Source organism: Ostrea edulis, chromosome 4 (assembly GCF_947568905.1).
Source record: "Ostrea edulis chromosome 4, xbOstEdul1.1, whole genome shotgun sequence".
NCBI classification, from domain to species: Eukaryota; Metazoa; Mollusca; class Bivalvia; order Ostreida; family Ostreidae; genus Ostrea; species Ostrea edulis.
The window spans coordinates 15458328-15602506 of record NC_079167.1 but is presented as its reverse complement, the minus strand read 5'-3'; the positions used below and the strand labels follow the sequence as shown (position 1 = coordinate 15602506).

The 144179-nt window shown below is 35.6% G+C and overlaps 7 protein-coding genes across 18 annotated transcripts in view; 3 read left to right on the top strand and 4 right to left on the bottom strand.

Moving 5' to 3' along the window:
• LOC125668429 (multiple epidermal growth factor-like domains protein 10) overlaps window positions 1–14158 on the top strand; it is a 21486-nt gene extending 7328 nt beyond the window's left edge. For 3 of the 4 annotated variants that reach the window (XM_048902589.2, XM_048902591.2, XM_048902590.2), the window contains 11 exons: window positions 99–236; window positions 1416–1621; window positions 2295–2360; window positions 3614–3824; window positions 5348–5458; window positions 5684–5859; window positions 7666–7779; window positions 8075–8148; window positions 8590–8697; window positions 10882–10978; window positions 11159–14158. In XM_048902589.2, the coding sequence (XP_048758546.2) occupies window positions 99–236; window positions 1416–1621; window positions 2295–2360; window positions 3614–3824; window positions 5348–5458; window positions 5684–5859; window positions 7666–7779; window positions 8075–8148; window positions 8590–8697; window positions 10882–10978; window positions 11159–11206 (1349 nt within the window). In that variant the 3' untranslated portion in view covers window positions 11207–14158. Of the gene's footprint in view, window positions 1–98; window positions 237–1415; window positions 1622–2294; window positions 2361–3613; window positions 3825–5347; window positions 5459–5683; window positions 5860–7665; window positions 7780–8074; window positions 8149–8589; window positions 8698–10881; window positions 10983–11158 lie in introns of all 4 variants that reach the window. The other variant, XM_056162056.1, reaches the window with a different exon arrangement.
• Window positions 14159–16923: 2765 nt separating this feature from the next.
• On the bottom strand, window positions 16924–41513 carry LOC125668433 (choline transporter-like protein 1). 7 transcript variants are annotated; one of them, XM_056162058.1, is made up of 18 exons: window positions 36474–36641; window positions 36082–36123; window positions 34625–34664; window positions 33126–33227; window positions 31892–32040; window positions 30999–31208; window positions 29434–29600; window positions 28228–28317; window positions 26270–26415; window positions 25692–25878; window positions 25099–25267; window positions 24083–24223; window positions 23851–23966; window positions 22557–22594; window positions 22289–22417; window positions 22055–22147; window positions 21228–21323; window positions 16924–19371 (listed from the first exon to the last, which is right to left on the bottom strand). In XM_056162058.1, the coding sequence occupies exons 3-18, from the start codon at window positions 34646–34648 to the stop codon at window positions 19288–19290; spliced, it is 1941 nt and encodes a 646-aa protein (XP_056018033.1). In that variant the 5' UTR covers window positions 34649–34664; window positions 36082–36123; window positions 36474–36641; the 3' UTR covers window positions 16924–19287. The 7 variants fall into 7 exon arrangements, with proteins under 7 accessions (XP_056018033.1, XP_048758552.1, XP_048758555.1 ...); XM_048902595.2 differs by lacking the exons at window positions 36082–36123; window positions 36474–36641 and adding an exon at window positions 41386–41513; XM_048902598.2 differs by lacking the exons at window positions 29434–29600; window positions 36082–36123; window positions 36474–36641 and adding exons at window positions 29989–30155; window positions 41386–41505.
• A 33357-nt stretch (window positions 41514–74870) lies between these two features.
• LOC125668440 (uncharacterized) lies at window positions 74871–79509 on the bottom strand. Of its 2 annotated transcripts, none has more exons than XM_048902610.2 (3): window positions 78964–79509; window positions 78422–78760; window positions 74871–76019 (listed from the first exon to the last, which is right to left on the bottom strand). In XM_048902610.2, the coding sequence occupies exons 2-3, from the start codon at window positions 78753–78755 to the stop codon at window positions 75193–75195; spliced, it is 1161 nt and encodes a 386-aa protein (XP_048758567.1). In that variant the 5' UTR covers window positions 78756–78760; window positions 78964–79509; the 3' UTR covers window positions 74871–75192. The 2 variants fall into 2 exon arrangements, with proteins under 2 accessions (XP_048758567.1, XP_056018039.1); XM_056162064.1 differs by having other exon boundaries at window positions 78988–79005.
• Window positions 79510–84551: 5042 nt separating this feature from the next.
• On the top strand, window positions 84552–87871 carry LOC125668439 (uncharacterized). The gene is made up of 2 exons (XM_048902609.2): window positions 84552–85241; window positions 85563–87871. The coding sequence occupies exons 1-2, from the start codon at window positions 84920–84922 to the stop codon at window positions 86633–86635; spliced, it is 1395 nt and encodes a 464-aa protein (XP_048758566.2). The 5' UTR covers window positions 84552–84919; the 3' UTR covers window positions 86636–87871.
• A 6252-nt stretch (window positions 87872–94123) lies between these two features.
• On the bottom strand, window positions 94124–104046 carry LOC125668441 (inositol monophosphatase 3-like). Its single transcript, XM_048902611.2, has 5 exons — window positions 103503–104046; window positions 99532–99697; window positions 98207–98302; window positions 97482–97655; window positions 94124–94456 (listed from the first exon to the last, which is right to left on the bottom strand). The coding sequence occupies exons 1-5, from the start codon at window positions 103926–103928 to the stop codon at window positions 94191–94193; spliced, it is 1128 nt and encodes a 375-aa protein (XP_048758568.2). The 5' UTR covers window positions 103929–104046; the 3' UTR covers window positions 94124–94190.
• Window positions 104047–104129: 83 nt separating this feature from the next.
• LOC125668447 (ubiquitin-conjugating enzyme E2 W-like) lies at window positions 104130–125667 on the top strand. 2 transcript variants are annotated; one of them, XR_007367614.2, is made up of 8 exons: window positions 104130–104236; window positions 108541–108632; window positions 110432–110534; window positions 111933–112088; window positions 114484–114559; window positions 116581–116663; window positions 117345–117467; window positions 122583–125667. XR_007367614.2 is itself a non-coding variant. In XM_048902618.2 (6 exons), the coding sequence occupies exons 1-6, from the start codon at window positions 104222–104224 to the stop codon at window positions 122594–122596; spliced, it is 456 nt and encodes a 151-aa protein (XP_048758575.1). In that variant the 5' UTR covers window positions 104130–104221; the 3' UTR covers window positions 122597–125667. The 2 variants fall into 2 exon arrangements, 1 of the variants encoding a protein (XP_048758575.1); XM_048902618.2 differs by lacking the exons at window positions 116581–116663; window positions 117345–117467.
• A 5961-nt stretch (window positions 125668–131628) lies between these two features.
• Window positions 131629–139440, bottom strand: LOC125668446 (40S ribosomal protein S7). Its single transcript, XM_048902616.2, has 7 exons — window positions 139369–139440; window positions 138194–138268; window positions 137880–137951; window positions 136045–136185; window positions 133345–133409; window positions 132023–132173; window positions 131629–131736 (listed from the first exon to the last, which is right to left on the bottom strand). Exons 2-7 carry the CDS (start codon window positions 138266–138268, stop codon window positions 131659–131661), a joined length of 582 nt encoding a protein of 193 aa, XP_048758573.1. The 5' UTR covers window positions 139369–139440; the 3' UTR covers window positions 131629–131658.
• Window positions 139441–144179: the final 4739 nt, after the last annotated feature.

Sequence of the window (144179 nt, the reverse complement as noted above, 5' to 3'; positions counted from 1 at the left end):
ATTGGGTCTTACAGGAGGATTACTTTACATGTAACATTGTGTCCTATACAAACTATGCTTTGTGAATTTCAGCTCATTGTTTTCTAACCTTTTTCCAGAATGTGTTGCTGGTCGGTTTGGTTCTAACTGTGATCAGAAGTGTGGAATGTGTATGAGCAATGCGGTCTGTGACTACCGTAGTGGGACATGTCCCCAGGGCTGTGCTGAGGGGTGGGCTGGTGCGAAGTGTCAGCTAGGTAAAACAGCTTCTACCATTTTTGGCACATTATCTTATTTAGCCATATATAACTTTAAAACTGTTATACTTTTATTGAGCTATTCAGAATAGCTGGATTTAGCTACTGCATTTTAATATAAATATACAATCAAATGCAGAAATCATGTCTTCAAAATTGTCGTAATATCTGCCAACAACTCTTTTTGAATTATGATTGAAATAGTATGTCTTTGAAATGTTTTGTTTTTCAATGCCTTTTCAACATTTGAGATGTAAATCTTATCAAGGAAAAGTATTTGTCAGATGAATATCCTTAATTGACCTCAACTGTTAAGCAATCAAAGTGGGATAGTTTATGAAGAAGATGATTGCTAAATATGACCTTAAAACATCTAATGAATTCTTTAGAGGCAATTTTAATGATTAGTGAAAGGATTTTATTCAGACTATCATGAAAGAATGCCTAAACAAAGCTATTCACTTTCCTATTGCTAAATCAAAACATTGCTCTGGACCTTCCTATGGTTCAGCATACCTTAACTAATGCACACAATTATTCAGAAGTTGTTCTTTAAAAATTCATTTGAATTAAAGATACCATTCATTCAATTCATGTGTGCAACAATTCAATATGCATTAAAAAAGTCAGTCCTTCCTCTATGTAATTATTTATTTGTGATTTCCTGCACTTGCGCGGGATATCATCTAGTACCTCATATGTATTTTGATGCTTTTATCCCTTAAAGATGATTGAATTGAATTTCCATGATCTTGAAATTAATCTTCATTCACAATTTGAATGCAACAAAATTTCTCTACTTGCGATGAATTTTGTAATGATACAAATCTGTCAACTTGTATTTAATATATATAGTACATGGAGCATGGAAAGATTGTGATGTGGTGTATTATATACTCCTGTGTAGAAATACTTATATTTATGAATATCAAAATGACAATCTAATTAAAATTAGATGATAGATTCGCCCACGTACTCGCATACATTGTATGCGAGTACTCAAGCGGATTTAACATCTAATTTTAATTAGATTGTCAAAATGAAAACCTGTTTGTTACAAGTAATATTCGAGAGTTAGTCAAAATGTTCACTTTATGCATAATCAAAGTGACTGCTTCTCCTACAGGTAAAACAACAGTGGGGTTGTTTTACCAGGACATTCTAACTTTTCCATTATAGCTCCCCATAATATGGAAAGTCTGAAGGACAAGAATGAAGACACCATGGCCATAGCAGGAAGTGTGACAGCAGCCCTGCTACTGACTGTTTTAACAATCGTCGTAGTAACGATCATTGTCAAGCGGAAGCATGTGGCACTATGTGCTGCATGTCCAAAACCTCAGAAAAGCAATGATTCCCTGGAAAGTGAAGAACAACCTCCAGAGGTAAAGAAAATGTGCTACTAGTGTGTGCGACCCTCATGTATTTCCAAAAATTAAATTCATTTCCTATAATTTCATTCTACTTTCATTTCTGTTGAAATTCCCAGCTTTTGAAATAGACATACTATATCTATCAAGATTCATACGCTTATTGTTTAACATTTCAACACATTCATGAGGGAATGGCTATCATTTTAATTTGTAACAAAGGCAAAAACATTGGAATTGTAAATATAAAAATTTAATCTGACACCTGTTTCTTGAGACTCTAGAGACATTTCACTTACAAAATGTCACAGAATTATGTAAATTAAGAAAATATTTATATAATTGTTCAAATATAAGAACAAAAATGCATACATAATGCTGAGGTTAACCTCATTTTTCACTATATTATAATTTCATATTCATTATGTTACAAACTACATGTATATTTACTATCTCACAGACATCAACTATCTATATATACAATGAATGAATTGTGTAGATTTACCTATCCTGCATTATATTAACTTTATGTATAACTTTTGTTTATAATTATGTTTATTTATTCTATGTAAAAACGTTAAACCTATGAACTGTATGGTTCTTGGTAATAAACAATACCATACAACAGTTGTACGTGAATATTAGGAAATTCATGTAAAGTAATGTAAACCTTGGTGTGTATTATTAGGAAGGCATTCCATTACTGACTTTCTGCCCCTGTCATGTTCAACGGGTACCAGCTCCTGATGAAAATGTGAGCATCTCGCATCAAATGTACCATCAAAATAGGATGGCTCAAATTTATTCGGAGTGATTATTGGAAATATATCATGTAGACCTTTAATAAATCCTTGTAGTTTTGTTAGCTAATAAATCATTTTATGCAGACAAGAAACATTCTCCAAAGTAAAAGATTTGATTATGGCATAAACATGAGATTAAACACAGTTACAAAGAAAGTAAATCCGTTTTTACCTGTAATTATCGGGCAGTCGGTTTTGTAGACTGCCATCTCCTAAGTAATATTCTGAAAGTATGGTGATTAAATAAAGTGAATGAATATTACTTTTTAAACCCCATTGCAGTATCAAAAACTGTGTTTTGTGTTCAACATTAAACATGATTTGAACACCTCCCCAACACCCCCCCCCCCTCCCTTGTGGTTTACAAACCACATGGTACATCTGTGTATATATGGCTTCTTCTTACTGCATGGTTTGGATACTGCATCTGATCCGGGATTTCACTTCTGTAACTGTGGTTAATGTCTTGTTTAAGTTTGTTTCTAGCTTATTGTAAGACTGTATTTCACCTGCTGTGTCTGATGCTTGCTTCCTCTGCTAAACTTTGACCTTCAGTGACTGTGGTGAAGGACACTATTTTAGGTCTTTTCTCAGCTTAGCACATGTATACCAACCAAACATGACTGTGTTTTTCTATGGATGTTGTGTCTAATGCTTGTTTCAGATGATAGCATCAAGGACTGGTGATTTTCTTGTGAAGTACAGATGCTACATGGACAACCTTCACTGCTGATTGGTTTATGAAGCATTCTGTATTCATTTTTGTTATTTGAGAAAAATAAGCAAATTTTGGGGGACTTAATTTTGTGGGTGAAGTTATCATTCATTGTTGTTTTTACTTCTTTTTTTTTTTTTTTAGTTTCTCTTGTTCATAGAGGTTGGAAATTTGTTGTTATGTTCATATTATCAAAACATTGAAAATACCTCCTCCTTGAAAATTAATGATTCTACAATACATGTATTATCAAGCTATCACAAATTGCTGTGTTTATTTGAGAGGTCGTGCCTTCATGACAATGTTTTAGCATATATGACTAGTTACTTTATGTATCTTCATAATTCGGAATATGAAACACATGTTTCTTGTGGGACACTACCATTGAATTACATGTATACCAATTCTTTGTTGTGGACTAATGTTTTTCTGATGACAAAGTACTCTCTGAATCTTTGATAATTATGCACACATTTTTTCCATTCATAGACTTACGGATTCCAGTTGGAAAATGTCAGCACTGCTTTAAGGACTGCAGAGAGAGAATTTTGTAAAGTTGATGGTCAAAGAAACTTTGTTTTGGACCCGGAATCTTTACAGCTCTACTCAGAAGCCACATTCCAGGAAATGCCTGTGGACATTTCTCTACACACTGGGAAGTACAAGCACCGCAGTGTACTTATTAAATGTCTTAACAAAGGTAAGTTGAGGCAATATAACATTTAAGGGTTAGGTCTTTAAGGGCCAATATCAGCACTACCAAATCGTAGGTGCTGATATTTGGTCCTTAAAGGGAGAAAATGGTCCTTAAAGGGAGAAAAATTCAAACAGCCTTATTATAGCTGTTTTTCCATTTATACAAAATGTACAAGGACTGCAAAGTGTGCAATAATTGATATCCCAAAATAAAGCATGCATTTTGTGTGTATAACATCATTATTTAGGTGAAATTTGTCTCATTGTTAAAAAAACACAAGATGAGCGATTTCAACACTAGTTTTGTCTTTTGAGAAAAGGTTAGCACAGGCTCGGAGCATTTCCAAAATGACATGTGATGAAATATTGTATTGTTTAAGCTATATAAATAGCCCAGTGGTCTGTATATTATTTAAGAAATAAGGTATCATTTTAAAATATTTATCAGGATATAAATACGGGATGGTCACGTGATCAAATTCCATAAAGCCCGAAGGTCATGCCAAAGTGCGATGGTTTGTTAACGTTACAGACGCCAAAGTGTGATGGTCTCGCACACCAAAGTCCAATGGTCTGACACGCCAAAGTCCGATGGTGCAGGGATACCGTTTGTGACGTCATGTTATTATGACGACATTGGCAGCGTCTTTCAAATCAAACCTAAGAAATGCAACGTCAGTTCGCCCCAACGAAGGTTCTTTTTGCTGGCACCAATGTCTTTGGTACATGTATATTGGAGGAAGGCACAGGTGATTGACATTGACGATACCAAGGGCAAGGTTTACACTGTTGAGGACTGTGAGAATGGCAAAGTACATGTACTTCACTGAAACATGATGTAGTTCATGATCATTTATTACTTATGATGTACACGTAATAAATTCCTGGGAGGTATGTTGTAATGCATAACATTCTATACAATTTCGTGTTTGAAGATTTTGTGTTTAAGATTACGACAACTAACTGATAATGAAATAAGTTATTATAAGTATCATTTTGCATGGATTTTGCATTGATATTTTGTTGAAACACCACATGGTTGGTTCAGCCTCTACCAAAACACTGTGTGCATTCAGTTTTGAAACGAACAGACTTTGGTGTGTCGCTCCGTCGCACTTTGGATAATGTGTACCATTGCAATTTGGCGCACGAGTGAGGATCATCGCATTTTGTCGTTTCACACCATCGGGGTTTGGTGCATTTGTCTCACACCATTGCACTTTGGCGTGTCACAACATCGGGGTTAGGTGTGGCCATCACACTTTGGAGTCCCATCGCACTTTGGAGTCCATTCACACTTTGGAGTCCCATCGCACTTTGGAGTCCCATCACACTTTGGAGTCCCATCGCACTTTGGAGTCCATCACACTTTGGAGTCCCATTGCACTTTGGAGTCCCATCACACTTTAGAGTCTTACATATATAGAGTGCTTTCCTTTGTTTATATTTGAGTTCTCTATTTTGTAGGAAATACAGCATAACTTTCTTGTTCATCTCTCGTAAATTCTCTCATTTCTTTGTTTATAGAGAGAGATAAAAATCAGATGAGAAAATTTAAGAATGAAATCGACATTCTAAAGTGTATGGAAGATGGACACATCAATATTTTTACCTTATATGGACATTGTGAAGATGGAAGTAAGTATGATTTGATGGATATTGTTTTCTGAATAAATGATAAAATTTATAAAATGACTTTGTTTCAAAGGTAACACCTTTAATGTACAGTTCATCAACACACTATAATGTGTATAATTGGTATAAAAAATGATTTTAAAACATATTTTGAAAATTGTTTAAACTGGTAAAAAAAAAATCTTTAAAAGGAAAAGACTTTATTGATTTACTTTTGCTCTGCTGCAGAATATGAATACAGTGTGTTTGAGAGTTGTGACCGAGGTGATTTAAAACAGCATTTGAAACAGCTCCAATACAGTTCAGATGATGCTCCTGCAGTGACCTTTGAGCACCGAGCCCGTGAACTGATGGCACATGCACTAGATGTTTTATCAGGAGTCATTTTTCTGAAGGGGGAAAAGGTGTGCATTTTTAAGAATACTTTAGGACTCTTTTCAAGGTTTTTCCTGGAAAATTGGAATATTTTCTTATTGTTAAACAGTCTGGAAACTGTTGGCTGTCAGAATGCATGGTCCTCCATTTTTCCTTTGTTATCTAGTATGAAATATGCATTACTTCCATTCCATATTCCTTTAAAGAGATTCACACCTGAGATTTTAAGTACATGTAATGTCAATTTTTTTGAAAGTGTATTTTTCATTTCTGCATTGTAGGAGAATTAGGAAATTAAAAAGAAAAACTAGGGTCACAATATATAAATATTGCATGTAGTTGAGGGTAACATTGAAAATTTTCACCCCGAGAAAACCATTGTCAATCGAGGCGTAGCCGAGGTTGACAATGGTTTCTCGAGGGGTGAAAATTTCAATGTTACCCTCAACTACATGCAATATTTGTTTTATTATACTGAATGTTATGTAAACTGGAAAGCAGAAAAACTTACGTCTGTTGACATTTGATCAATCACTGTCATGCGATATTTCGTATTTCGATGCGGGTACTCGCGTTTATTACAAACGCTCAAACGACGTCGTCTAGCAATCTACGGCGAACCGTACGCGCATAAATTTGACGCATGTGATAATTTTTTATGATATCACCCGTTGTCAAGTACTGTTACCCGTTGCTAGATACTATCACCCTGGGGCGCGTGTTTTTTGTTCTCAGAGGGTAACAATATGTTTTTTCAAATGCTTCTCGACCAATCAGGTTCGAGTATTTTACATGAAAGTATAATAATACTTGTTATTGATCTAGAGTGTTCTAAACATGACCTTTTTGCACTTAAAATTGACTCGAGATTTATCCAATTAAGCAACACAAATCAATCATTACATAAAATAGATACATAATCATGTCTTCTAACAATACAGATAAAAAAAAAAGTTTGATACTAGTAATGGAAATGAATAATGACCTTTTTTCACTTGATATACAAAAAAAAAATCATGATATCAAATTTGAGAGTTTAAAAGGACATATTAGGAGTAATATATGTCAATTTCTAAAATTTCACATAATTTTTAATGTCTTGTCTTAGAATTTAAAATGGAACTAAAAAAAACGAAGTGGGGGTTGAAGATCAAATTTTTAAATTATTGGCCATAACTGAATTTTTATACAAAATTTTGAGTAAAATAATTTAAACTTTTTAAAGAATCGGTATTTTTGTTTGGAAAAATATATCAACCAAATTAAAGAATTACAACATTTGAACTAGTTCCAAGTTTGAACTACTTGTGTATAGGAGTATAAAAATAGAAGATATATTGGATGAAACAGAAAATGTAATATCATGCAGATTTAGAACTTAACTTTTTAATCAGTCAATTAATCCCTCTGCTTCAAAATATGATCCCTGCCAAACCCTTTCAAAATTTGCATTGACACAAAAAAAATTCAACTGGATAGGGTTCAGTAATAGATCTGATGTGTAATATGTTTGCACCAATGGGATCAGTGTTGAACCAGTAAATACTAAGTTGTAGCATCCTGCGCAGTTGTGCTCAAAAGCTCAGATCTAGTTGGGTTCTTAATACAATAGTCAAACTTCACTATCTCAAACTCCTGGCCAAGAAAAAACTTTGAGATATCCAAGGGTTTGAGATAAATGAAGGAAATGTAAGTGGGACTTCCAACTCACTTTCATATCTATCCATGGTATTCAAGATAACAATGTTCGAAATACCAAAGTGAGGGAATGCTTTTGATACATATTCTGGATGATAGAAATAAGTCTAAGTTGTATTGTTATTTTTTTTTTCCAGATACTTCACAGACTGATTATTCCAGTAAATGTGTACCTGTTTTCCAATGGTAGAGCTAAGATTGCCAACTTTGATTTTGCCATGCATTCCTCCTTAGAATCTCCATCAGAACATGTAAGCCAGAACTGTTTTTCTCTATTCCATCTACCAAAATGTGAATGATTTTATTTGCTAAGGTTTGATCTCCAGCAGGATGAAAAGAGCACTCTGTTTTCATTGACTCACATTTATACCAAGCACCTGTGGGCAACACCTCCATGGGATGCTCCTGATTGTACCATGCATCATTAATGTTGATAAAAGTTTTAATCTTTAGAAATGTTGGATACAGAATCTTATTTGTGATGTATATATGTACAGTAAGTTAAGCTATATTGATGTTTGGTTGTTAATATTTACGTTTCTTCAGATCCCTAGGAAATACTACCCTTGGCTGGCAGTAGAATCAAGAAGAAGGAATAGATTTTCCAATGAGAGTGAAATGTACGTTTTCTGGTTTACTTTGATAAATAGAATCCTTCGTTAGTACAATTGTGGGATTAGGGTTTTCCACCTTGGGTACAAAATTAGCAATCTAAGACAAGGATTTGCCGAGTTCTAGCAGTTAATTTTGTCCAGGAAATGGAATATCCCCAATCCCAGATAAGTCTCTCTCTCTCTCTCTCTCTCTCTCTCTCGCTCTCTCTCTCTCTCACTCTCTCTCTCTCACTCTCTCTCTCTCTCTCTTTCATGAAAGATCATAATACAAGTTCTATTCATTCAATTTGTACATATTATGTACTTTAATTATACACTGTACTTGTATGAGAAAAATGAAGAATCATAAAAAAAGAAAAGAATGAACCTGATTTCTTGCGAAATCAGAGAAGCATACTTGACTGTAAAAGTCTTGCTGTAAAGATAATTTGTGGTTGTTTGTTGTAGATGGACAGTTGGAGTTTTGCTTCTAGAAATTGTCAGCCTCGGGTATTGTTTTCCCAAGGAACAAAATGAGTTTTACCTCATGCCTCCCAAGTCATGTGACAGGAAGCTGTACGTAACTTATGACATAGAATGTACATGTACTGTATGTGTACCATTTATAGCGGGATTCGTATATGAGTGACTCTGATGGTGAAGCCAGAGCACTAATTTATACTTTATATTTATTCATTACACAAAAACATCTAAATTATGATGTCATCAAGTGCATTAGTTTCCATAGCACCATAGTTTAGATCTGCTATATTAAGTATATATACAGTAAATTGTTTGGAGTGAATATGTACTTTTATAACCTGTGCAAATACACTGTAGTACAAATATTTTTTCACCAAGGCTAGTACATTGTAGTATAATGGTGTTTAGTTTGATATTTTGGGTCATCAGGAGATATTGTGGCACCATTAAAACTGACAAGTATATACTGTTTGTAGGTTTTTTCTAGACCCAGTAAATTTACTGTTCACATATAACTGTAAAATTCAAGGTGTGTGTGTAATTCTTTGGTATTAATGTATCCCATGATCAAATCATCAACAACAACATGAACACGTTATTTTTATTGATGATGTAGAATTTTCACTCCTTGAAAATAAGTGATTTTACTGTAGGAGTAGATGCTGCAGGGTGTGTTATGGCTCAGAACCTCAGGTTATGTTAAGTGATTTTGTTGCAGTATATGTCAGAAGTGTCGGGTATATTATTAAATGATTTTATCATAGTCACTGTCGTTTCTGTCCGTCCGAGCTCATATCTCCAAAATCTTTCATTAGAAATTGATAAAACTGATCACAAATGTTCCTTGAGACAAGGACTTTTGGACCAAGGTCTCTCAAGGTAACTTTGGAAAGTTCCTAATTTCAACTGTTTTTGATCACACACACCCCCCCCCCCCCCCCCCCCCCCCCCCCCCTATCTCCTAAACCTTTCATCAGGAATTGATCAGAAATATTCCTTGGGACACGGACTTTGGACCAAGGTCACTTAGAACATGTACCTTTTATGAAAAAAGTTTATTTCAATAGTTTTTTAACAGATATTATATCACTCAAAATGGCTTTTAGACAAAGGTCACTCAAGGTCATATTGTAAAGGTCAACATCACTCAACATATACCTTATATACACTGTATATGAAATAGTAACCCTTCATTTCAACAATATTTCAACAGTTATTGATCATTGTGCAAGTCATTTGTAATATGAAGTAGTTCATTGGTTAGATGCAGTTTGGCGAACATCCATCAGTTTTACTGATATTCTTGTATTATAGAAGTAAATGTGCAGAAGCGTGGGATAGATTAAATTATTTTACTGAAGGAATAGGTGTGTACAATGTTAGAAACATTAGGTGATTTCACTGTAGGGGTAGATATGAGTAATAATTATGTAATTTTACCGTGGTGGTAAATGTGCAGAAGCGTGGGTATATAAAGAAGGTTGTGATTATGGGGTATATTAAGGAATTTTACTAAGGGGCAGAAGCTTGTGATTGGGAGTATATTAAGGAATTTTACTAAGGGGTAGAAGCTTGTGATTATGAGGTATATTAAGAAATTTTACAAAGGGGCAGAAGCTTGTGATTGTGGGTATATTAAGGAATTTTACTAAGGGGCAGAGGCTCGTGATTGTGGGGTATATTAAGGAATTTTACTAAGGGGCAGAGGCTCGTGATTGTGGGGTATATTAAGGAATTTTACTAAGGGGCAGAGGCTCGTGATTGTGGGGTATATTAAGGAATTTTCCCAAGGGGCAGAGACTTGTGATTGTGGGGTATATTAAGGAATTTTACTAAGGGACAGAGGCTTGTGATTGTGGGGTATATTAAGGAATTTTCCCAAGGGGCAGAGGCTCGTGATTGTGGGGTATATTAAGGAATTTTACTAAGGGGCAGAGGCTCGTGATTGTGGGGTATATTAAGGAATTTTCCCAAGGGGCAGAGACTTGTGATTGTGGGGTATATTAAGGAATTTTCCCAAGGGGCAGAGACTTGTGATTGTAGGGTATATTAAGGAATTTTCCCAAGGGGCAGAGACTTGTGATTGTGGGATATGTTCTTTGATTTTACTGTAGGGTTAGAAATGCATAAACTTGATGTATATTTTAAAAAGTGAAATGACTCTAGGGGTAGATGTTGTAGGATATGTCCTCAGAAGTAGGGTTTATATTTTGGGATTTGTCAACAGTTGTTATAAGTTCAAAAATTCTATATATTTTTTATGATAATCATTAACAGAAAGAATTTGATGGAGTCTTGTTGGAGATTAACATCAGCATCCCGACCATCTTGTGAGGAAGTGTACGGCCGTCTGAAGACAATCATCCAATCTTGGGTATGTCAGCTTTTCATGCCTTCTTTAAAATCATATGAGCATATCTGTGACAGCTACGTATTGTAATTGTGACATGTGCTTTTTGACAATCATTTATTTGTTGGTCAGGGAAAATAAAATGTCAAATATGGATTATCATGAGGATGGATATTAAAAAAATCTTATTTTAATTCTTTTTAGGCAGGTCATCTGGAGGATGAATCTGTTGTCATGACAACCATGGTGTAATCATAGAAGTACTGTATAAGCTGATAATCCGGAAATAGGTCCAGTCAATAATTTAGTATTGTAACCATTTCTTTCCACATACAGGTACCCAGCATTCCTCAAAACAAAATGTGTTTAGATATCTTCTTTTGATATCTTGTACTGCTGCAAAAGTAGCATTGACTCACAGGTGCTTGACATTACAGAAAATCACATACAGTAAAACATGATTATAACGAACAAGCTTGTAAGGAATTATTGATAATAACAAAGTTATTTCCCTTTACCAAATAGATAAAAATAACAATTCATTATGAATATAATGAATGGAGAGGGCTTATACAGGCAATGCCTACTGTTCAATTCAATTATGTTTTCAACATGATAAGATATTGTTTAAATTAAATTATATAACAGATTACACATTATGAATTGAAATAGGACATCCCTGATGATTTGCTATAACTTTATTTTATTGTATATTGAAAATTGTTTGCCTGTTCTAGATTGTTTGTATTCAATACATGTCAATTTTTTGTACCTGTGTATTAACTTGCTTAACATTTACAAAACAGTCCCAAGCCTCAGCAATGTTGTAAAAAGTTACTTAAATTAACTATAAAAATCTTGCTGTGGTGTAAAGGATATCATTTTCAAATTAAGGGAGACAAAATCTGTCATAGTAAATGATGGACTTCTTTTAGAGTTTGTGTAACACCTGTAATGTTTTTAATTGAAAATTCAGGTGTGCAGCACCGACAGTGCAAATATTTTTCCACTTTCAAAACAATGTATTTTATAAGGTGGTCTTGTTCATCATCAACTTTCTTAATGCATTCTTTATTTTAAAAAAAAAATGTTTTAATACTGGCATTAACACAATACTGACTTTGTAATGGATACCCAGACTGAAACAGAAAGTAATAATTTAATGGTCAAATAAACAAAAATATCATGGTTTCAAATTAGACTTTGACAAAATATTTGTATTAACTGTATTTTATTGGTAAAAAAGGGAAATGTTGTTTTTGTTTGAAATTGGCATCGACCTACTCCCAATAGCATTCAATGAAAGTTTCATTAGCATTTACTGGGAATGATTCAGATTTGAGACAACTAAAGTAGCGTTAAAATAGAATATAATAAATGTTGCCAGCATTCTAGTTAGCAAGCATACACAATCAGCAAGCAAAGCATTTAAACTAGCATTAATGCTGTATGCTCAATCAGATTTGTATGAAATTTGGGGGATTGTTATTTTGTATGAAGATGAGAGTTCCCATGGTTTTCAAGGTTTAATGTAAAAGCAAGGGTCACTGGATGGAAAAATTACAATATTCAGTGTGTACAAGGTTATCAATCTTTCAAAAATGGTACTTTGCTTAAAGATGTTATTCCTATTGAATTTTTAAAAGGTCAATGCCACAGCAGAGAAGTTCTGAAACACAATGTGTACAGGATATAGCTGCTTTTTATGATACTCAATAAAATGGTACTTTTCTTGAAGATCTGTGTTCCTATTGGTCAATGAAAAGGTCAAAGTCACCGAAAGGACATGACAACATTCCGTGTTTGCAGGATTTCTGCTTCAATACCAACACATTTTGGTTTCAAGGTTAAATGTAAATGGTCAAGGGCACTCAAAGGAAAATAAAATTCTGAAACTTTTACATGGTTTTACCCAATTTTAATTACGAACACATGTAGAGATACTGGAAGATCTCGGTTCCTATTAGGACTTTTGGAAATATATTGTTACTTGTCATAGTTGTTCATGTATGTAAATGAGAGTTACTAATTGCGAATAAGTATTCAAGTTATAATACTGTTGAGCAAGTGACATTGTGAATGATATATTTTTGTGTTGTTTCATATACAAACAAGTATTCAGTCAACCAACATTTTGTCCTGTGCCAGAGATGTTTCAAAAGAAAAGCAAGCATTTACAGCTAGTATTCATTGAGTGATTTATCAACCTGTATACAGCTTGAATTGGACTTTTTAAAATTTGTTGTTGTATAGAAAATGTAATGTTCAGATACTGCATAAACCATGGCAGTTCTAAGCTGGTATTTTATATTTGCCACTAACATTCCATAAGGAAATGTATTTTCAAACTTCAGTGTATTTTGCTCACATCATCAGTTGCCTCACATGAACTTTTCTGATAAGGATTCGTCTGTCTGTAAGCCATTATCATGCCCTCTATCTGATGCAAGGTTACCATATTTTTAACAATCGCATTCTTTACAACTGTTGCATACCAATTTACCAATCTGCCATGTGTATTGTTTGTAAACTATTAACGTTTTCAACATGTATTCAAGGTCAATTACATGCCAAGTTATCTAACTCCCATAGTTTTTACTTGCTGAGACAAAATCAACTTTTTACAAGTGCCTTATATAGCACAAATGTTCCTCAAGTAATGCCGTCAATTTGGAGTGATCAGAACTTCAAAAAAAGCTATGTTTAGTTTTGATAGACCACTGTATTTGACCCTCTCCAGGTAAGCTTCGCGTCCAGTCACTGAAGTGTCACAATGCAGTTCTAGTGGTGTTTAGGACCACTGTTTGTGGAGTGTCTCTTGAGTATGACTATCTGCTATGTAACCTATTTTATATTATTCTTTTAGTGAGAATCTTATTTTAACCCCCAATTATGTGGTATAATTATGAGAAGAAGCTGAGGAATCAATGCTGTAGTCAAGTGAGCTATGTGGCCCATACCCCTCTCCTTATGCTTACTTGGGAGATTTACATACTTTTTACATATCAGTTACATTATGTATTTTTGTGATATTTTTGTTACTTTTGTTGTAAGTTTTATATTCCGTATTTACTTTATTTACAGGATTATATTTGGAATGCATGATGTGAATGCATTTGTTTGTGAAAAAATGTCAGTGTGTGATTTGTTTGGTATGTTTTAACTGATGGTTATGATAGTAAAGAATAAATTACCCAGGACACACTACATGGTTATTATTTTGAATAGGAATTACATATAACACAAAGCACAGGCTGCATCAAATCGTGTCATCTGACAAGTTTCTTACAAAGAATTCCTCCTCCATGACCATGACAAGTCTAAAACACACAGTGGTAAATAATCACCATTATGCCATAGCTGCAGTCTAAAACACACAGTGGTAAATAATCACCATTATGCCATAGCTGCATCAAGGGAATACAATGTACAGTATTTTGCTGTAGTTGTGATGATTCTCGAGTGCATGTGCACTTGGTGGCACAAATGATCACAGAAGCACCGATTCACAAACACTGATACTCCATCAAATGTAATCAATACAATTATCAGTTGCTTATCGGCCACACCACTGATAAAATTTCTGGACAGGGCCTGACACACATGCACATTAGAGATGAGCAGTTCACTGGTTGCTACGATGTGCATCTTTCTGCCACCTCTGCTGTGCAGGAGTTGGGGAGACTTTATAATGTGTACAACCTTATTGTTATACCCCCCAAACGAAGTTCAGGGGGGTATATAGGAATCACTCCGTCCGTCCGTCTGTCTACAGATTCATGTCCGGGCCATAACTTCTTTGTTCTTTGACATAGGCATACCATATTTGCCACACAGGTGGATCACCATGAGACGATGTGTCAAGTACCTTCATGACCTATATGATCTTGACCTTTGACCCCAAGGTCGAAATTAAAGGTTTTTTACAATGGATTCGTGTCCGGGCCACAACTTCTTTGTTCTTTGACATAGGCATACCATATTTGACACATGAGTGTATCACCATGAGACGATGTGTCGGGTACCTTTATGACCTTGAACTTTGACCTCGAGGTCAAAATTTATTATAGGGTTTTGACATAGTCATACCATAAGACATGGGTTTATCACCATGAGACTATGTCGTGTACATTCATGACCTTGACCTTTGATCTCAAGGTCAAAATTATAGGTTTATACTATGGATTTGTGTTCGGACTATATCTTCCATTTTCTTCTACAAAGGCATACCAATTTTTACACTCAAGAAAGAGGTAATTTATACCTATTAACAACACCCTTTGAGAAATTGGGGTAAGCGAGGGGGTATTCTTAGTGAGCATTGCTCAGAGTACCTCTTGTTATTTTTGTTGTTGCTGTTTCATTTTTACTAAAGGATAAATCCATGAACTTAGAATAGCAGTGAAATATGGAAATGAAAACTGAATTTAAAATAAAGTGAAAGAATTTGTTTGGAAAACTATTAAAAAATCAAACTCAAATTCAAAGCCATCTTCACTGTATTAGTATAGGGGTTTATAATCGTCTTGATGCAAGATTTGAATAAAATGCTGTTTGCATACAGCGAATGTGCAAACTTTACCAACTTAAGATAAGTTTATTCCAATTTTGGGCCCAGAGGGCATAACAGTAAGACAGTTTATAAAGAAGGAAATTCAAAAAAGAAAGAAAGTTTACAACATTAACTACAGGTTACATAGACTGCAAACTGCATGTGGATGCATATATTGTACATAGTACCATCCAAATTGATACAGTAAAAGTGTATGCAACCATATATGTATGCAAGGAAGTCGGTCTTATCTCCTGGGTATTTCATAGTATTAATGCAAGAACTGATTCTAAAGCCCATACACGAGATTACATGATAGTAAAACATGCAACTTCAACCATTATTTGATCTCTTTCCTATTGCCATCAGTACATTTATATTAGCATCATTCTTTATATTCAATTTTACATTTCGTTCTAAAAAGGTATTGAAGTTTTGTCTATTTTCTCACCTTTGAATGCTAACTAGCATAGGTCCAGGATTATGAGCAAGTTACTTGGGCTTGGCAAAATATATCATTTGATCTACAATATGGCAGGTGGCTTTTTCATCTTTATTTTATTCAATAATTTTTTTATATGCAATGAAGGCAGCCTCTTATTTCCAGGTAGAATGATTTTTTTTTTAAATATTTTGATTTTAGTACAGTAAAACCTGCCTAATCTGACATGCACTGGGAGACAAATTTTGTCAGAATAACGGTGTAAAATACAATAAAATTGAGAACAAAAATAAGGATCAGAATGCCCAGTGAAACGGATTACACAGGTGTCTGATTAGACAGTTTACACTGTACAAAGATATTATTTAATAAACCAATGACTATACATTAATTCTAATTCAGAAAGATCTAGTATTAAACTGAGATGTGAGTTATCTACCTTCTCCATGCAATATTATTTAATAAACCAATGACCATACATTAATTCTAATTCAGAAAGATCTAGTATTAAACCGAGATGTTAGTTATCTACCTTCTCAATGCAATGATAAAGTTAGCTTCAATCTGTCTGAAATGTTGGTAAAGTTTACAAGGTCAAACAGTTCCAGTTCACTTGTAAATTTATTTATGTCCCATTTGAAAAATTTTCACTTATGTAGAAATATCACCAGCTTTAGGTGAAATGCCACAAATTTTGATTCATGCATGGTGGTCACTGCCGTAACAGCGAGGATTCTTTATTATGCCAATGCCTAATGTGATCTCCGTTTTCAAGGTCATATACGCAACACCCTTAATTTTTGCTTCTAATGCCAGGTGCTTGGTGATGAAACAATCGCTATATATGTTACACATCTTAGGTTTGACACAGTGCCTGGACTGAGAACTGAACCCCTGCCTCGAGGTCGTGCAGTGAGCACCGTTACCACTCCGCTACTGTGACCTATAAATAAGCAAGGACTCAAGAATCAAAACGATATCTTTAAGCATTTTATTTTTGCATTGCTAAAATAAAAATACATTGTATACAAATCTTGATAAACTTAACAGTCTCTCAAAAGACAATCAACACCTAGGTTACTATGAAATAATATGGAATTATGCAGTTTTAAAATTCCATCCAGAATACAAAGTTGCATACAGTAAAATCAAACTTTCTACAACAGTTTTACTGCACTGAATATATTGCCTTCAGTGAAATTAAAATCTACCAATACATTAAAGGATATAGAAAGATATATATGTATATCAAGTGTCTAGATATCAAATGCAAAAAAAAATGTAAATAAACGTGTGATATTAACACATCAACATATTGCACATCTATCATTATGGCGCAAAGATGTACAATGAACATTGTAATGCATTCAATGGTGCAGAAACATGTCAAATGTGTGTTGACAGGTATGGGGGAAATGTGACAATGAAAATATACTCCTTTTGAGAAGTGACATGCAGCCAAAAGAGAATCTGTAAATACTGGGGGAGGGGGGGGGGGGGGTTAAGTACTGGGCAGAAATTATACTAACTCAGACAGCAAAGTTTTTCACCATTCACTCCAATATACAATATGTGAAACTAGAGTATTCAAAAGAACAATGGTAACTGAAAATTGCAACATTAATCGTGGTATAAATTAAATGACCCTCCTGCAAAAAATACACATGCCAAATACCAACGTCCTTAAGTTAAAAATTTCTGAGTGTGACAGACAGGTAATCCCCAAGCATAGCTGTGATTTGCAGGCGACACAAAAAGAGGGTCATAGAGTTGCCTGTTGAATGTTCATTACATCAATTTAAAGAAACATAGTTGATATAGACATCAATTTTTTAACATGAAGTAGTGAAGACAATTATAGAGTTGTACATTTTCTCTGGCCACAAGATCATGAATTGAGAATAGACAAAAGTCTAAAATTTCGAATCTAACATTCGATATACTTTTCATAAACAAATGGAATTTTCATATTTTTGCATTTATTCTTCTATAAACCAGTTTTATTCATACATCTGTGCTAGTGAAAAGTGTTTGACTTTTGGATTGAAGTGTGTCAGGTTTTTGATACCTACAGTGATACTATCAGATATAGATGTACATAAAATATTACCTAATCTAATCATTACAGAAACCCATATCTTACATCACAGGAAAGCTTTAAAATTCTTTGTACAAAACTAAAACTTATATAATTTGTTCATATATATTCAAAATGCCTTCCATGTGAGATTCAAAAATGTACTCTAAATTGTTGTGGATGTGAATAATTGGGGAAATTGTTCTTCCGTATTAAATATGTGAAATACTATGCCCCCAAACAAGACCAACTTCAATTGTGGCAAATTTGACCTTGACCTTTAGCAGTCACACAGCTAGACCTTGACATTTCAGTTTGCTAAATATGTAAGACTGTATCTTGTATAGTTCCAAGGTGAACAACCCAGGTTAAAGTTGTTAATTGACAAAACAGACCCAAAACAATGAGCTTGATCTCCCAAGGTTAAATTTAATATTTTTCTATGAAAAATAAATACTAATATGAGGTATGTTTCTACATATTTGAAAGAAAAAAAATAAACAGCATGTAAATATCTTTAATATAATTTACAATCATATAAAAAGAAATCAAAATAGAAAACTTTCAATCTTTCATATAAACATTACACTGAATGGCATCCGCAAAATACATGTATATAGCTATGATATCAAAATAAAAAATACAGAACTGTAGCCTATATTTCACAAAAATACGGAAAATAAAGATGAACATCATCAATGCACCAACAAAGTCACTATTGAAAGACAACCTTGTACTCAGCTTTTCTTACACAGCAAATCATTCTCAGATTATGAATTCCAATTCTGAAGGCACCATTCATAATTTAGGAGTTCAAATTATGAAATTGAGTGAGAACCTGTATATTTGTTATCTAAAATATTTCACATACACTTGTACGTTTAGATGCTTCCCTCTGAAGATAAAGCATTTAATATATAATGTTCTTCATGTATTTGAATTCATTTATATATGTAAAACAATTTACAATCAGTGAAAGTAATTGCTCTTATAGATTCATAACAGGCATGTCATTAACACAAACTGCAATACGACCATCGAATGTTTGTCTTTCTCCAAAATTAGCAAAATATTGAGTTAGAAAACTCATATCAGTTCAGTATAATTCAACTTTTAAACATTTACAAACTTAAATCTGTCCCACTACTCCTCCACTTCAAAAATAAATCCTACTTTAATGTCTGTATTGCTTCACGCAGTCTCTGTTAAGATCACTGTGTCTTTATCCACGTGCCTTACTCACACGTCTCACCCTGCACTATTTATAGCCTTGCTGCCTCCCCCTCTCCAGGGTCTTCGCCTTTGGAGATTGCACTTATCTTATTACTGCCGTCCTCTATGTATTTCTGCATGGAAATATAAAATTACACGAGGTCAACTACTAACACAATAAGTTACAAGTTAATTTCAACAGTACTCTACCAGTGAATATAATCTGAAGATTTTGTAATGCAGAAACTAACAAAAGGCCCACAGGTCTTAACAGTCACCTGGATATGTACTGTTTTGTAATTTTGAAATCATTGATTTACCTGTGTGCTTATTATATCAATCATTATACTTTGTGCTAGATGATAGATATATTGGTATAACCATTGTACACAATTCGTTTATAGGAGAGCATGCCAAGTTTTATCACAGCAAAATATGATTTTCTCTTTCAGTTCTAAAGTGGCAAATGAATTTTTAGTTTTCAAAGAAGACCTCATTGCTCATTATAATCATGCAAACAGTTTGTCTGCTTGATGTCCAGGAGTAAAGACTTTCTAGAATATATTGCATTTTCAACATATGAGTCACTGATCCCCACCCTAGGACCTAAATTCTGAACCCTGGGGTCACATTTCTTATTATAATCATACAAACAGTTTGTCTGCTTGATGTCCAGCAGTAAAGAAGATTTTCTATTGCATTTTCAATACATGATGTGTATGACCAATCTAGCCCCATCGTGAGGTCATGGTTTTCACAATTTTGATAGAGGGCTCAATGTCCTTTATAATAAAGCAAACATTTTGCCTCCTTGATGTCCAGAAGTAAAGAAGATTTTTTAAAGTTCAATATATGACCCATTCTGTGGCTTGAATCCTGAACCCAGGGATCAAGAATTTCAGTTTTGGTAAAGGGCTCATTGCTTATCAACTGATTGATGTCCAGGGGTAAAGAAGATGATTTTAAAGATTTCATTAATTCTTAAGGTTTTGGGCATAACCCTCCGGCCCCAGGGAGGCAGAGTCCATGAAATTCAGAAATTGTGTTCCCCTTGACCCATAGATGTTATATACCAAAACTGGTTGTAAATGGTTTAGCTGTTTCAGAGAAGAAGCTGAAAATGTTAAAAAAATGTTCAAAAGTTTATGTCGTGTGTCAGTCATTACTGACACACGACAACGGACTAACACATATAGCAATAGGTCACTTGAGTGACTCTGGTGACCTAAAAATTCTTTCCCCATGTACATGTAACATCATTCTAAAATATTCACAGTCCTTGAACAGACTTGCAGTACCTACAAGTCTGATATTGCAGTACCTACAAGTCTGATATTGCAGTACCTACAAGTCTGATATTGCAGTACCTACAAGTCTGATACTGCAGTACCTACAAGTCTGATATTGCAGTACCTACAAGTCTGATATTGCAGTACCTACAAGTCTGATACTGCAGTACCTACAAGTCTGATATTGCAGTACCTACAAGTCTGATATTGCAGTACCTACAAGTCTGATACTGCAGTACCTACAAGTCTGATACTGCAGTACCTACAAGTCTGATACTGCAGTACCTACAAATCTGATATTGCAGTACCTACAAGTCTGATACTGCAGTACCTACAAATCTGATATTGCAGTACCTACAAGTCTGATACTGCAGTACCTACAAGTCTGATATTGCAGTACCTACAAGTCTGATACTGCAGTACCTACAAGTCTGATATTGCAGTACCTACAAGTCTGATACTGCAGTACCTACAAGTCTGATACTGCAGTACCTACAAGTCTGATATTGCAGTACCTACAAGTCTGATACTGCAGTACCTACAAGTCTGATATTGCAGTACCTACAAGTCTGATATTGCAGTACCTACAAGTCTGATACTGCAGTACCTACAAGTCTGATATTGCAGTACCTACAAGTGTACCTACAAGTCTGATATTGCAGTACCTACAAGTCTGATATAAACAAAAACAGCTGCAGTACCTGTAGGGACACACTGGCATAGTATCGTCTCTCTGGGGAGCCATCGTTAATATCAGTATCGTGGCAGAAACACAACAGGAGAGCATCGATCACCATCTACAGAACACAACAACATTCAGTCCGACATCTTATAAATTACACTAACGTGTTCCAGAACAGAACAACATTCAGTGCAAGGTTTTATAAATTACACTAAATTGTTCCAAGAAACATGTTTGTAACCTACAAGAGCATTATCAATCATGCTATATCTTTATTGACACTTTACTCAAGGAATACATTTTGAGTTACAAAGTTTTGGTTGTGATACACAGGCAGCTTGACAGACGAATGTTCACACAAATGATGAACACATTAATCTCTGAATGTTCACACAAATGACGAACACATTCATCTCTATGAATGTTCACACAAATGACTAACACATTCATCTCTATGAATGTTCACACAAATGACAAACACATTCATCTCTATGAATGTTCACACAAATGACTAACACATTCATCTCTATGAATGTTCACACAAATGACGAACACATTCATCTCTATGAATGTTCACACAAATGACAAACACATTCATCTCTATGAATGTTCACACAAATGACTAACACATTCATCTCTATGAATGTTCACACAAATGACGAACACATTCATCTCTATGAATGTTCACACAAATGACAAACACATTCATCTCTATGAATGTTCACACAAACGACGAACACATTAATCTCTATGAATTAATGTGTTTATATGCTATGCAGGTGACTTTTTTTTCATCATATACAGCATACTTAAAGAAGACTACAAAAATATTTTCTCCTGTCTTACCTCATATGTCGATAGGAAACAGTGAGCAATGAAGTAAGCAAAGACACACACAAGCAAAACTGGAATAGCATAGTAGTTCAATTCTTCCTTAGTCTGCCATTAAAAAAGAAAAGTCATTAGACACAAATAGTTTTATTCAAATTTGACATTACTGTATCTAACTCTCCCTGTAGATCAAAAACAATTTAGAATCCACTAATGGAATTGATGCAAATGATTTAAAATGAGGCTGACCTTGAACCAGAAGATGCCCACAGCAGCAGTTGCTGCTGTAACACCAATTTTTCCTAGAAACAACACAAAGTCTCCCACGCTGTTGATGGCAGCCACACGTAAAGCATTACTCACTAAGGTCATAAAGGCCTGAAATGTCAAGAAATATTCATGAAATTTTTTACTGTTCATTAACATTGAAAACCTCCAAGAAAGATATTCATATATGTTATTAAAAACACCCTTATTTTTCATCATTAATGACAATTATTGTACAGTGGTATTTTACCTTTTTAGCAGAGGAACAGAAATTTGAACCTTGTATTGCTGAAAAAGATCATGCATTTGGTTAAATACAAAATCTGACACTTCTAACTCATGAATAGTTTAGCTGCCAACTTAATTACTCTTTTAGTACAGAATTTCATTGTATGTGGACTTATATTGTATTTGAGCAAGGTGCTGAGGCAAAATTGCTGATTTAAGATTATGCTGAAACTAGAACTGTCCTAATGGGACTAATACCCCCCGCGGGGCATACAAGATGATGGGAAATATTTAATGCAAGCACATTGGATATTTTCACATTATCTACAGGGCAATCAATGTGAATGCAGAAGTGTATATTCTACAGTACAGCAGTACATGAAATATTAAAAATATGCTTAATATAAACAATGAATACTATTTGGCACATTTTAGGCTGTATGATTGCAAATCCCTGGTCAACTCTTCTAGTCTTTAGTTTATATTCACTTTGTTAAAGATCATTATGTTATGCTAACTTTACTTTGTCATTGATTTTGTCGGTAAATAAATGTCATTAGCTCAAGTATTGGTATTATTCTAATCTTTTCCACTGGTATAACAACTCTAAGTAGCTGCAATAAAGGCAGTTTACTATGAATCCCATTGCCAGGGATAGTTGAGATTATAAATACTATCTGACAAATAAGTATTCAACACACATGAGCCACTTTATGTTTTACCGAGAAGTCACAAGATTGCAGATACAGTGTGTGGATGCCAAACCCGAAAATGTCCGTAACTTCCATAACTGTTAAAATATTTCAATGAAAATAGAAGATGCACAACTACATTATATATATAAGATGAGAATAAAGTTTGAATCAAATCTGTTCAACGGTATTAGAATTAAACTCTGGACAAAGTGCGCAACCCCCAAAATGAAAAGAAAATGTGCGTAACTTCTATAACTGTTAAAATATTTCAATGAAAATAGGAGATGCACAACTACATAATATATAGAAGATGTGCATAAAGTTTGAATGAAATATGTCCAGCGGTATTAGAAATAAACTTCGGACAAATTGCGTCTACGGACAAACGGACGGACAGACGGACAAAGTGATTCCAGTATACCCCCCAAACTTCGTTTGCGGGGGGTATAATAAAACATTTTCTAATTATTGATTACTGCACATCATAGAAATGCTTATTCATGATTATGCCAAATTGGGCATCAGCTCAGATTGCTCTAAAATTTAAATTTGAATATGCTTACACAATTGCAAGAATACATTTATACATACTGCATATGTCATTAAAATCATCTCACTTACCCACCACAGTGTAGGCATTCTGGTTAAGATATTTCAAGCACTTTTCCAAACACCACAAACAACAAATACAACACTTCAAGGTGTACTGAGCGCAGGTGTTCTGAGACCCCTTCATCCTGAAAAAAACCCCACACTGAACATTAAGGAAAAAAATCTCACTAAGTTGGCATGTTCCAAGACTCCTTTTATTGATGTGAGTCAATGTTTGCATTGTGTCTACAGCAGTACTTACTTTTTCTGCATGTACATGAGTATCCAGCGAGGAAGTTTAACCATGGTGATGACAAAAGCCCCAAACGCTACAGATCCAAGATGGTGGAAAATCAAAAGCTTGGTGGACTTGCAAATGGTACATGACAATGACTTCTTCTCCCTGAAAGTATAAATGTTTTAGCAAATTAATAACTACATTGTTGTATAACTTCCCTTTATTGTTAGACTTTCACTGTCTACATTGATTTGGTCACATGTCAAAAGAAAATATATTTCTACATAAAGAGATTAACCAATTCCAAAGCTAAAGTTCTGGACTGAAATAAGCATCCTCATTGTTCATAGATATCAATGGAAATTAGCTTTTGTTTGTTGTTCAGTTTCGACCTTCAGGTGTGGTCATTCTTACAGAAATATTAACAAATTATGGATATCAATCATGACATCAAAATGTGGAAAACACGAGATGTGAAATGCCGACTGAATAATGTTCAGAGTTTGATATAAAATCATAGTTCTTTATCTAGCTACATGTATATGATTATAACTTCAAGAGTCAATTTGAAATTCCATAAATTTCATGAATAGATATTTCCTGTTGTTGTTGGTAGATAGAAAGTTTGTCCTAGCAGTGTTTCCATTAAGCTGTTAGAATAATTTTCATTATCAGAAGTTTGTAATTCTGCTTCAAGATCCAATTCAGCAGTTTTGTAGGCCAAAATTATGAATATATGGTTAAAGCCAGGCATCTATCCATGCATCAAAGACCCACAATACACTCCTTCCAGAACATAGGTGGATGAGGGGAGGGGGGGGGGGGGGGTATTATATGTGAAATAAGAAAAATAAATATACATAATACAACATCCTTTTCTATATGACATCTCATATCAACCCTTGTTCAATATTATCCTTCTTGAGGCTTAGGCCTTTGTGCTGATCGATATTATGATCTCAGGTTGATATGGGGTATGATATGGAAATAGGTGTGCATCATTCTCTATTAATGAGTATGTATCATCTGTTAATTCTTACCTTGTAAAGTACCAAGTAGCAACTGTTCCAGACACAACCAACTGCTGGCAGGCAATGATGAACTCACTAGTCCAAATCAGACCAATCAGATGATACCACCACAGGTACGAGACTCTCTCGTGTTCCGTGTACTTCACAAAACCAGTGGTCTTATCCACGGATGCTATCTCTGTAATGTAAAAGCCAAAATTTAACAATGGTAAATCTATGGTTCCTCATAGTGTTGTCCTCGTTTGTAGTAACTGTGCCAGACTCTTGGTGTCCTATCAACTTGCTTTATGATTGAGATTTTTTTTTTTACCTGGAGCACTCATTTATTGAGATTTTGACTATCACATTGTATATTTGGCCAAACCACAAACATTATTCACAATAAAAGGTAAAACACCCAGGATTCCTAGACAGACACAGGTGTACCTGTACATAATAGAGTCAAATCCTATGATGACTTTCCCTTTAAGCTTTCATCAAGTCTTAGATAGGGTAGGTCTGATAGTATACAGTGATGAGGATGAATATATTTTCCTTTTTCGTTTTGTCAATCCCCTTGATTGAACAGTATCCATGTAATGGAGACTAAACGAAAAATTTACCAGCAGTGGCAAGGAAAGCCAGAATGATGATCCAGTAGACGAAGAAGAAGACGAGGATGACGAAGGTCCAGAGAGGCTGGAGAAGGAGAATGGGGACATCTGCCAGACATTTCCCTGCTTCGTGGAACAGAGTGACTGTCAAGCTAATTCTCTTCCTCATCACCAGGATCACCAACAGTAGAATCACCTGGGGAGATCAAAATCAAGTGTAAGTCTGACACTTCTGTAATTATCCTTAAAATCAAGTGTAAGTCTGACACTTCTGTAATTATCCTTAAAATCAAGTGTAAGTCTGACACTTCTGTAATTATCCTCAAAATCAAGTGTAAGTCTGACACTTCTGTAATTATCCTCAAAATCAAGTGTAAGTCTGACACTTCTGTAATTATCCTCAAAATCAAGTGTAAGTCTGACACTTCTGTAATTATCCTCAAAATCAAGTGTAAGTCTGACACTTCTGTAATTATCCTCAAAATCAAGTGTAAGTCTGATACTTCTGTAATTATCCTCAGCACATTGGTTCAACCCCATGGTATGGACAAAACAACTGCAAGACACACACTTTCTAATATACATACTGTAAGGACTGTGGCAATGATTGAATAGATTAGGAAGGCCTGTTCACTATCAATGTCCACATTCAAAAGAGGAATATTGTCTTCTTCTTTGTCATCTATAAACCTCTTCTTATCCATGTAAGTCCACCACAACCCAACTGTGCCAGCTGTAATACCCAACAAAACACGTTATACAAAACATTACATATAATACACAAATATACAAGTAACACACATCATTCAGGGTCCTCAATAAGTTTAAAAGTAGGAGTAAGTAGGAGGCAACTTTTACGAGTGCTGAAGGCTCGAGTCCACTACAGGGGGTGGGGGGTGGGGGGGAATCCCTACTTTTGTTTTCACCATACACATTACAGTGTGGGATCCGGATTGCAGGGAGCTCATCCCCGCTTCAATATTCCCTAGTTTGCTTTCCTGTTTAACAATAGGATACACAAAAAATATCATTAAATGACTTTTTAAAAAAATCTTTTCAACAATATTTAACAAATTTATAGTATAAACAATATACTAACTAATTTGTTTATTGGTTTATTTAACAAAATCTCATCAGAAAAATGATCAAATATCTGAATCTGAAAAGCGGTACTATTCAGGCCTAGGCCTAACTATTTAAAACAAAGTACCAGAAAATATTGAGTACAAAAATTGCAAGAGAATAGCATTGCGCTTAATGACATAATGCAAGTCACATTTCATGGAAATGTTAACACCATAAACAAATACTCTGAAATTCGATAAGAAAAGTAAACAAAGAGAGATGTCGACAATTATTGTCAACAAGGAACCATTCAGGCACGGCCGACCAAACATTGACCGCCCAGCAACTTGACCAGCTGCAGTAGCTGGAAAGTATTCGACAAGCCACATCTCTCATCTCTGGAGCCATTCTTGATGTAATGAATTTGAACATTTACGATGTAAGTGTATAATATTTATCGCACTATTTTTTTCTCTCGCGTAGGAACACAAACAAGCATGGCTGTCAGTAATGACACTTCAGGAATGATTTGAATTGGTTGTTTTGTTGTATTGGGGATCATCTCAAAACTAAAGTGATAGAAAGAGCAAATGAAATAAACAGAACATCTATATTGCGTGGTTTGATATTTGCTCTATCCAACTCGTTGAAATAGTGATTTATTCACACACAATATGTAACACACATCACATGTGACACAAGATTATATATATCACCTAGCATTCGCATGTGACACACAATATTGTATATATCACACAGCATCACATGTGACACACAATATTAAATATATCACACAGCATCACATGTGACACACAATATTAAATATATCACACAGCATCACATGTGACACACAATATTATATATATCACACAGCATCACATGTGACACACAATATTAAATATATCACACAGCATCACATGTGACACACAATATTAAATATATCACACAGCATCACATGTGACACACAATATTATATATATCACACAGCATCACATGTGACACACAATATTATATATATCACAAGATCATACATAACACACAAGATTATCAGTACCACATTACATCATGTAATGCATAACACTGAAAATAACACACACATTATGTAACACATAATACTACATGTAACACACAATACTACATGTAACACACAACATTATATATGACATACAACATTACATTTAACACATAACACAAAATAATATCAATAACAAACATACAGAGAAATTAATTACTGTAGAATCATTTAAATTCATGGGGGCCAATTTTCGTGGATTGCTGAATTTTTACGGGTTCGTGGGGACGTAATTTCGTGGATTTATACATTTGTAAGAAAGATAACTCTGAAATGTCTTTATTGAGGATGTAAATTCGTGGGTGAGGGGTACCCACGAATTCCAGGAAAATTGAGTCACCACGAATTCTACTGATTCCCCAGTAGTTTTAACTTTCCTGCTCTGTATATCAGTAATAATTCACTTACCTAAACTTCCAATTATTGCAATGACAATGATGAACCAGACGATAAAAGATGCAAGGAATCTGATGAGGAGAACCATTAACGCTCCAAACCCTACAATGACCAGACTTACAATGAAATGGACGAAGGAGTGCAGACATTACACAGTCACAGATAGAAGAGCTGTCTTGTTAATATATTACAATAGTTATATCCTTTAAAATGTCAATATAGATATTTGAGATTCTTCATCCATTTACATATTTAACATTTGAGTTCATTAATACACAGAAATCAGCATTTTCATCATTCTGCCTGACAGATTTCACAGATTAATCACCACACCCAGTAAAACATAACTGTAGTAGATTGACAGTTGCATTTATATAGATTAACATCTCAGTTTCTGTGCTTATTGATTTCTTCTTCCTTTTGAAATAAGACCTTAGGCTTTACTGATAAATAGATCAATTTACTAGAGTACATGGAGTCTACATCAGCATTATAGACATTCTGCTATGTGCGGCGGTGAAATGAGGATATATTCTCATGCTGTTAACACAATTGATAATATCAGGGTATGTTATGTGAGTGGTTGACAATGATGTGTAACATGCAATATACCTTTGTTCTCAGTTCAATCCATTTAACACAAAATCATATCTGACTGCCCCACAAATATTGAATCTGGTCATAATTTCTATATCAACAGAATAAAACTGGAGTCTGACATGCGAACCACTTTCACCCTCAAAACCAATGCTGTATTTAGCATGCAAATAACCATAAATAGATCATTTTCAGAATCCATGTCTACTTCCTCTATCTAAGTCTACCGTAATGTCTGTGATAGAACAATGGAAATTAAAATCCATCGTCTGAAATATTTAAAATAATTTCTTTTTACAACTAATTCTACAATTTGAACTTTAAATATTTTCCCCTCCAAGTCATTGCAATATGAAAGTAACAACATGATTTTTATTTCTCAGGATGAAAATAACATATTTTGAACTAACCATTCCTTACAGATAAATGTACAATGTGCAGCAATGGGATGCAAACGATATTAATACCATTCACCAAAATAGCAAAGGGACATAACTATGTGTTTGGCATATCCATGTTAGTCAAATAAGAGAGTTACAAATATATCGTAAATGTAACATGTGGATACTACATGTAGATAAATGCATGTCCCAAAATAACTACAAAATGGCTATCATTTACCTAACGCGACAAAACACAGGATAAGCATTTCTCGCCAGCCCGTCATTAAATCGTGCAAAACTTTGTGGAATATGTCACTTGAATTTAGGAAGTCAAAGAATTTGGAAAAAATAGCATCCGCAGTGCTAAAAATCTGCTTTGGCACACACCTATTCAGAAGCGGTTCACTGAAAAAAGTTACATTATTCATGTCAATGACAACAGAAAATTCATAAATAAACACAAGTTAGTGAAAGGTGCATTATCAATTCATCACAAGAAAGGCCACAAATAAAACTGTGTCATTAGTGTCTGGGAACAATTCATCATTCAAGTTACTAATACTGCTAAAATAAAAACTGGAGTGTTATTAAACATAAACTGGTGGACTGACAGCCTAACTTAAGTTTGAATCAATAGCACTCCCTTCAATTCATTGGCAGATTCAGGATTCTATATTTTGTATTTCTGTTTAATATAAACACTTTCTACATCACCACTTCCTTTCTTAGAATTCCTAGATCCACCAATGCATTATCTACACAAAATCATGATTAACACACAGTCTAATAATACCTAGAGCTACGAAACAAAGGATAATCATCTCTCGCCACGATTTTATGACATCAGATAATACTTTATGAAAACTATCAAACTGGTTAAAGAAAACCATGAGTGTGTTGAGCGAGTCGAATCCCAGTCGCTTGAGTGATGATGGAACGCAATAGTTGAGCAATGATTCACTGCAATGCAAAACCCATTTGGACTTAGTATTAAAAATCAAATTTTTTTTTTCATAAGTGTTGCTGTAGATACTATTAATACCCATACTGCATTAATCGCCAAACAAGAGAGCAGTCTTAGGCCAAAATAAAATTAATCTTCAATTTCTCAGGCCAAATATTTCAACAATTAATGAGGCAGGCCGGTTTTTTTTTAAGGTGTAGCATAAGTTACGTTCCTTTTTCACAAAAACATGGAATTACCAATTGAATATTAATTTTTTGGTACACTTTGGTAGAAAGAGAAAACCATTTAATACAGAATCTGAAGTGTTTCACGAAATAAAAAACATGTTTTTGGTAAAATGATTATTTCATGCACAATCTTTTATAAACAAGTGTTACTCTTTATAGTGTTACTATTAAGATTTGAAAGCTATCACAGCACCTGAGAAACTATAGATTCACATTTATTTTTTTTTGGCCTTACAAACAGAATGCATTTTGCAGTCAAAGAAATAAATAAAAGTTTCTAACATGAATCTTGAACGAAAATGTCACATTTCAAGTCTCAAAATGAATACATTACATTTTTAAAATTGTAGATTAAATAATTGTAAGTAATGATAGAAAATTAATGTATAAATATTTCTACATTTATCACATCACGATATCATATTCTATACTATTTATATGTATATAAGTATTAATCAAACAAATAATACAAATGAACTGATTATTTATCATTTTACATGGCAAAGACTTTATGAAAAATGCATTCAATTTAAACTTCCATACAAGGGATATCAAGAATATAAAAATGTATCCATTAACCCTCTGATTAATGTATGATGATAAACATACCTTGCGAACACTTTTCCTGGACAAAACCCTTTCTTGACAAGGTAATCGGAGTACTCAGTATAATTGTAATCATATCTACAGAGAGAAGACCCATCAGTCACCGCAAAAATGGCAAGATCTGACGTGGTGTTCAAGTCTCGACCAGGACACTTGTTCACACACAACTTCATGGAGTTCAAAGGGTCTAAGATGTTCAGGATAAATACAAATCTACCAATAGAAAAAATGATAATAGCCATTACTTCAACAGGGTAAACGCGATTCAGTCCACAGACTAGTTCACAATGTTGCTCTGCAATATATACACTTTTACATGCTATTAATAATCTGGTAACTTTCAGTGTTATATGGTCTTGGTTCAGTTTACAAAATCGTTTAAAGAATTTTAAATACCTTTCTAAATTTCGTAGAAAAAAAACCCTGAATCTTTCATAGGATGAATGTTAAAATGGAAAATATAAATTGGTATTAATCTATGCACATAAGTCAAATGGTATACATTTGATTTCAGAACATCAATTAAGTGTTCGAACAACCTTTCATAGCTAATCCATTGAATTCTGAAAGGCATCCAAACTCTTCATGGAACTACACACCACCTAAATTACTGTAAATTTACTTATTTTTATAAAGTGAAAACTTTTGTGTTTTGGAAAAAAAATGGCATTTTGTTGTTAAAGGGTACCAGCACTCAAAAGAATAATATAAGTTAAATATTTTCTTAAAATCTCATCACAGCTGTAATTATCATGAGTAGCCGATTTTCCTCTATTTATCGAGGTTTAAATTTCCAACCACGAAATCAGCAAAAATATAATCCCCATGAAAATTAAGATTTTATATTTATATTTATAAACATGTATTTTCCTGGCCACGAATGACCTCTGACATACCCTCTGCCCTCCATGTTCATGCCAGAGAAGCTCACATTCTCAATCTTCCTTCCTCTGTTGTCCTCATCACAAGTGTTACCAAAGCTGTCGTGTCCGTAAACCAGTCTCCAGGCATCTCCATGTGTGATAGAGAAGGCAGCAATGTAAATCTATAAGAAAATCACATGAGAGGTCTAGTTATCATACAAATTTTAAAACTGTGTTGTTCTTATGCATAGCCATTTGTACACATGCATACATTATGTCCTCTTCCTCTGCAATTTCTGGAATGAATTTACAAAATTTAAATGATTATTTATATGACAATATTTACATTCACCATTGTAATTTCGATTTCATCAATAATAATCCTTTGCTAGTTAAGGAACTTAGACTCATGTCACAAAGAGGCTTGCTTTGTTGGAAAGTTATTCAGAGCATAAAAAAATTAAAATCTTTATTTTACAAAATATAAATACAGGGAGTAAATATCAAGGTCGTTTGTATCATTACTCTACAGAATCTTTCCAATCTTTTAATTTAAATATATCTCTTAATTCCATTGATAGAGGTAATGTCAGGCACACGTATAGGGGGGGAGGGGTCAAACCCACCAACCTGAGCTTGATAGAAATAAAGATAAATTGCCTTTTTTATGCACTTTCAGTTGTACATGTAAAATACTAAATGTTAGGCTCTAGTTTCGATTGATTGAACCCTTAAAAAATTGCATGGGTTGGAACCAACATCCCTGGGAAAAAATTCTGAATCATGTATGTAGTTGGGCTGGCTCTAACGATAAGATCATCAATATAAATGTATCATAAATTACCACATGCTTCCATGTACTGTTTATAAATCCCCCATATCAGAAACAACCTAGATATTTATCCTTACATAAAATTTAAATGAAATCTGTTTACTCTCCATACACAAATATATTCATGATATCATTCAATTATTATTCTCAAATGAAATATCTAACTTCATGTTTTCTGATTTATTATTGTATTAGATCATGATCACCATCAATTTCTCGTGCATTGTATTCATAGCACTATGATTCATACCATGAATGTTTTGTAAGTTTCATCAGAACTACAAGAATTTTTTGAATATTTAATACATCTTTATTACAGAGCCTTCAAAAGTTACTGCTCTTATACTTGGCTAATGGGAATTTTGAAAGAAATCTATGATGTTCAATATCTTTACATAATAAAACGTCAAACTTAATTTTTCTGTGATTACTAACCATGCCTGCCCAGAACAGAACAAAGACGATCAGAACTATGATGTCCGTGCATCCTCGATTTTTAATTGGGTTTGTTAGATCTGCTTTATCTTCCGCAGAATCCTGCAAAAAAAAAAAGACTTTTTTAAAAAATAAAAGCATTTCGTTTCAAGAACGCATTAACAATGGCAGAGCTCAGAGTACTCCTGTAATACCATCATGGTCATAAAATTTTCAAGACAAGTTTGAAAACCCAACTGTTAACAGACTTTATAATCTTAGATAATTTTACAGTCTCTGTTTCCAAGGAAACCGAAGATTGGTTCCACTCATTGGTGCCCAGTAGATGCATATTATCTAGTGTTTTGGGGTTTTGCAGGAGACATCTGAAACTGGTAATTAAGTGTACTATAGAAAGCACTGTTTCAGTTTGGCTTTTTACGGGCTTGTGATGCTTTTAGGTTGTGCAAATATCAAATATTGATGAGACAAAGTGTTCTTGTCACAGGTCCACCGGGAACAAGGATCAAATAATTCCCAATTACCAGAGAAGATGTAGAACCAACCACCAGGCTTTTTGTACAGGATTAGATTTCTAATCAATTAACAATTTATCATGCAGACACAAAGCGGATTTCAAATGAAGATCTTGTTTTCACAATTTCCACACAAGACATGACCACTTGAGTAACAAAAGTATCTTGTAGAATCCTATATTAGCACTAAGTGTATATAAAAAGCATCATCTTTTTGATGTATTTAGCAGTTCTGTTATATAATCTTACACTTCATAATACAGGTGTTTCTGCGTATGTTATAAGAGCGATACGACAACAGCATTACTGTGCTCGGTCATGGAGATCCATGATACACGGCCAAGTTCATAGTACGCCACCTTCAAAACCCCAGTGGGCAGGGGGATTCCATTTTGAAAAACCTGTTTCATTAAAACAGTTTTAATTAAATTGAGTTGAAATAGTCTAAAATATTATGTGTCTTTATGTGAAGTTCCTATATCTTACAGGTTAGAAATCTATAATGGAAAAATTATAGGGATTCCTAGGGATAGTTTTTGTTTCTGTTTATTCTATTTCATTTCAGAATCTTTCAAAAAAATATATGTCATCATATATACATAGTATGAAAACATAGAAAATAAGACACACCCTTTTTCATATCACACCCTATCTCAACCCTTAACCAATATTAGTCTTCAGTTCATCCTCCCGGCTGACTATGGAATCTTGGGTTGACAAGGGGTGTGGTATATGATAAAAGTTATGTATTATGCTTCATACTTTTAAACACTTGTCGTGCTGGTGTTAAAACTGGTTTAGGGAAGTAATAAGGGATATACGCCTCTCACAAGACCCTGCTCGCCCTAAACTGCTTCCTAGATTCCTTAGGCTATTACTTATATACTAAGTATCATTTTAAGCTATTCTTGGTGGTACGTGGTAAGGAGGATGAACTATTTAAAAATTCTTCATAAATTCATAAACAAAAATGTTATTACTCACCTTCCCGCAACAACAGCCACACATCTTTTAAATCACTTGCCTACAACAAGAAACAAAGTTAATAAATGTCACATTTTCATGTCCAACAACCTGCTTTCCACATGGAATTCAAAGATTCGGCAAACTTATTTCACGTCTACTGAAAGTATAGATGTTTTCCCCATCAATCAAGTTCGATCAGCTGACGGACTCAGAAACATAGCTGCATATATTAATGTCCATCTTCATTATCACGTTTATAGCGGTATCCATTATGTGCTAAATCTGCAGTTAATTCTCATATTGAAAAGTTCAATCCCAAGTTCTTTAGTTTTTAAAATTCTTGACACAACAATAAAACAGAAATAAGATACAGCCCCATGTTGCCCAGGAGGCATCTTGCCCAGTGAAAGAATTTAACACCACTTCATTAATTCAACGGTCTCATATGCTATCCCTAGTTAATATTGCATTAAAATAAGGTATACCCAACGGAAGATTTGAGTGTTTTCACAGAGATATTTCCATAGAGAATTGATTTTCCTGTCTTTGAACACTATCCTCAAACAATCATTCATTACAACTGTCTCCACAACTAACTGCATTCAGTCATTAAGAGTCATTTACTGTAATCATATTTCACATTGAAGTGCAATGAAAGCAATCAAGATAACCACCATGAATACTGCAGACCATGTAATGAATGGCGGACCAGAAAAACCACTCAGCAAAAGTTTGTACTGTATAAATACTGTGCTGTATGATGTGTAGCTAATTTTCTAGTTCCGATGCCATATTTCTCTGCAAACATGATAGCTAAATTAGCTATTTTATCATGCCAGTATAATATTTATACTTCAATAAAACACCAGCATTCACAGCTTTGCCTTCTTTATATACCATTAATACTGTTTATTGTGCACAGAAAAACCTATAAAAATCAGCTAGTGCTGAAAATAAACGACACTTGGTCCAAATTTTTCCTCCTAAATTTGGTAGACAGACAATTCCATTCGTCTTGAGTCTTCAATTTCTGAGGAGAAGATACACCAACAGACTCAATATATATATATATAGGAAAATCAATTGCTGTGTAATCAGGACCAAGAGGTGATGATAAAAGCCAAATCCCATGGACACAAACACAGAACTTGATAATGTAAATCTGGTTAGCTATGCCAATACTGTCATTCAAGTATCAGTGATCTCTGATAATGAAGTGAGTAGATGCACTGAAATTGGTAAATTTGGAAATTACTAGAGAAGTTCTCACAGCCAAATCGGTACAATATTGAACTCTATATTAGCTGAGCATCATTAAATCAATTGATTCATGATAAATAGCATAAGCTGACAGGAGAGAGTTCAATGTGCATGCATTTTCCATTCATATTTCATTTAGACTCTTAGATATAGTGCCAGTCTACCCAAAATACCCCATTTCTTCATATTCTGATCAAAACTCAGTCAATACTTACACATTTACAGTATATACTTAGCTCTTCTTTGCACCACTACTTCTGTAAATCAAGATGATTTTTTTTAAATTGCTTGAGACCAATCAGATGCAGTGGCAGTGTACAGTATGTGTAAATCCATTTATTGATTTGCATGACAAAATATCTGCTGCGTACAATGACTTCTAGGTTAGACCAGGAATTTTTAATGCAAAACATCTCTGTTTCAAACATTACACAGCAATTGGATATTTTCATGTGAAACTCCTTTGATCACAGCTGCCTGCCAATCTCCCAAAATGCAAAACAAAACCACATACTGACATCTTAAGTGATACATATTCATAGTTAGCAGACCTCAATTACATACCCCTGCACAACAAATCAATGAACTGAATTACTACGATGCTTACCTCAAAATGCAATTAGTAATTACACCTGAAAAAATCCTAATTCACTGATATTTCACACACACTGTCTCCCAATATTTACTACATCGTATGGACACCGCCCTAAGGGAGCATTAATTTCCAGTGCAATCACTTCTGTCATCTTACATGGCCTAGCTAGTACAGTTTTATGTTCAGCCCACTGTTACCTTCAACGTCTTTACCTGTAAGTTCCAATTCAATGAAGCAGTTAATATTCAGAAAACAAAATCAATTGAGCATCATCCATCACAGTGTTTTGTTGATCATATGGTACTGGCGTGTCTGAGTCATCTACACTATACTTCCATCCAAATCAGCACAACCAGAGACTTCATTTGTATCTTGCGTATATTTCACCCTTGACACTGTTTTTTTATGTTTTTATGGCTAAGAAGTATGCATCTAATTATACACCCACACACAGGACTTTTTAAACTCTTTGATCATTAATGCTCTCTGTTCATATAAATCTTGCTATCTGTGATTAACTCAGACAAAATAAATATTTCAAACAATTGAACCTAGTTTCACAACATGACAAGTGCACTGTGTATACTAAAATACATATGGTAAACAAGCATTATTAAGGAACATCTTGGTCCATCAGTTCCCCCTTATTTTTGGAAAAATCATATTCATATACTTGCCAAATGGGAAATCATTTTTGACCAATTACTAAAGTGCAAAGATAAAAAAAAAAACTAGGGTCCCATGGGCCTTGACAGTCACCTGAGTATCGCATAAATGCACAGCACATGCATATGCACACATACACAAAATTCAATGGAAGTACTGCAAAACTTATGATAATTTTTCATTTCCATCAAACTGATAAAAAGAATTAGAGGCCCAAAGATATTGACATCCATGAGTGTATCACAAAACAAAAAAATTTGAATTAGACATATTGCACAGTCATATGCATGGTACAGATATTGCATAAAATTTCAATGAAACTCTGAAAACCAGGAGTTGTCCTTCTTTAATATTAACAGTGATGATCAATATCTCTAACATAATTTATTTACAAATTTTATTTTGTTCTTCATAAATACTTCATCATTTTTCTTGGTGACCTTGATCTTGGCTAAATGACCTCTAGGTTCATGGTTTGGGTTCATTGTTGAGTCTTAGGTACATACATACTAATAATTATAATTTTCTTGTTGCCAAACTAACCTGTTTAATGATCTATAATGGTGATATATAATGACTGTGCTATGTAAACTATTTGATTTCATTCCAAATCAAAGGAATAGGTGGAAATTTTTAGTCTATTCTTGATTAATTTAACTCTTGGACATCTTCAATTAGCTATATTTGTATAATGTATGCATTGTGCTTGCCTTCTTCACACGTGGTCAGAAAGAAAACAGTGATGTTGGTAAATTTTGACATCGACTTGATCAACTTTAGATACAGAAGTAAGGACATATCAGACTAAATTCCTTATGTTAAATTATGCAAAACTAAAAGGTAGTTAGATATGCACAGATCCAAAAATTGCTGGGGGAAATAGCACATAGTATGCTAATAAGACAGTCACATGGTCAGCACTCAGCTTGTTTCAGAAAGAAAGAGTGTCAAAATATTTTTGTATCTCTAGACTCTACGGTCATAGTTTTTTAAGTGTATATTCATTCATAAAATACCATAGTATTGATATCTTTATCAAAATCTAACATAACAAGATGTGTTTGTGAAACACAAATGCCCCGATAATGGCCAATTCTGAAGATGGACAAGGTCACAAGGACAAATATCTTGGTACTAGTAGAAAGATCTTGTCACAAGAAATACTCATGTTCAATATGAAAGCTCTAATATTTACAATTTAGAAGTTATGACCAATGTCAATTTTTTTAAAAGTAGGTCAAATGTCAAGGTCAAAAGGTTTAGTACCCACGTAAAGGTCTTGTCACAAGGAATACTCATGTGAAATATCAAAGCTCTAGCACTTACAGTTCAAAAGTTATTAGCAAGGTTAAAGTTTTCAAAAAGTAGGTCAAACTCCAAGGTCAAAAATGTTGGTACCCACGGAAAGGTCTTGTCATAAGGAATACTCATGTGAAATATCAAAGCTCTATCACTTACTGTTCAAAAGTTATTAGCAGGGTTAAAGTTTCAGACAGAATTACAGAATGACAGACAGGACAAAAACAATATCCCCCCCCCCCCCCCCTTCGATCTTGGGGGCATAAAAATTGGAGCATGTACCTTTAATGATGTATTCTTGTCATAATTCAGATTAGTTAGAGCACAAGCATCATATGAGCATGTATTTCCTTAAATTCTAAAACATGTGTCATGGATCCACTTTACTCTTTCCTGCTTCAGTTCTGACATTTCACGCTAAAATGGGCTTTAGGAAACTTGAATTACCAGGGACTATATTTTCATTGGAATCAACAGCAAAATAAAATATCATTTAACTCCCTCAATTGAAGTTTTGAAATAAATGACTTTTGTCTTTTGGGGAAGAACAAAATGACAGCAAGGAAATATTTTCTTAACCATGGGAATAGTCTGCAGTATGATATGGAATAACTGCTAGTTGAGCACTACAGACAAGTTGTCAACAGATTTTTTTCCAGGTAGCTCATTACACCAAGATTTATATTTTTTTATGACACTGCATTGCAAGATGGAGATTTAAATGTTTTATGAAATTATTTGTTTTGATCAATTTGTTTGTACATCATTGCAGATCAGTGGATAAAGTGTAGCGTAACTGAACCATAAATTGCGAGTTCAATTTTTTCCTGTGCCTAAATCAATTTTGAGGAAGTTGTTCAACTGCTTACTGACAACAGATGACTGGCTACCATAGATTGCTATACTGGTGTGTGTTACCACAGTCAGTGACTCCGACAGGATGTGACTGGACAATGGCATGCATAAAATTTATACAATAAAATGAACCAGTAATATGTTCCTGATCGAAAAACATCTCTCCACCCACCCTTCATCTGTAAACACACACACCCCTCCTCCTATCAATTCTTTGAAACTTCAAAACAATCTGATCTTAAATTTAGCAGAACTGTAGCTCTCTGGAGGAAAAATTGGATTGAGTCAGACCAGCTTTTATAAACGTCTGAAGGTATGTCTTGTATAGACCACCTTTAATAGACGTCTAAAGGTCTGTCTTGGATAGACAGCTTTAATACATGTCTAAAAGTATGTAGTGTTAAATCTAAAGCAAACTAGCATGGCGCCACAACATGCCCTTTTTAATTGCACCATGTCCTTTTTTCTCTATAAATTTTCTAAAAATATTTGTTTCACAAGGTTAATTGAAAAGTTTATAATCAAGGCAGCAGGTACTAACTTTTAAAGAGGCTAAATGATTATTCTATTACTATCATAGTGTGATACAATGAAAGTCCCCGAAATTGTCTTGCCGCAATGAAAAGTGTCCTTTTGAAAACATGATATGTGTGCCCTCTCTAGATCCTAGATTTAACACTAGTATGTCTTGTATAGACCAGTTTTAATAGATGTCTAAAGGTATGTCTTGTATAGACCAGTTTTAATACATGTCTAAAGGTCTGTATTGCATAGATCAGCTTTAATAGATGTCTGAAGGTCTGTCTTGTATAGACCAGTTTTAATAGATGTCTAAAGGTCTGTCTTGTATAGATCAGCTTTAATAGATATCTGAAGGTCTGTCTTGTATAGACCAGCTTTAATAGACGCCTGAAGCTATGTCTTGTATAGACCAGTTTTAATAGATATCTGAAGGTATGTCTTGTATAGACCAGCTTTAATACATGTCTAAAGGTCTGTATTGTATAGATCAGCTTTAATAGATGCCTTAAAGGTATGTCTTGTATAGACCAGTTTTAAAAGATGTCTGAAAGTATGTTTTGGATAGAACAGCTTTAATAGATGTCTAAAGGTCTGTCTTGTATAGACCGGCTTTAATAGATGTTTGAAGGTATGTCTTGACACATTTGTAGAGGGAAAATTCATAGGAATTTTTTATACTTTACTTTTAAGGCTTATAAATTTTTATAAAATACAAAAATATAGAAGACCAAAATTGCATGCAGAAAAACTTCAGCTGTCAGTTGGAGGTTTACATAAGGATGATCTGTCCCAATTTTTCACAGAGAGCAAATTTCTACAGTTACTAAGCAAAATTATATAAACAAGCTTCCAAATATATCAGAATGAATCCAAATTCTAATGTGTGAAATATGAAAAATTGATTTTTATCCAAAATATCAAAAATATGTATGCATGGCAGAAAACAACAAAAATCAACAACTTATGCATCGTATCTCTATAGGAAGTATTGCAATTGAAAGTTGCATTCACCTGAAACTGAATAATTTAAACCTATATCAATAATAGATGTACATCATTAAACATTGGGAAATTCTATTTTCTGTGGTAAAATACCCTGTACTGAAAAGAGATGTTTAGAAAAATGATGTGTTGATTGAAATAGAAAAAGCATTGAACATTGCAACATTGACCTACAGGGGTTTCTTATCCATTTTGTTCTCAATCTATATATAAATATCTAACTTTCGATATTCCTTCATATATAGGCTATAGATTGAGAATAAAGTCTCTGTGATTGACCCGCGAGTACCAGATGAGTACTTTTTGTTTTTGTATGTCTCTGTAGCTGTTTCGAAGCGACTACAGATGACGTAAAAATAGAAATACACAAACATATAGCTTTTCATGCGCCACAGATGCTTCTTATTATGATATATTATATAATATGGAATACCATGGCGATGCTATTCACATAATACTTCATATTTTCACGCGAATCATTATCATGCCATTCAATGATTCATGGTGTCTGGCTTTCTGGGATTATTTAAAATATGCCTGTGGACGGCCGGGGTTTGCTGCATGCGATAATTCTACTTACCAGTACTTCTTTTCCTGATAAACTGTCACTGCAAAATGCACCACAATATTCTACTATTTAGGCCTAGGCCAATTTAGCGTTTTGGAAAGCCAGCTATACGTTTTTCGTTTTCGTCTAGCGGTTGTCGTAAACATGATAAATTATTTTCATCGATAAAAAGCTATGAATTATTTGGGTGGGGGTTCATACATATAATCAATGGATTTATAATGAGATGGATATCGAAAAACGTTTATTCGTATTAGTTTTAAAAATTATCTTTGCGACATAGACCTCCCTGCTACAGGGTAAACCAAAAGTTATTCCCGCGTAACTTCAAACTATTTATCTTGACAAACAATCTCGCGCGCATACAGTGCTTCCAATCTTTACTGTCGAAAAAGGGATATATTCTGATATACCTGAGTGTAACAGAACCTATGAATAGAGATAATGAAAACGATTATCACTTTGTATTTGTGCTTTATATTATCACTAAGCGCACGGTACTGGTGTCACTTTACGTTACACTTATAACGTCATAAATTGTGGCAAAATATAATCACGAAAGCAACGTCACATTTTAAACAAATTCATTATCTCCAAGCTGTAATATCATAACTAAAGCACATGCATGATTTAATGTTTAAAAATTGAAAATAAATCTTTGTACGTGTATAGTGTACATTCATAAAAATTATGAATTCTTAGAAATACTCCAAAGTATACGTACTGTATTTATTTCACCGTGCCTACAATAGCAGGCATGTCGTATGAAATAAGGGTACCCGTTTCGGTAGGTTTCGTTTTGCTTCGGTAGATTTCGTTTCCTTTCGATTTCGTTTCGCATTTTACAGGTAACCATCCCATGAAATAAGGCTTGCAATTCTTATGAATATGACCTCTGAAAAATTTGCACAGTAAAAAAAATCAGTTTTGGTTTTTTCTAGGATATATATAGACTTGCTCAAGTCTCTATGTTTGATAATCATTGCTCTCTTTAATACTTTTTATTAATGCCAAACACGGAAGGGGGAGGGGGGTTAAAAACTCCCGTACGTTTCTGTCATCGATTTACATCGATCACGCTCTAGTGGAAATAAAACAACCAGCGCATAGAAAGTATATGTAGTTTTGCGCTTTATAAATGAATAATAATAATAACCACGGTGAGTTGAAGTGAGAGTTAAAAACTTCCAAATAATATTACATTTTAACGTTTTTTAAAATGTTCACTTTCATTTCTGAATAAACAGTAGAAAAGGTATACAGAGTGTTATTTATACTCGTATGTTTTACTTGCGAATCGGTTAGTTTCAATATATATCATATTTAGTTTTGAAGGGGTGGTCTCGTGAAAACCGTGTGACTTTAGATTTTTTTGTCAGATGTTGAACTTTTGATCTAATGATATTGTTATTCATATGCGGAAATCTTGATTTGTATTCGATAATCTTGATATCTATATGCGGACGGAAATTTTGATTTATATGTGAGAAATCTTGATATTCATATGCGAATTTTTTTTATTTTACTCTACGAGAGAGAGAGAGAGAGAGAGAGAGAGAGAGAGAGAGGCTTCCTCTACTCTTCTGGAGTACCAACGCATGTGGGCGAAATATTCCAGGGGCAATCGCTCACACCCGCCAGAGATCACCTGGGTCCTAAATACAACAGTGAGGTTGTTCAACACGCCACTGATACTCTAACAAGATTTTGACATTCAATTCATTTAATATGTGACTTATGTATATATCTTTCATTCATTGGAAGGGGGGGGGTACATAAGATCTAACACGCTATATATATCCACCGTTCTGGTGCCTGTGCTCACATCCACCTCCTAGGGAATGCTACAGGCTGGTGCATGTTGGAAACTGTAGGAGGGTCCACAGTTTGCTCTGTACTTGCTCTTTAAACCAGGTAGCACGCAGGAGACAGCTGAGATGCGCAGAGATCTCTTCCCCCTTAGAACGTGACCACCCGTTCAGGTCCAGGCACCTATGTCCACATAGGGCCCCCTGTGTTGCCCCTACGTTGGTAGTCAAACTGGCCGCCTCCCCAGTTCCCCACAAAAAATTGCACGCGACCCTTTCCGCCATACATGTCAATTTGCACCGTGTTTCTGATTACGATTAATAAATATTCAAATTTGTATCACTCTTGTTAATCCAGATAGCTAAGCAGCCTATGGGGGATTACAGGGCAGTCACCCAAGCTTCGACATAGCTACTGGGTTTATTCAGCATATTTGGGCAAGGTCAACTATTCAATTCAGGCCAAATGTCTCACGGCTGGTAGTGCTGTATATTTATTAAAGTTTAATTTTAGCAGAGTAGCTCCTCTAGTTAAATTTAAGACATCCGAGGTCAGGTCATGGTCAATGAAGCTAATTCTTTTATCAATTTTTGAAATTATGCATTTCACCTACAATCAATAATGACTAAATCCATGCGTACATCTAGCATGTGTACATCAACATTATCAAATACGAATCAAATATTATGGAATATAAATCGAGATTTATATAATTATCGAATATAAATAACAAGGTTACCAAATGTAAATAAATAACAAGATTATCGAATATAAATCAAAATTTTCGCATATAAATAATATGTTTTACGGCGTGACCGTGTTTGAGGACGAAGCAAACAAATTTTGGCATTGGTATCTATATCCAAAACAGAACAAAAACAACCCGAAGTTAGCACGAGGACGGAGCTGTATCAAAACATCCTAATTTTGGATATTTGATCCGCCTATATATTGAACGCGGGAAATATAACGCAATCGATGTAAACAGTACATTGTGACGTCATATTCAGCGTCGTTATTTAGCAAATTTACAAACATAGCGTTTGAGCCACAACAACAAATATGGCGTTAATGGTGGAGTGATTATATATGATTAAGAAAATAAGATTTACATGCTTTTACGAATTTTATGTAACATCTCAGAACGACGTGAACTAGGGTAGACGAGATTCAAAATGGAGAAATACATGTCCACGCGATAGTATTCGAATCGACGCCATTAGTACCAAAAGTTTCAAGTTCCATAGGTATGGTTTAGTTTTTCATTATTTCCCTATATTTTCCTTTTAAACATGTATATACGTGTTACCTATAGGGAGAGCTCCGCTCTCACGGCCCTTAGGGCCGTGAGAGGGCTTCGCCCTCTATTAAGATTATCGAATATAATTAAAATTTTCTCATATATGAATAACAAGATTATCGAATATGATTAAAGAGTTTCGTATATAAATCAAGATTTGTAATATGTTTTACGGCGTGACCGTGTTTGAGGGCGAAGCAAAAAAGTTTTGACATTAGTATCTATATCCAAAACAGGACAAAAACAACCCGAAGTTAGCACGCGGACGGAGCTGTATCAAAGCATCCTAATTTTTGGACATTTGATCCACCTATATATTGAACGCGGGAAATATAACGCAATTGATGTAAACAGTACATTGTGACGTCATATTCAGCGTCGTTATTTAGCAAATTTACAAACAAAGCGTTTGAACCACAACCAAAAACATGGCGTTAATCGTGGAGTGATTATATATGATTAAGAAAATAAGATTTACATGCTTTTACGGATTTTATGTGTAACATCTCAGAACGACGTGAACTAGGGTAGACGAGATTCAAAATGGAGGAATACATGTCCACGCGCTAATATTCGAATCGACGCCATTGGTACCAAACTTTTCAAGTTCCATAGGTATGGTTTAATTTTTCATTATTTTCCTATATTTTCCTTTTAAACATGTATATACGTGTTACCTATAGGGAGAGCTCCGCTCTCACGGCCCTTAGGGCCGTGAAAGGGCTTCGCCCTCTATAATATTGCAACGTTTTACACACCGTAAGTGTATCTGTTCAATGCTGAATTTTTATATGCATACATACAGTACATCGTCGCAAACCACGGGTTATTGTTTCATTCTATTTCACAAACGTTTGTGAAATAGAATGAAACAATAACCCGTGGTTTGCGACGATGACATACAGTAGTACATGCAACAAAATGTAGTCTGTACAATTGTCATTTGATAAAGTCAATTAAAGTATATGTACCAGATCTAGAGCAAAACATATCTATGAGATACACATGCTATAGCTTAAATACCTTGTATACTATTTTCAAAAATCATTTTAATTTAGATCTTTCAAAAATAATAAAAGCAACATTTTACGTTTTAGCTAGACGTAGGTTGTGTACATTGACGTCGCGTCATTGCGCGACAAAATCACATGGGACATTTATTTGGACATTAAGTATCTTTTCGTTTTCCTAAATGAACGCGGGATAAAATGAAATGTTGTATATATATTCTATATAGTAAATTTTATGTACTTTCTGTAAGTTATAGAGGGCGAAGCCCTCTCACGGCCCGAAGGGCCGTGAGAGCGGAGCTCTCCCTATAGGTAACACGTATATACATGTTTAAAAGGAAAATATAGGAAAATAATGAAAAATTAAACCATACCTATGGAACTTGAAAAGTTTGGTACCAATGGCGTCGATTCGAATATTAGCGCGTGGACATGTATTCCTCTATTTTGAATCTCGTCTACCCTAGTTCACGTCGTTCTGAGATGTTACATAAAATCCGTAAAAGCATGTAAACCTTATTTTCTTAATCATATATAATCACTCCACGATTATTGCCATGTTTTTGTTGTGGTTCAAACGCTATGTTTGTAAATTTGCTAAATAACGACGCTGAATATGACGTCACAATGTATTGTTTACATCGATTGCGTTATATTTCCCGCGTTCAATATATAGGCGGATCAAATGTCCAAAAGGATGCTTTGATACAGCTCTGTCCTCGTGCTAACTTCGGGTTATTTTTGCCCTGTGTTGGATATAGATGCTAATGCCAAAACTTTTTTGCTTCGCCCTCAAACACGGTCACGCCGTAAAACATTATTCATTAAAATATTCGTGTTGGAATAATGCTTAGAAATAAGACATAAAATGGTAGAATTGTTTAAAAAGCGCGGTGTTTGTAGAATAAGGACATTTCACTGGACACCGATAAAATCAATCTACTTCATGGATATACTCGGAATTTTATAATACTGGTATACATTGTGCTCTACGATACATGTACATTATAAATGTAACAAGAATAGTCAACTTCCCCCTGTATTAGGCGTGCTACTGGTCATGATGATTTGCATTTGCAGTCTATTGTAACGTATTTACCTAATAAATGATCAGAAAATCAATGAGTTCGCTTAGGTTTCCTTCCTAAGAAATTAAGTTCAATTATAATACACTTACTGTCACGTATCTATCTTCGTTGCAGACGAACAGGAACAATAACATTAACGTTAATAAATAAACCAGGATAGGCTAACTGACTAAAACCCGGAATAATATTTTCCTTGGTCCTACTTGGATGATCATTAAACAAACCATGAGCTAATAGTAAAAAATAATCAGACTAATCGATACGAGAAATCACAAATACATGTATAACTTAAGTAGCTACAGACTGAGTGGTATAACAAACAATTCTGTTGTTTCCCGACACAGTCTGCAGCCACCTAACCTAAGCTCTCTACCGTCCTATCACCTGGGAAAGTCACCGAGACACTATCCCTGAAACAAGTCACCAAGACAGAATTCTAAAGTCACAAAGACACAAAGGACCAAGTGTAGGAGCTGAGTGGCCTAGTTAACAATTCTGTTGCTTTCCGACACAACCCCAAGCTTGTCCTGAATACCAACTCAATACTACCAGTCAAAAGACCTCAATCGGGTTCGAGTTCCAACAAAAAAACTAAAGATGACAGGACGGCTCTATTTATACCCTTTGGTCTTAGGTTGATCAACAATGATTGGCTACTTATACTAAGATTATGATTGGATGGCTAAACAATGCTGATTGGATAAGAATTACACCATCTGATTGGTCTATCATAAAGTATGTTTCAATCCACCTTAGAATGCTTTCATCACATTACCCACGCCTTCGAAAAAAAATTGCGTCCTCGCAAAGGCAGACTAAAATTCAATGGTTAAAAGTATCTTTATTATAATCAAATGAACAGGTATCTCCTGTCAGGAAATCTTTGATAAATTGTTTTCTACACCATCATGATTTTTAACAAGTTAATAGTATTCGTAACGATCTTCGGTGATTTCTTTCACTGTAGCATTGTCTTTAACATACTCTACAATCTTCTTAGTAGACTTTACATGTTTGGGAAAGTCTGTTTGCACACCAACATTGGAGGTAGTTGTATGAAAAGGATTTGGACACTCTTCAGTTAAGATTTTCTCTTGAGGATGTTCAACTTCTCCGTGAGATTTTCCTTCCTCCATTTGTTTTACGGCTTTTCCTAGGGCAAAAACTGGAAGTACAGGCTCGCTTTTTCGCTTCTTTCCGGGTAATACAGGTTTCGTTGGCTGGCGAAAGACACGACCTAGCTGGAGGGATGGTACTGACGCTAACCGAGGCGTTGTGTCAGCGCAAGGAGAATCTTCTTGTTGTGAAATACAAGAGATGCTCCTTTCCTCACAAGGTTGTTTAGTTTGAACCTCTTCAATTGAAATGTTGGGTTCATTATCCCAATCGCTTGAGTCAGACAGATCCAAATCAGCACTCAATTGTACAGCAGTTTCACGTGGTTGGTGCATTGTTCTCGTGTGTCGCTTAAGGTAGGCATGTTTTGTTGTTTTAAAAGGGCATAAGCTACATTGCAATGTTTTATCCGCAACTATCTGGAGTCCACAGGAGACAAGATGTTTTTTTTCCATATTTTCTGATGTTTCTGCTTGGTAAGGACACATAGGGCACTTTAAAGATGACTTTCTTGAAGTGACCTTTGTTTTGGGCATGATCTACAAAATAAAATTCATTAATCTAAAACATAATCAGCTAAATAGGCTGGTTGCTTTTTATGTCTTTTAATATCAGTCAGACATTCATTGTCACTCTCAACTTCAGAATCAACACTTTTGTCAGGAACATCATTTGTGGTAGGGAAATTTACTGGTTCAAAAGTCAGTATTTGTCGAAATAAAGGTCGTATACGGTCAGTATGAATGATCTGATTTGCTCCTCTAGGTCCGCAATTTACTTTATATGTAACACTGGAACACTTCTCAATGATTTCAAAAGGGCCTTGCCAGTACGAAGAAAACTTGGGAGACGTTCCAATTCGACGTTTTGGAAAATAAACGTAAACCTGATCACCAGATCTAAGTGATTGCCAGTTTAATTTCCTATCATGATACCACTTCTGTCTTTGGATATTATCTTCGGACATTTTTCTGACAGTATTGTGCGCTTCTTCTAACTTTTCCTGTAATTCCCATACCCATGTGTTCTGGGGTATTCGTTTGATATCGGTAGGCATTTCATAAACAATATCAAAAGGTGTTGCAACCTCTCGACCCAACATCATTTTGTTGGGCGTAGCACCTGTTGTTTCATGAATACCTGCTCTGTAAGCCATCATTACATATGGAAGGTGTTCATTCCAGTTATCATGATGGTCATTAACGTACGCAGACAGCATTGTCGTCAGTGTTTTATTGAATCTTTCAACCATTTCATCCGATTGTGGGTGGTATGGTGTCGTGTGGGTTTTCTTAATATTCAAAAGACGACACATTTCCGTGAAAAGATGACTCTCGAATTGGGCCCTTTGATCAGAGTGTATAATGCCGGGCACGCCGAAACGTGTAATGACTTGCTCTGCTATTATTTTTGCAACAGTTGCGGCCTCCATATTTGCCATAGGAAAACTTTCAGTCCATTTTGTAAAGTAATCTGACACGACTAAAATATATCGGTTACCATTGTTAGACTTCGGAAGTTCGCCCAATATGTCTTTAGCAATGCGTTCCATAGGCGAACCAGAAGTGAATACTTGCATTGGTGCCTTTTTGGTTGTATTAGGTGATTTGCGTCTTTGGCATTTTTCACATCCTGCAATATACAATTTGACATCCTTCTGTAATCCTGGCCAGTAGTACTTGGTTTTTATTTTTGCTAATGTTTTCTTTATACCGAGGTGAGCAGAGGTTCTTTCATCATGGTATTGTCCTAAGAGTATACGCCTCTCGCTAAATGGTACGATGGCTTGCAACTGATCTGCACCTTTCTTCTGTTTTTTCTTTCGAAACAACATATCAGCTTCTATCACCAGTGCATCCCATTGAGAACAGATGGCTTTCACGAATTGACTTTGTCCTGATATCTCAGATGACGGTGGTTTTGTTCCTATCTCAACCCACTTTATAAGCATGCTTATGTCCTTATCCTCTCTCTGTTTCCATTTCAGAGACGTTTTTTCGTCATTCAGAGTTGAAGATGTGCTATGTAATGTGTTCACAACTTGTGCAGTACAACACACCTTTTTGCAGGGAATTCTACTCAATGCATCTGCATTAGTATGTTTTTTTCCCGGTCTATGATCTATGCTTATTTGAAAATTGCTTAGAGTTTCAAACCAACGCGCTAGTTGACCTTCCGGATTTTTGCAATTCATAAGCCATTTTAAAGAGCTGTGGTCAGTTCTAACTAAAAACTGTTTGCCATAAAGGTAATGTCTGTAATATTTCGTAAAATAGACTACAGCTAAAAGTTCTTTCCGTGTAACGCAATATTTTTTTTCCGCTTTTGATAGTGTTCGGCTCGCAAAAGCAATCACCTTTTCAACACCATTCTGTATCTGAGAAAGAACTGCTCCGATGGCTACATCACTTGCGTCTGTATCCAAAATAAATGACTGAGAAAAATCTGGATGGGCTAATATTGGTGCAGATATGAGTGCATGACGTAAACAATCAAATGATGCTTGACAGTCGTCAGTCCATTTAAAATTTACACCATTTTCAGTCAATCTGTTAAGTGGCTTTGCTTTTGCGGCGAAGTTTGAAATAAAACGCCTATAGTAACTGCAAAGGCCAAGAAAACTTTTTACTTCCGTAAGATTTTGTGGAGTCGACCAATTTCTCACTACATCGATTTTTGAAGGATCTGTCGTGACTCCATCTTCTGACACCACGTATCCGAGAAACTGCACAGTTTTATGAAACAAGTGACATTTCTTTGCCTTTAATTTCAAATTAGCTGATAATAGTCTATCAAATACTTTTGTTAGATTATTCAACATGTTGTCAAACGATGTACCCATCACGATAATATCGTCAAGATATACCAAGCATATTTGCCATTGCAACCCACTCAATACAGATTCCATCAGTCTTTCAAAAGTTGCTGGGGCGTTGCATAGGCCAAATGGCATGACATTAAATTGAAATAGTCCACGCTTTGTCGCAAATGCCGTTTTTAGTCTATCCGCTTCATCCATGCCAACCTGCCAGTAACCTGAGCACAAGTCAAGAGTGGAAAACCATTTTGCTCCAGCGAGACTGTCTAGTGAATCGTCTATGCGTGGTAATGGGTAAGCATCTTTAATTGTGACAGCATTCAGACGCCTGTAGTCCACACAAAACCGTAATGAACCATCTTTCTTTTTCACTAAAACTACACCCGATGCCCAAGGACTATTGGATTCTTCTATTATATTTCTGCTAAGCAAATCATCCACTTGTTTGTTCATTTCATCCTCTAAATGATGTGGTATTCTTCTAGGAGGCTCTTTCAACGGACGAGCATTGTTGGTGTCGATTGTGTGTTTCACTAGTGCAGTACGTCCCAAATCTTTATCTGATGTGGCAAATATGTTGCTATAGTCAAGTAAGAATTGTTTTAATTTAAATGTCTCATCCGTGGTCAACTTGGATTTAGATCTTTGGAAAAGGTCTTGCAGGTGGGCAGGTAGATCGCTATATTTTTCACTGCTACTTGTACCATGAATGGGTGGGGTATCATATACAGTTTCAACTGTGCTCAACGTTGCAACAAATGTACCTGGATACACTATTTGATAGTCATGAGAAGGATTCATCATACGAACTGGCACTTCCCCATCCTTTATGTAGCCCACTGTTCTCGCTACTAATGCTTTTCCCGATCTGAGAAACCGTTCTGAAGGTTCAATTAAACCTAAAACGTCCTTCGCTTGACAATACTCGTGTGGTTTTATGACACGGCAATATGTCACGACTTCACTTCTTGCCGGAATATTGACAACTTCCTTTGAAGTGATTCTGAAACAACCTATGTAACCGACTAATTCAACATTGTCAGCATTTGTCGCCAATCTTAAAATTCCCTTTCTTGATATCAATTGTGCAATCATATTTCCTCATGAAATCCAATCCAATAACACCATCTAAAGATAAATCCGCTACTATGACATCTTGATTGTAGATGACATTGCCCAAGTTGATATTGAGAGACGTTTTTCCTATGACAGACAGATCGGTTCCAGTCGCAGAGGCGACCTTTTGATCAGTGTGATACAACAGAGGTTTCTTTTCTATTACTTGATAAATTCTATTGGACAACACCGACAAAGTAGCTCCCGTATCAATAAGCAAATTTGTTTCTACCCCGTGAACATTGGCTCTTACATACATGCCAACTTCTAGGTCATTTTGGTTGACGCCTATTTGCGCTCTTTTAGAGGTAATGCACTTGAATGTGCTTTGTTTGTGGTGTTTCTTATTTCGATTACTTGGCTTATTATTGGTCTGATTTACCTCTTGTGGGCAGTCAGCACGATAATGATACTCTGATCCACACAAATAACATCGCCTGTTATGTGGATTAGTTGCTACTTTCTTGTATGTACCAGTCCTCGAAGTATTAGCCTTTAATTCACTAACTCCCTTTCGAAGTTTCGCTATTTCGTCTTTCAAAACCAGCAGGTCATTAGCTTTTAAAGAATCAACACCAGTATGATTCCGTTTGCTAGTATCTGCCTTTTCTGAGTGCATTGGTCGTAAATGAGTTTGTGATTCTAGCACTTTACGATCCGATTTTACAGACGCTTCTAGTTCCACGGCATGTCTTATTGCATCGTTTAGATTTGACGGTCTCGCTTGCTTTACTCTCATTCTCATATCATAATCCAAAAGAGCATCGATGAACTGCTCTTTTGCCAAGGTCTCTTTAACATCTCCTGGAGCCGTTGGATAGGCTAGGTTAGTGAGTCTTCTAATAGACTGACCTAGTTCCGGCAACGTTTCTGTTGCTTTTTGTCTGCGCTGTCGCAGCTGAGTTCTATATAATTCATTTTGGTTTGAAGGTGCAAACCTTTCTTCTAATGCATTAACTAGTAATGTGTAGTCATGCTTATGTGTACCAGGCAAGTTTCCCAGCACACCTTGTGCTTGTCCACGTAGGGAAACTGCTAAATAGAGACCTTTATCACGTTCTGTCCATCTATTTAACATGACACATGCATCAAAATGCGAACGATAATCTAGCCAAGATCCCGTGCCATCAAATGTTGCTGGCTTAATGTTAGACTTTAATCTCTTGTCTTCTGTGTCTGTAAAACCAGTATTGTTGATCCTGTCGTCTAGACGCGCAGTGTTGTATCCCGGAATATTTCGTCGGCGTGTTATATTTGACTTCGGCAAATACTGAGAAATAAGTGTTGATGTTTGACTAAAATAATCATGGTTACCGTGTTCAACATTACTGTATGAGACATCTTCAGTGCCGCATTTTGTATCATCAATTTGAAATCTAACCCTTTCAGTCGAGCGTAATTTAGGTTTGACATCACCATGATAATCTATTTCAGATGTTCTATTAGACACAAACCCCGAGTCTCGAGGTCGTGTGTCAGGATGTAACACAGGGGTAAAAGTTTTACCCGACTCTACATCAGCACTTGCTGTTTTTGTAGTGTTACGCATATCAAAACTCTCACTTTTTAATTCCGCCAACTGTTTCTCAATCAGAGTTATTTCTCTGTCAATTTCGTCGATATTAGACATGTCTCCGTCAACAAAGAAAAACAACAGTGATGCCTATACAGCAATATCAATGATCAAAACTAACAATGAAACTTAATTTTCCTTTAACCGCTGCCACCAAATTATGTAACGTATTTACCTAATAAATGATCAGAAAATCAATGAGTTCGCTTAGGTTTCCTTCCTAAGAAATTAAGTTCAATTATAATACACTTACTGTCACGTATCTATCTTCGTTGCAGACGAACAGGAACAATAACATTAACGTTAATAAATAAACCAGGATAGGCTAACTGACTAAAACCCGGAATAATATTTTCCTTGGTCCTACTTGGTTGATCATTAAACAAACCATGAGCTAATAGTAAAAAATAATCAGACTAATCGATACGAGAAATCACAAATACATGTATAACTTAAGTAGCTACAGACTGAGTGGTATAACAAACAATTCTGTTGTTTCCCGACACAGTCTGCAGCCACCTAACCTAAGCTCTCTACCGTCCTATCACCTGGGAAAGTCACCGAGACACTATCCCTGAAACAAGTCACCAAGACAGAATTCTAAAGTCACAAAGGCACAAAGGACCAAGTGTAGGAGCTGAGTGGCCTAGCTAACAATTCTGTTGCTTTCCGACACAACCCCAAGCTTGTCCTGAATACCAACTCAATACTACCAGTCAAAAGACCTCAATCGAGTTCGAGTTCCAACAAAAAAACTAAAGATGACAGGACGGCTCTATTTATACCCTTTGGTCTTAGGTTGATCAACAATGATTGGCTACTTATACTAAGATTATGATTGGATGGCTAAACAATGCTGATTGGATAAGAATTACACCATCTGATTGGTCTATCATAAAGTATGTTTCAATCCACCTTACAATACTTTCATCACACTATCTACAAACACGGGACACCACTGACAGGCACTGTCTTTGCCATTTTTAAGGTCGCTATATCAATTCTATGAACTAAATGTTTAAAGTAATTGGTTTATGGTTTTTAGATAAGGACGTCACAATCATACACCAATTCTTACGTTATTTGGGACAAAATCAATCATTTTATTAATCTGTGGATAAAGCGTATGCGTATTTCATGTAACGCGGGACAACGAAAAATGACGACATCTGCGTGTATTTATTGCTAATGAAATGCGTGTAAATTATATTTTATATAAGCTATTATCATTATTTATATATTTTCCTTGCCATTGATGTATACGACTTTAATAATCCACAAAATATACAACTGTGTAAACATAGCGGAAACATTTTCTAATGCACGTATGAAAGTAACACCAGTACCGTGCGCGACGTCTATATATACCTATCACGCTAGCCGTTGCTTAAGTGACTCTACTACAACACTAGAAAAGCTAACTCTATAGTGAGACAGTATAGGTAGCAGGGGACAGTTTGGCACTATAGGCCCGGCACTATAGGCCCGGTCAACTTTTTCAAAAAATGGAATTACCCCGTATTTGAAGTGATATTACATGTGTAAAAATGTATACAATAATTTTAGGATGCATGTCAAATGTAGCTGAGTGCTTAATAAAAATGTTGATATACAACATGTAGGTGTCACCATGATTCCTAGCATATAGATGGGTGCAAATACGAAACTAAGACACGTGGTCAGTTGCTGAAGAAATTCCGGTGAAAACATGCAGGGTCCAGCAAAAGGTCTGTAGCTGTGAGGGAAGGTGGATGGCCCCATATGAGAGGTAGATTTTTGAGAAGGGCAGATAGGGTTCTTGATTGTGCACAGTGTCTAAATCCCCATGTTTGGTACTGTGATGGTGTGGGGGTGGTGCGGATTAGCCCAAATGAGGGAAAATCAAAGCAAAAAAGGGGAACCTGCTCAGAGCATGTTTTGTGCACCAGCACCAGTATTTATAGATTACATGTAATTTAGGGTAATAATTTATTAACTACACTAATATGAAATACAAGTATTGACATAAAATGGAAATATGATTTTTCATTAGTCTGTCATAATCTGACTTTGGTGTATACCCCCTATCCACATGTTTCAAAACCAAAGAAACTGTCCCCTGCCACCATAACATCCCTCCATACTGTTCGCTACACTTTCCCAGCTTGGGAAGTTTCGTCCCCCAGTCTAGTGTAAGTTCTCTCTGAATGTTTGGCACCTCTTTAACAACGGCATCCGCCGTTACCGACAACAATCACCCGTCGTCCCTGGACGAAACCATGTTCGTACCCAAAGCTCCGAAGAGACTCTACCTGAAGAGAGCCTCCCATCAAACATCTGAGTCACTACGCTGCCACTATATTGTTTAACGAGAGAGACTATACCACATCACTAGAAATGCTAGATCACTAGCGATCGAGGCAGTATAAATTCCCTCTACACTGTCCGTTGCAATGTGAAAAACTGAAAACTATATACATGTATATTGATGTGATAATGTATTATTTTGAAGTGTTTTTAAACTTAAAATAATCTAAAATTAAGTATTGATATACCAATTAAATACTTGTAAATAAATAATACAAATTTATTACTTATATAAAATACATGTACATATTACTAACCAGCACTGCATGTTTCTATTACTGAAGTATAACCAGAGTTATCTTTCTTTAGAATAAGAGTTGTCTTTAGTGTTTTATTCATTCAAGACAAGTATAGGCAGAGGACTAGTTTAGAGGTCAGTAGTCTTTGATTGGTCACTGTAAGTATTCCTGGAATTTTATTGGAAGGTCTTGAAGGTCAAAGTTCTTGAGAGTTTTATTCTGTAAATTTAAATCACTTTGAAGTTAGCAGTCAGAGAGATTGCCAGTGCTACATAATTGCCATTATTTAAGAATTGAAGGAAATCGGACAATCTTTTGAAGACCTTGAAAGTCTGATGTGTTGTAAATACACCATGGACATGGTTACAATTCTTTCTTTTACTTTCAAGAACTCTGCTCCTATCATACATACTTCACCACAGAGTGTCCTGGAAACATCCGAGGTCCAAACATTAGCACCAGCTTGACCAGCTTGACCTCGTCCTTACCAGACGTAGAGGTCTCAAACAGGTTATTGTCACCAGAACTTTTTACAGCGCTGACTGTGACACAGACCTCTCCCTTGTGTGCTGTAAGATAAAGGCTACACACGGAGCATTTCATGAAATTTGTTATGAACAGTGATCAATCTCATAACTCCTACAAGCAATACAAATTAGAGAAGTGGGTAAACATGGACCCCTGGATATACCAGAAGTGGGATCAGATGACTATGAGGAGTAAGAACCCACTGTCGACCGGTCACACCCGCCGTGAGCCCTATATCTTGATCAGGTAAACGGAGTTATCGGTAGTCAAAATTAGTGTGTCAAGAACGTCCTTACAATTGGTATGAAACAAGTCAGACAGCATTTGACCCAATGATAGGTTGTATTGGCAAACTAGATCGTTATAACGACCATATAATTTGCGAAATGCCGACTTTAATGAAACTGTTGAAACCCCTGCATTATCAACCTGTTTATCAGTAGCCTGCTTCGATTTAAAAACTGACCATATAAGCAGAACAAGCTCTTGCGTATCGAATCAACTTAGAGGTATAAACACCATATACATGTTTACTTGTTTCATGCCGATTGTTAGGCCGTTCTTGACACACTGATTTTGACTACGGATGATACTTACTCCTCTTAGGAACCGGATCCCACCTCTGGTATATCCAGGAGTACGTGTTTGCCCAAACTCTCTATTTTGTATTGCTTATAGGAGTTATGAGATTGATTACTATTCGTTATCTTCACCTTCCATTCATCCGATCCATTGACTGGAATATTAAATGTGTCTAAAACTGAACCATGTTTTGAAGAATTTCACCTTATGAAAGTGCAGTTGGAGTACAAGTATGATTACCAAAAGTGGAATTAATTCCAAGTTCGTTTAAAATACAGTTGTAATAATGAGCCTTACAAACAAAGACAATGTTGTTACAAGCTTTGTCAGCTGGAACCAAAACATATTCCTCACGTAACCTATCTAATTCTTTGATCACTTCTGGTTAACTAAACACAGAAGGATATATGGTACGTACTTTTGTTTTGACGTGTCTAATGCGGGATTTTAAAATTCCTCTTGCACTTTTAATCCATTCTGACAATGTATCAAGTTCTTTTTCATATTTAGCTCAACGTCTATAGCATAATCTTCGACAAAATTCATAATAGAGAAGCTCGAAGCAAACGGCACCCCAAAAATCGATGTGAGCAAAACACAGTGGTCAGAGTTCTCAAAAGAGATTGTCTCTAGCTTTTCATCAATTTTCCAGAAAAACTTCAATGTTTCTGCAACAGAGCAATGAAAAAACCTAAGAAACACTACCCACAACACAGCTCTTACTGTTTTGGGAAAGAAAAAGTAAAACAAACAATTACTGGCTCGGTGTCAATTCCAATGAATTCAGCCCTTTGATTGACGCCAAATGCAAAGCTCCTCAAGCTCATAAAGCATAGTGGAGATCATTTCACGATGGCATGTTGAGCACAGTACAATTTGATGGTTAAACATTGGTTGAATTCGGGGTTAAGAGTGGTAAAAACCAAGATTGTGTTCTTGCTCCTATATTATTTGGCATATTATTTGCGCTTCTATTGAAGCATGGCTTTTGCCTCAACAGATAGTGTTTACCTCCATTCAAGTTCGGACGGCAGCTTGTTCAACATCGGCAGACTCCGTGAGAAAACGAAGGTAGGAGAAATCCTCATCAAGGACATATGCTATGTGCTAATGACGCCACAGTAGCTTCCCACAACCAGCAAGGACTTCAGAGATTGATGGACAAGTTCTCCAAAGCATCCGACCTCTTTGGACTGATAATTAGCCAAAAGAAAACGCAGGTCATGGGTAGCAACGCCGGGCCCCCCGCAAGTAACTGTGAATGGAGAGGAACTGGAAGTAGTAAACCAGTTTCAGTAACTCTGTTCCACTGCAACAAATATACCCTGTCACTGGACGTAGAGCTAAGCAAGGCATTGACAACTCTAGCGAGACTTGCAAAGAAAGTCTGGGAAAACAAGCACACTACAATCCCAACCAAGATGGATGTATGTCCTCAGTGCTCTACTATACGACAGTGAATCGTGGACGACTTACTTCACCAAGAAAGGAAGCGCCTCCGTTTCATGTGATGTATATTCGATAATCGTATTACTTTAATAGAACGCTGTTGCGTCACATTACCCACAGTGCAATTATTGCACATACATCACAAGATTGTCGAACGTATGTATATTTCACAAGATATAGAATATGCACCAAAAGATTATCGAATATGCATCACAAGATTATCGAATATACATCACAAGATTATCGAATATACATCACAAGATATTGAACATGCATCACAAGATATTGAACATACACTACAAGATTATCGAACATACATCAGAATGTTTTACACGCCATAATTATAAAAAACCAGATTATCGAATATAGATCAAGATTTTCGCATATCCCAGTAGTTAACGCATTGCTAAGCATTCGGCTACTGCAACCATTTCGTGCCCAAAGTGTGGAAAGTCCTAAATGCTAAATGCCTCCTTAATTGGTATGTGTCTATGAAACTCTTCTCTTCTCACAATGGGTATACAAGTATCCCTCATTTTTATGTTTGAATTTCATGTGGTCACTCAAGGCCCCTGAACTTGTAAATGAAGCTCCACACACTTCACAAATAAGTTTCTTTTTATTTGCTTCATCATGGTTTTTTTTTATGTCTTTTCAGTAAATAGTGAAAATGATTTCCCCCAATGACACTGGAATTGATTTCCATCGTTATGGGACTGTAGGTGCCTGTGCAGACTACCTTCCAGTTTATAAGTCTTTTTACAAATTGCGCATTCAAAGGCCAGTTGTGGTATTATTTCCACCATCTCGCTAATAATATGCTCCTCCATCTATATCATCGAATAATCCATGCAAACATAAATTAAAAAGTATCTTTAAATAAAATAAACAGGTAAAAGTATATCGTGCACCATATTTTTTTTTCTTTGAATCCAAAGTATTTTGCGACTCCCCCTTTCTTAATCATTAACAAAGTTCGACTCCCCCCTCCGTTACCTTTGCATTGAAATAAGAAATCGTCTTCTTGCAATCTTTAAACGAGTATTTTCCAAATTCTGATTGTCAAACAATAAAGATTGTCAAATAATAATACATTTAGATCACCTATTATCTAGTCATACTGCTTAAATATTCATTAATGCATATTTTTTTTCATCAATGTAGCAAAATTTATTAATTCTGCAAATAGATCCGAAGTGTCTGAGCGTACCAGATGGTTAAGTCTTGCAAACTTCCGATGTACATTTAGCTTATTTATCGTATTGTTCCGTGCAATATAGCATTTGTGCAAATACTAGTTATAAATGCAACAAAAACCCGTGACCTACTTTTCGGCGAATTTCGAAGCGAAGAAAATCGACTCCCTCTGCCGTTAAAAGCGATCCCCCTGGTTCTTTTTTGCGACTCCCCCAAAGTAACGGTTTGACACGGTGAAGGTGCACGTGTGATTGTTTTATTGTCTTCTTCATACCTTTGTCAACATCAGTGATGAACGCCCAGGGAGCGAGCCACGCGAGATCTACCCCATATGTGGCTGTTGTTCAGGGCTAACCAAGGAGATGTTGTATACTTATGGACATATCCCAGTGGTCAACTCATTGGTAACAGCGTGTACCTACGGGCACATCCTAGTGGTCAGCTCGTCGGTAATAGCGTGTACCTACGGGCACATCCTAGTGGTCAATTCATCAGTGTAGTTGTAAGTATTGAACAGTGGTGGATAGACTGGTGCCTCTTAGCATTCAGCGGGATGGAAAATAGTGTAATACTAGCGTATCCATTACGTCACTACTCTATTAGGTTTCCGAAATTGACTACAACAGCACCACTAATTACATGTAGTCGACTATCTCATCAAATGATTGTGCACATCGGACAACAGCAATTAATTTTTGGTTTTTAATTTTGTTTTTATGAAGCCGACAATGATAGATAGATTCTTGTGTATGCAATTTGTACACTGTCAATTAAGCGTTTCAGTACAGAGTTATGGCTCTTCGAATGCACTTTGTGTGCATCGGGATTTCGGATTGGTTCTTGACATGGACAGATCCAAGGTGGGGTAGGGGTCCGCCCTAAGCCCCCCCCCCCCCTGTAATATCAATATGAAAACCGCAAAAACCCAAATGATTTTTCTTCTGGGGCTCTAACCCTTTATGGATATAACATCTCTGTTTACAACCATAAGGAATATTATTATTAAGCGTTGTTACGTCTTCCAGTATTCAAAATTCGGTACAAAACAACATCTAGGAGATAAGTGATGGTTTGCGCATTTGTTTCTTTGTGTGTTGTTCTACATCTCATTCCAGAACGTCTCACTCACCAGCTTCAGATTTTGACCTAAACATGGCCCTATAAAGCAGTGAGAGTTCTTTACCGTGCCAAGGCCTACCGTGACAAAGGCGCTTCGTTTTTAGGTGATATCTGAAAATACAAGGCGATTGACGATAGAAGTCACCAGCGTGTCAGATTTGATGCGTCTCTGGGACTGACCAGGTGCGAAGCGGAAGCCATATTGGTACGGAAAGGAAAGCAACGTTCACTTTGCAAAATACGCAGTTATGCGTGATATTGGAGGAAATGTTGAAATGACACTGTTAATGCCTTTTTTGGGCCAATTAGTATCTTCTTTTCTTTGATTGTTACTTTATTTTCAATACTATTATATTGAACGAGCATATGCAACGTGAATGTAAATTCTAAGTGCAAAAGTGTCAAGCTTAGCACAAATTAAACAATATTTTATTCAGAAATAAGTTGATATTAATGTTTATATACAGTCCATTATAATAAATTGAGAAGCAAGCCAAAAGCCTTATATCATGTTACAAGTGAGAAAAATTCTAAGTATATTAAGTCATATACCAATTATTACAATAATATATGAAAAAAAGGGGAAAAGAGAAAAAGAAAGAGAAGCTTCAATTTCTTCTCATTTTGGCTATCCCTTATTTTCATTATATCGATGATTTGATTATAAAATCATTCTTAGAATCTTCACATAGTCCTTTTTTAAAGCATTGACGTCATATAGATAGTTCAACGTCATTATGATTCGACACAGTACAATATATGAGCAATCTCTACCCCCGAATTATCGTTCCCGCTATGCTCCACTAATAATAGTGGTGTAGCGTAGCGTAACACGCCCTCTGGTGAAGATTGTACAATCGGATCACTTACTTACTTACTTAGTCCTCTTCACACTGGTCAGTGCATAAGGCTTCCACAGCTGCTCGCCATCTGTCTCTGTCTTGTGCCTTTCTTTCTGCCTCTCCCATTGTTATTCCAATTGTTTTCATTTCTGCTTCTACAGTTCTTCTCCAAGTTCCTTTAGGTCTTCCCCCTTTTCTCTGCCCTTGTGGTGTCCATCTAAAGCCTATTTTTGGATGTATGTTGCTTTCCATTCTCTGGACATGCCCTATCCACCTCCATCGTCGCCGTTTAATTTCTGTATTGATGTCTCCAACTCCAGTTCTTTCCTCTACTTCTTTGTTTGAAATTATTTGTGGCCATTGTGCTTTAAGAATTTTTCTGAGACATCTTCCTTCAAATCCTCTTAATTTTGATTCTATTAATTTGTTTGTCTTCCATGTTTCACTTCCATAGAGCAATACAGTTCTTACATTACTATTATATAGTTTGATCTTAATTTCCTTTGCAATTCTTCTAGCTTTCCAGATGTTATCTAGCCTTTTAAATGCTGTCGCTGCCTTTCCTATCCCGATCTTAACTTCTGCTCCAATGTCACCATTATTCGCTAGCGTGCTTCCAAGATAGCAGAAGTTTTCAACTTGTTCTAAATCAGTATCATTTAACTTGATGGTATTTCTGTTCTTTGGATTGATTGTCATTATCTTTGTTTTCTTAGAGTTTATCTTCAGTCCTAATCTTGATGCTTCAGATTGCAATTCAGATGTTTTACTTTGCATATCCGGTTGTGTGTGTGTGATAAGAGGCAAATATCGTCTGCAAAATCAAGATCTTCAAGGCTAGATGTAAGTGTCCATTGCAGACCTCTTTTTTCTCTAGTAATTTTTCTCATTATCCAGTCTACAGTAATCAGGAACAGAAAGGGAGAAAGGATACATCCTTGTCTTACTCCAGATGTGATGTTGAACCATTCTGAGTGTTTACCCTCATGTCTCACTGTGCAGCAATATCCATTATACATATCCTTGATGATATCAATAATTTTTGTTGGAATTCCATAAGATTTCAAGATTTCCCATAATGTCTCTCTATGGATACTGTCAAACGCATTTCCAAAGTCGACAAAGTTTAAATAGATGGTAGATCTCCATTCTAAAGCTTGTTCAATGATGTTACGGAGTGTGAAAATATGATATGTACAGGATCTACTTCTTCTAAATCCAGCTTTTTCTTCTCTCAGTTTCAGGTCAATGGCATCCCTTAGTCTTTCGAGTATTATTTTACAGAGTATTTTACCAGGAACAGATAGTAATGTTATTCCTCTCCAATTTCCACATAATGTTAAATCACCCTTTTTTGGAAGCTTTATGATGACACCTTTCTTCCATTCAAATGGTACCTTTTTACTTGTCCAAACAGTGTTAAGTAAGTCAATCATCATGTGTGCATTGAAGACTTCGTCAACTTTCAACATTTCCGCTGTGATTCCATCTACTCCAGGTGACTTCCCTGATTTAAGTTTTCTGATTGCAAAACAAATTTCCTGTTTTGTAATTTCACCAAGATTAATGTCTAGTTGTTCTATCTCGTCTGTTTCTATGTGGTTTAGATCTGGTAGTGTTTCGGGTGTTCCTCTGTTTAAAACTTCTTCAAAATGTTCTTTCCATCTTTTCCTCTGTTCTTCCTCTCCACTGACCTGCTTTCCATCCTTATCTCTTACTGACGATGACATGTTTTGTATGTTGCCTGATAGCTGCTTAGTAATCTTATACAATGTCTTAAGATCTCCTTGTCTAGCCGCATAATCTGCTTCTTCTGCTTTTCTTTCAAAATAATGATTTTTATCTGCTCGTGCACTTTTCTTAATGTTTTTATTTGTTGGGGCGTAGTTTTCCTTTAAGGTGGCTTTAGTTCCTTCATCGCTTGACTTCTAATGGTATTTGTTGTAACTTTAATTTTAGCTACTAACAAATTGTGATCGCTGAAGACGTCAGCACCTCTCATAGCTCTCACATCTTGGACGGATGTTCTCCAATTGCTGTTTATCATGATGTGAGCGATCTGATTATGTGATCTTCCCGATGGCGATGTCCAAGTTGTCTTGTGTATATTCTTATGTTGGAATAATGATCCACCAATAACTAGGTTGTTTGTTACACACATTTCTATAAGTCGTTCACCGTTATCGTTGATTAAACCAACTGCTTCTTTTCCCACAATGTTCTCAAATCCAGTGTTATCTTGCCCAACTTTAGCATTCAAGTCTCCCATTACCATCAAAACATCGTGTTTTGGCACTTCTTGGATTAAGAGAATCAATGTGTTATAAAACTCCTCTTTCATTTCATCAGTATATTCGTTTGTTGGTGCATAGCACTGTATTATGGACAGTTTTCCATAGTTGGTATTAAATCTCGCTGTTATTAGTCTGTCGTTTATAGGTTTCCAACCGATAAGTCCTTTACTAGCATCTTTACTCATAATGATTGCAACTCCATTCTTATGGTTGTTATCAGTTCTCCCTGAATAACATATCACATGTCCTGAGTTATCAGTTCTCCCTGAATAACATATCACATGTCCTGAGTTATCAGTTCTCCCTGAATAACATATCACATGTCCTGAGTTATCAGTTCTCCCTGAATAACATATCACATGTCCTGAGTTATCAGTTCTCCCTGAATAACATATCACATGTCCTGAGTTATCAGTTCTCCCTGAATAACATATCACATGTCCTGGGTTATCAGTTCTCCCTGAATAACATATCACATGTTCTGAGTTATGGGTAATCTCTCCAGATTGTGTCCATCTACATTCACTAATTCCTAGAATGCTGATAGAATATTCATTCATCGCTTTAACAACTTGATTCGTTTTTCCTGCCTCATACATAGTTCTAACATTCCAACATGCAATTCTTAAAATTCGTTTTGGAGACAATATAGATGATTTCGGAGAAATAGCTTCCTGCTCGCTTTCACTATTTCTCTTCATATGTTGCTGAAGCAAAGGGTCTATTCGTCCGCTCAAAACATCGTAGTGTGATCAGCTGCTTCGGTTTCTGTAGCAACGTGTTTTTTTACGTGGTGAGGGAGCTAGCCTCACGCACAACCCTCCTCCTCTTGCACCCGGTCTTGGGACCGGCGTTGGCGGAGTTCAATCGGATCACGCGCTCGCCCTTTTCCGTAGTCGGTTACGGAAACAGCCGAGTAGTTACGATTGATCACAGTACTGATAAGATCACCACAACAATTCTAAAGTCGGTTAGTCCAGGCGGTGTTGATGTTAACCATGGGTGATGCCATTTGGTAGAAGAAAGTATTAAACCACAGTAATGGGAAGTATAAGGGAAATCTATGACTCTTAAATGTTAATTTTAAGTCAGTTAAAACAAAACAGGGAGAATTACTCAACCTTATCGAGACCACAAATCCTGATGTAATCTTTGGAACTGAAACTTGGATTGACCGCTCTATTAAAGATTCACAATTTCTCTCGATGGGCTTTACTACCTTTCTCAAGGACAGAAATCTTAGCGGAGGAGTTGTAATCATTGCAGTTAAAAAGGATCTCAGTTCATCAGTGCCTGAATTCGAAACGGAGTGTGAAATGGTGTGGTGTATGCTAAACCTAGTCTGTCATCGTACAATCTATTTATCTAGCTTCTACAATCCAAGAACCAGTAATGAAGAAGGCTTCCTAAGTTATTACAAAAGTATGGAAAGATCATGCAGGGTAAACAATGCAGTTATTATATCAGCAGGAGACTTCAATCTGCCTGGAATAAATTGGGAAACAAAAAGTATTAAAAGTGGAACTCATTATGTGACGATAAACAATAAATTCATAGAGACTCTTGATGACCTTGGACTATATCAGATGGTCGTCACTCCAACAAGAGGTACGAACACACTCGACTTAGTGGTAACGAACCATCCATCGACTGTCAACAGGGTAGAGACCATGCCTGGTATTTCAGATCATGATGAAGTATTTGTAGAACTAGACGTAATGCCAGCTAGAATACAACAACGACTTTGTAAAATACCATTATACGGAAAGGCAAACTGGGACGAGATCAGGAAAGATATGAAAGTAGTATCATCTGGCATTGAATCTATGAGGGACAGTGCACTTAAAACCAATAACCTTTGGAACCATTTTCAACAGGCACTGGAAGAAAGTATCAAGGAACATAGACCATCAAAGCTAGCCAGGAATAAGGAGAGTAAACCATGGATTACACGAGATGTCCGTAGATTGATAAGAAAAAGGAACACATGTTATAAGAGAAAGAAAAGGTCAGGAAATATAAAGGATGTTAACAACTACAAGGAACTAAAACGAAAAACACAGCAGGAGAAACGACGTTCATATTGGAAGTATATAGACAACATGATAAAATCAGAACCAGATGATGCGAACCAAAACAGAAGTAACGTTTCTGGACTTTCATCAAAACATTGGAAGCCGGACGGTAATAGTATACCATCCTTAAAAAAGGACGGTCTTCTTCACCAGGAATCAGTAGGCAAGGCAAATATTCTAAACAAGCAGTTTCAGGAAGCCTTCTCGGAAAAAGTGGACATCACAGTTGAGGAGTTTTGTAAGCGATGCAACATGAAGGGTGGATTTCCCAGGATTGAAGACCTAGACATAACAGTAAACGGAGTCCATAAGTTACTCAAAGGGCTGAATGTAACCAAAGCCCCAGGACCAGATACTATATCACCAAGGGTCCTTAAAGAACTAGCAGATGTTTTGGCGCCAATCCTTACTGTGATTTTCAATCACTCTTACCAAACAGGAGAGGTACCCATCTTATGGAAAACAACCAACATTAGCCCTACATATAAGAAAGGGAAGAAATATGAGGCAGTAAATTATAGGCCAGTGTCATTGACGTGCATCCGTAGCAAGATCATGCTGATGACAATAACATCATGTACCCACTCCAGCATGGGTTCGGTAGAGGCCTCTCGTGTGAAACTCAACTCATAGAGTTTATTGAAGATATCTCAATCAACATCGACAAGGGAAAACAGACTGACTGCCTTATTATGGACTTCTCTAAAGCATTTGATAAAGTGAGCTACAATCTTCTAATTCATAAGCTCAACCATTATGGAATAAAAGGGAAGACAAACCAGTGGATCCAAAGCTTCCTTACAAACCGCAAGCAAAGTCTAGTTGTGGAGGGGGGATCATCTTAAGAGGTCCCAGTGGACTCCGGTGTGCCACAAGGTTCTGTCCTAGGACTGAGTCTCTTTCTATTTTACATAAACGACATGCCGGAAGGCCTCTCATCGACCATACGACTCTTTGCTGATGATACCGTGACATACATGACTATCACTTCAGATGCAGAGAAGCTCCAGGACGACCTGAACCAACTGGCAATCTGGGAAAACATGCGGTTCCACCCGGAAAAATGTAATGTGCTTACCATCACCAAAAATCGAAAATCATCATGAAGAACCACATATTACACGACCACCAATTATAGCATATTCTATCAGCAAATTATCTCGGCGTTACAATCTCGACAGACTTGAAATGGACCCAGCACATAAATAGCATCTGTGCTAAAGCAAACAGCACCATTGGCTTTCTCGAAAGAAACATCAACACCAGCAATTCTAAAATCAAAGAAAAGGCCTATAAATCATTAATATGACCAACAGTGGAGTGTGCGAGTGCGGCCTGGAATCCTCATCAAAAGTAAGATATTCCAAAGATTGAAATGATTCAGTGTAGAGCACTCCGGTATGTCCACAACAGATACCATAACACCTCGTCTGTAACCGAGATGCTTAATCAGCTTGGATGACCATCGTTAGAAGAGCGGCGAAGGACATCCAGCCCCTGCGTTATGTACAAGCTGATCAACAATAAACTTCAGATTGACATTAGCGAGAAACTAAAAATCCAAGAAAGAACATCCAGGAATAACAACATTATGGCAGTGCAAATTCCATCATGTTGAACATCAGTGAGGAAGGAATCATTCTACCCACGTTCCATCAAGGAGTGGAATGCCTTACCCACCTCAACTGTGCTTTCAAGGTTTATCTCCGTCAATAAGCCACTGGTTTCGTTTGTTTTTAAACTCGCCTGTAAATAGACATTCGCCAATATACCGGTATTTGTTTTTAACATGTGCATACCGAACAGTGGCATAATAGTCATCATTTTGATGGTGGCCGCTTACAGGTAGAGGTGGAAACGGAACAAATATACCATTCGTCTTTAGGAGGCTATATAGGTGTGATGATATGAAATCGCTTACAAAGAGTCAACATATCTTAAAGAAATCAAAAGTTGGAAAGTAAAATACTTGATTTTGTCCAATCAGCCTCCTCTAGGGATGTAGACCGCTATAATACGCTCATGGCAAATAATGGTCCGTATCAAAAGATCCTAAAACACACTAGCCAGGATCAGGGAACGAGGTTGAAAGAAATAGAGGAAGAATTTAACCCGTACAACACTCAGCGGGACGATCTAGAAAACGCTGTTAAGAAAAAGAAGCAGTCGCTAGACAACTTGAGTTGGAAGTAAAGCTTTTCAGGAGCAACAGAATACGATCCATCAACGCAGGAAAAAGAGAGTCCACGAATTCACAGATATATCACCTGAAAGAACGCATTAAAACAACCCCTGGAGCATAAATGGAAGATGGGGCAAAATTAAAGTCCTTGATCTGGAATAAAAATTGGGCAAAGACAGATTTACTGTGATTCTTGAAGTTATTACACAGTATGTAGAATATGTAATTCCACGATATGACTTCATTCATGAAAGTATCGATGAGATATCTGAATCCCCCACCAATCTACAAACCATAAACATTCGAGAAATCTACAACCAAAATTGGATAGAAGCAGTAGAGGGGACAAGAATCAAGAAGACGGTACTCGTTACGGGGAATGGTGAACAGTCCTTTGTTAGAATCAAAGAATCTAGAAATACATGTAACGGAGGCGGAAACTGGTATCAGCAAAGACAAACGATTCCAGCACACCATTCTACATCTTCTGAACAGCAAGATTCACCACATAAACATAAAGCTATTCACTCTACTCACAGCATGGCAGTTAGCACTTCCAATTTTGATACTGTGCTGAAAAGCTCGCTAATCATGAAATTCCCCTCACCGTTGGTGAGAGATATTCTGAAGATGATATAGAAACATTGTAACTACCAAATGGAACATCTTATCGTCTACCAAATTCATTTTACGTCAAGGAATTATGTGTTGATGAGACCGAGCCAAGGAAGAAGGTAAAAGAAAACGATCCTTGTAGAAGCGGGTACAGGGAATACTTTGTGACATATGATAATGATGACAGTGATGAAAACAGTGGCAGACATGTCACCAATTGGAAAAATTGTGAGAACGGTAAAAAGATGGGAAATCCCACTATGATAGAAACTCCTTGCAGAACTCTCAGAGTTCCGATCTTCTCGACACTTCGGATCCAGCATTGGTAAATGGTGACACAGGAACAATGCGTAAGATCAAAGTGATCGCTCACACAAATTACAAAGCTCGGAGTAGCAAGGAGCCCAGTCTCAAGAAAGGATTAATTGATTGATTGCATCTTGTTTAACGTCCCTCTCGAAAAATATTCACTCATATGGAGAAGTCACCAATTCCGGTGAAGGGTTTCAAATTTAAGCCTATACTCGGCTCTTACGGCCATGGAGCAGTGGGGGTTCGTTAGCATGCCACACCTACTGTGACACGGGACATCTGTTTTTAAGATCATCTCCGAGGACCCGTTCACATTCACACCTGATGCCGAGCATTTGGCGACGGAACTGTCACTACCTGTTTTAACGACTTAGGTCTTAGGATTCGAACTCCGACCTTCTGTATGCGGGGCAAACGCTCTACTTCTAGACTACCGCGGCCATTCAAGAAAGGACAAGTCATTAAGCAAATAATGGGAGATAGAGAAGAAGGATTTGCTTATGGATGGGCGCTATTGAAACACGCTATCAGTTAAGCGATATGACTGGTATCCCACCAATATCGTGTCCACAAACAAAAATCTCACCCTCAGAATTGGCGATGCTGCACATCGTATCTGAAATATATTTAAATGAAGAAAAAAAATAAAATGTAGAAAGCATTGTTATTATTACGTTATTACTTCATGGAATAATCTTACTGTAGAACGGAAGGATTATTGGAATTAAACATGGATAAACAGCAAAGTATCTGTTAGATAACAGTGGAAGGTTGATTGATTGTTAATTGTTTAACGTCCCGCTCGAGAACTTTTAACTCATATGGAGACGTCATCACTGCCGGTGAAGGACTGCAAAATTTAGGCCTATGTTCGGCGCTTACGGTCTTTTAGCAGGGAGGGATCTTTAACGTTCCACACCTGCATGCTGTGCCATTTAGTCACCTCTTACGACACGCAAGGGGTACTGTGGACCTATTCTAACCCGGGTCACCACGGGAAACAATGGAAGGGATGTCACATATTTGATGAATGATATGATAGTGGTGAAGCATTTTACGTATACAAGGTGAAGATAACGAACAGTGATCAATCTCATAACTCCTACAAGCAATACAAAATAGATAGTTGGGCAAACATGGACCCCTGGACAAACCAGAGGTGGGATCAGGTGCCTAGGAGGAGTAAGCATCCCCTGTTGACCGGTCACACCCGCCGTGAGCCCTATATCCTGATCAGGTAAACGGAGTTATCCGCAGTCAAAATCAGTGTGCCAAGAACGGCTTAACAATCGGTATGAAACACGTCAGACAGCATTTGACCCAATGCGAGGTTGTATTGACGAACTAGATCGTTATAACGACCATAGAATTTGCGAAATGCTGACTTCAATGACGTATGTCATTCAACTTGGCATAGATGTGTGAGAGAGAGAGAGAGAGAGAGAAAGAGAGAGAGAGAGAGCGAGAGAGAGAGAGAGAATACATAAATAACATCAGATTACGTCAGGTAAACATATTTTTTCTTTTTCTTTAGAAGTGATCTTTTCTATCAGCCAAAAAATGTCCCCATAGGATTCAATGTTTAACTGAGAATTATGTTTATTTCATACAAGATTTTGGTTAATCATTTCCTTTGTTGATGTCCTTCAGTGTAATAACATGATTTCTATAATTTCTATTTGTAGGTGCCCGGTGTCTACTAATCTTCTTTGTGTGTGTGAGTGGATGAAGGTCCTTAAATACATGTAGCAAGGTGCACGTCCCAAAACCCAAAACCCAGATCATGTGACAGTTACAGTAAGGTGTGTCTTGTTACAGTAATTATCAAACCTCCAGGACTGGTAGTTGACGATAGGCTGGGATAGTAAGCACTGGCTAGTCACAGTAATGTGTGGTAGTTGACGGTAGGCTGTGACAGTAGTCACTAGTTAGTCACAGTAAGATGTGGTAGTTGACGGTAGGCTGTGACAGTAGTCACTAGCTAGTCACAGTAATGTGTGCTAGTTGATGGTAGGCTGTGACAGTAGTCACTAGTTAGTTACAGTAATGTGTGGTAGTTGACGGTTGGTTGTGACAGTAGTCACTAGTTAGTCACAGTAATGTGTGGTAGTTGACGGTAGGCTGTGACAGTAGTCACTAGTTAGTCACAGTAATGTGTGGTAGTTGACGGTAGGCTGTGACAGTAGTCACTAGTTAGTCACAGTAATGTGTGGTAGTTGACGATAGGCTGTGACAGTAGTCACTAGTTAGTCACAGTAATGTGTGGTAGTTGACGGTAGGCTGTGACAGTAGTCACTAGTTAGTCACAGTAATGTGTGGTAGTTGACGGTAGGCTGTGACAGTAGTCACTAGCTAGTCACAGTAATGTGTGGTAGTTGACGGTAGGCTGTGACAGAACTTAATAGACAGTGACAGTCAGGTGTATGAAGCGCCAAATTAACATAAACTCAAATAATTGAAGATATCATCAATTCATTTGATGCTCACAACAATTTAATTAAAGATCTCTTCAAATAATTAATGATATCTTCAGTTCTGAACTATTGCGCGCATTAATTGAATTGATGATAGCATTGATTCTTCAGCTGAATTGATGCGCGCTTTAATTGAATTAATGATCTCTTCAAATTAATTAATGATATCAACAATTGAATTGATGCTCGCTAGAATTCAATTGAAGAGAGCAATAATTGATATATTGCGCGCATTAAATCTATTTATGAGAGCAATAATCGAATTGATGCACGCATTAATTCATTTCATGAGAGCAATAATTGATTTAAGGCGCGCACTAATTCAATTATTGCTCTCTTCAATTGCATTAAAGATATCTTTAATTCATTTGAAGAGAGCAATAATTCTTTTAGAGAGAGCAACTATATAATTAAAGATATCTTCAATTCAACATATCCACAATTGAATTAATGATCTCTTTAATTGAATTGTTGCTCTCTTTAAAATAATTGATGCACGCATTAATTCCTTATACAAAAGCATTGTAAATAAATAAAGATATCTAAGAGACCATCAAATTATTTATACCGAGCTCTAAATTAATTATTGCAAGCAATATTTCTACGAAATTGATGCTCTCATCAATTGAATTGAAGAGAGCAATAACTGAATTAATGCGCGCATCAAATCTATTATTGTTCTCATTAATTTCATTGATGCGCGCATTAATTCATTTGATGAGAGCAATAATTGATTTAATGAGCGCATTAATTCAATTAAAGAGAGCAATAACTGAATTGATGATATCTTCAAATAATTGAAGATATCTTCAATTATTTAAGTTTATGTTAATTTGGCGCTCCATACAGGTGTGGCAGTTGAAGGGAGGCTGCGACAGTTGTCACTTGCTAGTCACAGTAATGTGTGGTAGTTGATGGTAGGCTGTGACAGTAGTCACTAGTTAGTCACAGTAATGTGTGGTAGTTGACGGTAGGCTGTGACAGTAGTCACTAGTTAGTCACAGTAATGTGTGGTAGTTGACGGTAGGCTGTGACAGTAGTCACTAGCTAGTCACAGTAATGTGTGGTAGTTGACGGTAGGCTGTGACAATAGTCACTAGCTAGTCACAGTAATGTGTGGTAGTTGACGGTTGGCTGTGACAGTAATCACTAGCTAGTCACAGTAATGTGTGGTAGTTGACGGTAGGCTGTGACAGTAGTCACTAGCTAGTCACAGTAATGTGTGGTAGTTGACGGTAGGCTGTGACAGTAGTCACTAGCTAGTCACAGTAATGTGTGGTAGTTGACGGTAGGCTGTGACAGTAGTCACTAGCTAGTCACAGTAATGTGTGGTAGTTGACGGTAGGCTGTGACAGTAGTCACTAGCTAGTCACAGTAATGTGTGGTAGTTGACGGTAGGCTGTGACAGTAGTCACTAGCTAGTCACAGTAATGTGTGGTAGTTGACGGTAGGCTGTGACAGTAGTCACTAGTTAGTCACAGTAATGTGTGGTAGTTGACGGTAGGCTGTGACAGTAGTCACTAGCTAGTCACAGTAATGTGTGGTAGTTGACGGTAGGCCGTGACAGTAGTCACTAGCTAGTCACAGTAATGTGTGATAGTTGACGGTAGGCTGTGACAGTAGTCACTAGTTAGTCACAGTAATGTGTGGTAGTTGACGGTTGGCTGTGACAGTAGTCACTAGCTAGTCACAGTAATGTGTGGTAGTTGACGGTAGGCTGTGACAGTAGTCACTAGCTAGTCACAGTAATGTGTGGTAGTTGACGGTAGGCTGTGACAGTAGTCACTAGTTAGTCACAGTAATCTGTGGTAGTTGACGGTAGGTTATCTTGTACGTATACTTCAAACGAATCATTCCTTTGATATATCAAAATTAATTTCCATATTTTAGATGTCGACAGGTTTAATTTCCAAATTTAAAGCTGAATCAGTTTATTCCCCATACGCTGGTAATTCAAGTAGATTAATTTTCCACTTTGAAAGCTTATCTGGGTCAGTTTTTAACGTTGAGAATTGAACCGGGTCACCTTTAAGAGAGAATTAATCAATTGTTGAATTCAAGGTTTTTAAAAAAATATATCACATTCTCCGTGATTTAAGTATTTCTCTGTGTATCTTGTCTTCATTTAGTTGGACTTTTTCAAAAGATCAAATAATATCATGCAAAATATTGTACAGTATACAAGATGTTTCTTGTGTACTTTTGCTGGAAATGTTTAAATCTAAATGAGTGTTACCTATAGGAGACCCCTATTGTCATACGATGTCAATGTCTATTTACTGCTTAGTAAGAAATCTTAATTGTCAGCTTGGTCATCTCACAAAATTAGTTCAATTTTTCAAAAAAGTTTAACTTGCCTTGTTATATACCACAAAATATATAGGAGCCAAGATGCGAATAAAATTTTATGGGGTTTTTTGTTTGGTCTAAAAATTAATCAATCAACAAAATTTTAGACTACACGTTTGCTGTTTTTATTCGTTTAGGAGGGGTGGTGGAATTGTAAATTTATGAGTATGCAATTTTTCAATATAGAATTCTGATACTTATTTTGAAAAATTTAACATTTATCCACTTTAAAAAAAACTTAGCTGCAGAACTCTAGCTCTCTGTGAAAATATTCGGACAGATCTATCCCAATATTTTCTCAGAGAGCTACGTATACAGTTCTGCAGCTACTTAATTAAATCCTAGTCGCATTCACCCTAATTTGATCAGCCCAGTGGAAGCAGTCCTCTGAACTCGATTCTCAGCCTTTTTTATCACTAAGGAGTAGACACATTACACCCTTATTGAACTGTGTCAAAGTGGATATCGAAAATACTCCGAAACTCGTGATTTACAATTTGACCGGAAGTTACATTTCCAACATGGCTGGTTAATAAATTATCACAAGACGAGCTCGATACATCTCACTAAGCATAGCAGAACAACCGATTGCCGCCATATACTAATAAATACTTTTTCACCCAATTAAAGATTCCAACCACGTGACAGTTTTATGGGTTGTCTTTCTGTACAAATTCCAAGGTTTGCCCGTTCGTACGTGCACAACCTGTACGTTATTACAGGAATTTGAAGATGGCATGGTACTTTGAGTGTACTTTCAAACGCGTGAATGTGAAATGGCTTATATTGGGCAATTAACAACCCAACAGAACGTCGTAAGTTCCCTTCTCTGGTTATCCTTTGTTTAAACCATCCTTTGTATCGCAGACTGCACGAGTTAACATGTCAGCTAACCACAAAACTGCTCTTGTCAACATTATGCTTTAATCAAATATTTATTTAATAATAGAAATTTATGGATCGATATAAACCCCACTGTGTACTCCAATCCTGCTCAAACTTTTAAACGTGAGTAAATAAAGGCCAGAGAAGTGGAAAAGTAAAAATCTCTTAAAGATTTCAGAAGCACTAATGGTTGTTTATTGAAAATTAGTAGTGGCATTGCATGTTTCATCAGATATAGATATATGCTGTATAGAATATACCCTGCTTATTCCAATACTGAGTGCCAATACTGAAAAAAGATGTCAATTTATACTTAAATTTCTTATTCCTTCATGTAATCCACACTACAAAAGGGGTAATACGATAGAATATCAACAAATATTATTGCACGAATATAGCATTATCAGTAATACTAGAGGTATATAATACATTTGATTCATGATATTTCAGGACTATTTACAGGTGAACATTATCATAATTCAGTATACAATGTCTTCAGATTCACAGGTAAATATAAGTGGTGGTCACTCCGAACTTGGCAGAATTTGCAGCACTTGGTGGATCACCGGGATCGTTTTCGTCTTCCGGCTCAATTCGTCTTCCGCTTATTTGAAGAATTCTTTGAGCAAATTTAAATTTATACTTCAATTCTCTGAAATACGCGTGTCCTTTTGCGTCACATAAGCGCAAAGCTTTCTTCACCACGGGGTGTGAATACAGATCATGCGTATTGAGTGCTAACTGAAAAGTCAGAGGTGAAGAAACCGGAAGTTCCAGCATCGTGAAACCGTGTGGGTCCAGAATGCAACCAAACAAGGTCGTTTCTTCAAAAGAGTCTAAAAGTGTGAAAAGCCCCGAGAATGACGTCAGACGTGGTCTGTTTCTGCCGCTGATAAAGCGGATAACGATTGGAAACTTCTGCGTAGCAATAAGGCTCTCAGCATTGACAGACATTCGTCCGTTACCCGTGGGACTCGAAAGCGCTTCGATAAACTCCCCTGGCTGCGACATCGGAATTAAAACATCCACATCCTTTTCATCTTTGCATTTTAGATATTTGATTTGTTGAATTTGCGTGGATTTCCGAGACAGAATGGACTCAGACTTGACGCGGGCGGACCCTTGGAATACTTTTTCCACTAGGAATACGTTTCCTGGGGTGTAGTTTATTTGGAGATAGTCGTTAGACTGGGGATTCCTGGAGATTTGGAAAGCTGCCATTTTGCTGAGGTTAAGGAATGCCCTGACTTTATGTTTAGCCAGAGACTCGATGCTTTTGTGACATGTGTGGTCTTTGGCTGTCCTGGACTGCAAACGGAGAAAGAGACCTGTAACGTAGAAATGGATCAAGTTACTGCTTTGTGTTTAAAGTAGATTCCATATTTCACGCGAGTATTTAATATCGCAAAATAACTCGTAGGCGTCAAATCATGAGACTAAATGGACTGGTGATCAAGAAGTTCAGCAATCTAAAATGAAAGCTAAGTACAACTGTACTTTCTTTCGCGATTGGTGCTTATCGCTAAATTACGTGATAATATAAATTCCTCGTGTATATTTAAAAATGAGCTCTAAATTCATTTTTTCTTACATGGAATTGTTTATGTTTCATTTTAATATCCACGCAATTCTGAAATGACGGGCACAGCAGAATCTTAATTCAAGAGCTGTGTCTCAAGTGTTAGCACACCTTCTCACGGACTTCCATTGCACAATGTATGTCCTTGGGATTAAATAGTTAAAGTTGCAATGTGTGTTTTTAAATATTGTGACTGCCACGAATTTCGCCTTCAGGAAATCTTAAAGAATTTACTGGATAATTTAAAACTCTCACAATGTTAAACGAATATGGATTAAATTGATCAAGTCCACATTTGGACACACCAAACATTTCAGGAATGTAGAGATGAATTTATATAGATGTGTACAAATAGAAGAGAAAGATGTACTAAACTTCATTAAAGTAGATCTAAAATAAGAGGGAAATTATATTCAAATAGGCATGAACATCCATACAGACATAATATTAGTTTCAGCATCTGTGTCATGTTGTTTAGACACGTGAAATTTCGGAATCGGTTAATATTGTTAGTTTTGAAATGCATTGCAATTGCTAGCAAAATTTTATATCTTTTTGAATATTCACACTCTGCTTCATCTTGCACCAGCAATTCACAGGATAGCGACATGAAATTAATATTATGTGAAGGTGAATACAAACATTTTTTAAACCATCACTCTCACAATGATAATATTACCAATCATTAATGATTCTCTAACAGACCACAACATGTATGAAACTTTATTTTAATTTTTACTGACAATGTAAACTGTACTATATAAACATCAAATTTGACCAACTACAGTGGTTTAAAACAAGAGTTATCATAGGACAACAGAGCTGGCAGGAAAGCGTGATTCTACCTATACCGTCCCCACTGGGTCAAAAAATGATAACCATGGTCAAAAGTTTTGAAAGTAGGTCAAACATCTTGGACTAAAGGTCTGGTCCTGAGGAATTTATATATGAAATATTAAAGCCCTACCCCCTTGGCTCAAAACATATGCAGCCAAAGTTAAAAACTTAGAAGGTAGGTCAAAGTCCAAGGTCAAGGTTACTAAGTCATAAGTCTTGGTACAAAAAGGCCTGGTCATGAGGAATCTATATGTTAAATATCAAAGCCCTATCCTCCTTGGTTCAAAAGATATCGCCAAGGTCAAAGTTTTAGAAAAGTAGGTCAAAGTCCCCAAGGCCAAGGTTACTAAGTCTAGAGTTTTGATACCAAAGAAAGGTCTTGTCAGTGTGGTCATCTGTATATGAGTGTGCTAGTCCAAAGTAGAGATCATTCGATCACAAGTTACGAAATGAAAGACCTGGACGTGAGGATTCTGTATATGAAATGTCAAAGCCCTATCAAAAATATTCAAAAATATAACCAAAGTTTTCCCCTAAAGTTATCAATTCGAGTTTTGTATGTTTATGAAATGACTTACATATTTTGCAAATACATGTACAGTGTATACCATTTATTTACTAGTTTTATAAAAAGCTAACACAACTTTGCACAAAATACGATTATAGAAGTCAAAGTATAGATTTCGTTAAAAAAAAAAAAAAGATTTCATAGATATGTTTACCGTTTTAGTAAATGCACACAAATATTCATCATTTAAACTTATCTCAAATACCAGTTTTAGCAATGTTGCCCAACTGGTTTTGACAACAAAGAACCGGCATTACAATGCCTATCTGCTGTGACACTGTCTCTCCGTGTGAAGCTACAGATGAGAGCCACTGAATACACACCGAATAAACGCATTCAACTGGTTTAAATAAATACCGGTATCCGCATCTATGTTCTCAATTGGGGTGCTTTTGAATAGTCTCTATTTTAATGAGCATTTTGAGGAACGGCCATCTGGTGGTATATTTTAGAAATATTTGAAACGTGATAATATTTTTTAAAAATACTTGAAACACAATAAACCTAATAAAAACTAAATAACGATTATTTTCATTCGAAAACGGAGATTTGTTTAAAATGTTGCTATTGCACTCTACATATTTGTATGTAGGTTTCACTTGGTTGACAGGTTGAATTTTAAATACATTAGGATAATCCTACATTTATTACAGAGTAAAAATGCTTAACGAAATATCTCATCGTACAATGACCGGGTGGATATTGGAAATAAAAATAAATGATAATGTAATCATACAGAAACCTACCGTCATAATCGGAGGGGATGACGACAGTTTCGTCATTTTCACTATAACGCTGGGTAGCGGGATTCAGTACGACGTTTCTCGCCAACAGCTTCCGGATCGTTCGTTTGTCGTGGAGCAGCACCGGTTGTGCCAGGTTAATTGGTAGTGGAACATCTCGCTTGACCAAAATGGCCTGCTGATTACATTTCACAATCTGTGGCAGCGCGAACTGCTGGATAATGTCCTCCGCGGTGAAGGACTGTGTGCTCCACTGAGCTCTGGACTGTCCGTCCGCAGAGTCGTTGTTCTTTTCTCTCCAGGAATTGCTCCGACTGTGTGTGGATCCGTTCATCATGTCTGCTGGAAAATGGAAAGCATTTATAGAATTTAGAAATATCAAACAGACTACCCACGTCTATCAGCTTCGCTCCACTAGACACACTCTTTTCAAGTGTCCCGGTCGGATCGATGTCTTGTTTAAAAACCAGGTCTACCAATGTTCCATGAACGTGCCAAGTAAATTCTTTCCAATCTCCGGATATAAATAGTTAAGTAAATCATACCATATGAACGAGCAAAGCACTAACCCCGTCTTTCCAGTTTGCTGACGGGATAGTAAACACTGATTGTGCCAGCGATCTTTTTATGAACCGGTTCAATAGATTCTGAAAAGAATTCGGGGCCTATTCAGGTCGTATTATTATTGCTATTACATTAATGTATTGCCATTGCATAGTGCATCCAAGATTACGACCCTGAATACGATAGAAACAATTTAATTTTACTGGACATAATCCCGTACCTCGAAGAAATAGGACGTATAAAATAAGCAATGTTTTTGTGAGATTTCGTAAATTGATAATGAAAGCGATTATGTCGATGAAATACCAATAAGACGAAAGTTTGAAGCATTTGTCTACATAAATATAATCTGGGAACATTGCCAAACAGTTGCCGGAAAATGAAAACCGTAAGAACAGTTAAGTTTCTACATACAATATGCATAAAGGACAGAGGATAATAATTTAAAAAAGTGAGAGGCAATTAGTAAATCGATGAGGACTGCATGGATCATTGGATCTCCCATGTACGCCCGGATGACAAAAGACAATAGGTCAACTGTGCCCCCCCCCCACCCCCCATCCACAGGCACTTATATCGCTTGGGGATCTAATTGCTATATATTAGAGTATTCTTTAATAGTAAATTCGAACCCAAGCGATATAATTGCCTGTGCCCCACCCCCTAATTTAATTACTCTCCATCGCGGAATTGATAGTATTTTTATGTTTTAACATTGTGATTTTGTAAATAATAGTTTTCATCTTTTTGTCCAAAGGTACAAGCAACACCAACAGTTGTGAATATAAAGCAGTGTATGTTCTTAAATCCATAATCCATCGGAAGTATCTTTTGTAAAATACATGATATGACGATCTGAAAGTCTGTATCTATAGTAAGATACATGATATGACGATCTGAAGCCTGTATCTATAGTAAAATACATGATATGACGATCTGAAGTCTGTATCTATTGTAAGATACATGCTATAACGATCTAAAGTATGTATCTATTGTAAAATACATGCTATAACGATCTGAAGCCTGTATCTATTAATTGTAGTCCCGTGGGGATCCGGGTTAGAATAGGTCCTCAGTACCCCTTGCTTGTCGTAAGAGGCACTAAATGGGGCGGTCCTTCGGGTGAGACCGCAAAAACCGAGGTTCCGTGTCACCGCAGGTGTGGCACGATAAAGACCCCTCCCTGCTCAAAAGCCGTAAGTGCCGAGCATAGGCCTAAATTTTGCAACCCTACGCCGGCAATGGTGACGTCTTCATATGAGTGAAAAATTCTCGAGAGGGACGTTAAACAATATTCAATCAATCAATCAAATAATTGTAAAAATCATGATATAACGATCTGAAGCCTGTATCTATTGTAAAATACATGCTATAACAATTTGAAGCATGTGTCCACGGCAACATACATGATATAACACAGGGGTGGGGGTGGGTGGGGTGGGGGAGTCAGTTGATTATAAAAAAAAAAAAAGAAACAAGAGGTACTGTGAGCAATGCTCACTAAGAATACCCCCCGCTTACCCCAATCTCCCAAAGGGTGTTGGTAATAGGTATAAACTACCTCTTTTCTGAGTGTAAAAAACAAATGGCATGACAAACCGAACCATATTGCTACTTCGATGTCCAGTGCGCGTGACCTTTGACCTTTGACCCCAAAATCGATAGGGAACATCTTCATCCCATGGGTAGTCCATATGTATGATATGGTGACTGTAGGTGGAAAGGATAACGCTTTAGAGCCCGGAAACCATATTGCTACTTCGATGTCCAGTGCGCTTGACCTTTGACCTTTTGACCCTAAAATCGATAGGGAACATCTTCATCCCATGGGTAGTCCATATGTATGATATGGTGACTGTAGGTGGAAAGGATAACGCTTTAGAGTCCGGAAACCATATTGCTACTTCGATGTCCAGTGCGCTTGACCTTTGACCCCAAAATCGATAGGGAACATCTTCATCCCATGGGTAGTCCATATATATGATATGGTGACGGTAGGTGGAAAGGATAATCCTTTAGAGCCCGGAAACCATTGCGTCTACAGACGGACGGACGGACAGACAGACGGACAACCCGATTCCAGTATGCGGGGGGTATAAAAAAGTACTTGCGTTAGACGCAGGAAGGGGGAGAGGACAAAATTCGATTTATTGATTCACCAAAAATGTTGGCATACAATCATGTTGAAGAATATGAGATATATAATGATAATAAACTAAGTACGAACAGCTCATATACAGATGTAAATATGTATACATTTAACATGTACATGTGACGTCAAACTGTATATATGCAATTTAGTATTGCATATAACACTAGTAGTATAATTATAGCACTCTACTTTTATTGCACAATTCAAAATAATCATGTAAACATTCAAATAACCTTCTAGAATGAAATGTATTGACAGGGTACGTACATGTAGTATTTTGCAATGGTTTTCCCATTGAGTTGTAGATGTTTAAAAGGTAATTTTTTTAAAAAATATCTTTAAGCATAAAGCAATCATATAAAAAAAACCTTCTTCAACAGTAGTTCACCGAAAAAACCGACGTTCTTTTTGAATATATGGTTTTAAATATCTAAAAGTTTCAATTCCTAAAGGGTGGGCAGATATTCTTAGCTTTATTAATTTAGAGCGTACTTCTTTCACAATTGGAAATTTTAAATAGTCTTGTAATTCTTAGTTCTTTCTAATTTTACTGTAAAGGAGAAGTTTTCCACGTGTAGAAAATTCAGTGTTTTGTAGTTGCATGTTAAAACTATCGATATAGTCATTCTTCAAATAGTTGTAAAATGTGCTAATGATGAAAGATTTAGTCTAGCTCTTAACTTTTTTATATGTATCAGTGTATTTCAGTGTCATAAAGGTTATCATCTTCTAATTTAGGGGCCTCCGTGGCCGAGTGGTTAGAGCATTGCGCTCAAAATCACACGGCCTCTCACCTCTGGTCGGCGCGGGTTTGAATCCCGCTCGCGCCGGTAAGTGAAAAAATTCCCCAGTTTACTTTCAGAAGGTCGGTGTCCCAGGTACATGGTATCTCCTCTCTTCAACCAACAAAAACTGGGCGCCACCAGATAACTGAAAAATTGTTGAGTGTGGCGGAAAACATCAAAACAATCCACAATCAATCTTCCAATTTAGCGGCAGTGAGTATTGGATTTTTAATACTATTTTCATAATCATAGGTTTATAGTCTTTTGTAATATTTAAACAGAGAGGAGAGCTATAATGCAGATGGAGAAAGTTCTTGGTTCATGTTTAATGGCTAAATCTTAAGCTTTCTTCTGTACGCTCAAAACGTTTTTAATTATTTTAAAATTGCTGTATTTTTTTCAAAGGGTAGTTGGTCATGTTGATATTAAAGTCTGAAATCCAAATTTCAGAGCCATATAAAATGATAGGTTCAGTAAGAGCAGAATAAAGTTTTAATAGAGTTTTTACGCATAATTTATCATAAAAGATTAAAGAATGTTTTGTTGCATAAAAGCTATCCGTGCATGGTCAGCTAGCTGTTCAGCTGCATATTAAAGTTTACCATTACAGATGAAAATAATTCCCAAATATTTATATTCATGTTTGAGATGAATTATTGGGTGATTATAATAAAAACAACGTTGAGTTTCGTCATTTTCTTATTTGAGAAAATTATTGCATTAGTTTTATCACAGTGTAGCCACGCACGGTTCACCGTGTCCAGATTCATCTTTGCAGCAACATGTATTGTTTCAATACATGTGCTTTATGAGATTGTAAATTTCCCACTTATGTCTTTTTTTGTATATTTTGGATAACATAGAAATAACAAGAGGCCCATGGGCCACATCGCACACCTGAGTCACCATGGCCCATATTTAAAGATTTCCCCATTATATTTGCATGTAAAACTTTGATCCCTACTGTGGCCTCAGTCTACCCCGGGTGTCACGATTTTTACAAACTTGAATCTGCACTATGTCAAGAAGCTTTCATGTAAATGTAAACTTCGCTGGCCCAATGGTTCTTGAGAAGAATTTTTAAAAAGATTTTCTCTATATATTTGTATGTAAAACTCTGATCCCCAATTGTGGCCCCACTCTTCCCCCAAAGGGGGGAGGGATGATTTTAACAAACTTTAATCTGAACTATGCCAGGAAGAATTTCACGTAAATGTAAACTTTTCTGGCCCAGTGATTCTTCAGAAGAAGATTTTAATGATTTTCCCTATATGTATGTAAAACTTTGTCCCCTATTGTGGCCCCACCCTACCCCTGGGGACCATGATTTTGACAAACTTGAATATCTGCACTATATAAGGAAGCTTTCATGTTTTCATATTTCTGGCTCAGTGGTTCTTGAGAATAAGATTTTAAAATAAATTCCCTATATATTTGTATGTAAAACTGTGATCCCTATTGTGGCCCCATCCTACCCCCAGGGCCATGATTTTAACAAACTTGAATCTGCACTATGTCAGGAAGCTGTCATGTACATTTGTACTTTCCTGGCCCAGTGGTTCTTGAGGAGAAGAATTTTAATGATTTTCCCTACATATTTGTATGTGAAACATTGATCTCCTATTGTGGCCCATCCCAACCCCCCAGGGATCATGATTTTAACAAACTTGAATCTGCACTATGTTAGGAGGCTTTTATGTACATTTATACTTTCCTGGCCAAGTGGTTCTTGAGAAGAAGATTTAAAAAAAAAAATATCCCTATATATTTGTATGTAAAACTTTGATCCCCTATTGTGGCCCCATCCCACCCCGGGGGTCATGGTTTTAACAAACTTGATTCTGCACTATGTCAGGAAGCTTTCATGTAAATTTCAGCTCTTCTGGACCAGTGGTTCTTGAGAAGAAGATTTTTAAATTACCCCACCCTATATTTGCATTTTTGTGATTATCTCCCCTTTGAAAGGGGCATGACCCTTATTTGAACAAACTTGAAAGCCCTTCACCCAATGACGCTTTTGGTCAAGTTTGGCCCAGTGGTTCTGGAAAAAAAGTCGAAAATGTAAAAAGTTTATAGACGTACAAACGACGGACAACAGGCGATCAGAAAAGCTCACTTGAGTTTTCAGCTCAGGTGAGCTTTAAAAAAAAAAACAACTTCAGATCAACTGAAGTATAGACGCATCGCACCAAACGTCACAAAGATAAATTTCGGTCATTCTAAAGTCTGGTTTCTCTGAGTTTATTTTACGGTTTCTCTGTGAGATTTGTTTATTTAGTAAAATATATATAAAATACTCAAAGCAATTAAGGGGGGGGGGGGTTACAGCAAGTAGTTACCCAAAATAAAATCCGAGCTTCACTAAAAAAAAATCAGATTCAATTGTTTTCATGTCTTGGTCAAGTTTGACACCATAATTTTCAAAGTCATAAACTGCTATTGGTAAAATAAAAAGCCCATGTACATCTAAAACGTCACCGATGGCGGATCTAATATTTCGTTTTCAGAAGTTGGAATGATAATGTAAACAGCCTGTATGACTTGTTTGAATGACAGTTGTGTGTAAAGTAACACACCTCACTGATCAGTACACACAATTATAACCCTATCTGCTCCCTGTAGAAATCCAACCAAAACGCCCTCCAGTAAATTGTCTAATTATTATCACTATTCTCGTTCTTATCTCCAGTGAATCTTGAAATAAAATGCCTGGTGGATATCCCTAACATTGTCTCACAAAGGTAAAGTTGTGCGTGATATGATGTGGACATTATTTCTTATATCGATACCGGTTGGGTAGTATACATATGCTAATTTCCTGTGATATATTTCAAAAATGCATGGAAAAAAATACAGGCTCATCGAGGCGTTTCGAAAGACCGATTTATTTCATCAAGTGAATTAAAACGTCGTCAACTGCACAAAGAGGAACCCTGGATTTGTTGTTATTGAAAGTCAACAGTGAAACGAATTTTGACGAATAGATGTAGACTTTTCCGAATGTTCAAACGAAAACTGACCAACATCCTGAAGCGAACAGAAAGCAATGGAGTGGACCTCTCGGACATGCAGTGGAGTGTCCAGAATTATACACTGGGCGATATCGTAGATAACTTTAAACTTCCTCTTGTTGTGCGTTGTAGCGACGCAACACCTACTGTTGAACATGGTGATCAGTTTCGGTTTGATCTGGCAGAACCTTTATTGCTCCATTCTAGAAAGTGGACCCGGAAAATTCGGGTGAGTTGTCTCCAGAGGGAAGCCTCGTCTGGGCAGATCACGGAAATACACCCACAGTATGTCATCCCCGAGGACTATGAGGGTAACTGTTCACTTTTTTCTCTATTCGTATAATGGTTAATAACTTTAAATATAAGTCATCATAAACTCGAGATCTTTTCTTTGAAATACATATTACTTCAGGAAAATAAGCAGTTTTCACAATTAGGAAAAAAAGAAATAAAGGATTTCTACTCCTTTCTTGTGTGATCTTATTTTATTACTATATGAAAACCAAGACATAGCTTTTTCCTCATCATATCACTCCTGTAATTTTAAAGTCGATTCAAATGCACGTGAATATATTTATAAAAAATTGAAGAGTTTTTAGTCAAATGAATAGACATACACATTTTACCTGTAGGCTGGTTTCAAGTAATAAACAGTCCCTCTGAAAAGTCAACACCCGACACCACACTGGAATCGGTAGTTGAAAGCGAAGCCAACCAGTTTCTCTCTGCCAGGAGCTTGAGCTGTTTGTCTTTGGTGGCAATTGGTAATGAATCCCCAAGAATAGTCAGACGACATGTGAAGAGTGGAGAAATTTTCACCGTCAGAGGATTGTTCGAGGGGAAGCGCAAACAAAGTGCTCAAATAAAGACCAAATATGATGAAATTCGAAATGACGGGCGCACTCGGTCATCTGACAAAATTCTCATCTGTGCAGACGAGAAAGACGAGAGCGTTTTAATTGACGTTACGCAAGGGGGATGCTTCTACAGGATTTTCGAAAGCGAAGAGAATGGCAGCGGATTGTTGAAGACTGAAGATCTAATTGACAAGAAGGATCAATTCCCTCTATTGATCCGACATACTTTCGGTGAATTGCCAATTATAGCGTCCACGTATTCCAGCGTCATGAAATGTGTCCGCGTCATCGAAGAACAGTCCGTATTGGCGGCGACGCTAAACTGCACTGCAACGCTCCTGGAACTTCAGTGCAAAAGTCCCATTCGATTTAAAATTTGTTTGAATGACGCAATATTGAAAAATTCAGAAAATTGTATGGAAGCACTGCATATTTGCGAAAATGAAGGTGACGACTTCTTGTCCGGTATAAAAATTGCCTTTACAATCCAAAAACAGTACAGTGAGCTTTCAGAACAAGCGAGAGGCAAACCTAAACTGACACATAAAATCAGTAACTCCACATCGGAGGAGCGCACAGCGACATCTAACGATTCAGAGGATATGGTTTCAATGTACGATTCGTTCAGTGACTATGGTGAAGAAGATGCTAATTCTGAATTTTCATTCGCCTGGACGCCAGAGCCTCTGATTAAAAATCGGAATAACGTGAAAGAAGACAAAAGTAAAGCGTCAAAAGACGAAAAGAAATTAACGGCTCCAAAGTTTTTCAACAGCAGTCTTAATAGTCCGATGTCCTCAAAAGAGAGCAAACTCAACGCGTGGAATGAACAGCCTGACGTAGTCTAACAGAACATGTATGATGAGCGGGATTTGTATAGTGTAGATGTATATTATACATCATGTTATGTACATACTGTATCAATATATTTACATTTCTAATGTTTTTACCTTCGATATCATCACAAATCAAAATGATAGCCATTCATAACCATGAATGTGAACGAATATGCATGTATGAATCTTGATAATAACACAGTACAACTACTACTATTTACGGCTGGAAATATTCCAATGGAAATGAAAGTAAAGTGTAAATATAAAGAAGATGTTTGTGAAACACTGATCTTTTGACCTGGTGACCTTTGACCAACTTTTAGAAAGTTCGATAACCCATATCTTTCAAATTGTAAGAGGCACTGTTTTTATACCAAGCATGTGCATTTTTTGTGAAAAGACCTTTCCAACGATACCAGATTTGTTGACCTTGACCAACAATGTCTTGCAATTCCAATTTGTTGTAATCGGGTCTTGCCACAAGGAATACACATACCAAATATGAAAGGTCTACCTCTTTGGTGTAAAAGATATGACCATGCAAAGTAGTTTTTTTTTTTTAAATTTCCAAAAACTAGGTCAATGTCAACAAATTTGGTATCATTGGAAAGGTCTTCTCACAAAAAATGCACATGCTAAATATAAAAGCAGTACCTCTAACCATCTGAAAATGTGGCTTATATTCAAATTTTCTAAAAGTAGGTGAAGGTCACCAGGTCAAATATTTTGGTGTCAATGGAAAGGCCTTGCCACAGGGAATACACATACCAAATATGAAAGCTTTACCTCTAATGGTATAAGAGATATAACCAAGGTTAAAATGTTTGAAAATACACCAGGGTATGAACAGCAATGCGTCACACCAGTATACTTTTTATGAAATGCTAACGCGTACGCTTCATGAAGTATGATAGCCTAAAGCATCGCAATTCATACCTTGTGTATTTTCAAAAATGAAATTTATTTCTTATATGAATATCTTGATGACATGAATTATATTTATAAATTAACCAACTGCTATGCACTGTTTATTTGTTATATAATTAGTAATCTAATGAGAAACAGAAAATCTACACAAAAATGTTTAGCATTATATTGATGGAAATTTTGCCAAACTATGTATATGTCTTACTTTTCGTAGTAAACAATTTCTGCAAGGATTGTGAATTTATGCCCTATTTCAAATCAGTACAAATGTTTGAATGCAAACCTTTGGTCATTTATCGATAAAGCACATAGAGAACTGTTGAGCAGCGTACCTATGTAATCTGCTAGTTTTTACCTGTGCAATCTGCTAGTTTTATAGCTATATACATGTAAATACTGTTCATTTTTATTATCTTCTTCAAAACAATAAAGTACAGTCAACATTTGACAGGAAATAAAAAAAAAAAAAAAAAAAACAAAAACCGACAATAAAGTCAATATGATTTTGTTCACCAATGCTGAGAGTCTGCATAATCATACACATTTTATACCATAATCAAAAGGAAAGACAATCCCACCAGACTATAATACATTGTACAAAGATATGCTGGTTATAATGTCTTAATACTGCAATTCTATTTACAGAAACCATGTAGTAGAGAATTCACACACCTTATCCTGGTGAAATACGTGTATGGCATAATTTTAAAACAATCAGAAAATCTAAACAGAAATATGCATTGTAATATATATACTATAAAGTTTGCATAGAATCTGAAACAGCTAATTAGTTTTCACGTGATCTAGCACCTACAACATCTGTCATACACATGATACATTCACTACTTGAAAATACAAAACCATTACCACTGAAAAAAAATTTAAATCTTTAAAAAAGATCACAGGTATACAATAAAACAAAAGGCCATAATGCTCACCTGAGCCACCTTACCCAAGCAGAAATAAAATTTTCATTCATGTCCAAGATCATGACTTGACAAACACCAGTCCACTCTGCAAATGACTGGATATAAATAAACTTGGGGGGGGGGGGGGGGGGGGGGGGGGGGGGGGGCCAAAAGCGTATGATTCAACAAACCTTAAAATTGCCTTCAATTTGTAGTAATATGAATTCTTTCTCATTAATTTGATAAATTGTTGCAATTGTTCTTCAGAATATTCTTAAAACTCGCGCTAATACTCCATGTAAACTTTTGGATCCTTATTGTGGCACCTTGTTTGGCATTGGACTGAACACAGCAATATCTACAGCAGAATCTGGACCCCTTCTTGGCACCAGCTCTCTCAAAAGAGAGTGTGAAATACACACCTAGTTCAACTAATGCTGGCATACTATAAAATTGAGAAACAAAACATGTTTGTTATTGAAATTCATGTTTAGAAAACGTAACCTTTTAACCTGCAATCTCCAAGGCATGATCAATCTGCCAAAGCTTTTGATAACCATCAGGTATAGGGTTCTCTATTTATCAGTTGGATAATGGCTGTATGCAAGTTAGTAAGACCTTTGACTTTTCACCTGCAAATCAACAGAGATCATCTTCCACAACCTTTGACCTGAAAATCAATAACGCTCCTTTACAAATCATAAACAAGCTGCCTATTAAGTTTGATGACTATCAGAAAGGGTTTCTCTAGTTATCAGTCAGACAATAATTACTATATGCATGCTAAAAATGCCCTGTAACCTTTAATCTGACTGGTAGTCATGGTTTGAAAAAACTATCAGATACTGATTCTTCTCGGTCTTCCCCATCTTAATTACCTCCCCTTGGAATGGTGTGTGTGGCTTTTACTCAAACAATCCTTTACTTTAGATGAATCAAGGGTTTCCTTGAAAATGGTCCAGTCATGATATTAAAGTTGAAAGACAAACACATGATTGACAAACTTCAACAAGCATAAAAGTTCACTACCTTATAGCTCAAATGAACTAAAACAGATGAACATAAGAAACATTTACTCCATTGTTCGTGTTGGGTTTACCAATGAATTCTTTTCACAGCTTAAAAGTGGACTGTAAAATAAACATCCCAGATACTGCATACAGGCTCTGTCAAAAACATTGTGTATCAGACTGTTGAAATAAACATCCCACAAACAGTATACCGTATTTTGCCGAATATAATACGCACTTTTTTTAGAGAATATTTTTGTGCCAGAAAGGGGTGCGTATTATATACCACAATAGGTTTTTGACCTTTTTTCCAGATGAAACTCGGCGATTAAGTAGTGTAATATTTCACTCAAAGACCAAGGCTTCGGATACTGTACGCCTTTTCACGTTCACCTATTTATTAAGTAGAAAATTCGACCTCAAGAAAATTACTACAGAAACGTAAAATTGCAGAAAATGTGATATATATACAATATCTAAATACTTCAATTATCATGAAACAAACAACCAATCAAATTGCATTGGATCTGACTATTCATTACATCGCATGCCGCCATTATTGAAAGCATGTGTACACAATAATGCCTTGACACGTGCTAAAATTGTTGGAAAATAATTTTGTCACTTGCTAAAAGTTTGTTTACTGTAAGTTTTATGAATAGGCCTAATTTTTAATGAAATACTTATTTGAATCTTTGAAATAACTATTCTTGCGTAAAAGCGTGTGTTTTACGAAGCCATTGTTGTGTACACTGCTTTTGTTAAATACCCCCTCCGGGTAAAGAAATGGCTATTTGATTGATTTTAAGTTTCAACAAAGGAAATATCGAGTCAGTTAAGACTTTAATGCTACAAAATCTCGTGCTTTGCTGAAATGAACAGGCTTGTCCGGGTTGATATTTCCCTGAAGATTCTCATTGAAGATTACCGCGATGTAGACCTCATCTCAAAAAGTTTGCAAATTATTGTGCGTTGTTTAGAATTCATTATTTCTGCAAAAACATTAAGTGAAAATTAACACCAAGTATAAAATAAAGATTACCGCTTAGTCAAAATTTTTGCTGCGTATTATACACCCGAAGTGCGTTTTTTCACCAACTTTTAGGCTCATAGTGGGGGGTGCGTATTAAACACCACTGCGTATTATATTCGGCAAAATACGGTACAGGCTCTGTCAAAAACATTGTGTATCAGACTGTTAAAATAAACATCCCACATACTGCATACAGGCTCTGTCAAAAACACTGCGTACCAGACTGTTAAGATAAACATCCCACATACAGGCTCTGTCAAAAACAATGTGTACCAGACTGTGAAAATAAACATCCCACATACTGTATACAGGCTCTATGAAAAACAATGTGTACCAGACTGTGAAAATAAACATCCCACATACTGCATACAGGCTCTGTCAAAAAACAATACTGTGAATACCAGACTGTTAATTACATGCACAACTTCATACATTTTCAGTGGTTACTAAGGAAAAAACCAGCTTGCATTGATTAAGAAATGCACATGTACCAACATCCCTGTAACATCACTTTTGTGAGAATGGCCAATTAAATAATATGCATTTGACCAAAATTATTCTATCATTAATATCATTTACCTTTACATCAAAAAGTTACACAAATAGTGAGAAAAATGAAAAACAAATGCCAGAGATTTAAAATATGTTAAATTTTTGTTCACATAATACATGTATATAATTAGTTAGCTATAAAAAGATGCACAAAGTCTCGAACCTCATACAGGTTCCACAATAACTGGAACATTATTCAATATTTTTATAAATCAATGTATACTTTTGCAATCTGTTGTTCAAATAGTACACAACATAACATTAGAGGGTGGGTTCAAATTTTCAGGTTTTCAGAATGTTTCGGACATTTAAAAATGTATGCATCAATTATTACCTAGAGTCTTAGGTCATAATGTCCTCAAGTAGAATATAACATGCATCTCGTCAACCAAATATTCCCTTATGACTAGTATCGTTAACTGCAACTATTAAAGCATATCAACATCCTGCAACATATAAAACATGTAATCCAACAACAAAATCTAGCACCTTGTACCTCTATAACATCAATAAAAATAACTACTATACAAGCATTTAACTATTCATAAAGAACATACTGTGTTATTGACGATTTACTATACGGAAAGGAAATGTACTGTTTGGCAGTTCAACTGTTCAGAAACTCCAAACTGGGCATACATGCACTGGCAAGAATCCCCAACCATGGTGTCATTATTTTGGTAGAGACCACTATATTCATCATAAATTTATGCATTCAGTTAGTTTGTAAGATGTCCATCTGTAGCGAAGAATTTTAAATATTGAAATAAATAATACATTAACCTTTGTAATTTTTCATTTAATATTCTATAAAGTTACTTTATATTTATCAGTTTTGTGGACTTTAATAAAAAATTCATAAAAATAAAATAATCTAATAAAAAAAATCCCAAATGCACCACAGGTGCCAAGGCATAGTTATGTATATGTATCAAATGAATGAAAAAGAAAATATAGCATCTGCATGTAGATAATAAATAAATATGCAAATGAAAGAATAGAAAACTTCAAAGAGATTTTAGTGTTAAAAGAACAGAAGTCAAGGTCACACTTCTTATCATGATTTTGATTCATGAACCCAATGCAAATTAAAGCATAATACACATGTACTAATATCGCAAAAAGGGGCACCAATAAAAATAATAAAATTTTGTTAAATTGGAATGGTAGTACATGTGGTAATAACGATAATGAAATCCACATTTACCAGAACGGAACTGTTCAGCGTTCACAGTGGAAGTGTAAAGTAATTCATTTAGTTACAACACTACAGGAACTGATGTAAATAACATAACTTAGACCACAATGAATATGTGTTCTGAAAATCTAAAGTGCATTACTTTTTTAGTTCATTTATCTAATCAAGGGATACTAGTATAATTTATTAACCCCTGGCCTTCAAGCAAATCTTTAAAGTTTAAAGGATGATAGAAATATTATCTAACAAGAGTACTGTAAATGGTACATCATGTGCCCATCAGACAGTGATGAAAAAAAATTGAGTGCAATATCTGTATCCATAATGAGAAAAAGTCCAGGGAAACTATTTAACCTACTTTTAGCCATAAAGTAGGTCACAGTGCACACACTAAGCTGAAATGCAAACTGGATCTGTATTTCTCTGAGAGGAAGGTTGTGACTACATTTCAGGACAATACCTGTATCCATAACCAAAAAATCTGGAAAACTGTTTGACCTACTTTCAGCCCTAAAGAAATGCAAACTGAAATTGTATTCCTTTGAGAGGAAGCTTGTGACTAAGTTTCAGGGCAATATCTGTATCCGTAATGAAAAAAAGTCAGGAAAACCGTTTGACCAATGAGCTAGATCTTTGACCTTTTGACCCTAAAATCAATCCGACACATCCTCCTCATTCATACTAAGTCCGTGTATAAAGATTCATTCAAGTGGAGAGACAATGCTATTAGTTTTTTAAGAGCCTGGAAACAATTGCGGTTAAAGACAGACTAACAACCTGATTCCAATATATAACCCCCACTCCATCTACAATTTTGTTGCTGTGCATACAACAATACCTTTGGACATATTGTTTATAAATATTGGTAAACACTGGTATATTAAAAATTTGCTACCATTATTACAATCACTCTGACCTGTAGATACACAAACAATATACAAATGGATTCAATACACAAAAGCATCAATCAGTCTTTCATTCAGAATCTTATGAACTTTTGCCTGATTGTCTTAAATCATCTTTTCTTCATAAATGACAGAATTTTCTTTGCATACAAAATATGAAAAATTTCATACCGCTGTTTACGGACTATTTTTGGTGAACGTAGAATTGTGCAGATTTAAAAAAATGAAAGGTACCAATAACCCTAGACTAGTGATTACAATTTGAGAATCCACTAAATTTAAAACTGTTTGTTGCAGTGATACCTACTTAACTTCAAATTTGGCAATGCAAATTGAAAGAATCTTCAAAACAATTGCTAAATAAAACCAAGCTAAAGTTTTCCATACAGAAGAAATCATAAAGCATTAATTATACATCGTCTCACGCTACCTTTTGGCGTCTACTTCGTTCCCTGAGGATTGTTTATTTTACTGTAGCTCTGGGGAAAAGGGGATTTACTTTGTCAACAAACAAAACGACTGAATGAATGATTTAGGTATGTTTTAACACAAATACAGCAAGAAAAAATATTAGGATTGTTTTCACATCATAATTTTGAGACAGCAACATAAGAATACAGCAACATAAGACCTCATTCATGTGCAGAAAAAGCTGCACTGTAAAACCAAAGGTTTCTATAGGGGGTAGATTTGTTCCTCTTTGGTAAATATATATTGCAATTGTTCCCCCCGAGAGCTACAGTTTTGGAGCTAATATTTTGCTCTGATTTGTCACAATATAATCATTATGTACATCAAACCCTTTCAAAAAGGCTTCTCAACACTCTTATCAACTACACATGTCCTCCGTATATGAACTCTCATACACACAATACATTTAAACTGAAACATCTACACTTATGAGAAAGATGAATGGCGTGTTTCTTGATGCATACAAATATCACTGGATAACAAGTCCTGCTGAATCTTCCACCTTTTGATGCTCTATCTTCCTCCTATGCTGAGGCTTCCACCATCTCACGCTAAATCTTCCACTACCTTATATCTTTGTTGTGCTCCATTGGTTTGGCGACATGTTGTTCTAAATATTTGTAATGATCATAAAGAGTTGCTAACAAACCATCATTATTTCTCACTTCTTTTCGAGAAGAGTAGTCTATGAATGCCCCTTCTAAAGTAGTCATTTTCCCATGAAATGCAGATAAAATGGCATTCCCAGCACATATATCCCACTTCTTTATTCTTGTGGTGTGTACATAAGCATCAGCTCTCCCTTCTATGACTTCTAGTGTTTTAAAACCTGAAAATACAACACTTTAATCATTGTTCTGTTTCACTCAACAGACAAGTATTGCACTCAATCAAGAAAGATAACATCATGATAATTTTATTGGGATGCGATATCCAGTTGGTCATGTGACCAAATTTTATTTTGCCTGAAGAGTTCTTACCACAGGCCTTATCGGTCACCTGAGTATTAGTTATGAGTATCACTAATCCAAAAACCTATGAATTCTAGAAAAAATTTCTTGTTTTGAATACTATATTAAAAAAAGTACATGTATAAGTTTTTTAAGATTACATCTTTCTTAAAATGCCCTCAAAGGTGCCTATAGTAATAAAAGGCTTTACATAATATGACATACATAACATTAACACAATATGACTAATTTGGACAAATCCTTGAGTCAATACCCTGGGGTTGCGAAATTCACAAGTTTGGTAAATCCTTTTCTGCTTTTCCTAAATATGCATTTAGTTTTCATACCATATCGGCAAACTTCAAGAAGTATTTCAAATGATAAAGAAAACATATCACTATGATAAATTTGGATCGACCTGGGAACCAAACCCTTACCCCGAGGATTATGAAATTTACAATTTTGGTCAAGGACTGCCTACTCCTTCTAAATATCTATTTAGTTTCAATTTAGTATCAATAGCATTAAAAAAGGCATTATCTAAATGTTTTACACATATTACACTGTATACACTAAGTTTGGCTCCTTCCTGTTGTCACAACCTCTACCCCGGGGATCATGAAATATACAATTTTGGTAGAAGTCTTCCTGATCTACATCACTATGCATTTAGTTTTTCTACACATGTGCGGTTGTAAAAAAGAAAAATCTTTAAAATTGGTTAATTTTTGCCCTGCCCCTAAGGCCCCAGGGGTGCAGGAATCCAAAAATTTACAATTTAAGCCCCCCCCCCCCCTGTTCCAATGATGTTTTCTACAAAATTTGAAAAGAATTGGAATGGTAGTTATCAAAAAGTTAAAAATGTTCTATTGTTCACATATTTCATAACTGACCATTTTGGCTCCACCCTGATACCAAAACCCCTACCCCTGGGATCATCAAGTTTATAATTTTGGTAAAGGACTACCTGCTCTTTCTAAATATCTATTTAGTTTTACTCTAGTATCAATAGTGCTTAACTAAAGAAAATGTTATTTAAAGGGTTTTTACCACGATTTTTAATGTAATAAAATCAGAAGGAGTAACCTTAATAAAGCACGTTTCTGCTGTTATATTGTTTCATTACTCCCAATAATTGATACAAACATGCATTTTATCTGCACATATTCAAAGCTTCCGCTTCACAAATCGTCACTAATGAGCTATCTAGTCACGTGATACGTCATGACGTCATATGTGTCAATGTGCTGCAGCAGCTATGTATGATCATGTATGTGTGTGTGAATAGATTGTATCGAAAGTCATATATTATACCGAATGGATAGTTAGTCTTCCGACATCGATGACATCCCATTAGTATTTAAGATTCAGCCATACATGTTTGAACCTGTCGCTGTGCCAAATCTAAGAGAAATTCTGTCAGCAAACAATAGCCTAACATTATGTACGACATTAACGGACTCGGACGGAGATCCCGATCACAGAAAGGGTGGAACGTTTTGGTAAATATCTATCTTATCATCATGATTCATCGTCAGATACCCATGGGTGATCTCGTCGAGTAAAAATCGAGATCATCCATAGGTATCCGACGATGAGTAAAAAACGAGATCACCCATAGGTATTCGACAACAATGTCTTATCATAGAATGACACTTTTCGTTCACAAAAATTTCATGTTCCCTTGTAGATCCTAATATTCTTTTTTTAAAGCATTACAGGTCTGTACATGTATTAGCCAATCTAATTAAAATCAGTTCTTCTCTAACCGTTACACTGGAGAAGATCTGCTTTTAATTAGATTGGTGCATTAACCTACATCGTGTTGAAGGAAACAGGCCGATTTACCGATATCCATTTCATTTATGATCTTTTTTTTCAAAGGGGAGGGGAGGGTGCCTACCAGATTCTAAAATTACCAATCTGAAAATCTATCGACTTCTTAAATCGTATATAGTGTGTGATTAAGAGGGAGAGGTGGGGGGGTTACTTGTCATTTAATACATGGGGCCAATAGTCATTCATAACCTCTACCTTATAATCGTCCCATTCACTACTATAAAATAAAAATAGTGGAATGGGGGGGGGGGGGGGGGGGGGGAGGCTGTTATCCATTATATAGTTGCAATTTTTTTCCATTACGTAAGCACGCAGCATCATGAATCTCTCCAATTTGTAATGGTATCAATAGCCTGCTGTATGTGCTGTTCACAACTTGTTTAAATGTTTTCATGCTTTCTCGCTTCACCACGATTGATACGTAGGACAATACATACTAATGGCATGAAAATCTTCGACGATAATATGCATATCTGGCTTTTTGTACTTTCGATACAAAATAATCACTAAAGCACGCTTTATATCGAAAAAATAATACCAGCATGATTTAAAACACCACATTTTCATATAAATTTACAAGCAATAAAAATCGTGGTAAAAACCCTTTAAATGTTGTACACATAAATGGTATGTACCAAGTTTGGCCCTACCCTGGGGGTCAGATCCCCTACCCCAGAGATCATGAAATTTACAATTTTGGTAGAGGCCTTCCTGCTCTACATCACTATGCATTTAGTTTTTTGGGTTTTTTTTTTACACAAGCATGGTTGTAGAGAGGAAGAGTTTTGAAAATTGGTCCATTTTGGCAGTTTTTGCCTCAGGCCCAAGGAGTCCTGAAATTTACAATCTATGTCGTCCTTGTCCCAATGATGTTTCATAGCAAATTTGAAAAGAATTGGAATGGTAGTTACCAAGACGAAGTTAAAAATGTTCAGTTGCTAACGCACAATGCATAACGCACAATGAATGACAACTAATTGCAAAAGGTCATCTGAGTTTACTCATACATATATATGAATTTTCATCTGAAGAGTATGGTGCCACTTTGCCACTTTTGTGACTTACCTGCCCCTCCTGCAAAAATAATATGGGTATTATTTCCCAAACTTTTGCGGACACTGTCGGCCACATCTCCTGTGTGGGAGCGGGATATGATGATGTTGTGAGGATCACCTTCTTCCCGACTGTTTTTGATAGTTTGGAGGTTAGAGGAATGTCCAACACCCACCCAAGCCCACACTGTAACATGAAAATACATATAAGCATCAATATGAAATTAGATGGGCGGATCCAGATCTACCAGCACTTCAGTACACATCGCAGTATGTCTGTCATAATGCTGGATTCTGTGAAACTAGGATATAATAATTAGTCCCATTCTCATACAGCACATCAGTTTCCCCAAAATGGAGAACCAACTTTCTAAGCATAGCTAAATATTTTGAATGAAGTTTATTGTCCTGTAATGCTTGTCTAGCTGATAAGTTTTTCAGTTTGTTGTTAGTTGTGCGAATTTTCAGTCAGGACTGATGCCTTTTAACAGACCCACATGCAGTGGAAAACAATCCCTAGCAAGGAACATACATCAAAATTTTGGGAAATTTTTCGCAAACTTGAAGTCTTCCTGTAAAAATCTACCCTAGCAATGTTTTGAATTTCTTCAAATGATTTAACAGATCAAAGGCTGCTTTATTATACTTGAGTAAAATCTGTATGGACATAAAATAAGAGTGGGAAGAATTTGAAAAATATTAATAATCTTACAAATTCTAGATCTATCCAGTTGTTACCTGTTTTTTTCTCAAATGGTTTGTGGATGACTCCAATGGTTGGCTGCCCATTGACGGCCACACATATCATCACTGTCACATACTCCCTCAAATTCTCTGCAATGTGATTATATACATGTATTAAGGTCATGTTAAACTGTATTACATATGAACAAAGTCAAAAAAGTAATTAACTGGAGACCAACACCTTGAGGTTAAAATTACGGAAGATTCTCATGAGAGGATACCATGCGGTATTCAACAGGGTCTGGATCCAAATTGAAAAGTATAAACTTGAAGAAATAAAACAGATCACCAACACATCATGAGAATGCAGTAAAAATTTTATTTGGTTGACTGGTTTCGACCTTAGGGTGTCCCACAAACCAATGATATGTTCCTTGCAAGGTACAGTCCGCGATTGATAAGATGTCACGACAGGACCGACAATCCCTCCTCCAGTACCTCAGAATGACAGGGTTCCATTAGTCACTAGGTATCATCCCGCTCTCAAGAACATCAATGGTATTCTTAGAAGACACCAGCCCATTCTGTATGCCAATAAACGAATGGTTGGTGTTTTTAAGGAACCACAAATGGCATCCTTCAGACGCTCCGAAACCTGAAGGACATGGTAGTAAGGACCAAACTGAATAAACCTTTACCCAGGTCAAACTCCCCGTTGAGGCCTCAGCTACGTATAGTAATGGAGGTTTCAAAAAATGCTCAGACCTCAAATGTCAATTATGCAAATATAGCTCAGACACTGAAGGTTTTAGCAGTCCTGTCACAGGTCGCAGTTATAAAATATTGGGAAACTTTTCCTGCAAATGCAATAACTGCATCTATCTCATCAGTTGCAATGACATTTTACTCACAAACTGAATAAAAGTTTTGACTAAATGTCCGGAGTTTTCAAAATTGTTTGATTCTTATAACTCCAATTTGTTCACTATACAGATTCAAAAATTTGAATAGTTCCCCACTGAGTCTCCAAACATTATGTTTTTTGTTTTAGGCACCTTTGAATGCATTGCATTTTCGGATTTATTGATGTGTAAATTCTCATTCAGCTTTAGTTTTGTCTAATCAAAACATTAAATGTTTACCTGAACAACTTCAAATTCATGAATCCATGAAATGCTTAGTTGCAGCCACCCCTTCTTAATACAGCATTACAACTATACATTTAGTTTGTCACTCTGTCAGTGTCTCGATTGACATCAAGTGATAATCAAATTCCAAGTTTTATTAAATCTGGATTGCAAATTCTGCATGTTTTTACTGTCTGGGGCATTGAAAACCACGCCACAAATAGACATAAAGCATAAGTAAAACAAACTTACCTTTATATTCTTGAGTAGCATCTAGTGGGTCAACCCAAACAGACACCTTATTAAATGGCACTGACATATCACTTTTGACTAATTTCTCCACTTCCTCATTATTTGAATTAACATTGTCTATGAATCGAAAACTGACTGGTCTAATATCCGACTCTTCAGATATAACCTGTAAGAAAATTGTGGAAATTAGGGATGAAACGATTGTCGCTGACAATCGACTGTCGATCGTTTTTGGCTCTTTGATTCCGATTATATTTTTCATAATCAATTGTCGCCGTACACTAGTTGATAACTAATCCAAGATTCTTCTGACTGTTAACCCCGATTTTATATCGTGATATGTACGGGGCAGAGTCAGAGTGGACTCCATATTGAAAAGTGGAAATTCAGTGACACTAGCTATTGTCGCTGCTTTGCCTACCTTTAACAGCTTTATTTCGCAGGTTTACTTTCCAAGATGCGAGGATTCAGTTATCAGATGATTATACTACAAGTTGAGCATGACTAATATGATGCTATTGCCATGTAAAAAGCTCTAACACTGATAAATGAAGCATTACTTTAACATAGGGCGCCTAATTGCCATTTGATTTCTTTGCCCATGACGTCAGCACACAAATACACAAAATTCCAATTGGCATCAAAGTACTCAACCGATAATTGAATCCTTTCTAGATCTGCGAAATAAAGTTGTAAAAGGTAGGCAAAGCAGCTACATTAGCTGAATTCCCACTTTTCAATATGGAGTCCGCTCTAATTCTCACACGCACATGTCTCGATATAAAAGTCAGAGGAATCTCGGATTAGTTGATAACTTGATACATATTTATGTACATACATTGTATATCCCAACCCAGGGAAACTCAAGTCAGACGTCTGGATTTTTTTTCTTAAAAGTAAAGCCAATTTGATTTGTGACTAGAGAAAACACATTTCATTCCTCGTTAAGCCTAATATAATATAACATGTGTATGTTCAATATAATGTTGCACACATATCCGAGCATAAAATTAAAAAGAAATAACCCTAAAATGTAAATGCCGATTATATCGATCATTGATCGATACAGTTCTTCCGATTATGACCAATTATTGATTATGATTTTTTCCCGATTATTCAACACAAGTGGAAATCTGATTAGTTATTTCAAACTTCTACAATAAACTGTGCAGTTATAAAGTTTATTACTTTTAAAGTGTGCACTTTGCATACCCCACACCCAGGGTATAAGGCCAAAATAAAAATATTGTTTGTTTCCCCTCGCCCGACCGAGTCTGAAAATTCACACCGACCCATAAGTTTTTTTTACGCCATTCTGGTGAAGTTTTTTTTTTAATTTGAAGAAAAATTCAAGGTCGTTTCTGCTGCAGATCAGTATTTTATAATGACAAAAATTTTCTATATCTTCTTTGGTTTCAATCCAAAATTAAAAAATAATGACAATACGAATACAGGAGGTGTTCTGGTCCGAAATCTAGAAATTTCGCCGCCTCCAGCTGGAGGCGGCATTCTCTGGCTGATTTCAAATACTTACAAGCCGAATTTAATTTTAAGCTCATAACTAATCAATAAAACGATTCTTCTTGTACTTACTAATATCGATTTTATGGGTTCTTTCATCACATAAACAGTCTCTTGAAAACATTTTATCAAACTGTCAAGCTTTGTTTTGAGTCACGAGACTCGTTTGCTCAAATGCCAGTGAAAATTCGGTTGACTACAATTGTTGGCTTCTGTTTAATATCGAATTTTGGATTGATATTTTCTTTTAATCGATATTAATAAGTACAAGAATCATGATTGTTTTATTGATTAGTTACAAGTGAGTTTAACATTGAATTCGGCTCGCAATTCGGACTAGTGATCTGCAAGATCGAGATGGAGAAATGTTGTCTATACGAGGAGCGAGGAAACAAGAGAATTCGGGGCATCCAGTGTGCAAGTTGTGTTCTTCAGTAGGGGAAAGTGTTGATATTTCGGACGGATGCAATATTTTTGACAGTCAATCAGAAGCATTCTCAATTTAACTTATTTCTGAACTAATGCTATATTTACAAACTGGAAAACATCTAATTATATGCACATGTGTAACTCAGCTCTGATTGGTTGATGTCAGCATCCATTTTGTTTGATCGGCAAAATCAAGTCCCGTTGAAACGTTTTCTGGTAAACTAGATCTACCGATATCATTTAAAAATATAATGAAAATCACTATCATATATAAATTAAGATAATGTGCAAAAAACAAAAGCATAAAATGTCAGTGAACCATAAATAAAAGACAGCAACCGAGTTTACCAATTTTATAACACCATGTGTCCAAAACTAACACCATTGTCCATAGTTGCAACATTCTCCCTAACTTTATTTAAGTGTTAGTATGTGGTATAAATAGCAGAGAAAATTCTGATGAAACCCAATGTTCGTCGAATCAACCAATATGTATACATGTAGTCCAATGCCTAAGTTTAGTGGTTAGATAATGAGCATTTCCAAAATACATGAAGTACTGTCCGAATTATCGACACCTTTCCTAATTGCAAAACGTGGCAATCAAAGCAGAATTTACGCGAGAACTGACTATACGAGTTTGATGAGGAAACATGGATGATGTGCTTCATGACGTTTGGTATTGGGCATTGTTAATGGTTATGGGAATTTCATAATAAATAAAATTCTGCTAGCTAAAAAAAAAACCCTTTTTACCTACTTACCGACCTTCCTCTGAAATTTAGGGTCGGGAGAGGGGAAACAAACATATTTTTAAATGTGGCCTAACATATTAGGAGTCACTCTGTACCCTGCTATGACCAAAATAATATATTATATATGTTGTTTCCAGTTTCCTGACCCTAACTCCGTTTTTGCTGCTGACCCTAAATATTTTATTGATGATATATATATATATATAATTATATATAAATCTGTTATTTTCAAACTGCACTTTTTTTCTTTTCACCATGTTCACATTTGAGTTTCTATTTTGACTACTAGTGATCTTCAAAATGTTCACATACGTATTAAAAGTGTATCAAAATGTTAACGTAGAAGATTTCAAATTTCAAATAAACAAGCATGGTTTGTTTGCAGTGCAGCTTGTTGGCCATAAAATATGGCAATTGCAACCATATGACGGCAAAAAAATATAATGACATCTGTTCCCCATAAGACTCTTCAATGAATATTATGCCGGCCCTGTTAATGAAAAATGAAATGATATAGAAGTATCCTGCTCAACTTCGGAGAGAACAGTTTTATCAATAAAGGTCTACAACCTCCCCTAATATTTCAAACATTTTAGTCACATGTATATATATATTATAAAATTATATTTATAAAATTCAACCGCAATACTTCAGTAACAAATGACGTTAATAATTATGTCACACAACCCTCATGGCATAAATTCTTTTTAAGACCTTGTGAATGTTAGATTATAGAGTTGATTATGGAAGTTAACGGGGTATACCAGAGATCAGATGGGACAAATTATAATGCATGCTGTTGTGTTTATGACTAAATAAAGCACCAGAGAAAATTTGCTGAAATTGTGTTGCATTCCTGTCACTATGCTTGCGAAGCTCAGTTGTTGTTTACATAGTAGATTTTAACCGGTAAAACTGCTGACTCCCGTGGTCAGAGTAATTCAAGATGGAACAGAATGTTTGTGTTGGCGAACTTACACAATGCTAGAAATTTTGCAAAAAGAAAACAAAATGTTTCAGTAAAATAAAAATGTTTTAACTACCTACCCCACTTAACAAAAAAAATAGAGTGAAATAGGAAACAGTGAACACACATACATTTTATTTTGGCCTAACTGGGATGAATGGACTGTGGAAACTATGATACAAAGTGGCAATTTGTATACGAAGTGACCTGGGTACGAAATGGGGTAAGAAGTGCCCATCCCACCCCTAAAACTTATGTGTCAAAAGTGTTATGAATATCTACACCAAGAAATAAACTACCTGGAGTCCCGGGAAAGTCTTGGCGAATCCGTACACAATAGACCTATGCGATTCTAAGTCACCTTCTGTGAGCACTTCCTCGGCACCTTCCTTTGTTTTACCTTTTGATCTGTCTGCCAACGTGTTACGTTCACGTATCTCGCGCACCCGAGTTCCACCTCGCTCAACAAGAGCAATGCTTACTGACAAAAGTTCCTTTAAACTAATTTTCTTTTCTTTCTGAAACCAGTCAGGAAACCCGACAATATAAATAACCATACAAAGCCCAAATGCGAAGCATGCAGCAGCCCCAACTGAGTTCAGCTTCACGTTTGTAGGAGCCATATTGGTTTCACTAATTGAAATGTTGACAAATAAGTTGATTCCAAATAAAAATAGTAGCGTTTCTTTTCCCGAGTTTGTAGTGAAAGCTTTATCGGATACCATATGGGTAAAATTTTCAATTAACTGATAATCATTTTAACAAGATAATACATCTTTTACCTTTGAGTTAAATAAGATTAAACACTAAATATACCCGCTATTTAGTCAGAACCCCAGGAACACAAGTTTCACAAGTTTCGTATTTAATAAGGTCACGCTTTTGAACTTTTATATAATAGATTTTCGTGTGTTTTTATACATAAGATCTTGAGTAGGCCCAGTTAGTGTTAATTTTATCAATGATTATTTAATTTACAATTTAAAGCAGTATTCGAAACTAAATGTAAACAGAAAACATGGCTTCAATGGAGGTAAATGACAGATTGTGCCAAAATATCAATATTTTTGTTTAATTCATTTGGTATATTGAAAAATTATGATATTTTCATATAAGGAACTATATTTAATAGAGTAAGACAGTGAATGCTGCGGGATACTTATTTGATAGCATTTCTAGAATGGAAGGGGTCTATAGGGGATGTCAAAAAATAATTGAAGAGAAATTCATTTCGTCTTCTTAATCATAAAAGACACTGGGGCACGTCTAAAAATATTCAAGTAGAACTAATTTCACCGTCCCTATAGTGTATTATAAGGAATACAGAAGGTTGTTACGAAATGAAATCGTTGCTAAATACACGATCCTTTCCTCTCACCTACATGTTTCAAATGTTTGTAAAACTTAATTGCAGCTCATTAATATTTTTGACCAATAAGAGTAAAGATTAAGTAGGAACATAACCTTACACCGACCTTTGGACATCAAATCTTAGTTGTTGACCACAGGGCCTCAGATATTGAAGTTTTGTATTATTTGTTCCCGAATAATTTATTTATAATATGTCTTACGGCGTGACCGTGTTTGAGGGCGAAGCAAAAAGTATTGGCATTAGAACTGATTCTCGTGTTTGAGGGCGAAGCAAAAAGTATTGGCATTAGAACTGATTCTCGTGTTTGAGGGTGTCTTCAAGCAAAAAGTATTGGCATTAGAACTGATTCTATATCCATAATAGAACAGAGCTCTATCAAAGCATCCCAACTTTGGGCATTTGATCTGCCTATTCCTTGAACGCGGGAAATATAACATTGCATTGTGACGTCATATTCAGCATTGGTGTTTAGGAAATTTACAAACATAGGAGACATGGTACAATTGCAATAATCAAGGAATGATTATATATGATTAAGAAAATAAGACTTACATGCTTTTTATGGATTTTATGTAACATATCTCAGAACAACATGAATTAGGGTAGATGATCAGATTCAAAATGAAGAAATACATGTCCACGTGCTTGTATTCCAATCAACGCCATTTGGACCAAAATTTTCAAGTTCCATAGGTATGGTTTAAATTTTCATTTGTTTTCTATATTTTCTCTTTAAACATGTATATACGTGTTACCTATAGGGAGAGCTCCACTCTCACAGCCCTTTGGGCCATGAGAGGGCTTTGCCCTCTATAATCCACAACCACGAAAAAATCAGATTTCGGTGGTGGATTTTATTATACATTATTCGGGAACAAATAATACAAAACTTCAATATCTGACAACTGAGCCCCTGTGGCCAAAATAATATATTTTGTTTCTGGTTACTTAGCTAACCCACCATGTATTCTAACATGCACTCACCAATCCAACACGTTTTTAAATCTAAATTCATTATAACCAGCTGAAAATATTCCATGCACATCAACTGAATTAATGAAGTCATACTGAGATAAAGCATGTGTTTCACTTTCAGTAAAGGTTAGAAAATGACATGCACAGGAATTAGTGTTGCAATATTGTCCAAGGCTTATCAAGTTAAATCCCATTATTTTATTTGAATAACATCAACAAAATATGTTTAATTATATCTGGAAAACCCTGATGGACTGGTTAATTTTTCTACGGACTGGTCAAAATTAAACCCTATAAGTCCGTTTGGACTGGTGACATAAAAAGTTAGTTTCAAGCCCTGAATTCCATAGACAAAACCCTTTATTTTCTAGATACAGTTAAACCTTGTTATTTCGAACACAATGAATACCGTAAAGTATCGAGTATTGTGCGCACTTGTGTACAATGCGCACCCCCCACTTTGAAAAAAAAATGTCTGGAAAAACCTTAGTCCTATGTATTGTGTGCATTAAAAAAATTGATAGAATGAGTGTGCAAATTTCAGAAATTAAGGTTAAATTCCGCAGGATGAATTCAAAAATTTGTATTCACGCATTATTTGTGTCCGTAACTACCGATACTTCTGAGTATACGCATATACACTGTACCTACCGATTTTTCCAAGTTGCCTTTCTTCATAAATTAATCCAAAATAATACAGCTTCAACAGGAGCGTATATTAAATAAACAACAAATTACGAAGAAAAATGAATTTATTTCTTTTCTTTCAGTCCTACTTAGCGGCCATTCACTGCCGTACTGTCATATAGGTACTAGTTTATATTAGCCGGGCCGACCACAAGTTTACCCGGTAAACAAATATGGCGGCGGCAACCAAGAAAATACGAAGTTTGTTTTCAAACACTTGTTTTCAAAATAATTTAGTATGTAAATGTTCAGTCTAGGTGCTTGTAATTGCTATACGTGCATTAGCATACAAATAACGCGATTAAAACCCGGCAGTATTTTGCATAGAGCAAACTGACAAGAGCTATGACAGCGAAAATCGTCACTGGTGACATGAACTAAAACCTGTAAAAAAAGGATTTTATATTTAGTCCCATGGATTGTGCGCACCCCCCACTTTCTGGCTAAGAAATTCTGGAAAAAACTGCGCACAATACTCGATACTTTACGGTACATAAAGAAAGTGTAGTTGGGACTTCCAACTCACTTTGACATATCCATGGTATTCAAGATATAGATGACCAAGATACTGAAGTTCAACTGTATTTAGCAATGTAATGAAAACCCATGTGACCATTTTTATGATATATTTCATACTCTGAAGAAGGGAATGGGTATTGTTACTTTGCTATACAACTATACCATAGCTTTAAGGAATACTTTATAATTTTTGTAAAGCATTTGATTTTCAAGGGCGACTTATAATCTTTTTTCAAATGGTCTTTGCATTCAGCACGTTCATTGTAATAGATGTACGCACCTTTTTGAGAAATTGTCAATGAGAATCAATTGAGAAAGTGAATGGGGAAGAAGTTGCTTATAATAGATAGAGAAAAATGATGGCTTAGTATAGTTTGCATGAAGAACCAGGCCTATTGATAACTTATCACAACAGCTTTAGCATTGTCATGTACATATGATATAGATTAAAGTTTGTTCACATCATGGCCCTTTGAGTGTGGATGAAGCCACAAGAGTTGTCTGAAGTTTAAGAATTTATAATTAAATTCTTTAAATCTCCTTCTCAACAGCCACAAAGTTACAATGATTAAAATCAAGATTCATGATTTGCATAGACAATGAGACATACAGACAAATGAAAGAAGAGGTGGATAGGTGGGGTGATTCCTAGATAACCCCTTAAATGTTTGCAGGGGATGATATTGTGATGTAATTTTATAGTTCAATTTTGTGACTGTATCTTATCAAAGGTAGCTGTAATATGATAATTCTTGTATCATGAGCATTTTGAACTTGATCAGATGGGTTTTTTTATTAGCTCACCTGAGCCGAAGACTCAAGTGAGCTTTTCTGATAGAAATTTGTCTCTTGTATGTTGGCAGCGTCATTATAAACTTTTCACATTTTCATCTTCTTCTACTAGGCCAATTTCAACCAAACTTGGCACGAAGCATCCTTGGGTAAAGGGGATTCACGTTTGTTCAAATGAAGAATCATGCCCCTTCAAAGGGGAGATAATCACAAAAATGCAAAAATAAGGTGGTGGTCATTTAAAAATCTTCTTCTCAAGAACCCCTGAGCCATAAGAGTAAAGATTTAAGTTGAAGCTTCCTGATTAAACTTTATACAAATCATCCTTAGGTGAAGGGGATTCAAGTTTGTTGAAATGAAGGGCCATGCCCCTATCATAGGGGAGATAATCACAGAAACAAAAATAGGGTGAGGCCATTTAAAAATCTTCTTCTCAAGAACCACTGGGCCGAAAAAGCTGAAATTTACGTGAAAGCTTTCTGGCAAAGTGAAGATTCAAGTTTGTAAAAATCATGACCCCTTGGATGAGGTTGGGGCCCCACAATAGGGGATCAAAGTTTTACATACGAATGTATAGGGAACCAAACTTGGCACAAAGCAATTTGTTAATATGAAAGGCCACACCTGTCTACAAGGGCATATAATGATTATTAAATTTGTAGTCAAGTTTGATGATTAAGTTTGATAATTAATGAATTTTTAGCCATTGCTAGAAACTGTTGTTCAGTTTAGCGATGTGACCCATGGGCCTCTTGCTCATCAATTGTAACAAAAATTCACTGTTATTTGTCCTCTTTACTCTGATCTTAACATTTTGAATAAGGCATATGATATATAATTAAGTATAGTTTCAAATAAACTTAGATAATCCAACTGACATTTAAAACAGGGAACCTCCAGACACTTGCATCAGCATGTTCCACCAATAAGCTTTCAAGTCTTGTACCTGCTAGTATGTGAGATTTTCACTTGTCTCTCATTTTATTGAATAGAAAAGATTGCAAAAGGAACTACAAGCTTTGCTTAAGGACCCTCCCCATGGTGTGAAGGTGGATTCTCAAAGTATATATAGAAATCTCTCAGAGTAAGTAAATTCTCACACATACAGTATAATCATTGCATACACATGTATATTATTGAATAATCATATACATACACATAGTAATAATCATATACATACACATAGTACGAGGGAGAGTCAATAAGTAACCAGCCTATCCCATTTCCAATTCACTGAGACAGTAACGATTTTCATGCCTTGTTTCAATACATGTTTTAAACATGTATACAAAATTGCATGCGTATCGAGTCATTCTTTAATAAGACATTGAATGTCAAACATGGCTAGTGATGGAAAGGCATGCTTTACATCTAAAGTTGAGTACCATGCTATAATTCGGTACTTGTATTTAAAAGGTAAAACGGGCAAGCAAATACACAGCGAGATAGCTGATGTTTATGGGTCTTTTGCACCATCTTATGCTCAGGTTAAATTCTGGGTAGGGGAATTCAAACGCAGTAGAACGTCTTTAGTAGATGAAGCCAGGCCTGGACGCCCACTGGATGCCACCGATGAAGAAATGTGTAAGAAAGTTTGGGATCTGGTATACTCTGATAGGCGAATTCAGGTGGAAGAAATAGCGCAGGCATTAGGCATTTCATATGGTAGCGTTTCAACAATCTTACATGATTGTTTAGGTATGCGCAAGCTAACAGCCTGTTTGGTCCCCAAATCCCTTAGTGATGAGCAAATGGCAACCAGAGCATCAGTATGCAGCACCTTGTTGAAGTATTTCAGGTCAAAAGATGATTTTCTTTTGCGTTTGGTGACTGTAGATGAGACTTGGGTTCATTATTATGAGCCAGAGAATAAAGCTCAAGAGTCGTCAGTGGATAGGGCCTGGGTCCTTGAGGCCAAAGAAGTTCAAGATGCAACCATCTGCTGACAAGGTGATGGCCACAGTATTTTGGGACGTTAAAGGCATTATTATGTTGGACTTTTTACCCAAGAGAAGTACAATAGCTGGAGTGTACTATGCAAACTTGCTAGACCAGCTGAGAACTGCCATCCATGAAAAACGCTGAAGTAAACTCTCTTAAAGTGTTTTGCTGCAACAGGACAATGCGAGAGTCCCCACTTGCAAAGTTGCAATGGATGCTGTAAAGCGAAACTGGTATGAATTAATACCACATCCTACCTATTCGCCAGACCTAGCTCCTAGCGACTTCTTCCTATTCCCAAATTTGAAAAAGGATATCCGTAGACGTCATTTGCGGTCTGACAAAGAAGTTGTGACGGCAGTTGAGGGGTGGGTCAATGGAAAGGACCCTGACTTTTTCAGTTCTGGGCTAATGGCTTTTGAACACCGTTGGTCTAAGTGCATCACACTAGAGGGCAATTACATTGAAAAAGAAGAGGTGGATCTCAACCGGAAATAAGTTAGACTGGTTACTTATTGACTCGCCCTCATGATTTCTTTTAACTGTGGTTTATTATGGAAACATTATATCAAACACTACAGGAAAATCCTAACATCAAAACCTATTCATGTGTACCTACAAAGTTGCTATATATAATATAAACCAGCTTTTATTCATGTGCAAGAAATTTTCGAGAAGTTCACAAGAACCTATCATTGTGAATATTTTTGCCACAATCCAGTCCTTTCATGTCTCATGTATGTTTAAGATAATTTCGGTTGCAAAAAATTAGTTGCCACAAACCAGTTCATCACTGATAAATCGCAAAATAAAGTCACTGCAAATAAATGTTGGTTTACGGTATACAATATGCAATTGCCAAGATGATAACCAAAAATTTGTGAACATTAATCCTTTTCATTATAAATGATGTCTGGTTGTCCATGCTTCCTTGATTTGCAGATGGATTGTTGACTTGGATGGAGCCCCTGGTACATTGTATGAAGGAGAAAAGTTTCAGCTTGCTTTTAAATTTGGGTCAAGATATCCATTTGACTCTCCACAAGTAAGTAATAAAATTTGGTAACTTAATTATAAGGTATCATTTAATTGACATATATATATGCGTTATATAGAACACAGCACAGAGGAGTTTTGACTTTCACAAGGTCATTTCAGTCCCTGTCTTTACATGATATAGACATGTTTCTTCAGGGTTTAGCCTAGTTTGTTACTTAGTATTTGATATTTTTATGCCCCCGAGATCGAAGATCGGGGGGCATATTGTTTTTGTCCTGTCTGTCATTCTGTCTGAAACTTTAACCTTGCTAATAACTTTTGAACAGTAAGTGATAGAGCTTTGATATTTCACATGAGTATTCCTTGTGACCAGACCTTTCCGTGGATATCAACATTTTTGACCCCGTGACCTTGACCTTGGAGTTTGACCTACTTTTTGAAAACTTTAACCTTGCTAATAACTTTTGAACAGTAAGTGATAGAGCTTTGATATTTCACATGAGTATTCCTTGTTACAAGACCTTTCCGTTGGTATTGAACCTTTTGACCTTGACATTTGACCTACTTTTAATTTTTTTTTTTACATTAGTCTTAACTTCTAAATGGTAAATATTAGAGCTTTAATGTTGTACATGAGCATTTCTTTTGACAAGATCTTTCTACTGGTACCAAGATATTTGCCCTTGTGACCTTGGCCATCTTCAGAATTGGCCATTATCAGGGGCATTTGTGTTTCACAAACACATCTTGTTCCTGTAGATTATATACAGGGTACACAGGCATTTATTGAGCCTTAAAAGCTTGCACTTTAAATGCCCAGGTACTACTCTGTGACAGAAGGTAGGATTCGCCAAATAAGTTTTTCATTACATATTAGATTATATTAAATTTTGTTTGATATAATGATTTAAATTTGCCAATATAACCTGTCAAATGCTGTTGAATGTTTTATACTAATAGTTAGGCTGTTCTCTATGTACTGGTTTTGACTAAAGATTGCTCTGTTTGCCTGAACAAGATATAGAGCTCATGGCGGGTATGACAAGATCATCAGCAGTTTCCTTAAAATAAACTCAAATCGAAACTTAGACTTAAGTCTGAGATCTTACTCAAATTTGACTGCTCAAACAATAGAAAACTCAAACTTAAGTTTGAGATTTTTTCAAGAAATCCAAGTCAGATCTTATCTCTGGTGTGTCCAGAGGGCCATGTTTGCCCTAATCTTAATTTTGAATTCTTTGTGGGATTTATGAGATTGATCACTGTTCTTTATCCTGTCTTTTGCGTCAGACAAGATAAATTAGTTATGTCAACTTCCAAAAAGAAAGAAGCAACCATTTTCAACCTGACCGATATAAGCTCGTTATTTTTACACCTGTTGTGTATTACATTAATTTTTACACATGTTGTGTATTACATTGTGTTTATTGTGTTTCTTTTGCAGGTAATGTTCATCGGTGGAAACATACCACTACATCCACATGTGTACAGTAATGGCCATATATGTCTGTCCATTCTAACAGATGATTGGTCCCCAGCCCTATCTGTCCAGTCTGTCTGTTTAAGCATAGTCAGTATGTTATCTAGCTGTAAAGAAAAGGTAAATATTTGAGTCGTTATTTATTCATTTAAAGATATGCTATGTAATTCATAACAGTTCTACTGATTCTTAGCACAACATTCGGGATTGTTTTGATTTGAACTTAAAACTTAGAAAACTTCCTGTTTTGTTAGGTATTATATCCTTTTGTACAGGGCACCAAGTAACATTTCAATAACTACAGATAGATTAACCTTGTTATTATATGTGCATTGGAAAATAAAATGCAAGATTTAGAGAACATTTGGCAGAGTATGCATACCTTCTCCAACCCTGCTCTCCAGAAATAAGCATGTTAATATACTGATATTTTAGCATTATGGCTGGAACAGAAATCAGGCATAAGACTTTGCCTTACCAGTCAGATTCTCTAAACATGTGACCCCTGCCATTCTCTAACCATATGACCCCAGTTTTACCAATCAGATTCTCTAACCATGTGACCCCTGTCATTCTCTAACCATGTGACCCCTGCCATTCTCTAACCATATGACCCCAGTCTTACCAGTCAGATTCTCTATAACCATGTGACCTTTGTCTTACCAATCAGATTCTCTAACCATATGACCCCTGTTTTACCAGTGAGATTCTCTAGTCATGTGACCCCTGTCTTACCAATCAGATTCTCTAACCATGTGACCCCTGTCTTACCAGTCAGATTCTCTAACCATGTGACCCCTGTCTTACAAGTCAGATTCTCTAACCATGTGACCCCTGTCTTACCAGTCAGATTCTCTAACCATGTGACCCCTTCCATTCTCTAACCATATAACCCCGGTCTTACCAGTCAGATTCTCTAACCATGTGACCCCTGCCATTTTCTAACCATGTGACCCCTTCCATTCTCTAACCATATGACCCTGGTCTTACCAGTCAGATTTTCTAACCATGTGACCCTTGTCTTACCAATCAGATTCTCTAACCATATGACCCCTGCCATTCTCTAGCCATGTGACCCCTGTCTTACCAGTCAGATTCTTTAACCATGTTATCCCAGTCTTACCAGTCAGATTCTTTAACCATGTGACCCATGTCTACCAGTCAAATTTTCTAACTATACTGTCCTGAACTAATTTTGCCAATTCCTGTGATAAATGAATACAGTCACTGAAATCCTGATGCAATGTATAAATCAAAAATTTCCAGTATGACTATCATGAATTGTCTAGTATTCCAGCTTTGCTATCATAAATTTTCTGGCATGACTAGCATTCCAGCATTGTTATCATATATTGTCCAGCATGACTATTTGTAGATTGTTTTAATCTCCAGCATTCCTATCAAAAATTGTCCAGCATTTCAGCATGGCTATACATGTATATTGTAGATTGTTTAATTTCCAGCATGACTACTAGTATCATAAATTGTCCAACTTTCTAGCATGGCAAACATACATTTTCCAGCATGACTGTCATAAATTACCCAGCATTCCAGCATAGCTGACAAATTGTCCACCATTCCAACATGGCTATCATAAATCATTCAAGTTACATGAATTGTCCAGCAATTCAGCATGACTATCATAAATTGTTCATTCCAGCATAGGTAACTTAAATTTTCCAGTATGGTTATCATAAATTGCCCAATATTCAAGAATGCTTATCAGAAATTATCCAGTATTCATGCATAGCTATCATGAATTGTCCAGCAATTTAGTATTGCTAACATAAATTGTTCAGCATTCTAATCATAAATTGTCCAGCATTCCAACATGACTATTAATTGTCCAGAATGTCTATGATAAATTATCTGACCAGCATTTTAGCATGGTTCTCGGAAATTTTCCAGGATGTCTAACATAAATTGTCCATCACTCCAATCTGAATCATGAATTGTCTAGCACTCCAATCTGAATCATGAATTGTCCATCACTCCAATCTGAATCATGAATTGTCCATCACTTCAATCTGAATCATGAATTGTCCATCACTCCAATCTGAATCATGAATTGTCTAGCACTCCAATCTGAATCATGAATTGTCTAGCACTCCAATCTGAATCATGAATTGTCCATCACTCCAATCTGAATCATGAATTGTCTAGCACTCCAATCTGAATCATGAATTGTCCATCACTCCAATCTGAATCATGAATTGTCTAGCACTCCAGATTGGCTGCCAGGGCCATCTCCAGATGTGCCTTAATCTCTGTAACATGTACTGATCCTTCCTCTACCTAAGGCGTTATACCTTTCTGTTACAAATCCCCTAACTCTTAGAGAAAATTTAACAAATATGGGAGAAAATGTACAAAACTTGAAAAAGGCTATACGGTATACCATTTTAGATTCTACTCAAAATTTCCATTACTAAGTATGTGTTCTAACATATGATATATATCTGAACTCCTATTAGTCTAAGAGTTTTGCATGAAAGATGTTGCTTTGTTTTCACAGAAAAGACCCCCAGATGACTCTTTTTATGTTAAAACCTGCAGCAAAAATCCTAAGAAAACAAGATGGTGGTATCATGGTGAGTAGGAGATATCAATACATATAAACTTCGCGTCTCGTGTGATCTGATGATCCACGCCTGTCAACTCTACGTGATCCGACTCTTCGGATCAAGTTACTGTAGTAATAATATATATATATAAACTGAAGGAATTTATCAGTCATACATGTATATGCTTTATGCTCCTTGCTGATGAATATTATTTTCATAACTATACACACATGTAAACTGGTTAAAGTAAAGCCATTACATTTCCAGGAGAGTTGTACCATAGAATTTATTTTAAGTTCACATTTCTGATTGACTTTGTCATAGATGTCTCGGGCTGTTTACTTAATTTTCACATTCTTATATGGCCATCGTTAGACGAGACATATGTTATGGCAATGTCTGTACATCGGGATCGATGGCTGTCCATCCAAGGTCGTGTTTTCCAGATTTTTTACCATAATAAATGCATGTACAAGATTGAGATTTGGTCACATTTTCTCCCTCAAGAAATATAAGAGTGAATTTGCATTTCAGCTGGATTTGTGCACCGTGACCTACTTTAGGCTAAAAGTTTTCCAGATTTTTTTTTCATTATGGATACAGATATTGCCCTGAATTGTAGTCACAACTTTCCACTCAGAGAAATACAGATTCAGTTTGCATTTAAGCTTAATTGGTGCACCTTGACCTACTTTAGGGTTAAAAGCAGGTCAGATAGTTTCATGTACTTTTCTCATTATGGATACAGATATTTCACTGAGATTTTGTCATCGCTGTCCTACGGGGGTATGATGTACTGTTTGTGGTACTCTTGTTATACCCCCCGCAACAAGTTGTGGGTGGGGTATACTGGAATCGGGTTGTCCGTCTGTCTGTCCGTCCGTCCGTCCGTCTGTAGACGCAATGGTTTCCGGACTCTAAAGCATTATCCTTTCCACCTACCGTCACCATATCATACATATGGACTACCCATGGGATGAAGATGTTCCCTATCGATTTTGGGGTCAAAAGGTCAAAGGTCAAGCGCACTGGACATCGAAGAAGCAATATGGTTTCCGGGCTCTAAAGCGTTATCCTTTCCACCTACCGTCACCATATCATACATATGGACTACCCATGGGATGAAGATGTTCCCTATCGATTTTGGGGTCAAAAGGTCAAAGGTCAAGCGCACTGGACATCGAAGTAGCAATATGGTTTCCGGGCTCTAAAGCCTTATCCTTTCCACCTACAGTCACCATATCATACATATGGACTACCCATGGGATGAAGATGTTCCCTATTGATTTTGGGGTCCAAAGGTCAAGCGCACTGGACATCGAAGTAGCAATATGGTTTCCGGGCTCTAAAGCGTTATCCTTTCCACCTACAGTCACCATATCATACATATGGACTACCCATGGGATGAAGATGTTCCCTATCGATTTTGGGGTCAAAAGGTCAAAGGTCACGCGCACTGGACATCGAAGTAGCAATATGGTTCGGTTTGTCATGCCATTTGTTTTTTACACTCAGAAAAGAGGTAGTTTATACCTATTACCAACACCCTTTGGGAGATTGGGGTAAGCGGGGGGTATTCTTAGTGAGCATTGCTCACAGTACCTCTTGTTGACATTAGTTTGTCAAATGTAGATTATAATGAAATAGTACAGGTCACTTGAAATGGCCCAAACTTCAATTTTTCAGCTTTTTCAACTCAATTTTTCAAAGTTCTTGATCTCTTGAAATGAAGTCCCAGTCCCAATTTTTTTTTCAATATAACTATGCCAATTTCCTCTTGATCTCCCACATTTTTGTCAAAATTCTTGATCTCTTAAGGTAAAAATTGGGGTCCTGATTTGATTATGATTCTGTACAATAATTATGAAATTGCCATAATAAGGACTAAGGTTTTACATGCAAAGATATATAGAAAGTCTTCTGATATGGACCAAGGTAACTCATGTGAGCGATGTGGCCCATGGGCCTCTTGTATTAATTCTGACCATTATAATGATGTCAAGAAATAGTAAAAAAAAAAAAAAAAAAGATTGATCTATACTTTGAAGACTTAATTCCTGCCCAACAAAATCTCAAGAATCCAGGAGCTCACAGGGTCTTCATTCCTGGGTTCCTTGCATAGGCCCTAATGGTAACACATACCTTCAACATATTGTTTTTGACGTTCAGAATAAAATGAATAACGATTTCATCTCATTTGATATTTAAACAATATTATGTATAACTCGATATACTTGGTTACAATGTATATGCAAAAAATTAACAATGAGATGCAGATAAAAAACACGTTTACATGTATATTTTTGATACAGTTTGGTTAAATATAAACACCTACAATTGCTTTTTTAAATAGCATAAATATTGTAAATGTTATGATCTCCCACATTATTATTTTATTCAGTGATGAATCATTCATTGTACATGTATGTGTTGATATTTTGAAATTTTTCATGCCATGATAAATAATTTAATCTGAAATAAATCAGTTCCTTCTCATTTAAAACTCAGCTGACATTGCAAGATAGCTAGCATTTCCTCATGATAAGCCTGACACTGTCATAAGTAGATATGCAAGAACTTAATTGATCCAATATTCTAAATTTTTGGTTTTGTTGCTATAATGGTGCATATAGATACCTAATAGATTACAATGTACTAAGTTGTTAAGTTTTCTACCAATACTATATAAATTTCTTTTTACAAACTTGTAATAAAATAATCATGTATGAGATCCTAACATTGACAATATTTACATAATTATTTATCTTTTCAATACCCTAATCACTTACTGATTTTATTGGTGATGACACAGACTGACTTATATGAACAAGGGAATCATTTTACACATGAAGGCATTGTTATTGATTGATTGATGTTTTCCACCACACTCAACAGTTATTGAAACAACAGGCTAGGCTAGCAGCATTCAGACCAGGTACTATATAAAGGATCTTGAACGAGTGCTTATATATGGCATATGAAATTTATGAAATGAGTAATTGCCAGTTTTAATATTTCCCAATCTAATAAAAATTAGATCCTTTGAACCGCTCACGTATATTGCTACTCGATGAAGAACCGGGAAACTGTTGTCCTTGGCCTATGACCACAGTTTTACGGGTCATTGCCACTTCCTTGGGACAATAGTTTTGACTGTTTCCCTGAGTAGGCCTGAAATAATTGTACACTGTAGGTAGGATACACTGGTATCAATACCACAGTGCTAAGTAAGTGAAAAAGTTAATAGTATGTTAAACATGCATCTGTTGATTTTGTGGGCTCATGCATAATTTCAATTGCTGCTAAAAAATCTGTGTGCCAGAGCTCCTTGCTAGAATTGAGCAGATATAATGCAGATAGCAACACGCAGTCTGTCACTAGCGACACACAAAGTGCCAGCAGTTCACCACAATTTAAGATGTATAGAATTGAAACAGTGTGCCAGAAGTTTGCCACATTTTCTTCAATATTTAGAATTGAAATTGCTATTGCAGCAGAGTCCATCACAACTATATTAATATCATGGTTACACATATGTACAAATTGTGTAGAGATGATATATATTGGGGGGAAAATTTTGCCGTGACCCCAAATACATGTAGGTCACTGTGGCCTCATTTTGGAATTGATTTACTATGGTAAAAACTTTGCTACATTATAATCAACTCCGGTAAAAACTCTCATATGTTAATTGCTTTACTGCAGTAAATACTTTGATACATTGATTTACCGTGGTTAAAACTTTGATATGTTGATTGCTATGAGCAAATACGTACTTTCCGAATTGATATGCATTTTAGCACGCCGGTCTGATATGTGATATGGGTTTACGGTCCGGTTGTTGATCGGCTATTGTGACATATCATCTGTATCGCACAGTGCAGAATCGACATAATAATTACCAAGTATATTATGAATCAATATTCCACATATTTAACATCAGATGCATGATAAATTCATTTAACGGTTATCATATGTGCCAATAACAATGACTGTAAGATGTAAACAAAGCCATGCCAGAACTACAACAAAATTACAACCCGACGACCTGTACTCCTTAGTGGTATTACTACGCTTCCACCAAAATGTGACCTACCTTGGAAGTAGAATTATGTGATAGCGGCTCTAAATATTACACATATTTTGATTTCTCTGAAATTTAGTAATTTCCATGTTGAAATACTTACGTGAAACAACATGAAAATTCATTTTTACCAGATTCCTATTTGCAAGAAATGTGGTGTTACGTTGGTGACCTTATATGTTTTCCTTGAAAATAGTAAAAATGTCAACATTAAAGGCAATTTTTTTGGTAGAAATTTTGGTACCACGTATGAACCAAAAACTCATTTCTACATGTACATATATATATGCAACATTAGCATATATAGTAATTTGGTTGTGGTCAATGCATGCAGCCTGTTCTTTCTAAAGCCAAGCAGCAAAGAATAAAGGGAAGTTTTGGCTATCTTAAAGAAATTGGTGGGAAATGTCTGTATTTGTGACATATTGTACACAGAAAATTTATGACTTCTTGCTAAATGTATCATTTGTTCTGTGTATCCTGGCACCTCCTGAACAACAAATGTATATACTTAAGTTATTCCTGTAGTTATGGCTGTTATCAGTCCTATAGCCATGTACATGTATGAGCAAGATGAAGTGAGCATTGTAGCCTGTAGGCCTCTGTGGTAACAAATTTAATCTCTTTTTTTTTCACCATTGAAGCACTTGAATAAAAAATAATTAAATATTTCCTTGATAACCATTTACTTTCAAAATACTTTTGTTATACTATTTTCTACTCTGGTACCTGTAAAATGGGAAAAGAAATCGCAACGAAACAAAATTAAATGAAATCTACCAAAATGAAACTTATCGAAACGAAACCCACCGAAGACCACCTCAGCAGTTAGAGAAAAAATAAGATGTTACAAGGTGATCTTGCATTCTCGAACACCAGCTTCTTCAAACAATGTTTGATGCCAACCGATGGACTGTTTAAAAATGTATCAGTCAACCAAAAAGCTAGACGACATCAAAGGGGAGGTGAATTTCATTTATATGTGGCAACTTTCACAGGGGCCTGAGATGCTTGTCCATATTACTATTTTTAGCTCTTCTGAGCCAAAGGCTCAAAGAGCTAATGCCTATGGCCATTTGTGCGGTGTGCGTAAACTTTTTAGAAAAAGGGCTATAACTCAAGAACCCCTTGGCCAATTTTTTTCAAATTTGTTACAGGGTATCATTGGCCCAAGGGCTTTCATACATACTAAATAGAGGGATGTGACCCTTTAACAAGGGGAGATAATCAGGAAAATACAAACAAAAGTAGTGGTTGCTAAAAAATCTTCTTCTCAAGAACCACAGGGCAGATTATCACCAAACTTACACATAAGGATGAGGATATGTTGTAGATTAAAAATTGTTCAAGGCATTACCCTGGGGCAAAGGACGTGGTCTCAAGGTCACTTCAAAGTTGACCTAAATTAAAAAAATTTTTACAGCAAATTACAAAAGACCGGTTGAGTTTTCAATTGCCTGCTGGATTGATCAACAATTTGGTCAGCAAAGTATCACATTTGGTAAGAATTTAGGTCACAAAGTTACTCAGGTATGACAAAGAATTGACAACTTTTTTTTCTCAGTGTGAGTGACAACTCCATAAATAAGATAATTTAACACTTCAGTTTTACTGATTATTTCAGGAAAAAGAATTTCTCTAATTGTATAAGTTAATAATTTCTTTGTTAAAATATCTTTCCATCTTATTTTTATCATGGTTATAAGCTGAATAGGTGTTGTAAAATTCCCAAAGGAAGATGTGCACTAACCAACCCTAAAAACTATAAATAGAATAAAAAGACTGAACTTAAATGGTTAGCTATAATAACAAGAATCCTATTGGTCAGAAACAGTAACAATAGAAGAGTTTTCTGGAAGTTTTCTTTGTGTGATATGAATGGAATGACCTCAAATATAGATTGACAAACAGATGAATGGTACAATTGTATTTGAGAGAGAGAGAGAGAGAGAGAGAGAGAGAGAAGGCACCCTTTTCTTTACTTAAAGTAATCAAAAGTATTTTTGAAAGAAAAATATAATCAAATTTGATTTTATTCCAAATCTATTGATTTAAAAACACTTGAAATAATGTTTCAAATTAGAGAGAGAGTGTGTGTGTGTGCACCTTTAATTAAACATGTAAAGTAATCAAATGAATAACTGAGAGAGAAATATATTCAATTTGATTTAATTGATGTTCACTTTGAAAAAAAAATCCTAGGGAAATAGCTGCAAAAGACACTGAAATCAACTCAGATTTACCTGTAAAAACAATTTACGCTTGACTAACTTTGTGACCTAAATTCAGACCAAATGTGATTCTTGGATGACCAAATTGTAAAGTCTATTGATCAATCCAGCAGGCAATTGAAAACTCAACCGGTCTTTTGTAATTCGCTGTAAATTCCTTAAATCTTAGATATTTTAGTCATTATAAGGACTAGGATCATCAAATTTTGACAGTTGATGCATCTTAGGACCTTATGTCAAGTTGTCTCAAAAGTAGGTCATGGTGACCTACTTTTTGAATTTTGCAGGTATTTATTTTAAAATTAATTTTGATGCATATCTTGGACACTTTGAAGCCTATGATCATCAAAACTTGTCAGTTGGTGGATCATGGGACCTTGAAATGCGTCAACTGAAAAATAGGTCACCGTGACCTACTTTCTGAATTTTATGGCTTATCATTTATAGATATATTTTAAGTTGTTACTTCAAATACCGAGAGGTTTAGAATCATCAAATCTTGTAAGTTGATGCATCTTGAGGCCTTGAAACATATTTATAAAAAAAGTAGGTCACAGTGACCTACTTTTTGAATTTTGCAGATATTCTAATTTCACATTTTCAATTTTAGATGCATATTTTGGGCACTGTAAAACCTAGGATCATCAAACTTTGTCAGTTGATGCGTCTTCAGTCTTTGGTTTGTGTCGACCAAAAAGTAGGTCACCGTGACCTACTTTTGGTATTTGACAGCTAAATTACTATATTTCAGACACTATTTGACCTACAATCATCAAACTTTGTCAGTTGATGCATCTTGAGTCTTCGGAGTGTATCGACCAAAAAGTAGGTCACTGTGACCTACTTTTGGCATTTGACAGTTATATTTATATATTTCAGTCACTAATTGACCAACAATCATCAAACTTTGACAGTCGATGCATCTTGAGTCAACGGAGTGTGTCGACCAAAAAGTAGGTCACCTTGACCTACTTTTGGAATTGGACGGCTATATTTATATAATTCAGATACTATTTGACCTACAGTCATCAAACTTTGTCAGTTGTTGGGTCTTGCATGTTTGAAGGGTGTTGACGAAAAAGTAGGTCACCTTGACCTACTTTTGGAATTTGACAGCTATATTTATATATTTCAGATACTATTTGACCTACAGTCATCAAACTTTGTCAGTTGATGGGTCTTGCATGTTCGGAGTTCGCTGACCAAAAAGTAGGTCACCATGACCTACGATTGGAATTTGACAGCTATATTTCAATATTCAGATACTAATTGGCTTAAAATTATCAAACTTTGTCAGATGATATTTCTTGGGTTCTCAAAATATGTAAACCAAAAAGTAGGTCACATTGACCTACTTTTTTTGGAATTCTTAGGATTTAACTAAAGATTTAGAATACTAAGAGGCTAAGAATAGAAATGGTGGGGTTGTAAAATTTATCAGAAGAGCGATTCTAGGCCCTTGGGCCTCTTGTTAATTATCATAATGCAAGAGGACGGTAATACAATCTATTTTGTATGTACATATGTAATTGCGTTTTATTTCATTTTGATTTATTTCATTTCGGTGGATTGTTTCAGTATGTTAATTTTGTTTCGCATTTTACAGGTATTCCCCTTTCTACCCGGGGTATTTTAACATAAATATTAAGTCAATGGTTTATTAAGGAATTATTTTATTATTGCTTATGCTTTTTACTTTGAAAAGCTTTAATTAAAATTAAGATTTGATTTTCAGATGACACAGTTTGACAGCATTTACATAAAATACAAAACAGCAATACATTGGACGTGTGAAAGAAGAACACATGGAGACGAATTCACAGTGTTTTAGTTTTCTATAAGTGAAGGATTTATCTTGTGAATATCATAAGAATATTCATATTATTTATTGTCCTTCCACTGCCAGTGCATTTGTTATCAATAGTTTTGAGTATCTGGAATAAGAGGGTTTTTTTTTTCTCTCCCTCAGTGCTTGCCTCATGGTTTCATTTTTAACTGTAAAGATTGTTGATATATGTATGTATGTACTGTACATATTTTTCTTTAGTAAAAACCAACTGTAATTTTGCCTCTTGTCAATGATGAACATCAAATTATTGTTTTAATAATTTGATGAATACATGCAATTGTTTTTTGTCATTTTTAGTATTGATAATTATGGAGTGCCAATTTAATGAATTAACAATAAACTCAAATAACCGAGGATATCATTAATAAATTGAAGATATCATTAATTCATAATTGCATGCAATAAATCAATTACTGCATGCTCTCATCAATACGCAATTTCCGGGTTGTCCTATAGTTATTTCCCTTTGTTGAACTCTTACGCATGTTGAGACGCAAACTATCACTCGTCTAGAAGAGGAAATAAATAATAATTTCATATTTAATTGAATGGTCTCATTCAAACACATTTTTCTTGATATGGTCAGTTTAATATATACTAACAGCTGATACATGTATAAACAAAATTTACGCTTTCATCATTATCTACATAACCAGCCAATGATATATATTTTATGTATACATTTTGTACCTACCCAAGCGTTCAACAGAAAACTGAATATACCTCCATCACAGAAGAGCTGATATCTCGGAAATTGCATATTGAATTGATGCATTCATCGGTTTAATTATTGCGTCCATCAATCGAATTGTTGCTCACAAAAATCAGTTTAAAGCTTGATAATAAATGATTTGATGTTCTCTATACTTCAATTGAATATAGAGCAATAAATTAATTATTAATTGAATTGATGCATGCATTAATTTAATTATTGCTTCATTTGATTGAATTGACAATAGCACGCATCAATTTAAGCAGACCAACAATTAAATTTATGCACACAATAATTCAGAATTTAAGGTATGATTAATTATTTGAATAGATCTTTAGCGGAATGGTTGAGCATATTGAATGAATTGATGATGTTTTCAAATAATAATATATCTTCAATTATTTGAGTTTGTTCATTTGGTGCACCATAAATAATAAATTGCATATATTACAATTACATGTATGAGTTTTCAAAATGAGAACTATTTCTTTAGGTGCAGGTACATATTTAAAATATAAAAGTATCCAAAAAATTTTTTTGAAACCTAGCTCTGGAAGAAAGTGACATGTACATATTGGCCAGACATGCAAGCTTTAAGACTGAATACACAGTCATGCTGGTTTGGAGCATTCTAGAATCAATTCCTTTCGTGGGGGACAATTTCATTGTAAACAGATTTTTTTCAATTTTCAACGGACATTTTGCAAATATTTCTAATGATATGAGATTGATATCATGTAAAAGGTTTTTGTCTGTAGTTTTAATGATTGAAAAAAAGTACAATACATATTGATATTGTAGATTAGGTTTTATCTGCTTTGCATATAAGCAAGGGATATTTTGGGAGGTGTTTATGACTGCATTTTAGAACTGCGCATCATTTAACAGAAAGAGATTAGTTTTTACATATACGTTTGTAGTGCACATTTTTTTAAATAATTTTGCTTTGTTTTGAATTTATTGTATAAATGCATGCCGAGATTTTGTTTTATAATTATACCCTAGTAAACAAGGAGTTCTGGGATACAGAGATCTTTTGTGTTTCATTTACTTGTTGTATGGACCAGGTATTTTTTTTAAATTTTAAACGAAGTAAACAATTCTCTTTCTGTTTATGACAGTCCATACCTTGTAACCAAATAAGTGGATTACATACGACCCAACAGTGTATATACACATTATGACCTTGACCCTTATCAAATCTAAAGTTCAAAGATACAGGTGGATAACAAAACAATTTAAATTAATATCTTTGGCAAATATTTTGAATTGTACAGAATAAGTTGTTAATTATAGATACATTGAATAAAGGTCAGTTAATATGGGTATATATGTCCGAGATTGTGAAATTAAACCACTTTGTCTTCTCTTTTTTTTTTTTTTTAAACTACAACACAAATATTTAATTTCCACAGAACAATACACACTGTTTTTTTTATTGTACTTGTGTTTAAATTGCTTTGAAACATTTCAAGTTTACAAATGTTGCCATAATCAGACTTGGTGTCAAACCTTAAGATAACAATGATGGTTCAGTTCTTGCCATGTTTTATTGCACTGTAATGTAGAACCACATGAAAATTCAAAATGTAACATTTTTATTTGAATGAAATTTCTTTAATTATCTTTGGTTACAAACATAGTAGGAGACCTAAATATTTGGGTTTTTTTTTTAACTTGATGCTTTAATTTTCAATACATATTGAATATTCTTTGATCAAAGACAACTTCCCTGAGTATACTTATGCATTATGAAAGTTTGATTTTAGTAGTGTATGTCGTGGCATAGAGCAAATGGAATTGCAATTTTTAACAATGGTTCTTTCTATCACAAAGATCATGTCATATAGTGTGTTAAATAAAGAGAAATTCAATATTGACAAAACTGGATTATAAACACTGTAATTAAACTTGACACCAATTATAGAGCATGCTGCAGATCTGTGTATTGGATAGAAATGACTTTGTGGTTACTGATTATAATCATTCGAATTTTTTTGTGGATATCATTTTAAAGAGATTGATATATGATATGTGAACTATCTTAGCTTACTAAAATTGGCTATTATAGTATAATATTTAGTGCCACTGTTTTATACACATTATTGTTAGTATTTAACTTCATTCTTTCACTTTGTCAACAGCAAATGTGAAAATGTTTTGCAAAAAGACTTTGTCTTCTTCTTGTTTATAAAAAATTACTGGGAGTTGTTAAAATTTTACATTATGAAGATTAAATAAAATTGTCTTTCATGATAATGCGTTTTTAACTTTTTACAAGGCAATTAAGTATTTTTAGAGTTGACAAAATCATAAGATCTTGAGATGTTATGATCAAGTATGTTAACCTTAAGCTTACATTACCATACCCTAGCTCGCCTTACACATATTCACAATAGTTTGTCAGACATTTGTTGTCAAAATCAAAACATTTCTATGTGTTCAAAAGAGTCCCAGCTAGGGCATATTGCAAGTTTCCAGACTCCAAATCCTGTTGCCTGTAAACTATTTAGCTCACTTGAGCCCTACAAGTTTTTCTGATTAAAGTCGGTCTCTGTTAGCATTGTAAACTTTCACAATTTCATCTTCTTCTCCAGAACCATTGGGTCAATTTCAGCCAAACTTGCACATAGTATTCATGGCAAGGGGAGATAATCAAGAAAAGGCAGAAAATAGAAGAATTAAAAGATCATCTCAAGAACCACTATGCCAGAAAAGACAAAACTTGGGTGAAGCTTCCCGATATAATAAAAGATTCAAATTTATTCAAATCATGGTCTTCAGGGGTGGTAGGGTGGGGCTACAATAGGGGATGAAATTTTTAAATTGTAGCAGGTCTGGCGTTCGTATAGTCTGTACTTCGCGTTGTGTTTGTTTTATTTTATTTTAATAGTGGCGACTTCGAAACGACCCAACTACACTATGATTTTAAACTTGAAAATAAATTCAATTGAAATGAAAATAAGATAAATAACACTTTACAAATTGATTACCAGTATGAATGTGACAAATACACACTCCAAAAGCCTAGAACTTAGCCTGGAATCTATCAAGAAATCTCCCAACCCAAAGGTAATGTAATAATTTAGTAAGTAAAAAGGGACAAAGTAAACGAACAAAACGTAATTCCAAACTAGGAATAATGGAAGGAGAAGAGTAGCTAGCAAGGCCAGCTGTCTCGCTTCGACGAATAGTAAGCTGCATGGCTTTATATAGCAAATTAGACAATAGAAACTGTCATTAAAGTTATTGGCTAAAAGATAAAGTGGGCGTGGTCAAATACAACGGGTGAATAATTTACATCGGGATCGAAATCCAGAAATAAAAGTAAAAGTAAAACCCCAACTACCACAAAATGAAGATAATTATGTAGGAAAAATCTTCCCAAGAACAGCAAAGCCATAATTAGTCATATTAAAAATGTGGAAGCATCTTCAGGTAGTACAGGTTATAATTTCTTCAAAACATGGCCACCGGGGGTGGGGGTGGGGGTAATGTAAGGTGGGGCCACAGTACAGGACAAAGTTTTATGTAGGGAACAATATTGAAAAGTATAAAGTATAACTTTTCATTTAGAATGTCTGTAGTGATAGTGAAAAATATTGGGAATTTATTCCGAGATCACTGTTATTAAGTTCCGTTTGTTTACACCAACATGTTCCTGTGTTTTTTAAACCGTAATGTGGCTGACGAAAAGCTGAACAAATACTACAGGAAAAAGGGCACAAATGCACAGCATGTAATAAGTAAAAATAGGTCAAGGGAGGAAAAGAACTGTTATACAGTTTGGCTTCTCAAAAGTAAATATAAAAATTCATGTAGCAACTGTCATATGATATTTAGGCAAAACTAAACACTCGAATTATCAACCAAAGGCAACTGAACTGATGAAATCTATTAAAGGTGCTGTGCTGTGCTGTGTGACAGTTATGTCAGAAAAAGACAGTGAGTTAAGTAATGCCATATGTAAAAGGGTTGTTGTGTAATATGAATGCACCTATGAAAATATTGTACTGTTCATCATTCCAAATAAGAAAATGCTTTATTGATTAAAGAATGACTCATATAAATGTCAGTAATGCTAAACTGTGGCAGTTATTTATCTTGGTTAACGAAACATAAAAAACGTCGGCCTTACATTTAAATATAACACTCCAGTCTATTATTGGAAACCGGTGTTTTCCATTTAGATTTCTGAGTCGGACGTTTCGTTAGCAAATGCGCTATACCTCTTTGGTTCACTGGTTCTACATGATGACTACTATTCAGTTCACAAGGTTAAAGATCTTTGAACACAAAACATTATCTATTCAATATCTTAAGACTGTTGCCAAACTTGGCACATTGGTTGCCCCTAGAAAGCAGATGACCCAAATTGTTTTTAAGTGATAAGGTCAAAGTTCAATGGTACAACTGGACTTTATTTTTAGAACACTTGATACACTGGTTCTATATAAGGAATAGACGACCTGTATTGATTCTGAGATCACAAGGGTTAAAATGGACATTATGAAGTATTGTACACTCAATATCTCAAGAACCATTTCCTTGACATACTTCAAACTTGGTATACTGGTGCCCCCTAAAGAGTAGATGGCCCCGGGCCATTGGTTTTTAGGTCAAAGGTCATGACTCCAACTTATTATGGTTGCCCCTGACTTGGTAGATAACCTTTCTTTAAGCATTGGAAGTTATGATGAAAATGACTAATATTTGTTATAATACATGTATCACATTTATAACTCACACATCCTCTCTCAAGAAAATGACCCCAAAAAATGAAAAGCAAAAAAAAAAAAAAATAGATTGGGAAAATAATGGACTTGAACTCGGAATGTATGGTTAAGTGGAAGATTACCGAGCACCTAAACCACTATAGGCCACCCAGGCATGTAAGTTTAAAGGTTTAACATTTGACAGGCTACTAAATCTCAGGGTAAATTTTGAGAACGATTTTATTCATATTTTCTCCATTTTCAATAAAAAGGCCACCTTAAACCAGATTTCCTCAAATGGACTTGTGTTTAGTCTTACTCAAGTAAAACAATTTCAGTGTTTTATTTCTGGTTTAGGGTGGCCTTTTGCAACTCTTTATTCCCATTACATCTACTATATACTCTATTTAATCACGGTGATGTTTATGCTTATCAAATAAAGATACTATCAACATATAGATATCTTTATTAAGTAATTTGGGTTAACACAAGTATAAACTGACATTGTATAGCAGAATATTTGTAAAAAATGATATTCAAGAAAAAAGTATTTGTGTAGGCGAAATTGCATACCAAGTGCGCTATACTCCTTTGATGCATTGTCAAGCAAAATATTGAGCAGACATCTTATTGTGTCCAATTTGAACCTTGACCTTGTGACCTCAATCAATAGGGGTCATCTACTTAGGAGAGGTCAGTGTACCATGTTTTATGTCAGTCAAGCAAATGGTTCTCAAGATTTTAGCAGAAAATAATTCATGTTCAGTTTGACCCTTGACCTTGTGATTTCAAAATCGAGTGGTCATCTACTTGTTGGGTACCAGTGTACCTTGTTTAATGTCTGTCGGGCAAAGCATTCTCAAGATATTGAGCAGACATTATCTTACTATGCCCAGTACGTGTTTGAACCTTGTGACCTGAAAATCAATAGGGGTCATCTGATCTCTAGGGACAACCACTGTACCAAGTTTGGTAACTTTCAAGCAAATGGTTCTTTAGATTGTGAGCAGATGAGACATGGTCTACAGACCTACATACATGCCCCTCTTTTACAAAAGAGGCACAAAAATCTTTCTCAAGAGCAACTATGTCTCGATTAGTCATATTCATATGCAAGCATCCAAGATTTTTAATATTTCCTGGTGCAAAACTTTGATCTCCTATGGTGGCCCCACCCTATGCCTAGTGTGTCACACAAGCTCTTTTTAAGGCCTACATCCCCTACTTTGCTTTGTTAAAGGGACTGGTTCACGACTTTTGAATGAAATATTTGCATTTTTGATGCTGAACATTAAAAATGTAACTCATTTTATGTTGACAGCGAAAATGTTTACCTTCTGAATGCAAGAATAAAAGCAATATTTTAGCCTTAAATATGTGTTATGGAAACAAAGACTCGAGTCTTTTTGTGTATGCAAACAAACCAGTGAAATATTAATTTTTTAATATAAAGCATCTTAATTTTGCATAGTCATGGATTTTAACTTTTAGATGAAACATTCTACCCAAAGAATACTTGAAATGTGAAAGATATAATAAGTTTAGATCGATATCCATTTCTTTTGAAAATTCTGTATAAAACAATAACATACCGCAATCTTTGTTTACAAAACCAATAACTCTCTAAAATATGCTACTGTGATGGTATCACCTTAATTTTTTTTGCAAAATCTTTTAACACATTAGACACTAGGTTTTGATCATTAAAAGTGAAAAACAAAATTTTGGGGGAAATCGTGAATCAGTCCCTTTAAGGAACAGTAATTATTGCTTAACTCAAATCTATAATCTCCCACATAGTGATCTAATCTAAGGATTGCTGGCTCCAAAGCCAAGACTGCTCAATTCCATAATTGTTCCTAACCTTGTCACCCACCTTTTACATACATATATATATATATTTCCAATGTTTTTGCTTTTGATATCTCTACAAATTGTAATGATAGTCATTTCCTTATGAATGCATTATACTTGTGAACAAGTATATGTTGGTAAACTTTTCTCGAGTACCAAGAGATTTGGTGCCGAGCAAAGCGAGGGACCAAACGAGTGGCGAGGGAAAAGTTTAACAACATACTTGGTACGTTTCACTTGAGAAATGAAAACTCTCTGTGGTCTCTTTAATTCATTATAACCCTTGCGTATTTTTTATCCTTTTAATTAACATCATCAGCATTTATCTTTATTGGTGCAATTTTGTATAGGCTGGGTTTGATAATTAGTACCCTCAAGGGGAGTTTACCTGTATTCAACAGCCAGGTGAGGGTGCACAGCGAGTAGTTTTCAAATATTAGGTTTTTCATACACATTCAATATATCTTCATCCATGTTTCAAGAATGTCTGCCATGTCTTTTCAAATGGATTTAAGCCAAGAACTTACTAAAACTATTGTTTTGGACATTTTCGGGCATGATAGAAAATAATTCCATGCATTTCCTAGATATATCTGAAAATAATCTTGAAAACAGACTATTTGGGTGACCAACAAAAACTGATCAGATATGCTGATAGAGTGATATAGAACTGTGCCCATGTCTTTTAAATTTGTTTCAAATGATAGATTGCTGGATGTATCACTTTTTGACTGAACCCCAAACACAAGTACACATTCTATACTATTTTCATGACGTGTTAGTGATGGGGCATAACACATACCTCAGAGAGAGAGAGAGAGAGTGATGTATCTTAAATACAGCATGTCTATTCTCTTGTTTGTTGGTCACCCAAACTTTTGTGTTTTTTGATATTCAATGTTCCATACCAAGTCTGGTAACTGACACACCGTACTCAGAAAGTGTGACGCCCTTCCTTGATTGTTACCAATCATTGATAATTATTGGTCTAATAATTAGAAATACAAAGACATGCTTACCCAACCATAAAACTTGGACTTAGGGTGTACCAAGTTATTTGATGCACATACAAATCTTTTGTTCGAGGTGTGAAACATGTTCTAATGCGTGTTGGAATCTTAATCAATATAGTATGTCTATTTTAATGGCTGGGAATTCCAACAGCAATGAAAGTAGCGGTAGCATGTAGTGTTAAATCTAAAGCAATCTAGCATGGCGCCATGCCCTTTTTAATTGCACCATGCCCTTTTTTCTCTTTAAATTTTAAAAAAATATTTGTTAATATAAACATTTGTTCTTTACTTCACAAGGTTGATTGAAAAGTATCAAAACAAGGCAGCAGGTATTAACTTTTAAAGAGGCTCAATGATTATTCTATTACTATCATAGTATGATACAATGAAAGTGCCCCGAAATTGTCTTGCCGCGACGAAAAGTGCCCTTTCGAACATTTGATATGTGTGCCCTCTTTAGATCCTAGATTTAACACTAAGCATGTCATGAAGTATGCTGGCATGAAGCGTCAAAGTTCATACCCTCATGTATATTGAATTCTTATTATATATACAGAGAAAAGTAAAATGGAGTGTAGCCTCTGCTTTGTAACTTATTTACTATTCATTCCACTATGAACTAATAACAGCACTTTCAATACGTTGCAATTCACTTTTTATTGGTGAATTTATAACACATATTCTGGAAACTCAAATGCAACGTCTTTTCCTGTGAGTTTTTTGTACACAGCTGTGAAAGTATCCACCTGAAAATAAAAGGATTCAATAAAAGTTACCTTCTCGTTTCAGTAGTCTGGAAACGACACACTGCATCACAAAAGTGTCAAGACTTGCTATTCCTTCATTTTTATAAAACTTGTATCTTTTTACTACAGAGGAGCATGTTATCGGCAAGATTAAAGTTGATTCAAAGAATGAAGATATACCTAGAATATATGATTATACCTAGAATATATGATTTATTCAATCTAAAGTTTGAAAGACATGAGATCATATTTCCAATACAATTTCGATTTCTGGAGTAATACTGACCTTGTGTTCAATATTTGTCTGTTGGTTCTTGTCCAGATGCACTTTAATCAGTCGGGATCCATCCAGCTTAATTCTGATTCTCTTGCCCACAATTTCAGCAGGGAAAGCAAGATCCTCAAGGATGGCATCATGAACTGAAGTTAGTGTACGACTGCAAACAAATGTATTTTTATATTGATTGGGAATGTGTAGCTGGACAAAGACACATAAGAAAGTCATTTGAAGAAAAAGAACCCAATCACTCTCATCGGATATACATGTAATGTAACCCTCCTTCACTTTTAACATGCCAACATTTCTGGGAGAGCAGTGTATATAACTTGTTCTATTCTTTTGATAAATAAAAGGTTAACTCGTTGAATATAGATTATTCTTGCATATTTTAATATTTCCCCCTGTAGATTCTATAGAGAGCTCTCTAGCTTATACTGAGCCATAAAATCCTGCACTGTAAATGCATGGGGACTACTTTAACTCAATTGTGATATCACACCTGCTTTACATATCTGTTTACAAATAATAATGAACATAATCAGTCAGCTACCAAAAATTAAAACAAATGAGCATGTCTGGAATTTGAAAAATATATAATAGAAAGGTTATTGACCGAATGTCGGTCAATATGCCCACACTTTGTTGTTGCAAGCAGTTGAAACTTGTTCCACTTTACCGTGCATTAACCTTGAGCAGGCATATTTATCCCGATATTTGGTCAATAAACTATAAAGATTGCACTTCTCAGGATTTGGAAAAATGCTGATCTTCTTTTGATTTCCCTAAAGAAGCTGGGTTATTTATACACCAATGAAAATACCATTTGAAATTGAAGCCCTCCCAAAATATTGTCAGAATGTTAAAAATCAAGGAGGACTCCATTTATATAGCTTCGTCACTCCCAAACCCACAAAGTACCACTAACCAATGCTACCATGAACTGAAGTTGAGCAACACAAGTATGAATTAACTTGCATTAAACTAATCTACTAATCCCACAGACAACACAAGATGTGATTTCTGTAATTTAAAAAAATAAAAAAATTTTATTGGGCCTTTCAATGCAACCTTCATTCTGCCTGTCTTGAAATAAATCTTACCTTCATTCTTAGCTTACCTAATAAATGTCTACATCTTGGATTTTAAAGATAGATAGATACAGATTTTAGAGTCAAACAAGGCCAATCACTTGATTTGATTTTTGTTTCAAAGAATTTGGAAGAGAGACCAAAGAACTTCAACTTCCATAGATCAGGGCAACATAATGAAATGTACATGATCTAGTCTACACAACACATACAATAAAGGCAACAGAACAGAACACATACGATCTGGGTCTCTTCTGCTTATTCTTCCTCCTTGTCTTTCTGGTTGGTTTTGGGAGGATTCTCCTCTACAAACGTAAAATTCAAACTTCATTATAATATACAAAGAACATCTAAAAATAGAAACATTTCTTGAAATGAAACAAAATATGAATGTCAAACTGAATCAAAATGAAAGCAAGTACAACATTAAATAATCAGTCATGATACCAAGATAAACTCGAAAACAAGAGGCCCACAGGCCTCAAGGTCACCTGAGTATCACAGCCCATACATTGAGTCTCATATTTACATTTAAGCCTCAATATGGAGTCCTTTGTGCACATTTTTATGATCTTTCAAAATATGCATACAATTCCCATTCATTTATAGAAGAAGGAAAATGGAAGTTTGAAGCATATAGATCATTTTGACATCTCCCCCAATGAACCCTGACCCATGGACCATGAATTTAACAATTCTGATAGATAGCTTTATGGACATCATCATAACCATGCATTTAGTTTTTCTCAAATATATATGGGAGTAGCGAAGATTTTCTAAGATACAATAGATGTTCACTATATGGTAATATTGGTCCTGCCATAGGGCCTAAACCCCTGACTCAGGGGCCATGAATTTCATAATTTAAGTAAAGGGGTTCAAGGACACCATATCCATGCATTTAGTTTTTCTCTCACATGGGTGGGAGCAGAGATTTTTTAAAATATGGCCCTTTTAAACATATTTGGCCCCATCCATGAGGTTCAAGGGGTGTTAAGGTCATAAATTTTACAATTCATATATTCCTCTTATCCTAGAGATGCTTCACACCAAAAATTGTAACAATTGGCCTCATAGCTTTCAAGAACAAGTTAAAATTGTTAACAAACGACACACAAAGCCAGACGAAGACCAACAGCAATAGGTCACTTCAGCGACTCAGGTGACCTAAAAAGAAAAGATCAGGACCCAGTTCCACAATGGTTAGTTACCTTTAACAAACAGTTAACTTCCCATCAATTCTTACATTTACATAGTGTTAACTAGACATTAACTGTCAGTTTAACTCATCTTTGTGCAACTGGGCCCTGACCTAGGTTTGTTTGGATTTTTTTCCATACCCTTTGAGAACTTCCCCCCTCATATAAAGATGTTCCTACCCATAAGTAAAGTGCCATAAATACTGACTTGGCACTAAAGGTGATAACAATGAGGGTTCTAAAAAAATTGTCATTAAAAAAATGGTCACACCCAAAAAGACCCATGGCTTTCAATTCTAATACTGGGTGCTTAACGAAGAAACAGTTATTACCAATGTTAAATGTTTTAGGTCTCACACGGAGCTGGGATTGAGAATCAAACCTTGATCCTCGTTGTGAAGCAAGCACTCTAACCGCTAGACTACAGCAAGCTGTGCCAGGCCTTTAGTAGGAATTTGTTAGGGGTGAAACAACAAATCTTGATGCAGGTGAATCGTGATTAAGGATTCATTCCAGTTTAATTTCCATTTGATTAAAAACATAAAATGCACACTTCCTTTCAGTTTGGGCTCTCTGACTGGTCAATTCAGTTTCAATCAACGCATTTACAAAATGAACACTAAACAGACAGCAAATTGCAGGATTTCGTTGAAAAATGCCCCCTCAACGTATAGATCTTTCGTATGGAAACACCTCAGTTTTAAATCAGTACACAAATCTTGTAGCACATCGTATGTCCAGAAAACAATGAAAGCACTATTAAAGATATTGAACGTTGTCGATAAATGTCTACATATGTTACAACCATATCACTCCAATACTAAGAGAACTACACTGGTTACCTGTGCAGTATAGGACACAATATAAGATACTTACTTATACTTACAAAGCCTTACATGATGAATGCCCAACTTATATCAAACAATTACTAGAGGTATATAAGCCTACCCGAAATCTTAGGTCTATAAAACAATCAGTCCAAAAAGTCGAACCGTAACATACGGAGATCGGTGTTTCAGAACAATAGCTCCAAAACTGGAATGCCCTTCCAGAACATGTAAGGGACTGTAGAACACTGTGTGCATTCAAGAAGTCACTGAAAACACATTTTTTCCATCAAGTTTTCCAGGACTAGTTTCTATCATTTCAGTCATTCGTGTAGGTTAGATTCTGTGAAAAACTGTGAAAACTAAAGACTGTGTGTCTTAGCTTTCCAGTACCATTTTGTGATGTTTTATAAAAAAAAAAAAAAAAAAGGAATTGTATGTTTTAATGTATTATACCCGAGACATTATATGCTGTGTGTGTGCGTATTTCATTATTATTATTATTTTAATACGCCCTGAAACTGATGTTTATTCTTATCTAGCATATTTATGGTATCTTGTGTTTTCATGTTTTATGTACAATGATGATAGGTACAGCTTTTAATGTTTTATTTATTTTCTATGCATTATGTGTATAACATTCTGTTGTAAGGTATATATGCATTGTAAAGCACCTTTGAGCGTACATAGTGTATGAAAAGGGTGCTATATAAATATGGTATTATTATTATTATAATAGATATTCATTGTGATGCTGTATATGTAGACCCAGTTTGGTTGTCTGAATCCGCTACACATGCTTTAGATTTAAACCCTATTTAATTCACACCCAGGACGCATTGATGAAGGAACTTCCCATTACTCCATGTGTAAAATATACAGTTACATTATCTGTGAATAGCATCTCAACTAACCTGTGCAATAAATACTACATGTTTCCCACTGAACTTTTTCTCCAGCTCCCTGACCAGTCTTGTCTGGATTTTCTGGTAGGCTCTGAGCTGAGGAACTGGTACGAAGATCATGATAGCCTTCTTGCCCTGAACATCAATTTCCTGAAAGGAACAAAAGCAACGAAAACATACAAATATTATTCCAGATTTCTGTTGGGGTAAGGTTCTTCATGATATAATGAACATGGTGTCAAAATCTAAAGTGTGGCTTGATTTTTTGTTAAATGATGGCATTGTGGACAAAACAATGACAGTACATATGTCAGGTCTAAACCAGAGTCCACATCCGCATGTAATTACTGCAACAGTTTTTTTATTTAAACCGCTATATAGACCCAAACCGAAATATCCAAACCCAAATTGAAAATCCTGAACTGACCCAATTTTTTTAAAACCATGACAGCCCTTAATGTAGTAAAATCACCAAGTGACTGATAAATTTTTATTTCTCCAAAATAAAGCAGAGGACATGCTATGATATTATAAATGGGCAATAATGCATACACATTGTCAATTTTAAAGTCCAGTACAGAATTATAAAAATTCATTCTAATTCAAAATAAAAAAAAATACACTTTAAATATTGCAACTTTTGTCACTCTGAGGAGAAAGCATTAGAACATCTTTTAATGGAAATGTGATGGTTTACAACTTTTCCTAGTAGAATTTGAACAACTTTTGGAAGATAAGACTGCAGTCTTAGAAATTAAGCGGTAGCCCGATGACTGTGGCTAGTAAAACCGGGATACCAAAAATTATTAACGCACATTCTGCTATTAGGAAATCGGTGAAACAACCAGTTCTTACAGAGGAGAAAGTTGGCGCAGAGAAGTATGAGGAAACAAAGCAACAAAGAAAATGATCAGCATGTTTGGCAGAAGAACTGCCCCTGGCTTGAATACAATGATGGTCTCGTATTTTGCATCTGGTGCAGAAAGGAAAACATTGCAAATTCTGAGTTCGTGTTCGGCTCAGATAATTCAGAATTGATTCTGTAAGTGAACATGAAAATAGAAAATGGCGTAAGCATTTTACCCTAGAGTAAAAAAACACAAGCGACCGCATCAGACATTCAGAATGTATGATTATTAGTCAACAACCCTAGTTTGTACTGTTTTTTAGGATGAGAGTGGTGATGAAGAACTAGAAGAATTAAAACATTGCAGGATTTGGAAGAATCACACTGAAATGACAGAATTAGAATTTGAAAGAGGGCTTGAACTCTCGTCTTAAACTAATAAAAATGTTCAAACTTGAGAATTCGAATCATGTTGAATCATTCTTGCATAGCATTTGTAAAATTTTATTTGGGCTACCAAATTTTTCACTCTTACTTGCCCGATGGGCCTGTGGTAAAAATCATTAAGCGCGAAGACTGAGCAACAGATATCAATGACAAAGAAATCCTTTATTTTGGCTTGTATTAAAAATAAAATTGACACATATTAAAATACTATCATTCTAAGGCTAAGTATTATGTTTATACTGCAAAATGTACTAAAAAAGTTCTGAAACCTCTAAACTTGTCATCTGCAATATCACAAATGAGAATTTTTTATGAAACACAGAAAATACATCTCATATGAAAATGGTGAAAAGGAAAAGTTTCAATATTCAATGGAACAGATGGAAGTTGCTATTTACTTGAAACATGCCCCTCTCTCTTCCCTCTACACATAATGAAACTTACACATGGCTTGATTGTCATGTGCTTAATTATGTGTATAACCCATCCACCCCCCCCAAAAAAACTTCAACTTTTGAATAATTTAACATTGCAGAAAGATAAAACATACCTTGGCTCCTGTGATGTAGAGTTCTCTAAGCTGTGCCTTAAGGTCACTGTTCATCTCCAGCTCCAGAAGAGCCTGATAAAATTTTATTTACATTTTGAAGTGTTCACACAATTATTTTCAAATGCATGCATTTCATGAAAGACTTTATCAATATAATGTGATATCCCGCGTCTTTTATTCCTCGGAAAATCAAATTTTGAAAAAAAGACAATTTCAAATGTTTGGCTAGACTCCTGTTCAACTATATAATATTCATACTAGCCAGAATGTGTCATTGTATATGCAAGTAAATCAACAATATATGTTTCTCTTACCTGAGAAATTGACGACTCAAACTCATCTGGCTTTTCGCCTTGTGGTTTCACGATTTTAGCGCTCGCCGAGTACATCTACCAAGAAAAAAATCATCCATTCTTAATTTCAAATGATAAAGGGCAAATGATTTATCACACATCAATTTTGTGCGCAGATACGTTCAACATGTTGGCAAAATTCTTCTCCAGTACAATCATCTTGCAATACTACAGTGTGAAAATCACTCTGTAGCAGAAGAAACATCCTCTATACTGTAATTTTTGTTGAATTGTTTAAAAATTGTTTTATGCCTACAGTCGAAAACAGCATCATTATGTACAAATTTCCTTCATGCAACACTCCACTCTGTGTTTATCTTAAAATGTGTACCTTCACAGCTATGTTAAAGTGGAGCTAAAATCAAATGTTCCAAAATCTTCTGATGTGTAAAATGGCATTCATTTTGAATTTTTGTTTATATATATTATATTACATATAACTCAATAACCATTTATACAACTTATAACGAGATTTTACTCAAAATTTCATTCCATGCACTAGATTGAAGCATCTCAAATTAGTTTAAAACAAGTTCATGGGTAATGGTAATATGAGGTGCTTCAATCTTACAAATAACTACTTTATGGCTTATAGTTTCTTATTTTTCAAACTGCCTGAAAAAATTGCATCAAAATCACTGTAGTAAAATTAAAATTTTGTCAACTTCAGGGCAAATAAAATAGTTTACATCTTTGAAGAATAGCAACTTGCTGTTCTTTAAAGTGAGCGGGTCTGGGGACCACTTACACAGCAGCAAACATTGAAACAGCTCACAGCATAAAGAAAGTTTCATTTCTGATTATCATGTAAAAAGTCAAAGGATTAATGGAAAACCCATTTTCCACGCCCTGAATTTTAAATCCAGAAATTTGACAACAGAAAAATACATCTTATACTCATATTAACAGCGTCAACACTGTGTGCATAACGATAACATTCAGAGAAAATTCGTGTTACGATCCCCCTTCCTGTACTATCTAAATAAAATCTCGACTCCAATACATCATCATACAGTAATTTGCCTACAAATTAAAGATCATGCTATGAATTCTTTAATTATGAAGTTTAATGACAATTGGTCCAATGTTTGCTGAACTGTTTGCCATTTTACTGAACATCAACATTGCAATCGCACCTTGTCAATGGCGGCGACGGAAAAAAGGGTTATTCCGGAGGGTTTTATCTGTTTCGTGAACGCGTTGATTTCCTGCATGATATTTGTACATTTTTACCCCGTGAAATACAGTAATTAAAATAAGCAATGATGAAAATAGAAAAATTATAATGAAATTGAAGAATACTAATTTGAACCAAATTCTTTGCTAGGCCTGTTTATTGTCGACGCAAATATGAAATTTAAACAATTCACCAATGCGTATTCATAAATTTTTATCATCATGAAATCGAGTTATTGATACTAATATGTTTTACGGCGTGACCGTGTTTGAGGGCGAAGCAAAAAAGTTTTGACATTAGTATCTATATCCAAAACAGGACAAAAACAACCCGAAGTTAGCACGCGGACGTCGACGGAGCTGTATCAAAGCATCCTAATTTTTGGACATTTGATCCACCTATATATTAAACGCGGGAAATATAACGCAATTGATGTAAACAGTATATTGTGACGTCATATGCAGCGTCGTTATTTAGCAAATTACAAACAAAGCGTTTGAACCATAACAAAAAACATGGCGTTAATGGTGGAGTGATTATATATGATTAAGAAAATAAGATTTACATGCTTTTACGGATTTTATGTATAACATCTCAGAACGACGTGAACTAGGGTAGACGAGATTCAAAATGGAGGAATACATGTCCACGCGCTAATATTCGAATCGACGCCATTGGTACCAAACTTTTCAAGTTCCATAGGTATGGTTTAATTTTTCATTATTTTCCTATATTTTGCTTTTAAACATGTATATACGTGTTACCTATAGGGAGAGCTCCGCTCTCACGGCCCTTCGGGCCGTGAGAGGGCTTCGCCCTCTAATATGTTTTACGGCGTGACCGTGTTTGAGGGCGAAGCAAAAAAGTTTTGACATTAGTATCTATATCCAAAACAGGACAAAAACAACCCGAAGTTAGCACGCGGACGGAGCTGTACCAAAGCATCCTAATTTTCGACATTTGATCCGCCTATCTATTGAACGCGGGAAATATAACGCAATTGATGTAAACAGTAATTGTGACGTCATATTCAGTGTCATTATTTAGCAAATTTACAAACATAGCGTTTGAACCACAACGAAAAACATGGCGTTAATTATGGAGTGATTATATATGATTAAGAAAATAAGATTTACATGCTTTTACGGATTTTATGTGTAACATCTCAGAACGACGTTAACTAGGGTAGACGAGATTCAAAATGGAGGAATACATGTCCACGCGCTAATATTCGAATCGACGCCATTGGTACCAAACTTTTCAAGTTCCATAGGTATGGTTTAATTTTTCATTATTTTCCTATATTTTGCTTTTAAACATGTATATACGTGTTACCTATAGGGAGAGCTCCGCTCTCACGGCCCTCCGGGCCGTGAGAGGGCTTCGCCCTCTATTAATATTGAAATTAATCAATGTCCATCTATAGAATTATACATTATGCCAGTTTTTGAATAGCCTATCAACGATTTTTATCATAATTTAATCCTATCCCATCTATATTTAGCTGGGTTTTTTTTTTTTTTAATAGTATTTATCTTGATACCAAATCAGGCCCTTATATATTATCATACATGCTATATACGGTTACTTCTTCTTTATATATTATTTTGAAAATTTCTATGGGTCAACAGGGTGGTCATGTAGGGATCCAGGATTTATTTCTTGCGGGGGGGGGGGGGGGGGGGGGGGGGGGGGGGAAGTGATCGATCATGTCGAACTTTTGGCAAGGAAATAAAATTCTTTAAAAAACAATGTTCATACTCGAAAGTGTTAGTGTCGGCGACGATATAAAGACGGCAACAATATGTACCAACACATACTGACCCACGTATCTGAGTATGAATGAGACATTGAAAATTGAAATAAGTTTAGATTTTGTACAAATCTATACTGTATTTACACATTATTTCCCATTTTATTTAATTAGGAACATCATATATCTTTAATGGTCAAATCATTTCGTGTTGGTTACGTAAGATATTGAGAATTGTGAGATTTTAAGGTATTTCTGTCACAATCTCTCTCTCTCTCTCTCTCTCTCTCTCTCTCTCTAGCTCTTGAAAAGGGAAATATTTATTCTATAAGAAAAACTTTGGTACATGTACGACTGAGAGAGTGGGAGGGGGGGGGGGGGGGGCTTTGAAGAGAATGTTTTAATCAATATCCTGTTTATTCCCTATATAAAACTTTGATCTGCTATTGTGAACCCACCCTACTCCGGACCACTGAATTCAACAGACTTGAATTTGAACTATCTGAATATCATTTGCATATTATAAATTTATATGATTTTACGTTATAATATTAAGCGAATATTTTGCTTTAAAACACGAATTTGTGGATTGAATGCCCCCGAAATCCAAAACGTAGCTTGATTTCAATAGATGAAATTCTATACCCCCGTATTAAAATCCATGTACATTAGCTAAGCAACACTGGTAATACTCAATTACAAATATGAATATTAATTCTACTTTGCATTCAGTACGATTTTAATAGCAGATATTCCAAAAATTCTGAAATATGCGTGTGTAAAATGTAGGCATTTTAGCGTGTGCATATAGTTCTTTACGTTAAGGTTACTTATAAATGCATAAACGTAAGTCTTCGTTCATTGTAGGTTCCTGTTTCACCAATCTGATTAAAATCAGATCTTTGATCCGCTCCATTATTGTTATGCCGCTATGTGTAGCGACATAACAATAACGGAGCGAATCAAAGATCTGATTTTAATCAGATTGCTGTTTTACATAATTTCGCGTTATAACGCAACAGTTACGCGTATACTCGCGAAAGTTTCATGTTATAACGCGATTATCTTTAGCTACGAAAATGAGCTCAATGGGCCTTTGTAATCAAGTAATATGCATATACATGTACAAAATTACAAAGTACAGCGGGACACATCTTCACAAGTCAAGGGTTATTGATTCGTTACCTCGCACTAACGTTAGTGCGAGGTAACGAATCAATAACCCTTGACTTGTGAAGATGAGCGGGACACGTCTATCGTTAATTTTTCTTCATTGTAATAAACAAATTATTCCATGCTACTTTTTTTAATATTGAGCGCATTCAATCCATAGATTTGTATTTACAACCAAAATCTACACTTCATAACGTAAAAGTTTCGCGTTAATTTAATTTGCTAAAAGTTATGAAATAAGTCGCGAAAGTTTCGCTTAATTTGCTTTCCAGCTACGAAAATTAACTTTTGTACAATTCTAATATTCAGTAACAGTATGAAATAAGATGTGTTCTTAAAACTTAAATGCCCTCAAAAGTGTCTATACTGACGAAAGACTTTATATGATATGTGTAACATTAACATGAAATGAATAAATTTGGACCCGTCCTAAAGTCAAAACCCTGGAGTTGCAAAATTCACAATTTTGGTACATCCTTTCCTGCTTTTCCTAAATATGCATTTAGTTTTATATTGTGTCAGAAAAATTAAAGAAGTCTTTCAAATGATAAAGACAATAGTCACCAGTAATTTTGGCCCCACAATTGAACCAAAACCTTTACTCTGGGATCATAAGATTTACAATTATGGTAAAGGACTGCCTACTCCTTCTAAATATCTATTTAGTTTCAATTTAGTATCAATAGCATTAAAGAAGTTTTTAAATGCTTTACATGTAAACACTTTATATACCAAGTTTGACCCCGACCTGGAGTTAGAACCTCTACCCCAGGGATCATGAAATTTGTGATAAATTTTTGGCAGCTTTTGCCCTGCCCCTAAGTTCCAGGGGTGAAGGAGTCCTGAAAGTTACAATTTATGTCCCCCTAATCCCAAAGATGGTTCATACCACGTTTTAAAAGAATTGGAAGGGTATCAAGAAAGTAGTCAGACACGTAGCCAGAAAGAAATCGCTACAATAGTATACGGCGTGGATCTAAGAAGTCTGATTTTAATTAGATTGACAAAGTATGGCAAGGGGTTTGGGGATCGCTTTAAAGTCCCCAGTGGACCCAGGACAAAACCCTGGTGGGGGTTTCGCCCCCGGTAACTCCTGGGTTTTGCCAATGAAATCATCTATTGTTTGTGTATAGAAACAGGGTTTCTTGACAATTTCCAAAACCAACAGAATTCATAAAATTATTTTCTAAAGTGAGTTGCTATGCCAATTCACCGTATGTACTTGGACTGACTTTCCATTTGTTTTATTATTTTTTTCTCTCGTTGTTTTCAAATGGTATATATGATAAATTTTACTAATAACAAAAAAATGACCAAATCCGTCTACTTAAGTACTACATGTACAGTGTACATCAGTACATGATGTACATTATTTAAAGTAATATTCGACATGGTGTTAATGATTTGAAATTCAAAAAGGACTTCAAATTTGATTACTAGTAAATGGACATCATCATGCTGATTAGACTACAAACCGGAACTATATAATGCATTTATTTTTGAAGCACAAACATTGAAAGGGCAAAGAGCTCTCTCTCTCTCTCTCTCTCTCTCTCTCTCTCAAATGTTGTGTACGCAAATGCGTACTTGCGTATAGGTAGCTACACACCTGGTAGTTTTTCCGCATTTCGAAGAATAGGAACGTCTATGCACAGTAATACAAGGCGTGGCCATAGGAAGGCCTACATAACATGAGTAAGGTCATTCTAAGCCAGTCTCACGAAGTGCACCTAGCACATGAGCAAGGTCCGATATTCACCCTTAGAGTTACTTAACGCTTTCGGACACAGGTTTCCGTAGTTTTTTTTTCAAATATTTTATCTATGTTTTTTCCTGGACAGTTT

Bases quoted from the DNA above. Each gene is read 5' to 3' on its own strand.
- LOC125668439 (XM_048902609.2), top strand. From the start codon at position 84,920: ATGTTCAAACGAAAACTGACCAACATCCTGAAGCGAACAGAAAGCAAT. The intron at 85,242-85,562 runs GTAACTGTTCAC...TTTTACCTGTAG, and splicing joins CATCCCCGAGGACTATGAGG to GCTGGTTTCAAGTAATAAAC.
- LOC125668446 (XM_048902616.2), bottom strand. From the start codon at position 138,268: ATGTACTCGGCGAGCGCTAAAATCGTGAAACCACAAGGCGAAAAGCCA. The intron at 136,186-137,879 runs GTATGTTTTATC...TGTTCCTTTCAG, and splicing joins TCTACATCACAGGAGCCAAG to GAAATTGATGTTCAGGGCAA. The intron at 133,410-136,044 runs GTTAGTTGAGAT...TTACGTTTGTAG, and splicing joins ATGTAGTATTTATTGCACAG to AGGAGAATCCTCCCAAAACC.
- LOC125668440 (XM_048902610.2), bottom strand. From the start codon at position 78,755: ATGATGAACGGATCCACACACAGTCGGAGCAATTCCTGGAGAGAAAAG. The intron at 76,020-78,421 runs GTAGGTTTCTGT...TCTACGTTACAG, and splicing joins CATCCCCTCCGATTATGACG to GTCTCTTTCTCCGTTTGCAG.
- LOC125668441 (XM_048902611.2), bottom strand. From the start codon at position 103,928: ATGGTATCCGATAAAGCTTTCACTACAAACTCGGGAAAAGAAACGCTA. The intron at 97,656-98,206 runs GTAACAACTGGA...TTCATGTTACAG, and splicing joins ACCATTTGAGAAAAAAACAG to TGTGGGCTTGGGTGGGTGTT. The intron at 94,457-97,481 runs GTAAGTCACAAA...TTGTATTTTCAG, and splicing joins TATTTTTGCAGGAGGGGCAG to GTTTTAAAACACTAGAAGTC.
- LOC125668433 (XM_048902595.2), bottom strand. From the start codon at position 34,648: ATGTGTGGCTGTTGTTGCGGGAAG. The intron at 31,209-31,891 runs GTATGTCAGAGG...TTCTATTGGTAG, and splicing joins ATGAACATGGAGGGCAGAGG to ATTTGTATTTATCCTGAACA. The intron at 25,879-26,269 runs GTATGTATATTA...TGATCTCCCCAG, and splicing joins TCATTGCCACAGTCCTTACA to GTGATTCTACTGTTGGTGAT.
- LOC125668447 (XM_048902618.2), top strand. The intron at 110,535-111,932 runs GTAAGTAATAAA...TTTCTTTTGCAG, and splicing joins ATCCATTTGACTCTCCACAA to GTAATGTTCATCGGTGGAAA. The intron at 112,089-114,483 runs GTAAATATTTGA...TTGTTTTCACAG, and splicing joins TATCTAGCTGTAAAGAAAAG to AAAAGACCCCCAGATGACTC.